Source organism: Chiloscyllium punctatum, chromosome 20 (genome assembly GCF_047496795.1).
Source record: "Chiloscyllium punctatum isolate Juve2018m chromosome 20, sChiPun1.3, whole genome shotgun sequence".
NCBI lineage: Eukaryota > Metazoa > Chordata > Chondrichthyes > Orectolobiformes > Hemiscylliidae > Chiloscyllium > Chiloscyllium punctatum.
The window spans coordinates 37,040,104-37,149,394 of NC_092758.1; the positions used below are offsets into that span (position 1 = coordinate 37,040,104).

The following is a 109,291-nucleotide window of genomic DNA, read 5'->3' on the forward strand; positions in this document are numbered from 1 at the left end:
AGTTTTTACTCATTATCTAGTACTAAATGAGATACAATCTGCTTATTGTTCTAACTTGATACTTAAAAATTTCCAGGCATTCATTAGCAGTTTGAGTATAAAATAATGAAAGTCAACTGTATTAACTGCAAATACAGCAAATTTTGGAGAGATACCATCAGACTGTCAAAGCCATGTTGAAAGCATACAGCTGCAAATAGACAAAGGACTGGAACACAAGATTCAATTTCTTTGACAACAATGAAAACAGAAATTGCTGGAAAATCTCAGCAGCTCTGGCAGCATCTATGGAGAGAAGTCAGAGTTCATGTTTCAGATCCAGTGACCCTACTTCAGAACTTCTGGTGAAGAAAAAGTTTTTTTTTCAGACGATAGGGTGGGGGGATTGAGTAAGGAGTAAATGTTAGGTGGGGATAAAGCTGAAAGAGAGAAGAACAGTTAGACAGACAAAGGAGTGGATGATAGTCAGCCTAGGAGAATGAATGACTGCTAATGGGTTGTGTGTAATAGGAGCACATCTGATAACAAGGCTTGGTGTGTGGGGTTTGGGGTAAGGATATGAGAAAATGTCCTAAAATTGTTGAACTCAATTTTGAGTCCAGAAGGCTGTCGCGTTCCCAAGCAGAAAATGAGATGCTGTTCCTCAAGGATGTGTTGAGCTTTGCTGAAGCGATGCAACGGGCCTGAGACAGAGATGGTGAATAGAGAACAAGATGCAATGTTGAAGTAGCAGGCATCTGGAAGCTCGGGGTCTATTTTGCGCACAGAACAAAAGTGTTCTGCAAAGTAGTCACCCAGTCTATGCTTTATTTCCACAGTGTTGAGGAGATCACACTAGATTTCTTTTCAAATGAATCTACTAGATTTAGTCCATTTGAATTGGTTCATTGTCGTGAGAATGTAAGTGTATTAAAGCTGTTTAACATGAGGTTTTTGAACCAAAAAGATGAATCCTCGCTTTTGATTACAGATCTATGTATCTGGAGCATGTAAGGTAGCATGAGAACATGTGCAAGTTTTAAGGTTATAAAGATTCAGCAATTGGAATGTTTTTATAGAATCCAGCCCATTGAGTCACACCTATAATCTGAACAGCACCCAACCCAGAAAGACCTAAAAAGAGAGCTCAGAAGAGCCAGGAGGAGACATGAGAAGTTGTTGGCGGGTAAGATCAGGGTTAACCCTAAGGCTTTCCATAGATATGTCAGGAATAAAAATGACGAGAGTTAAATTAGGGCCAATCAAGGATAATAGTGGGAAGTTGTGTGTGGAGTCAGGAGATAGGGGAAGCACGAAATAAATATTTTTCGACAGTGTTCACTATAGAAAATGAAAATGTTGGCGAGGAAGATACAGACAGACTTGCATCTAGACTAGAAGAGATTGAGGTTCACAAGGAAGAAGTATTAGAAATACTGCAGAGTGTGAAAATAGACAAGTCCCCTGGGCCGGATGGGATCTATCCTCGGATCCTCTGGGAAGCAAGAGAAGAGATTGCCGAGCCTTTGGCATTGATCTTCAAATCATCATGGTCTACAGGAATAGTGCCCGAGGACTGGACGATAGCAAATGTGGTTCCCTTGTTCAAAAAGGGTGGTAGAGACAACCCTGGTAATTGCAGACCAGTGAGTCTCACTTCAGTTGTTGGTAAAGTGTTGGAAAAGGTTATAAGAGATAGGACTTATAGCCATCTAGAAAAGAATAATCTGATCAGGGACAGTCAGCACGGTTTTGTGAAGGGTAGGTTGTGCCTAACGAATCTTATTGAGTTTTTTGACAAAGTGACCAAATAGGTAGATGAGAATAAACAGGTTGATGTGGTGTATATGGATTTCAGCAAGGCGTTCGATAAGGTTCCCCACAGTAGGCTATTGTACAAAATGCAGGGGAATGGGATTGTGGAAGATATTAGCAGTTTGGATCAGTAATTGGCTTGCTGAAAGAAAACAGAGGGTTGTAGTTGATGGAACATGTTAATCTTGGTGTCCAGTTACTCGCGGCGTACTGCAAGGGTCGGTGTTGGGTCCACTGCTGTTTGTCATTTTTTATAAATGACCTGGATGAGGGCTTAGAAGGTTGGGTTAGTAAATTTGCGGACGACACTAAGGTTGGTGGAGTTGTGGATAGTGACGAAGGATATAGTAGGTTGCAGAGAGACATAGATAGGATGCAGAGCTGGGATGAGGTGGCAAATGGAGTTTAATGTGGACAAGTGTGAGGTGATACACTTTGAACGGAGTAATCAGAATGCAAAGTACTAGGCTATTGGTAAGATTCTTGGGAGTGTAGATGAGCAGAGAGATCTGTGTCCATGTACACAGATCCCTGAAAGTTGCCACCCAGATTGACAGGGTTGATGAGAAGGCAGACAGTGTTTTGGCCTTTATTAATAGAGGAATTGAGTTCCGGAACCAGGAGGTTATGCTGCAGCTGTACAAAGCTCTGGTACGGCCACACTTGGAGTATTGTGTACAGTTCTGGTCACCGCATTATAAGAAGGATGTGGAAGCTTTGGGAAGGGTGCAGAGGAGATTTACTAGGATGTTGCCTGGTATGGAAGGAATGTCTTACGAGGAAAGGCTGAGGGCCTTGAGGCTGTTCTCGTTAGAGAAGTTTAAGAGGTGACTTAATAGAGGCAGACAAGATAATGAGGGTTAGATAGGGTGGACAGGGAAAGCCTTTTTCCAAGTATGGGGACAGCAAACACGAGGGGACACAACTTTAAAGTGAGGGGCGATCGGTATAAGACAGATGTCAGAGATAGTTTCTTTACCCAGAGTAATGAGGGTATGGAATGCTTTGCCTGCAACAGTAGTAGATTCGCCAAGTTTAAGTGCATTTAAGTCGTCATTGGACAGGCATATGGACGTACATGGAATAGTGAACGTGGGATGGGCTTCAGATTAGTATGGCAGGGCGGTGCAACATCACAGGCCGAAGGACCTGTACTGCGCTGTAATGTTCTATGTTAACCACTCTTTCTCCACCCCCCCCCCCCCCCCCCCACACACACACACACACACCTTTATTTATCCCTGTAATCTTGCATTTCCCATGGCTACTCCACCGAGCTTGCACATCCTTGGGCACTGGGAATTTTGCATGGCCAGTACAGCTAACTTGCACATCTTTGTACTGTGGGAGTGAACCCACTCAGACACTGGGAGAATGTGCAAACTCCACACAGTCATCCAAGGTTCGAATCAAAAGTGGGCCCCGAGATCTGTGAGGCAGCTGTTTTAAGTGGGAGATGAAACCTTGGTATTGATGCCTTTGCAAGGTGAACCTCTGCACGCAAACTTCAATGGCCCAAAAAGTAGTAGTTAGGGCAGTTAGCACAGAGATCTGTCAGATAAAGACTCCAGATCAAAAAGGTATAAAAGGGAAGAGGGTAAGGAGGAGAAATGTGTCAAGTTTTAAGAGTCATGGAAGATGATGGTGACAATAGAGTGAGGTAGAAAATGTGAACCTCTTACAGTATGACTAGCACAGAAATACTGGGCACTTAGACACCTATTTAAAGAAAGTTAAAAATCGCACAACACCAGGTTATAATCCAACAGGTTTAATTGAAAGCACACTAGCTTTCGGAACGCTGCTCCTTCATCAGGTGGTTGCCACAATCACTTGATGAAGGCGCAGTGCTCCAAAAGCTAGTGTGCTTCCAATTAAACCTGTTGGGCTATAACCTGGTGTAGTGTGATTTTTAAGTTTGTGCACCCTAGTCCAACACCGGCATCTCCAAATCATATTTAAAGAAAGGACAACACGAGGATCTTCTGAAGATTACTGAGAAAATATGAAGTAACCTGATGTATTATGTTAAGTAGTCAGCAATGATTAAGTCCAACGTCCTCACCTGTCCATCCCAGGAAAACTAGCTCCGATGGAAACAGAAATTCAATACGTGCTGGAAAGCCACTTGATTGAACCTAATCAAAGCAGCTGGAGATAAGGTGAGTGGCTAAACCCAATGGATCGACTAAACTACAGATTATAGAAAAGTAAATGCTGTCACAATGACAAATTCATGGTTTAAAGGCTACGTTGATAGAGTTGGCAGTGCCTCGTTCATCTCTAAGATTGATGGATTGAAGGGCAACTGGCAAGTACCCTTAACGTCAAGGGCTAATTACAGTAATGTTGAGCAATGTTGAATGATACATTTGAGTTAAGGAATCAAGTTGTAACTAAGGTTCGTAATGTGTAGTTTATTTAGATAATGTCATGGTATATGGTGACACATCTGAAGAACATGTGAGACAAGTCGAAGTCCTGTTTTAGCAGTTACACTTAGTATAACATTTGATGACTTAGTAATAAATTCAGTGAAAAGTAAATCTGGAAAAAGCAAGTGAAACATTTTAAGGACATATTGTAGGGCAAGAATAGCTGTTATCAATGACCGCAAATTGAAAGCCCTAATTGAACTCCCTGTACCTAAAACTAAATAGAAATTACAAGATTTTTAAGAAAAAATGGGTTTTACTGGAAGTCTATGCATAATTTCTGCACAGAAGCTGTCTTTAACAAACTTAATTGAACAAAAGCAGGCAAAAGTGGTACAGTTAGTAGAATTCCAAGCAGCCTTTGAAAAGTTGAAATCAATTCTAATAAATGAACCAGTGTTGGAGACTGCTGATTTTTCCAGAACTTTCAGAATGGCTATTGATGCTACTGATTTGAGGATAGATTCCGTCTTCTTATAGAATGGGGAGTCAGGAGAAGGAAGCAGGTTGGGTACATCTCTTTTTTAAAAAAAAATTAAAGCAGGGTTCTGAGGAAGGGTCATTGGACCAGAAATGTTAACTCTGATTTCTCTCCATAGGTATTGCCAAACATGCTAAGTCTTTCCACCAATTTCTGTTTTTGATTCTGATTTCTAGCATCCACAGTTTTTCCAGTTTTTATTAGGCGTTAGAATTATATTTGGCTCTTCAACATTTTCATGTCTATGTTTGACATGGTAACAAAGTAGTAGTAATTTACATTAATCATTTCAGAATAGCAATTAAAACATAGAATACATGACTATTCCAATGGAGTTTTTTGCCACCATTTAATGTACAATTCATCTTTTCCAACAATGTGAATAATGTAATTGCTGATGCAATTGTCAAGAGCATGAAATACTGGATCAAGTTAAAGTTTAAGAAATGTTATGGTTGAACAAGGTTACATAAGCGCGACACAAAATAAATTTGTATCAGTCTTGTGTTTTGTTTGTGTATCACATTTTATATTGAAATGGCATTTCACTTTCAAGGGTAGAAGCATGTAAGTACCATTTTTTAAAATTTACTTTAATTTTGATTATGACCTGAAATGAGAAAAAAAGCTTTTCAAACACAAACACTTTAGAAGCAAGTCAGCTGCCACTCATTGAAAATATTGTTTACACAGCCGTTTGCTTCAGCAGCAGTGAAAACCTAGATTCCAGTTGAGCTGGAGCCAAGGAGTGGGGACAAGAGGAGCTTTGGCTGGCATCAATCCACTGATTGGTATGTGAACTGATGGTTTAGTTGTCTGCCAACAACTGGATCTCTGGTTAGCTGAACAGCTTGGGGCGTGAATGTTCTGGAAGAAACCATTAAGGAAAAGGAGCAAGTTCTGCTATGCAGTGAAAAGTATCTCAAACTTGAATATAGCCTGTTTGTTTCCCTATTTCAGTTGCTGTAAGCTGTGGTTGTTAACCAGTAATTATTAGATTTTACTATTGTGAACCAGCCATCCTGTGTCTTCTACAAGCAAGTGAAAGTTGCTGGAGATGAGGAATTGAGGAACAATACATCCTGAAAAGGCAAAATGACCATATCAGTGAATCCTGTAAACAGGGACCAATGATTTTCCTTTTTAGTATTTCCAGACCTCCTCATGACACTCCTGTTTCTTTCTCTCTGCCCTGTCTGTAAGTGTGTGAGAAGGGGAGTATTAAGTGGGATAAAGTTGTAACCAATAGAGTTAATGCCAATGGATCATAATAATTAATTCTAACTAGAGATAAATAATTTCTATTAAATAACAATTCTTGTTCAGCAGTAACTTGGTCCATGCTTTCTGTCAACTTGGGTCTAAAAGACTGACAAATTGGGGAAATTTGTATTCTTTTCAAAACCTTTAACTTTTGTACTGACTTCCAGAATAGTGGGGTTGGATTTTTTTTCAGCGTGCTATGCTACTAAGGTGTGACAGTGGAAATACGTTACTTCGAGCAAACACAGATGAACCACATTGCAAGCCCAACTGATAACACTGACAATTTTACGGCAGGTGCACACTAAGCATCACATTATCGCCAAGAGTCATATACTGCATTATTTATTGTTGTGGTTGGCAGGAGCTCTTCTTGTCTTGACAGCAGCATCCTGTTACAGGCAAAACCACTTGTTTTGTTATTGCATAGTAGCAAGAAATTGCTTTAACTAATTGCTTAAAGTTAAGAGAAGTCTTACTTTTGTGGGCTAATTTGAGGTATGATGAGCACTTTGTAGGTCTGGGAATGGTCACCTTAAGTCAATCCATTATTTGTGCAATATACAGCAAATAATGATCTGTGGCCGGGTGCTGGCAGGTGGGACTAGATTGTGTTGGGATATCTGGTCGGCATGGATGGGTTGGACCGAAGGGTCTGTTTCCATGCCGTACATCCCTATGACTCTATGACTGGAGTTGTAACTATCCTGCAGAATAGGGTTGTGTCCTGTTGTGGCATCAAACTTGCATACTGAGCCAATTACTCAGGCCTTTATTTACCATGTTACTGATGAAAGCTAACCATCAGTACATGGCAGTGTACGAGTCCCCTCATGTATATTTCTGATGATGATAAGTAATTCATATATTTCTCAACTGATACATCATGGAAGAGAATTAGAATGTTCCTTTTCATGGGTGAGTTTGAGTACAGGGTGAAGCCCATTAACGTGGAAAAGGAAAACCTTAATGCAGCTATCCATTCAAATATAGGAAATGTATTATGTACACATTGGAAATAAGCAGAGGGTTGAGGTGTCATGCTTTTGAAACTAATTTCATCTAGGGAAACATGTTCAACAGAGTTGGGCCCAGAGGCAACACCATTTATTCAGTCATATTCAAAGCCAATAAAGCTGAAGCCAGCTGTGTGCTGTGCTAAGTTCTTAAGTTCAATGAATACCAATTCGGACATCGTGTCACATTGAGATTGCCATGATATAGTGCACAAGTGTCCATGGCATCCTTGAGTTAGTCCTTTAGATTTTGATCAGTATCTGACTTGAGGTTTGGGGTATACATCAAAGGGGTCAAAGAGTCATACAGCACTGAAAATGTTCTTTGGCCCATCAAGTCTATGCCGACCCATTTAAACTAAACTTGAATCTTATGGCACTTCAAGTGCTCACCCATGTGAGGTGTCCTGCCTCTACCAACACTCCAGCACCACCCCCCCCCCCCCCCCCCCCCCCACACCCCGTGTACAGGCAGTGCAGTCCAGATTCCTAGCACCCTCTAGGTGAAAAAAAAGTTTTCCTGAAATTCCCTCTAAATTTCCTGCCTTTCACCTTAAAATTTTATCCCTCATTATCGAAACTTCATGGACTGATTCGACTGAAGGGTCTATTTCCATGCTGTATGACTCTATAACTGTGATTCTGTCACTAAGAATGAAATTTGAGGTAGGCAGTTTAGTTTAGAAAATGACGAACTGTGTTCATTGTACTTTAATATCTTGAACCTATTTGACCATTAAGATGGAGTGCAGTTGTGAATATTCATACTTTTTTTTTGTTTAATAAAATTGTTTTAATTTAAACCACAGTTTCATTCTATTAGTAAATACCTGGGAGTTTTGGATTCTTAACAAAATAAATAAACATGCTACAGATGTCAACTCCAATCATAACGAAGGAGATCAGGACTTTAAATAGAAGAAGCAATGTTAAGGTTTTTTGTAATTGACTTTATCTGCAATTGCCTCCTCCTAGTTACCATTGTACAGCCAATTTAGTTCCTAGTTTGCGAAATGCTAAGCAAGGCGTGGTAGCTCTGCTGCCTCATGGTGCCAGGGATCCAAGTTTGCATGTTCTTCCTGTGTGGGTTTCCTTTGGGTGCTTCACTTTCCTCCCACTGTCCAGAGATGTACAAGTTAGGTAGATTGGTCATGGTAAATGTGGGGGTCTGGGTGGGATGCTCTTTGGAGTGTCTGTGGAAACTTGATGGGTCGAATGGCTTCTTACTGCTCTGTCGGGATTTTATGGTTCAAGGTTATTGGTCCTGACAACATGTTTTACATTGGAGCAGAAACCTGGAAATAGACAGTATCTTTAAAGAGAAAAAGATTTAATATTTCAAATCTGTGTCTTTTAATCAGAACTGTGTAAAATGTAGAGATGTAATAAATTTTGAATAAAGTATGGGTGAAATAAAGATAAAAGGACTATGCATGATAGACTGAAAGGACATATTGTAGGACAGAAGGATTAGTCTTAGAGGTCCAAGGGCATGTGATGAGGCAAGAAGAGAAAAAGAGATCTGAAACGTGTTTTAGCTACCGGTTTTATGTCTAGGTGTGAGTGATCCATGAGCTGTGACATAATTTTAAAAGAAAAATTCAGTAGATGTGAACATCACTGGTAAGGCCTGAATTTATTGACTATTACTTGTAGGGATCATTCAGATCCCTAACTCTTATGTGCCATACCATCAAGGATCAACCAGAAGGCATCAGATGTGCTGATCATGCATAATAAAATGTTATTGATGCAGTACAAGATATTGTTGAAATTAGGCAGACCAACATGGTAAGTATAAGTAAACAGACTTATCCAAGAATTGAGTAATAAATCATTAATAGGCACTCAAACACTAATGGCTGAAGTTCTACATTCAATTCAGTGTATGCTATTATTAAATGTTAATCTACCCCACGGTGTCCTAGATCAGAGAAAGATGACAGGAAGCCATCTTAAATACAATCACAAGACTAAGTTTTAGATAGCTAATTTTATGTGCAGATTATCATCTTGATATTTGTGGTTAGCTATTCTTCAGATCTTAAACTACCCTATGTTTACAACTCACTTGATTAAGTCAGTCTCTTCACTGAGATGCAACTGTTAGCTTCAACCAGTCGATTACCATCTTTCAACAGTGTGGTTATCTGTTCTCATTGGTTCTTCCATCTTACCTGAACATACTTTGCACAGTAACAGATCTCGGAGCTGGTTCTACTGTCATCTTTCTCTAATCATGATCACATACCATTAGATCTGAACTTGGGTGATAGTGAAAAGTGAGTGATGGCAAATCAGCGTCACGGTTCATGCTCCCAATTTGTTATTTTCATTGACTGAACAACTTCTCAAAGCAGAGGATATGAAAAAATGGCTTGGTGCTGTCTCACAACCAATGACATTTTCCAAATGTGAAGCAATAATAACGAACACTACCTCAGCAGAAATGTACAATGACACTAGCATAAAATAATTTGTTCTTGAAATGATGCGTGATCTTAAAACTGCTAAGTGAAGGAAATGGCACAGAACTCAAGAACTTTTCGTTTGTAAGGGTTTGGTACACAATGAGCTTGCTTGTCACTTGTTTACACAGATCTATTTAGACTTAAATTTTCTTTGCATTTTCAATCCATTGCAGTATTCATACTTCTCCACATGTCCATTGACTAACAGTGTATGTGTGGGAAATAAAAGATATTTTTTGGCTTCTTTCAGTGTGATGTAATTATCACTACAACTATTTTAAACTCAGAAATATGATTGTCATTATGGGAACCATGTTATTACCCAACAAATTAGTAAGCGGATCTACTACAATGGACTCGGAAGCTATTATTGTCTTAGGAGTTTGGACATTTCGGGCAGATTGCAAAAGGCCTCAGTTCTGTCTGTAACTTATCATTGATATAATTTTTTAAAAAAATCTTTACATTTGATTACATGCTCAACTGGTCGTTGGTTAGCGCAGCTGTCTGGATGATTGGTTAGCATCAACAGCAGGTCTTAATTCCCACAACAGGCTGAGGTTACAATGAAGAATTCTCCTTCTCAACCACACCCCTCACATGAGGCATGGTGACCCTCAGTTTAAAGCATCAGCCGTCATCTCTCTAATAAGAGAGCAACCCTGTAGTCTGGGAAGATGTGGTTACTTTTAATTACCAAATTGCGTGGTTTATTACATGTAAAAAGTGTGTTTTGTAACCTCTTCATAAATTAAATACAGGACTAACGTGATTTTTACTTGCAGAATTAGAAATATTTTACAAAAATAAGTTTCATTTTGAAAATAAATAGAATTATCAACGTAAAATTTTCTCCTCTGTAATCAGGTTATTAAAATACTTACCTCACAATTTCCTTGCAAAACTCTTCTGTAGTAGGGATCAATTATAACTGAGCTTGGTTAGACTGCAACTGGAGTACTATAAGTAGATTTGGTCTCCTCATTTCACGAAAGATATTATTTTTACAGAGGGAGTGCAACAAAGGTTCACCTTGTCCACTTGTTCCCATGCTCAAGGGACTGTCTTTTGTAGAGAGATTGAGCAAACTGTCCTTGTATTCTGTAGAGTTTTGAAGAATGAGCACTGATCTCATTGAAACTTACTAAATACGTAAAGGGATAGCCAAGGTAAATGCAGGTAAGATATTTCCCCTGGTTGGGGCGTCTGGAATCGGGAGGAACAATTTAAAAATAAGGAGGATGCCACTTAGGTCTGAGATGAGGAGATATTCTTTACTGAGTTGTGAACCTTTGGAATACTCTACCAGACATGGCTACAGACGTTTAATCTTTGAGTATGTTTAAGGTTGACATTGATAGATTTCTCATCACCAGTTGCAGCAGGTTTATGATGTTGGGGTGAGTAAAAGGCATTGAAGTGTTCGATTAGCCATGGTAGTACTTGATAGCAGGGCAGACCTGACTGGCTGAATAGACGGCTCCTTTTCTGCTATTCCTCTATTCATGTGTGTGAATGCTTCCCTCTAATGGCTGGTGTGTTTTTCTTGTGTTAGACATTTTGATGCATACATCCATCATTGATACTTCAAGTTCAGTGTTTGATTTGGTGTAAAATGATACACTATAGAAAAAAAACATGTAAAAATCAATTCTGTAACTTGCTATTAACTTTCTCACCTGTAATAACTAATTTACTGTTCTTTGAAGAACTCTTAAACAAAGCCAGATTTCCTAAAAATAAAGTTAGCCATTGCTAAACGTACCATTAATGATATGATAAGTATTAAGATGAGATTGGGCTGGTCTTGTTATGTTTCAGAGTGAAATCTGTATTCAGACTGACATTTTGCCTCTGCCTTAATGTTGATGTCTGTCCAATGAAGTCACTGGGATGGTAATGGTCTTCTTGAAGCAGGTGGGAACCTCAAGTCAGAGTAAGGAGAGGCTAAAGATCTCTGCAAATATTCCCACCAGCTGGTACGCACAGTCCATGGCTGGGGATTCCGTCCAGGTCAGTCGCTTTCCATCACTTCACACTCCAGAAGGCCAATCTAATGTCTGCAGCAGTGACTCTGGGTACAGTTTTATCCACTAGTGTCATGATTTTATTAATCAGAAGGGAATACCCGATATATCAATCTTTTTAATGCTGGACATGACTATCAAGATATTTTAATGATGAAGGAATTTACTGCAAACTAATAGTGGAAAATAAATGGACTATTTTGAACTGATTTGTCAGTGTGGGATAAATAAAATTGTTTGAAGTGAAATTGACTATCAGAAGACATTGAAACAAGTCAGAGAGTCAAAGGAATCAACAGCAAAGAATTAGGCCCTTTGGGCCATCACATTCATGCTGGTCAAAATCAGCTTCCTAACTATTTAATTCTCATTTTCCAGCACTTGGCCCATAGCTTTGCATGACTTGGAATTACAAGTGCACATCTAAATATGTCTTAGATATTATGAGGATTTTTGCCTCTACCACCTTTTACGTGCAGAGAGTTCCAGATTCTCACCACCCTCTGTCCCTTACCTTGAGAGTTTTTCGCCTGGTCATTGATCCCTGCAATAAGGGGAAAAGTTTCTTCCTGGCTACCCTAACTATGCCCCGAATAAATGTATACACCTCAATCATGTCTCCTCGCAATCTTCCCTGCTTTAAAGAGAACAACCCCGAGACCATCCAATTGTTCTTCTTCACCACAATTGTCCAGCCCAGGCAACATCCTGTTAGGTATGATGAAATTAGCGTCTCCTATTTTAATTTACACCCAATAATACGTTTGACATTTTTGAAGATCAATGACTCACTTGCAATTATCCAGCTTGGAGACAATGATCCTAGACACTGGAATATACAAATGAATACAAGTTATCAAGCAACTACTTTGGCAGAGCATTGGTGATGTATTTATCATAAAATAACTGGAAGTTTTGTTTTTATTTACTTGTGAGATGTGAGCACCTCTGGTTGTCTCTAGTTATCATTGTGAAGGTGGTTGTACTGCAGTTGACCATGTGCTGTAAGTTGACACACATTGCCATCAGGGAGTGAATTCCAGGATTTTGACCAAAGGAATGGCAATATATTTCCAAATTAGCATGGTGACTGGCTAAGTGGAGATCTTGAAGGTGGCAATATTCCCTAGTTTCTGCAGCCCTGTGTTTCTAGGTAGAAATGGTTATAGGTTTGGAAGGTGCTGTGTAACGATCTTTTGGCAAGTTTCTGCATTGCATCTTGTAGTTGGTACATGCAGCTACTGACTGTCACAGTGAAGGGAATGGATGCTTGTGGATGTGTTGCCAATCAAGTGGGCTGCTTTGTTCAGAATGGTGTCAAGCTTCTTGAGTGTTGTTCGAGCTGTGGGAAGTGTTCCATCACACTTTGTGTCTTGTGGATGATGGAGAGGCTTTGGGAAGTCAGGATGTGAGTTACTCACCGTAGCGTTCCTGACTTCTAACCTGCTCTAACCTAGCCACTGTGTTTGTATGATGAGTCCAGTTGAGTTGCTGGTCAATGATAATCTCCCAGATGGTGATAGTGTGTAATTTAGTAACACCATTGAATGTCTAGAGGCAGTGACTAGATTGAAGATGGTCATTGCCTGCCATTTGTATTGCTTTGGATTGAGCTCACTTGAAGCAGCAGTGATAGCTGACACAAGGCAGAGTGAACCTGAGGGTGAATCTCAGAATGAATCGAAGAGTGAATCTCAGGAACTTCCAGATAAATACCTACCTAAAGAGTGAGCTCATTCCAGGTGACAATCAGCTAAATCCAATGGAGGAACTCGAGAGATGATGTTACGATTCAAAAAGTGATGCAGGGCAATTAGATTCACTGCTTAGGAACCAGCTTTAGAGACTGAGCCATAATAAAAGGACCGTGACAGAGCAAAGTCCTTATTTGTAGTTTGTTTGGAATAGAGAGAGACAAAGAGAGTAAGAAATCTAATTTGGTGAGGAGTGGGTAAAGTTGAGTAATTTGTTTTTGTTTATTGTCTGTAGTTGGCAAGGTTCACATTGGCAGAAGAACTCAGTCCCATGAAATACTCCTCCTGCAGTATGAGGATAATCAGGGACACTTCCAGTGTCCAAGGTGACTACGTATGTAGAAACTGTGTTCAGCTGCAGCTCCTGTTGACCAATTGTAGAGGCTGGAGCTATGGATGGAATCACTATTGAGCATCTCAATGCTGAAGATGTCATCGATAGCATGTTTAATGAGCAGGGCACACCATAAGTAAGGGCTATATGAGCAGGAAAGCATGGGTGACCAGCAGGAAGACTAATATGCATAGGCTGATAGTGCAGAAATGCTCTGCAGACGTCCCCCTCACCCCCACTCAAAGATATATATTGTGTTGGATACTGTTGGGAGATGGTCTTTTGGGAAAACTGCAGCCAAGTATGTGGCACCAGATTGGCTCTGCTGCAGACCAGGGGAAGGAAAATACTGTAGAGCCTTAGTGATAGGGGACTTGATTGGAAAGAGAAGTGACAGACAATTCTGTGGCTGCAAGCAGGACTATTGCATGGTATGTTGTCTCTGGTGCCAGGGTCAGGGAGGTCTCAGAGCAGCTGCAGGGCATTCCGAAGAGGGAGGGTGAACAGCCAGCAATTGTGGTACATATCGGTATCAACGCCATGTGTAACAATGAAACAAATTTGAATGAATTGAATTTATTGTCACGTATACCGAAGCACAATGAAAAGCTTTGTCTTGCAAGCAGTACAGGCAGATCACAGTTAAGTAGCATAGATAGTAAATAATAGGTAAACAGCGGCAAAATCAAAAACATAGGTACAGGCGAATGTTAAGAGTTTGTGAGTCCATGCGGTATTCTAACAACAGGAGGGAGGCATGAGTAACATCCTGATGAAAGTTCATAATGAGTTCCTTGATTTTGGCAGCATTGAGAGCTAGGTTGTTCTCAATGCACCATTTTTCCAGGTCTTCCACCTCCCGTCTGTAGTCTGTTTTATCGCCATCTGAGATCCGACCGAGTATGGTGGTGTCATCAGCGAACTTGTAAATGGCATTAGTCTGGTATTTGATGACACAGTCATGGGTGTACAGTGACTACAGTAGGGGGCTGAGTACACGCCTCCTGGGGGGGGGGGGGGGGGGGCTCCAGTGTTGAGTGTTAGTGACAATGAAATGTTGTCCCCAATATTCACTGCTTGTGGCCTGTGGGTCAGGAAATTGAGGATCCAGTTGCAGAGATTGGGGCTTAGTCGGAGATCACTAAGTTTAGTAATCAGACTTGAGGGGATAATAGTGTTGAATACAGTTCAGTCTTCAATGAGTAGCTGTTCTTGGTGTCAAGATGTTCAAGGGAGGAGTGAAGGGCAAGTGATATGACGTCTGACGTGGATCTGTTGGTCCAATAGGCAAATTGGAGTGTGTCAAGAGTAGTGGGGAGGCTGAAGTTGACCAGCCTTTCAAAGCACTTCATGACCACCAATGTTAGGGCCACTGGATGGTAGTCATTGAGACATGCTGCGTGAGCCTTCTTAGGCACAGGGATGATGTTGGCCCTCTTTAAACAGACAGGGACAATGGCCTGCTGCAGGGAGAGGTGGAAGATGTCTGAGAAGACTTGTGCCAGTTGATCGGCACATGCTCTGAGTGCATGGCCTGGTACTCCGTCTGGTCCCATTGCTTTTATTGGATTCACATGAAGGAAAACTGATCAGACCTGTGATACAGTGACTGTTGGGATTGGTTCATCAGGACTTGTCAGAATACGTATTACACTCCACTGAAATTCTGGTCAAAGTGAGCATAGAACGCGTTGAGATGATCTGGGAGGAATATGTAATCATCTGCTATCTTGCACTGTCACTTTTTAGAACCTGTGATGTCATTCAGTCCTTGCCATAGTCGCCGGGTCTGTCTGGGTCTCTAGTTTGGATCAGTATTAGTTCTTGGATATCTTAATGACTCTGCGAAGGTCATATTTGGTTTCCTTCTATTTGGTCCAAAAAGGTCCTGTAACACAAATTGAGAGACTTAGGTAGTTGGTTAAAGAGGATGACAACTAAGGTTGTAATCTCCATTTTAATTCCAGTGCCATGTGCTAATAAATGTAGGAATAGCAAGATTGGTCAGATGAACACATTGCTAAAGTGACGTTGTCAGAGGGAGGGTTTTAGTTTTTTGGGTCCAGTACCCTTGCTGGGAGATTTATTCGCTACTGGGGAGGTGTTAAACTAACCGGATGGAGGAATAAGACAGACAATAGATGTTAAATCAGGAGCAAGGTTGTCATATATAGAAGGAATGCCAAGTTACCCAGCAGGCAGAGAAGACCTGGGCATGATAAAACAAATGGGAGGATCCCCAAAAGCTAAATTGCATCTATTTTAATGCAAGGAGCTTACTGGTAAAGTGAATGAATGGTAAAATGTTGCAGCATGCTGCTATGCAGAGATTCACCTGCCTCTCCTCCAACCTAGTTTACTGTATCCAGTGCCCCCCCATGTGATTTTCTCTACATCGGCGAGACGACATAAACTAAGGGAACATTTCGCCAAGCATCTTAGCTGGGCCCACAGGGGCCGACCAGATCTCCCAGTGACCGCCCATTTGACTTCCCCTTTCCACTCCCTTTCTGACATGACCGTCCTTGGCCTCCTCCGTTGCCACAGCAAATCAAACCGCAACTTGAATAACAACACCTCATCTTCTGCCTGGACAGCCTACAGCCCGGAAGACTCAATATTGTGTTCTCCAATTTCAAATAACCTCCCTCCCCACCACTCGACTCCCTTCCTATCCCCTCCACCTCCCTTCCATTTCTCTGACCAACCCTTCCTTCCAACTACCAACCGGATTCATTCCTTCCATCGACTGACTAGTTGGACACCTACCTCCACCTCATCACCCTGCCCCCACCCCCTTTATCTGCAGCTCCCTTTCACCCACCCCCAGTCCTGAAGAAGGATTACACCCAAAACATTGACATCTTCACCTCCTATGATGCCTGCCTGCTGTGTCTTTCCAGCCTCTTGCTTGTCTACCTTGGATTCCAGCATCTGCAGCTTTTTTGTCTTTAGCTATCCAGAGGGACCTGGGTATGAATCGTAGAAGGTTGGTCTGCATGTACAACAGCTAATTAGGAAGGCAAATAGAATTTTGTCCTTCATTGCTAAAGGGATTGAGTTTAAGAGCAGGGAGGTTATGTTGAGACTGAATAGGGTGCTGGTGAGGCCACACCTGGAGTAGTATGTGCAGTTTTGGTCTCCTTACTTGAAAGGAGGGGCTGCAGAGGAGGTTCACTAGGTTGATTCTGGAGTTCAGGGGTTGGCTTATGAGGAGAGACTTGGATTATATTCATTGACATTTAGAAGAATGAGGGGGGATTTATAGAAACATGTAAAATTATGAAGGGAATAGATAAGATAGACAAGAGGGCCTAGATTAGGGGGAGCAGATTTAGGACTGAATTGAGAAGGAACTTCTTCACCCAGAGGGTTGTGAATCTATGGAATTCCCTTCCCAGTGAAGTGATTGATGCGACTTCAGTAAATGGTTTTTAAAGCTAAGTTAGATTTTTATTGAACAATGAAGAAATTAAGGGTTATGGTGAGAGGGTGGGGAAGTGGAGCTGAGGCCTCAGAAAGATCAGCCATGGTTTTATTGAATAGCAGAGCAGACTTGAAGGGCCAGATGGCCTACTCCTGCTCCCAGTTCTTATGTTCTAACGCAATATATTATTGCAATTATTGAGATATGGTTGGAGGAAGGATAGACCTGGCAGCTCAATGTTCCAGGGTGTAGAAGTTTCAGACAGGATAGGGGTAAGTAAGAGAGGTGGGGAATTGCATTATTGGTAAAGGAAACAATCACTGCAGTAATGAGGGAGGATGCAACAAAAAGCACTACAATGCAGGCCATCTGGGTAGAGCTTAGAAATAAAAGAGAAGCGTCAGTCCAGTAAGATGACAGTGAAGTAGGGCTTCGCAGCCTGGGACTTGTCCGCTCCATCTGCTTTTCTTTTCTTTTTACCTTAGTTTTCTCCCTTTACTCACTTTTCTCGTTTGCTCTTTTATTTCACTTACCTCGCAACAGCATCAGTGGCGCTTGTTTTAAGCTCAAAGATGACGGTGGAGTATCTGCACTGTGCGAGGTCCTGGAGCTCATCTGAGAAAGATTTTTTTTCACCCATAGGATGGCAGAAATATGGAACATCTGCCTGAGACAGCAATGGAAGCATCTGGATGAGTCCTTTAAAATATTAGGGCATTGGGACTATGGAGATAGTGAGGACTGCAGATGCTAGAAAGTCAGAGGCAATGAAGTGTAAGGTTGGAAAAAGCACAGCAGGTCAAGCAGCGTCAGAGGAGCATGGGAGTCGATGCTTCAGGTCAGAACCTTTCATCAGGGCTGGAGAGAGCAAAAGGGGCTGGGAAATAAATGGAGAGGAGTGGGGCTGAAGGAAAGGGATGGTGATAGCTGTTTACAGGTAGGTGGTAATCGGGATCGGTCAGTGAGAAGGGTGGAATGGATAGGTGAGAAGGAAGATGGACAGGTTGGGTCAGGTCAGGGGGGTGGGGTGGGTGGGGTGGACAGTGAATGTTGGGCCTAACGTGAGGTAGGGGTTAGGCAGATTTTGAAGGTGGTGAATTTTAAGTTAAAGCCATGTGGTTATAAGCCCCTGAGGTGGACGATGAGATATTCTTCCTTCAGTTTGCATGTGGCCTTATTTTGACAGTGGAGGAGGCCCAAGATGGACATGTTGTCAGAGGAGAAGGGAGGGGGGAGTTGAAATGGCTGGTAACCATAAGGTGATATTGATTGGAACGTACAGAGCATAGATGGTCCCTGAATTTACACTCTGTCTCTCTGATGCAAAGGAGACCACATCAGGAGTAAAAGATGCAACAAATCAAGTTATAACAAGTGCAGGTGAATCTCTGCCAGACTGTGAATGATTCTTTGGGGCCTTGAGCAGAGGTGAAGGGGAAATGTGCGAGCAGGTGTTGCACTTCCCAAGGCCGCAGTGAAAGGAGCCAGGTGTGGCGGAGGGGTTGCTGGGGGGTGTGGACCTAACAAGGGAGTCGCGGAAGGAACGGTCCCTGTGGAAAACAGATAGGGGTGGGGAGGGAAATATCATTTTAGTGGTGGGGTCAGACTGTAGGTGACAGAAATGGCAGAGAATAATCATTGGATTTGGAGATTAATGGGGTGGACTGTGAGGACCAGGTGGCATCTATCTTTATTGTGGGTTTGAGGGCAGAGGTCTGGGAAATGGAGGAGATGCAATTGAGGGCATTGTTGATCACAGGGGGAAGGGAAATTGTGGTCCTGGAAGTAGGATGACATATGGGATGTCCTGGTGTGGAATCGCTCATCCTGGGAACAATACAGCGGAGACACAGCAATGGGGAGCATGGGATCACATTTTTGGAGAAGGGGCCCAAGAGGTGGTGTAGTCCAGTTAGCTGTGGGAGTCAATGGGTTTGAAATAGACGTGGGTGCTGAGTCTGTTGCCAGAGATAGAGACGGAAAGGTCCAGGAAGGGGAAGGAGGTGTCAGAGATGGTCCAGATGAATTTGAAGTCAGGGTGGAAGGTGTAGGTGAAACCAATGGACTGTTTGAGCTTCTCGTGGGAGCATGAGGCAGTGCTGACAGTCATTGATGTCATGGAGGAAAAGATGGGGGATGGTGCCAGTGTAGCTGTGGAAAAGGAACTGTTCCACATATCCTACAAAGAATCAGGCCCATTTGGATAGCTATGACTACCCCTCTGGTTTATAGGAAGTGGGAGGATTGAAAGGAAAAATTGGTAAGGGTGAGGACCAATTCTGCCAAGTGGATGAGAGTGTCATTGAGGGGTATTGGTTGGATCTATGGGAGAGAAAGAAATAGAGGGCTTTTAAGTTCTTCCCATGAGGGATATAGGTGTAGAGACACTGGATGTCCAAGGTGAAGATAAGGTGTTGGGAGCTGGGGAATTAAAAGTCATGGCGAAAGAGGAGGGCATGAGTTGTGTCCCGCACCTAGGTGGGGTATTTCTGGATGAAATGGGACAGGACGGAGTTGAGATAAGAGGAGATGAGTTCAGTGGGACTGCAGCAGGCAGGTTTAGGAATTTTGGGTAGGAGATAGAAATGGGTGGAGTGGGGTTTGAGGAACTATAAGGTTGATGGGAGATCTGAGTTGATGAGGTTGTCGATGGTCCTGGAGATGATGGTTGTGATCGAGGGGGTGGGAGAAGGATCAAGTGCAAGTAAATAGGATTAGTGTTGTTTGGTGTTTATTGGTCAGCGTAGACATGGTGGACTGAAAGGCCTGTTTCTATGCTGCATGAGTTTATGACTCTATAGATGTTACTTGCTACTTGTCAGCATGAGCCTGGATATTGTCCAGACCTTGTTACTTTTGAACATTGACTGCTTCAATATCTGAGGTGTCGTGATTGATGTTGAATATTGTCCAATCATCACTGAACATTCTGTTTTAACGTTATTAGGGAAGGTCATTGATGATACCGCTGAAGATGGTTGGGCTTAGGACACCACTCTGAGGAACTCTTGCAGAGATGTCCTGGAGCTGAGATGACTGACTTCCAACAGCCACGACCATCTTCATAAATGCCAGGTATAACTCCAATCAAGATGTGATCACTCTAACTCTAACTCTCTCTCTGTTCTTGCTCATGAAGAATGAAGCAATCTCTAAAAACACAAATCAGAAAAATACCTGAAGACTGAGTTCTCAGAGATATCCGCAATATTCATAGCTGCTCATCCAAGGCACTGCTAGCAAACAAACAATGTTCTCAGAATAAAGACTAAAACTTGGGCGTAAGGGGGAGAATAAATAAATGAAGACTAAAATTTCAAAGACACCCAAAGGCTTTTAAAATGAATAATATTTTATCTTCCATTTCCCACTGGACACTACTCTCCTTTTATAACTTAGTACATGATTATGTGCATTAGCTGTCATGTCAATATTCATTTTCTTGGGGTTATTAGGTAATAAAATTGGTCTTCCTTCACTTAGGAAGACTACCTCCCTTTGGAGAAGCTCTGATTGATTGACAAATTTCCAGACTGTCCTGGCTGAGATCAGTCAATCAGTGAAACAGAAAATTAAACACTTTTGGGTCTGCATTATTATAATATCATATCATGCATTTAAGTATTGAATGTTGATGTCCTTGGACATGACCACATTCTGGTACTGACAGGAAGAAATACTTCAAAATGTACTTACAGTTTTTATCACATATTAAGAGCTAAATAAATCTCAGTGTCAATAAGGGAAAAAAGACGCACTGAGTTTGTGTTTAAACTTATCAGTTTATATTTTTTACAGTGTTGTTGCAGCCTTGTTTTCACAAATGAACTGTCGCTATGGCAATGATCGAGTTGAGGCTGGAGAATTGTTGGGAACAATAAGCAGAACATTGGATAACTCTTCCATCAAAGATTTATTTTCAAATGAGGGTTTATTTTGGTCACTTTTATTCATATAAGAATATGAACTAAGGCATTACAGCACTTAAGCCATCAGTTTGCAAATAGAAGCCTGCTAACCATGAGGCACCCTGGAACAGGTTCAGTCTCCCAGGGTGGTACACTTATTTTTTTAGCTTTAACTGATAGGCTTGCTTAACAGATTCCAGACTAGGTTCCTGATACTGTCCTTTCAACTTTTATACAGTTATATGTATTTTATTGGCATGACACTAAACTAAGAATAGATCTACTCATTTGGAAGTGAGTGTTTAAGAAGAGCAGGATGTTGATGCTGAATCTTGGCCAAAATTCTTTCACTGCCAACAAAATGGTTGATGTTATCGTCTGTATAATATCAATCGTGTTGCTTAAGTCTAAAAGATGACTTTTTGAATGTTCAAAATTGTAGTCATGGTAAGTAATTAGTAAATGCAAGATATTTTCTTCAATTGCCTCCTATATTTCTTAAGTTAATCTGCCCTCTCCATTGCTTCCTGTTTATGTGACATATTCCTTCCCCCCCGAGCTTTAATAATCAGGGCATAGAATGCAAGAGCAAAGGACTTGTGCTAAATTTGTGTCAGATAGTAGTTCCCTCAATGAGAGTATTGTACACAGTTTTGCGAGCAACACTTTAGGAAGAGATGACAGAAGAGATCTATGATAATGGTCCCTTGGAAGAGAAACTTCAGTTATGATGATAGATTCTGGAAGTTGGAAATTTTTCCTTGGAGAGTAGAAGGCTAAAATGAAATTGGATAGACGTTTTCCAAATCATGAGAAAGATGGGCAGAGTAAACAGGAGAAACTTTGCCCAACTGTAAACAAGTTGAGTGTGAGAGGACCACAGACATAAGGTAATTTGCAAACGTGATGTGAGAAAAAGAACTTCTGCATTGCAAGTAATTGGGGTCTGGAACACAATGCTAGGAAGCATGGTGGAAGCAGATTTAATGGCAGCATACAATAGGACATTAAATAGTTATCTAAATAGAAAAAATAATTCAAGGTTATGGTGAAAGTGGAGAATAACAAATAGAGAATGTAATTAAGTCATAATGTTCATTAGGCCAGCCCATGCAGACACAAAAGGCCAAACAGCCGCCTTCTATGTTATAACCATTCTATCATTCTGTGATTACCTATATCATAGTCAAAGAAAACAACTTTCCTCTTTTTTTCAACAATTGGCAGCACTAATTATGGAAACACACTGTATGTTTGATGCAGAGGACAAAACATTTTGTACTGCAATTTCTGTTTTTGCTTCATGTTTTATATGGTTCTGATCAAGTTTCTGGTCATCTGATTTCATTTTTGCCCCAAAATTGCCTTATCCTGAGTGTCAGAAGAGCATGACTCAGTGAAATATGCCATTTCCATTTTATTTGCCAACTACCCTGCAACATTTCTGTGTGTTAGCGGTTTCCTAATGAAGGGCTTATGCCCGAAATGTCAACTCTCCTGCTCCTTGAATGCTGTTTGACTTGTTGTGCTTTACCAGCATCACACTCTTTGACTCTGATCTCCAGCATCTGCAGTCTTCACTTTTTCCTAGTCTACTTAATGTCATTTTTTTTTTGTTGAAATATAGAAAGGTGACTGGACTTTCACATGGAAAGCACAATCAAAAAGTATAATATAATGTCAGGTTTTACAGTAAGTACAAATTGTAAAAGCATCATGGGCTTGGCCCACATTCGGAATCTGGCCTTTGAGAAATGAACTATGAATGGAGATGGAGTTGAGAGTGTGTTGCTGGAAAAGGCAGGTCAGGCAGCATCCAAAGAGCAGGAAAATTGATGTTTCGGGCTGGACCCCTTCATCAGGAATGCAGCTGGGTGCCTCGGGGTGGAGAGATAAATGGGAAGTGGGTGGGGCTGGGGAGAAGGTAGCTGAGAGTGCAATAGGTGGATGGAGGTGGGGGGTAAAGGTGATAGGTAGGAGAGGTGGGTGGAGCGGATAGGTGGATAGGAGGGGGAGTTGAGATGTTCGGCCACGGGGTGGTAGGGTTGATTGTGGGTGCTCTGGAGATGTTCTCTAAAGCACTCAGTGAGAAGGCGTCCAGTCTCCTCAGTGTAGAGGAGATCACATCGGGAGCAACTGATACAATAAATAAGATGTGGGAGTGCAGGTGAAACTTTGATGTATGTGATTGGAGATGTACTGCATGGAGTGCTATGAAGACTGCAAATACAGTTCAACTATTCAACTGTCTCTGTTGAAATCTCAGTTTGTTATGCCCAGTATCTGGAATCCAGAATGCATAGAACAGAGCAGATCACAGTAGGTCTGTTTCAGTAAATGTATATGGGGTAGCCAGGGTGTGCCTTTGGAAAGCTGAGGTACCTCTGTGGATTTGACTCTAGGACATTTCAGTGGCTTCAATTGCCCTGAGGAGGGTTATGTGCCTTCTTATGAGAGTAACTTACACTACTTGCTGAACCTGCAATCACTACCACTGAAAAAGACAAGAGTGGCAAATGGAAGGCAGCACCACCAGCAGCAGGTTTCCCTCCAAGCCACTCACTATCCTGACCTGGAATTACATTGCCATTCTTTCACTGTCAGTGGATCAAAATCTTCGAACTACAGTGCTTCACAATTTAGGCTCACCACCAGCTTTTTCAAAGGCACTAGAAATTCACAATAGTTGCTAGCCTGGACAGCAACCCGCATCCTGTGGACTAATGATGTAAGTGGTTGTCAAACTGTCAACAGATTTTTGTGAAGCCTAAGGTTTTAGTCACTAGATTGAAGCTGCATATCCGATTTCACAAAGCCGATAATTACAGTGGGCTACCTTCCACTTTAGTTTGATTGACAGCTCCAAATAGTTTGGACTTTTGGATGTGGTACTGTGAATTCCAAAGCATCTTGAACTTGAATTAAATATGCAGCTTTATTGACAGGAAGGAATGTAAATATATCAATATGTTTCATGAATGAGTGCTTTTGGTGTGTATAAGAGGTATAGTTAGTAAGTTTGCGAATGACACTAAAATTGGAGATGTAGTGAACAGCGAAGAAGGTTACCTCAGATTACAATGGGATCTTGATCAGATGGGTCAATGGGCCGAGGAGTGGCAGATGGAGTTTAATTTAGATAAATGCAACATGCTGCATTTTGGAAAAGCAAATCAGGGAAGGACTTATACACTGAATGGTAAGGTCCTAGAGAGTATTGCTAAACAAAGTGACCTTGGAGTGCAGGTTCATAGCTCTTTGAAAGTAGAGTCGCAGGTGGATATGATAGTGAAGAAGGCATTTGATATGCTTTCCTTTATTGATCAGAGTTTTGAGTACAGGAATTGGGAGGTCATGTTGCGGCTGTCCAGGACATTGGTTAGGGCACTTTTGGAATACTGCGTGTAACATCAAAGGATGTCGTGAAACTTGAAAGGGTTCAGAAAAGAGTTACAAGGATTTTGCCAAGGTTTGAGGACTTGAGCTATAGGGAGAGGTTGAACAGGCTGGAGCATTAGAGGCTGAGGGGTGACCTTATAGAGGTGACCTTATAGAAAATCATGAGGAGCGTGGATAGGATAAATATACAAGGTCTTTTCCCTGGGCTGGGAGAATCCAGAACTAGAGGGCATAGTTTTAGGGTGCGAGGCGAAAGATATAAAAAAGATCCAAGGGACAACTTTTTCATGCAGAGGGTGGTGTCTGTGTGGAATTGGCTGCCAGAGGAAGTGGTGAGGGCTAGTGCAATTGCAACATTTAAAAGGCAGCTGAATGGGTATTTGAATAGATTTATTAATAGTAAGTGTTTGGAGAGATATGGGTCGGGTGCTGGTAGGTGGGACTAGATTGGGTTGGGATATCTGATCGGCATGGCCAAGTTGGACCAAAGGATCTGTTTCTGTGCTGTACTTCTCGATGGCTCTATGACCCTATGAGGGAAGTCTACTACACACACTTAGAACTTCATTTTTTCTTCTCTGTGCTTTGGTCCTGAAGTCACCCCATGGTGACTGCCAGTGAGTTGGCATGGTGGGTAAACTGGAAAAGACTGGTGGTTAGGGGGTATAGGTTGGATTGAGTTGATAGTGTCCATGTTAGGGTTCTTGGGACTACGAGGCTGCGTACAGTGCCATTGGGTGCATAAAATTTATGAGGTAATTAGGGAATGGTGCGAATAAGGCAGTTTGAAAGATAGGGGATGATATGAATTAACAGGGATAAGACGTGAGGCATGTGCAAGGATGGGACTGTGAGAACTAAGTGATGCAGGGATAGTTTTGGTTTCATTTTTGTTTTATAAAGGTGCAGTGCGTAAAGGCAGCCATTACAGCTAGTTTGCATCCACAGCCAGCAGTCTCCTATCTCTTTATTGAGTCACCCAGCCTGCCTCCCATGGGAACCTGCAATGAAAGTCTGACTTTCTGTAACAGTTTTGTCCAAGGTTGAATTTGCGGAGCCACTCTTAACCCAGGATCAAAAATCACCTTTGCTGCTTTAACCATGATGGTGTTTCCATAAATACCCTCCTTATCCTCACACAGCTGAGCATGTGTTCAGCCACTGAAAAGACCGTCTCTTTCATCAGTGCAGTGTGTAATCCATCTCCACATGCTGCCACACAAAATACCACTGAATAGACCATGATAGTGCTGAAGAAGTGCTTCCACTACCCAGAATGCTCCAGAATAGCCCTATGCTACTCTTGAGAGTATGTGAAATTATCTATTATACTCTGCAAAAACTTATCATCTTGATTGCTTCCACTGCAACGGTCAGATAGTGCATGGTTTCTGAAGGCTGGGTCATTGACCATCAGACGTTGCATTGTGGTTAACTTCACAAGCATTCTGATGGAGATGGCCACCATTTCCCTGCCATGGAGGCTATTTTATGCAGTGAAAAGTTTTGCATGAGGATGGTGTCAAATTCCTCTGAGGTCCTTGAGAAGACTTTCTGTAAAGCCTGCCAGCACAGCTCCATGTGCACTTCTGAACCTTAGTGCTTGATTGTCGAGGATGCTGGATTGGAAGAGGACTACTTGGCTGGTCTAGGATATATGATGTTGCTACACTCCCCAGAAGTCCAAGATCACTTGCAGGATGACGCAGAGAAGTCAAACTTCGAGGCTTCACAAGAAGTATGCATATCCATCAGTCTATTTTGGTGAGCCACCACATTGATGTCCTCATCAGAGTCCTCTGCAGCATTACTCATATGCATCTCAGCCCTCCAGCAAGTTGGCAGCTATACTATTCTGTCTTATCTGCAGGGCATTCAAGCCTAGTGTCCCAACACATGCAGGTTCCATCATTACACTCTAAAGTATGAACAGTATTCATATCTGAATTGGTGCCTGTGTTTCATCATCATCAATCTCTTCTACCTCTGAGACTTTGCAGACAAGTTGCACTTCTGGTGTGCCACAAAGTGAAAAGGATAGGGATGCAATGAGAGAAAGGAGGATGCAGAGGATAGGGAGAATGTAAGATGCACATGCTTATACCATTTGTAATGGGAAAATTAGAAGAGATTGCAGGATGAAGAGTAAGTAGGATGTCAGAAGGAGGACAGCTTTCAGCATTTAGCATAAATATGATCATTTCGGTCCCATCACTGCCAACCCACCACACATCAATATTTGTGTGTCCCATTGGCAAGGTCAACATTTGTTGCCTTTCACATTTGCCTTTGAACTAAATGGCTTGCTCGCACTTTTAGAAGGTAATTAAGAGTTAACCACTTTGCTGTAAGCCACATATTAGTCATATTGGGCACATACTCTCGTCACCAAAGGAAATTTAGACAATAAACAATAGGTGCAGGAGTAGGCCATTCTGCCCTTCAAGCCTGCACCACCATTCAATATGATCATTGCTGATCATCCTTAATCAGTTTCCTGTTCCTGCCTTATCTCCATAACCCTTGATTCCACTATCCTTGAGAGCTCTATCCAACTCTTTCTTAAATGAATCCAGAGACTGGGCCTCCACTGCCCTCTGGGGCAGAGCATTCCACACAGCCACCACTCTCTGGGTGAAGAAGTTTCTACTCATCTCTGTCCTAAATGGTCTACCCCGTATTTTTAAGCTGTGTCCTCTGGTTCGGCACTCACCCATCAGCGGAAACATGTTTCCTGCCTCCCGAGTGTCCAATCCTTTAATAATCTTATATGTCTCAATCAGATCCCCTCTCAGTCTTCTAAACTCAAGGGTATACAAGCCCAGTCACTCTAGTCTTTCAGTTTTGCCATTCCAGGAATTGACCTCATGAACCTATGCTACGCTCCCTCAATAGCCAGAATGTCTTTCCTCAAAATTGGAGACCAGAACTGCACACAGTACTCCAGGTGTGGTCTCACCAGGGCCCTGTACAGCTGCAGAAGAACATCTTTGCTTCTATACTCAATCCCTCTTGTTATGAAGACCAGCATGCTATTAGCTTTCTTCACATGCTGTACCTGCATGCTTACCTTCATTGACTGGTGTACAAGAACACCCAGATCTCTCTGTACTGCACCTTTACCTAAATTGATTCCATTTAGATAGTAATCTACCTTCCTGTTCTTGCCACCAAAGTGGATAACCATACATTTATCCACATTAAACTGCATCTGCCATGCATTTGACCACTCACCTAACTTGTCCAGGTCACCCTGTAATCTCCTAACATCCTCATCACATTTCATCCTGCCACCCAGCTTAGTATCATCAGCAAATTTGCTAATGTTATTACTAATACCATCTTCTATATCATTAACATATATTGTAAAAAGCTGCGGTCCCAGCACTGATCCCTACGGTACCCCTTTCTGAAAGTCCAGGTACACTACATCTACTGGATCTCCCTTGTCCATCTTCAGAGTTACATCCTCAAAAAAATTCCAGAAGATTAGTCAAGCATGATTTCCTCTTCATAAATCCACGCTGACTCTGAACTATCCTGTTACTACTATCCAGATGTGTCGTAATTTCATCCTTTATAATAGACTCCAGCATCTTTCCCACCACTGAGGTCAGACTAACCGGTCTATAATTTCCTGCTTTCTCTCTCCCACCTTTCTTAAAAAGTGGTGCAACATTAGCCACCCTCCAATCCATAGGAACTGATCCCGAATCTATTGAACTCTGGAAAATAATCACCAACGCATCCACGATTTCTCGAGCCACCTCCTTCAGTACCCTGGGATGTAGACCATCAGGCCCCGGGGACTTATCAACATTCAGACCGAACAGTCTCATCAACACCAATTCCTGGCAAATATAAATTCCCTTAAGTGCAGGTCCTTCAGCCACTATTACCTCAGGGAGATTGCTTATGTCTGCCCCAGTGAACACAGATCTGAAGTACCAATTCAATTCTTCTGCCATTTCTTTGTTCCCCATAATATATTCCCCTGTTTCTGTCTTCAAGGGCCCAATTTTAGTCTTAACCATTTTTTTGCCTTTCACATACTTAAAAAAACTTTTACTATCCTCCTTTATATTATTGGCCAGTTTACCTTCGTACCTCATTTTTTTTCTCTGCGTATTTCCTTCTTAGTAATCCTCAGTTGTTCTTTAAAAGCTTCCCAGTCCTCCGTTTTCCCACTTATCTTTGCTATGTTATACTTTTTCTCTTTTAACTTTATATGTTTCTTAACTTCCCTCATCAGCCACGGCCACCCATGCCTCCTCCTAGGATCTTTCTTCCTTTTTGGAATGAACTGATCCTGCAACTTCTGTTTTATACACAGAAAAAGCCGCCATTGTTCCGCCACTGTCATCCCTACTAAGGTATTGCACCATTGAACTTTGGCCAACTCCTCCCTCATAGCTCCATAGTTCCCTTTATTCAACAGAAATATTGCCATTTCCGATTGTACCCTCTCCCACTCAAATTGCAGATTGAAGCTTATTGTATTATGGTCACTACTTCCCAATGGTTCCTTCACTTCGAGGTCCCTGACCAATTCTGGTTTGTTGCACAATACCAGATCCAGAATTGCCTTCTCCCTGGTCGGCTCCAGCACCAGCTGTTCTAAGAATCCATCTCTGAGGCACTCCACAAAGTCTCTTTCTTGAGGACCAATACCATCCTGGTTCTCCCAGTCTACCTGCATGTTGAAATCCCCCATAACAACTGTAGTAACATCTTTGCGACAGGCCAATTTCAGCTCCTGATTTAACTTACATCCGACATCCAGACTACTGTTTGGGGACCTGTAGATAACTCCCAGGAGGGTCTTTTTACCCTTAGTATTTCTCAGCTCTATCCACACTGACTCTACATCCCCTGATTCTAGGTCCCCCCGTGCAAGGGACTGAATATCATCCCTTACCAACATGGCCACCCCATCCCCTCTGCCCGTCAGTCTGTCCTTACAATAGCACATGTAGCCTTGAATATTCATTTCCCAGGCCCTGTCCACTTGAAGCCACGTCTCAGTTATCCCTACAATATCGTATCTGCCAATTTCCAAAAGAGCCTCAAGCTCATCCATCTTATTTCTAATGCTTCGTGCATTCATGTATAGCATTTTTAATTTGTTACTGCCCTCACCCTTCCCATCAACTCCTATTTCACTTAACCTTACAGCATGATCCCTTTCTGAGTTTTCTGCCTCATTGATACAGTTGTCTTTCTTGACTTCTCTTGTTCTAACTTTCCCTCCAATTTCCTTCTGAAACATCCAGTTTGTCCCCTCCCCTCCGCTACTTAGTTTAAACGTAGCTGTGTTGCAGTAGCAAACCTGCCTGCCAGAATGCTGGTCCCTAACCTATTAAGGTGCAAACCGTCTCTCTTGTAGAATTTATGCTTACCACAAAATATACCCCAGTGATCCAAGAATTTAAATCCTTGCTTCCTGCACCAGTTCCCCAGCCACACGTTCAAGTCCATTATCTCCCTGTTTCTGGCCTCACCAGCCCTGAGGAACTGGAAGCAAACCGGAGATAACCACCCTGGACATCCTGCTTTCCAGCCTTCTTCCTAGTTCTCCGAAATCCCGCTGTTGTATGTTCCTCCTCTTCTTCCCGACATCATTTGTGCCGACATGTACCACCACCTCTGGCTCTTCACCTTCATCCTTGAGGATTTCCTGCACTCTGTGATGTCTTTAACCCTGGCACCAGGAAGGCAACACACCACCCTTAAGTCCCATCTGCTGCCACAAAAACCCCAGTCAGTTCCTCTCACTATGAAGTCCCCTATTACCACAGCTCTGTGCGATGTCGGACTCTTCCGCTCTGCCTCCATGCCAACTTTTGATTGACAGACCTGGCCTCCTCGCGCACTGGCAGTGTCATCTGTCTCTAATGTTTCCAAAAGATTCAACTTGTTCCTGACAGGTACTTCCCCTGGGGTCTCTTGCACCTGTGTCCTCTCTGCCTTCCTCATCGTCTACTCTCTTCTGGTATGGTCGGTATAATAACCTCGCTGAAGGTCTTGTCCAGAAAGATCTCATTCTCCTGGATGAGCCTAAGGTCCTCCAGTTCTTTCATCAGCGCTGCAATATGCCCTGTCAGTAGCTGAATGTGCGCACACTTTCCACACTTATACGAGCCAGACACATCAGAGTCGTTGACCTCCCACATCAAGCACGTAGCACACTGAACCAGCTGGGCAGTCATGTCTTCACCCTCTTCAACTGTGGCGTAATCACTTCACTCAACCTCCTTGTCAAAGACTCCTGAGCTAAAGCCTCACTCTTCAATCCACAGGAACTTCCTTGGACCCTCTTTTTGAGGCAAGTCTGTGGACTTTTAATTTAGGTTAGAGGAGGAGGGAGGGAAGCCCTACTTTGTAGGACCTGGGGGTCTAGAACACACCCACTCAAATAACAATCACTTACCTTCCTGACCGGCTTTGTGCTCTGCCTTCACTTCCGCCCAGCTCCTGCTGCTCTCTGATGCGAAAATTTATTTCTTTTACCAAGGACTTTGGGGATAGTTCACTGATGGCAAGCTCCATCTGGGTAAGGATATATGAACGGGCAGATTTCCAGATGCTTAGGTTTTGCTATCTCTGGTTGAGCACCACCTTCTCCTGCAGAGTGAGAATTGTGTCAGCAAGTGTGTGTGCAATGTGTTTTATGTCTATAATAGTTGAATACCTGGCATTGTGTGCAAACTATGAGATGTGAGTGGAAGACTTCAACACTGCCAAATATGTCAAAGCGAGGCGAACATGTGAACTTTAGGTTTGAGTTATGACTGGTAAGGAGTGTTGGTAATAAGTGATAGGTCAATAGAGTCATAGAGCCATAGAGATGTACAGCATGGAAACAGACCCTTTGGTCCAACTCGTCCATGCTGACCAGATATCCCAACCCAATCTAATCCCACCTGCCAGAACCTGGCCCATATCCCAATAAACCCTTCCTATTCATATACCCATCCAGATGCCTTTTAAATGTTGTAATTGTTCTAACCTCCATAACCTCCTCTGGCAGCTCATTCCATACACATACCACCAGCTGAGTGAAAAAGTTGTCCCTTAGGTCTCTTATATCTTTTCCCTCTCACCCTAAACTTATGCCCTCTAATTCTGGACTCCCCCACCCCAACAAAGAGACTTAGTCTATTTATCCTATCCATGCCCCTCATGATTTTATAAACCTGTATAAGGTCACCCCTCAGCCTCCGACACTCCAGGGAAAACAGCCCTAGCCTATTCAACCTCTTCCTATAGCTCAAAAACTCCAACCCTGGCAACATCCTTGTAAATCATTTCTGAACCATTTCAAGTTTCACAATATCCTTCCGATAGGAAGGAAACCAGAATTACGCACAATATTCCAAAAGTGGCCAAACCAATGTCCTGTACAGCCGCAACATGACCTCCTAACTCCTGTTCGCCGAGCTGGGAATTTGTCTTGCAAACGTTTCGTCCCCTGTCTAGGTGACATCCTCAGTGCTTGGGAGCCTCCTGTGAAGTGCTTCTGTGCTGTTTCCTCCCGCATTTATAGTGGCCTGTCTCTGCCGCTTCCGGTTGTCAGTTCGAGCTGTCCGCTGTAATGGCCGGTATATTGGGTCCAGGTCGATGTGTTTGTTGATAGAGTCTGTGGATGAGTGCCATGCCTCTAGGAATTCCCTGGCTGTTCTCTGTTTGGCTTGCCCTATAATGGTAGTGTTGTCCCAGTCGAATTCATGTTGCTTGTCGTCTGTGTGTGTGGCTACTAAGGATAGCTGGTCGTGTCATTTCGTGGCTAGTTGGTGTTCATGTATACAAATCATTAGCTGTCTTCCTGTTTGTCCGATGTAGTGTTTTGTGCAGTCCTTGCATGGGATTTTGTACACTACATTAGTTTTGCTCATGTTGGGTATCGGGTCCTTCGTTCTGGTGAGTTGTTGTCAGAGCGTGGCTGTTGGTTTGTGTGCTGTTATGAGTCCTAGTGGTCGCAGTAGTCTGGCTGTCAGTTCAGAAATGCTCCTGATGTATGGTAGTGTGGCTAGTCCTTTGGGTTGCAGCATATCCTCGTTCCGTTGTCTCTCCCTTCGGCATCTATTGATGAAATTGCGGGGGTATCCGTTTTTGGCGAATACCTTGTAAGGTGTTCCTCTTTTTGTAGTTCTGGTGTGCTGCAGTGTGTTGTGGCCCTTTTGAATAGTGTCCTGATGCAACTTCGTTTGTGTGTGTTGGGGTGGTTGCTTTCATAGTTTAGGACTTGGTCTGTGTGTGTGGCTTTCCTGTAAACCTTTGTGGTGAATTCTTCGTTCGGTGTTCTCTGTACCATCACGTCTAGGAATGGGAGTTGGTTGTCCTTTTCTTCCTCTCTAGTGAATCGGATTCCTGTGAGTGTGGCGTTGATGATCTGGTGTGTGTTCTCTATTTCTGTGTTTTTAATGATTACAAAGGTGTCATCCACGTATCTGACCCAGAGTTTGGGTTGAATTTGTGGTAAGACTGTATAAAATACTCTGACCAATAAAGGAAAGCATACCAAATACCTTCTTCAATATCCTCTACTTTTTAAGAGCTATGAACCTGCACCTCAAGGTCTCTATGTTCAGTAAAACTCCATAGCACCTTACCATTAAGTGTCTAAGTCCTGCTAAGATTTGCTTTCCCAAAATGCAGCACCTCACACTTATCTAAATTAAACTCCACCTACCACTTCTCAGCCCATCTGATCAAGATGCCATTGTAATCTGAGGTAACCTTCTTCGCTGTCCACTACATCTCCAATTTTGGTGTCGTCTGCAAACTTACTAACTATACCTCTTATGCTCCCAACCAAATCATTTATATAAATGACGAAAATTAGTGGAACCAGCACTGATGCTTGAGGCACGCCATTGATCACAGGCCTCCAGTCTGAAAAACAACCCACCACCACTGTCCTGTCTTCTACCTTTGAGCCAGTTCTGTATCCAAGTAGCTAGTTCTCCCTGTATTCCATGAGATCTAACCTTGCTAAACAGTCTCCCATGGAGTACCTTGTCGAATGTGTTATGGAAGTCCATATAGATCACGTCCACAGCTCTGCCCTCATTGATCCTCATTGTTACTTCTTCAAAAAACTCAATCATGTTTGTGAGACATGATTTCCCATGCACAAACCCATGTTGACTATCCCTAATCAGTCCTTGCCTTTCCAAATACATGTACATCCTGTCCCTCAGGATTCTCGCCAACAACTTGCCCACCACCAAGGTCAGACTCACTGGTCTATAGTTCCCTGGCTTGTCCTTACAACCCTTCTTAAACAGTGGCACCACGTTAGCCAACCTCCAGTCACCCGGCACCTTACCTATGACTATTGATGATACAAATATTTCAGTTAGATGCCCAGCAATCATTTCCCTACCTTCCCACAGGGTTCTAGGATACATCTGATCAGGTCCTGGGGATTTATCCACCTTTATGCATTTCAAGATATCCAGCACTTCCTCCTCTGTAATATGGACATTTTTCAAGATGTCACCATCTATTTCCCTACATTCTATATCTTCCATGTCCTTTTCCACAGTAAATACTGATGCAAAATATTCGTTTAGTATTTCCCCCATTTTCTGCGGCTCCACACAAAGACCGCTTTCCTGATCTTTGAGGGGCCCTATTATCTCCCTTGTTACCATTTTGTCCTTTATGTATTTGTAAAGCCCCTTTGGATTCTCCTTAACTGTATTTGCCAAAGTTATCTCATGTCCCCTTTTTGCCCTCCTGATTTCCCTTTTAAATATACTCCTACGCCCTTTATACTCTTCCAAGCATTCATTCGAGCTATCCTGTCTATACCTGACATATGCTTCTTTCTTTTTCTGAACCAAACCCTCAATTTCTTTAGTCATCCAGCATTCCCTACCTGCCTTTCCTTTCACCCTAACAGTGCCTGGACACTTGTTATCTCATTTCTGAATGCTTCCCATTTTCCAACTGTCCCTTTACCTGTGAACATCTGCCCCCAATCAGCTTTTGAAAGTTCTTGCTTAATACCCAATCAAAATTAGCCTTCCTCTAATTTAGAACTTCAACTTTTAGACCTGGTCGATCATTTTCCATCACTATTTTAAAACTAACTAGAATTATGGTCGCTGGCCCCAAAGTGCTCCCCCACTGACATCTCAGTCACCTGCCCTGCCTTATTTCCCAAGAGTAGGTCAAGTTTTGCACCTTCTCTAGTGGGTACATCCACATACTGAATCAGAAAATTTTCTTGTACACACTTAACAAATTCTTCTCCATGTAAACCCATAACACTATGGCAGTCCCAGTTGATAATTGGAAAGTTAAGATCTCCTACCATAACCACTCTATTAATCTTACAGATAACTGAGATCTCCTTACAAATCTGTTCTCAATTTTCCTCTGACTATTAGGCTGTCTATAATACAATCCCAATAAGGTGATCATCCCTTTCTTATTTCTCAGATCAACCCCAATAACTTCTCTGGATGTATTTCCAGGAATATCCTCCCTCAGCACAGCTGTAATGCTATCCATTATCAAAAACGCTCCCCCCTCCCACCCCACCTTACTTTCTGTCCTTCCTATAGCATTTGTATCCTGGAACATCAATGTTCCAGGTAAAAACAATGACTGCAGATGCTGGAAACTAGATTCTGGATTAGAGTGGTGCTGGAAAAGCACAGCAGTTCAGGCAGCATCCGAGGAGCAAGAAAATTGATGTTTCGGGCAAATGCCCTTCATCAGGGCTTTTGCCCGAAACGTCGATTTTCCTGCTCCTCGGATGCTGCCTGAACTGCTGTGCTCTTCCAGCACCACTCTAATCCAGAAGCTGCCAATCCTGTCCATTCCTGAGCCATGTTTCTGTAATTGCCATGATATCCCAGTCCCATGTTCCTAACCATGCCCTGAGTTCATCTGCCTTCACTGTTAGGCCTCTTGCATTGAAATAAATGCAGTTTAATTTATCAGTCCTACCTTGTTCTCTACTTTGTCCCTACCTGCCCTGACTCTTTGACTCGCTTCTTTTCTCAACTGTACCAGTCTCAGATTAATCTTTTTCCTCACCATCTCCCTGGGAACGCATCCCCCCCCCCCCCCCCCCCCTTACTAGATACATCCTCCTGAGCAGCTCTAGCAAATCCCCCTGCCAGAATAGAGTCCCTTTCCAATTCAGGTGCAATCCGTCCTTCTTGTACAGGTCACTTCTAGAAGAGATTCCAATGATCCAAAAATGTGAATCCTTTTCCCATACACCAGGTTCTCAGCCATGCATTCATCTGCTCTATACTCCTATTCCTCCCTTCACTAGCTCATAGCACTGCGAGTAATCCAGATATTACTACTCTCAAGGATCTCCTTTTCAAATTCCTGCCCAACTCTCTATGTTCTCCTTTCAGAATCTCATCCTTTTGTCTTCCTATTTTGTTGGTTCCAATGTGTACAATGACCTCCTGCTGCTCCCTCTCCCCCTTGAGAACATTCTGCACCCTCTCTGAGACATCCTTGATCCTGGCACCAGGTAGGCAACACACTATTCTGATTTTTCGCTGCTGGCGACAGAAATGTCTATTTGTGCCTTGGACTAGAGAGTCCCCTAAAACAATCGATCTTTTGGAACCCAACGTACCCCTCATTGCATCAGAGCCAGTTCTTGCTGCATTCCCCTGAGAATCCATCACCCCCCCACTTCTCCACCCCCACACATTTTCTAAAACAGCATATTTGTTTGAAATGGGGGTAGCCACCGAAGACTCCTGCACTACCTGCCTATCTATCTTACCTTTCCTGGAGTTAACCCATCTATGTGACTGTGTTTGTGACTTTTCTCCCTTTCTATAATTACCATCCATCACATCCCCTTGCTCTTGTAGATTCATCATTGCCTCTGTCTCTCCAACCGATCCATTCAATCTGATAGGATTCGCAACCAACGGCATTTATTGCAGATATAATCCACAGTAACATGTAAACTCTCCCTAAACTCCCACATCTGACAAGAAGAGCATATCACTCTACTAAGGGCCAGTTTTGCTTCTTCCAAACGACAGACCCAGAAAATAGCACTGTCTTATTCCTCTACAAAACACTGCTCCAGGCTAACTTAATACTTATGGCTTATATTTTTAAGTTTAATCAAGAGACATATCTCAATAAAACATATGGTCAAGAAAGAACCCACTCTACTCATGCTGCAGACTTACAGCAAAGTCACACTTAAAACTATACACCTATCTGTTTCTGTGCTGTGACCTCTCCCAAACAGGTTCCTCCAAGATTAGTTGTGAATTTCACTGTTTGTTAATTTTCCCAGGTGCACTCCGATGTCCAGTGATACATGAATTCAACAGCAAAGGCAGTAACTGTGCAGGTTCACTGCTGTGTCAGTTAGTAGTGTGGGTTTCTTGCTCGTTCGCTCTCTCTCTCTCTCCTGCACTGACCTCACCATGTGCTGCCTTTATCCGTTCCTCTCCCTTTAAAAAGTGCAGTTGTTTTGACTTTTTTTTCTACAAATTTCCAAAACAATGCAACAGCATATAAAACAATAATTGTTGCTTCTGGACTTCGAGGAAATCACCTCCAAAACCTAAAATACCTCAAAAAAAGGAGGAGCCTGTTCCAGCCAGACATTTTTCCCATCCTCCATCTTGGACTACTCAGAATTTGAACAATGTCTGAAGCTTGTAGATTATTTATGAGGATGTGGTATTGACCACAACCATGTGTGTCAGATCATTTAATTTGTTTTAGTATGGCAGCCATGTCCTTGGGTTTCACTACTGACTTTGACCTCAACAGTATTTGCTCCCACTGCCTTCCAGAATCTGTCCAGAGAGCCTCCTGAGCCAGTGTACACAGAGCATTTCTCTTGTCCTTTCCAACCCTGGCTCAAAGACTACCAGAGCTGCTCTGAAAACCCTTAGAGCACACTCTATGTGTTGTTGTGCCACTTTTCAATGTTCTTTCATCCTGGCCACTCTTTCCCAATCACTTCCAACAGCTACTCCAGTCAAAACCCTCTCCCTTCTCAAAAAGTGCAGACCAGCATGGACAAAGATTTTGGGGCAATTTTGCATCCTGTCATTGGGCATGCAAACTGTAAACACAATGTTCATTATACTCTGCAGTCTTGTAATGAGCTGCAGCATAAAATTTCTATGCTGTCTGCATGGGAGGGAAGGAAGGCAGGTTTTTTACATGTAGCAACCCCTTACTTTGGTCCTAATATAATGTTGTGTCAAATGAGTTGAATGAGTGGTTTGATTGAATTATTTAAAGAATGAAAACAATTATAGGTTTGATAAGGACCAGCTCTTCCTTTTATTATGGAAACCCAAAACAGGAAGCCATAATATTATGCACAGTTGGTCACAATGAAAGGAAGTGTTTATGAAGTTGATACAAGACAGGAGTTACTTTTGTAGTTTATACCTAAGTCAATGAACTATAAAAACTTTTATTGAGTATAACACTATTTGCAAGATAGTCTAAGACAGAATATCCTTTGGGAACCTAACAGACTTGAGTCCCGTTCTGTTTCTCCTGCCATCACTGATGATGTAGTCTATTAATTACCAGTTTTATCCCAGGTCAGTCCAAATTCTTGTTGTGATTCCAAATCAATTAAACTGTTAAAATGAATACACTTGGGAAGTAAGGACATCAATGGTGATGGCAAAACAAAGCAGAGAACCAGGGTTAAAAAGATAGATTGATCGTAGTTAGTGCAGCAGGTTCAGTGGAATGTATGGTCCACTGGTGTTCCTTTCATTAGTTGGGCTCACTCCTTGCAAAGCTTGTGAATTATCAATAGTCAAAACCCTGTTTCTAGGCTCTGTGTTTCAGAAATTATGAAACTCATTCATCAGGAAATATCCTGAGATTTTCCATATCCATTTATTCAGAAATGTTACAGCTGTTGTAAAGAAAGTAAAATGCTTGCTAATTTTGAACTTTCACTGTCATTGAGGTTATATAGCCTGCTTATATGTCTATGATCTCCTCTCAGTATGCTAAACATGTCGATCTTGTTCTCCTTCAAACTGATTTGGGCAATTAAACCAAAGTCAGTTAGTTTGTTCCTATTTTAAGGCACCGAGTGCTGCAATTTTTTGACTAATCTCCAAAACATCAATCTTTACTCTATTATTGCACACAATGACCCAGAATTTGCTGGATCAGGACATCTTACATTAAGGACCATTTATTAAATTTTTCCTTCACCCTTCAGCTTGAAAGATGTTCATATGGTGAATTGCTAGAAGTGGACTTGTTGGGCCGAAGGGCCTGTTTCCACACTGTAAGTAATCTAATCTAATCTAATCTAATCTAATCTAAATTTATGAGGTCACTGGGGCATCTGGAACCTCGGTGAGTGATGGGAACAACAGTTTATCTCTGACTCTCTCCTGCTCCTTGGATGCTGCCTGAACTGCTGTGCTTTTCCAGCATCACGCTTTTTGACTCTCCAGCATCTGCAGTCCTCACTTTCTCCTAAGATCTAAGTCAGACTGTGAACAGAGAAACCATACAGAAGAAAGTAAGGGCTGAACCAGATGGGTGGGGATGGTGTTACAGATTAGAATCACAGAATCATAGAACTTTACAGTACAGAAAGAGGCTGTTTAACCCATTGTATCTGTACCAGCTCCTGAAAGAGCTATCCAGCTAGTAGCATTGTCCAACTCTACCTTCTTATCCCCATAAATAAATCACATTCAAATATGCATCCAGTTTCTTTTGAAACCTCCAACGAAATCCACCTGCACCATTCTCTCAAACAGTGCATTCCAAATCCAAACAACTCTTTGACTCAAGAAGTTTCTCCTCATCTCACTTCTAGCTCTGTTGCTGACAAGCTTGAAATTGTAACCCCTAGTTACTGACATACCAACTGATGCACAAAGAATATTGTTCTTTACCCTGTCAAAATTGTTCATAATTTGGAACACCTCAAGAAAGTCACGTCCTAGACTTTTCTGCCCCAAGGAGAACAAGCCCAATCTCTCTAATCTTTTCCTGTATCTAAAATCCTTCATTCCTGGTATCATTCTACTAAATCTCCTTTGAACTCTCTGCAACATGTTAACATCTCTCCTTAAGTAAGGTTCCCAGAACTGAACACAATGCTCCAAATGTGATCTTACCAAATGTGATGTGTTGAGGTGTAGCATCATTTGGAGACAGAGTTATACAGCTCAGAAACAGACCCTTCAGTGCAACACATCTGTCCCAACCAGATATCCTGAACTGGTCCAGTCCCATTTCCCTGCATTTTAGATTACTTACAGTGTGGAAACAGGCCCTTCGGCCCAACAAGTCCACATCGTCCCGCCGAAGCGCAACCCACCCATACCCCTACATTTGCCCCTTACCTAACACTATGGGCAATTTAGCATGGCCAATTCACCTGACCTGCACATCTTTGGACCGTGGGAGGAAACCCACACAGACACGGGGAGAACGTGCAAACTCTACACAGTCAGTCGCCTGAGGTGGGAATTGAACCCAGGTCTCTGGTGCTGTGAGGCAGCAGTGCTAACCACTGTGCCACCGTGCCGCCCATATCCCTCTAAATCCTTTCCATTGACATATCCATCCAGATGCCTTTTATAAATCTTATAATTATACCCACTTCACCACCTCCTCTGGCAGCTCATTCCATACACATACAATGCTCTACATGAAAAAGTTACACATAAAGTCCCTTTTAAATCGTTCCCCTCTCACCTTAAACATTAAACTTCCTTGCTTTTATACTCCATACCTCTACCTATAACCCAAGGATCCTTTAAGCCTTTTTAACAGCTATTTTAACCGACCTGGCCACCTTCAAAAAATTGTGTACCTGAACCCTGAGGACACTCTGCTCTTCTACTCCCTTCGACCCTGTACAGCTGAGATGATATTCTCTCTCCATGTTGCTTCTACCAAAATGCATCACCTCACATTTTTCTGCAATGAATTTCATCTGCCAGCTGTTTGTCCATTTGGCCAACTTGTCTATATCCCTCTGAAGTCTGTAAAAAATCTGGAACATCAATGAAGCCTGCCTTAAATATGCAAAATTTCAATCTTAATGGAGGAAGAACAATAGGCAGGCAAGCTATCCACTTTTGGGAAACAAGTTGGTCAGTCACTAATGACAATGATAGTGTGTGTCTTAATTTTAACAGTCATTCTATTTACAACCACAGGCAGCTGGGATACTTGAACCCTCAAAACTGTCAGCTAAAAGGAATTGAGAGAGACTGAATCCATGAGGCAAATGTTTTGGTAACACTGCAGACAGGATGGAGCATGTCCTTTGTTGAGACTAAATATTTACCCAATAAACTGCTTCAAACCTTCACGTATAATAAACTACTCATTTGTCCATCAATGAACAACACTAATCTCCATCTGGTTTTGTTGCAAAATTAATAAAACTCAAATTTAGGAGCAAGTCAATCAAATTTTGAAGCTATCAATCAAATTTATCGAACCAAAAGCTTTTGGGAGGGGTAGTGTGACACTGACTCTAACTGCGGCACTTGACCACGCTGTCTCTCCCCGAACAACAGGTACAGCAGTTTTCATAGTCTAGATGACGTGTATAACAAAAAGCCCACTAAAGACGGTTTCTTGTGTTCTGCTCATGTGTGCAGAGATCACTGTTTCCAGGAATGGTGTACCACGCCATTGTGTTCTGTGCGTGCACGCAGATATCACTGTTTCCAGGAATGGTGTACCACGCTGTTGTGTTCTTTGCGTGCACGCAGAGATCACTGTTTCTGGGAATGGTGTACAATGCTTTTGTGTTCTGTGCGTGCACACAGAGATCGCTGTTTCTGGGAATGGTGTACAATGCTTTTGTGTTCTGTGCGTGCACGCAGAGATCGCTGTTTCTGGGAGTGGTGTACAATGCTTTTGTGTTCTTTGCGTGCACGCAGAGATCGCTGTTTCTGGGAATGGGGTACAATGCTGTTGTGTTCTTTGCGTGCACGCAGAGATCACTGTTTCTGGGAATGGTGTACAATGCTGTTGTGTTCTTTGCGTGCACGCAGAGATCACTGTTTCTGGGAATGGTGTACAATGCTGTTGTGTTCTTTGCGTGCACGCAGAGATCACTGTTTCTGGGAATGGTGTACAATGCTGTTGTGTTCTTTGCGTGCACGCACAGATCGCTGTTTCTGGGAATGGGGTACAATGCTGTTGTGTTCTTTGCGTGCACGCAGAGATCACTGTTTCTGGGAATGGTGTACAATGCTGTTGTGTTCTGTGCATGCACGCAGAGATCGCTGTTTCTGGGAATGGTGTACAATGCTGTTGTGTTCTGTGCGTGCACGCAGAGATCGCTGTTTCTGGGAATGGTGTACAATGCTGTTGTGTTCTGTGCGAGCGCGCAAAGATCACTGTTTCTGGGAATGGTGTACAATGCCGTTGTGTTCTGTGCGAGCGCGCAAAGATCACTGTTTCTGGGAATGGCGTATCATGCCGTTGTGTTTTGTGCGTGATTGCAGAGATCACTGTTTCTGGGAATGGTGTACAATGCTGTTGTGTTCTGCACATGCCCACGCAGGGATTACTGTTTCCAGGAGTAGCGTAACATGCCGTTTTGTTCTCCAACTTAGTTAGTTTATGTTTTCACTTTCTCTGAACCGTCATGAGGTTCCCCAGAGCCAGGATCCTTGGGTCACTGTGTGACCTGCTAACTGAAATCCCAAGATAACTAATAGACACCACCCACAAACAGGAACTCTAGGGTACTCCATGCATCCTTGCTTGGTGCCGCCGCCCCCCCGCCCCCCCTTACTAGTACCTTTCCCCAACATAATCCCTGCTCCTACAGTCTCCTTCAATCCGAGATATACTTACCTACTCTCTTATGCTTTGGTTTTATGAAACAGATTCTAAACCTAAAGGTCACTAACCTGTCAATCAGTCTGCCTTTAGACAGGAGGCCCACAGAGAGAAAAAGAAAGTGACAGTGGCCCTGTAGTTTAATGCTGCAGAACATTTGGGAAACATGTTTACGAGATCTCTGCCCCCTAATTACTCACAACAGTCATGCACCACCATCATATAACATTTGCCTTAGACCTAAAATGCACTCTTCAGCATTAAATTAGGTCGAGAAGGAAAATACACAAAGGTAAAGTAAAATTGGAGAATAAGGGCAAAAGAGAAGGTAGAAAAGAAAACATAGAAAAGTTAAAAACTTAAGCGATGTTTAGTACAAATAGGAATAAGAACTAATAATTTCAATTTCTGAGCCAACCAGTTTGAGTGACATAACAGGAAAATAAATCTTATTTAAAAATTTCTTACATTAGGAACTACAAGCAGCCAGTTCCTGCACCAGTTTAATTCATCTTAATTACAAATGTAACAGAATCTAGAAATGTCCATGTGGTAGGGCAGGGCAGGCGGCCCGTTCTGTTGGAGAAGCCTACATTTGGATGAGTGAAGAAGGCATCATCTGCCTTCTCAGGTGGATGGAAAAAATCTCTTGCCACTACTTCAAAGTACAGCAGGCAAGTTCTCCAAGGCTCATGGCAATATTTACTTTTCAAACAATATGGTTAAAACAAATTAGCAGGTTGTTGTAACTTGTGGGTCCTTGCTGAGTGCACATCATTTGCAAAATTGTTGACATTGCAACATTGGCTACACTTGCATTGGTTGTAAAGTTATTTGTGGAACAAAACAATGTTGTGAGTGTGCTATATGAATGCAAACCTTTCTATGATCACATTACTGGGTCCCATCACCTACCTTGGGTGATCTTTGAACTTCAATTTGCAAGGTACAATTTGAAACTGGACCTTTTACACTGAGAGTATGGATGGCACCATCTTAAAAATTAGGTTTATCTTGCTTATGTGTTCCTTGCTGGAGGTGCACCTGATGCTATTTTGCTCTGTATTGTTTCACCTCCTTAATAAAAGTAAAATATTAAACTGATGCCACATAATTTCTTGTCCTGTGCTTGAATGTGATGTTTTTGTGCACGTAGATTTAGAACACCAGCCTACAGAGCAACCAGTATCACAGGAAAATTGAAAGGTTAACACCTGATGTGGCAAAACTTTGGCACTAGATGGCAGAACAGCATTTGGAAAATTTTATCAACAGATGCCTTCATTCTGTTTGTTAATAGCATTCGTTGTTGCTTTTACTGCAACAAACAATATTTCAGATCTGATTGTGCTTTTTGTTTAAATGCATATCTTAATCTGATTTGTTTTAATTCATCGTTAAAAATGCTGTAAGCTAGAATGAACATTACACTCATTCAGTAATTCATTCAGCAATCTTTAAGTGAAGTTGTTCAGACAACACAGCAGTTCAGCAAATGAATACAGCATATTTGATTTTGATGCTGGATGATGAGCTGACACAAGTGTCAGGAGCAACATTTCAATCCTCATCCTTTGAAAGGAGAATGATCAGTCCCAGTGATACATAATACTTAGTGAGCAGTAATCCTTTAGTAACATAATTGACAAGATGAAAATCTCTCGTCTACCAGGGCAACATCCACAGAGTGAATGGAAATGTCCAACCTACTCCACAAGTTGAAATAACACACTTACATTCTTTAATCAGAAGATTGAGATTAAGATTTGCTTGAACAAAAGAGAGATGTGCTGCTTGGGACTTCATTGAAGCCAGACCAGTGTTCACAAACCCTGGATATGGTCAAATTGAAGAAATTGCCTGGTCTAAAAAAATCCAAACACAGTAAGGATGAAAGTATTTGTTTCAAAAGAGAACTTATTTTGCATGAGAGACATTCATGAGATTACAGGTCAAATTATTATAGAAATAATAGTAATTATTTCCTGTGTCAGCAGTCAAGTGTTCCTCTGTGTATGGAATTCATGAGAGTTCTCCAGATATGGTGATTGACTAACTATTGGGTTTAGCAGGAACAACATCCTCCATGAAAGCTATCGAAATCATAAAAGATGCTTTGGTGGAAAACTGATTTGCAAATTATCAGAATCAGGCTCAATAATCCTCATGCCAAATGCCTACTGATTTTCCAAGTTTAAAAATAATGTATTCTGGAAGGACTGTGACTTCTCCAAAATTGCCTAGATTTGTGAAGTTAGAGATTTGAGCAGATGGAGTTAATGATAAATGTAAAACTGTCTACATACATGAACGTTAACTAGAGTAAAGACTTGAGATAAAGATGTTGCAGAAGATATTGAAGTTGAAAAGTCTTCTACAGCACTTACTGGATCATCAGTTCTATGCATTGGGATAACAATATAGCAATGCCAACATACCAGTTCACACTCTTTTCCCAACATCTTCTGTCTGGTAGAGACCAATCAATAATCCAGCACTGGCAAGATTGCCAGTATATATACAGATCTTTGTGTAATTATGTGGTGGAGCAGACAACATAAGAAGCAATTGAATTATTATAATTGAAAGTAATCCCAAAAGTTTATCTGTTACTTTTTGGCCAGAGCCAACGTGAACAGTTGCAATCTGTATTTGCTGAAGGTGAGCAACTACAAAAATTGTAAAAGGCCATAATCCAGCAGAGACCTGACAGGATTAAAAAAGTACCAGGGCAGATCGCGATGAATTGTCACACTTCCAAAATGTTACATTGAAGTTTGAATTGTTAATCTTCTAAACTCTATTCTTACCTGTTTCTATACAGTCGGTTCTGCTATAACGTGTGTTTCTTCCAGGCGAATTGGCTTTAATGCGATTGGAGAATTTAGACCATTATTTGTAGGACACAAACTCTCCCTACCTGTATTAGTTTTAACACGATTCTGGCCCCATTGATATAAATGGTGTGGCTATCATGTGATTTTCTTATAAGGCGAGATCACAAGATTAGTGGGCGGCACGGTGGCACAGTGGTTAGCACTGCTGCCTCACAGTGCCAGAGACCCGGGTTCAATTACTGACTCAGGCGGCTGACTGTGTGGAGTTTGCACATTCTCCCCGTGTCTGCGTGGGTTTCCTCCGGGTGCTCCGGTTTCCTCCCACTGTCCAAAAATGTGCAGGTCAGGTGAATTGGCCATGCTAAATTTCCCGTAGTGTTATTTAAAGGGGTAGATGTAGGGGTATGGGTGGGTTGCGCTTCGGCGGGTCGGTGTGGACTTGTTGGGCCGAAGGGCCTGTTTCCACACTGTAAGTAATCTAAGTAATCTAATCTATTACGGAACTATCATGTTATATCAGAACCGACTGTAATTATCTGTAAAGATGATCTGTAAAGATCATATCACATTTTATTTTTCTATACTTTTGATTACAGACTGAAATGGGATAAAAAAGGATTGTGGAAGGGATTTATGTACTTTTTATATGTAAGGCACTGAAACTCATTGAAAGAGGTGCTTAGGCTGCTGCTTTATTCAGAGCTGAAAAATGTGTTGCTGGAAAAGTGCAGCAGGTCAGGCAGCATCCAAGGAGCAGGAGAATCGACGTTTTGGGCATTGATTCCTAAAGAAGGGCTTATGCCCAAAACGTCGATTCTCCTGCTCCTTGGATGCTGCCTGACCTGCTGCACTTTTCCAGCAACACATTTTTCAGCTCTGATCTCCAGCATCTGCAGTCCTCACTTTCTTCTTGCTGCTTTATTCAACCAATTGCAGGTAGGGTGGCACCAGAGGATGTGTACAAAGAGATATACTACCTATTACTGATAAAAGCTCCAAGAAGCCATCAGTTCACCAACAATTATATGATTGCGCCTGGATAGCTGAACAGTTTGTGGGTGTGAGTAACACTGGCAGAAACTTTCAGAAGTGGTGGTGTGCTTCTCTGCATGAGAAAATACCCAAAGCCTGAAGAAAGCCAGTCATTTGTTTCATAAGTTGCTGTGAGCATTTGCTTTCAATTAAGAAATGAGAAACTTTATCGTTTGTGATGTCTGTGCCTCCTTTGATGAAGAGACAAAAACTAGAAAAAGAGAGCTTGAAGGACCACAGGTCCCAGCAACAAAAAGGTAATCTTAGCAAACCTTGTTGACAGAAGACATTGAACTGCTTCCTCAGTTTTGTCTCTCCGTCCATAATAGCAATTTTCTTTATAGGATCATAGGAACACAGGAGTAGGCCATTCAGCACCTTGTGCCTGTTCCACCATTCAATGAGATCATGGCTGACCTGTGGCCTAACTCCTTTGGCCCATATCCCTTAATATCTTTGCTGTATGAACGTTTATCTATCTTGGATTTAAAATTAGCAACTGATCCTGCATCAACTGCCATTTGTGGAAGAGTTCCAAACATCTACTACATGTTTTGCATAGAAATGCATGTGTATGCGAGATACTTTTTATAAGGGTTTAGAGTTGAGTAGAGTTTAGAATTTCTGGTATGTTTGTATGTCATAGTTGTTCATAGTTGTTTCCCTGTTGTACAATCTATTTATTTACCATAAGAGCATGTCTGCTGACACACTGAAAATGCTCTTAGTATGCTCGTACAAAATGTGCAAGCACAATGCCCCCTCCAGAACTAAACATCAGGTTGTTGGACTATCACCTGGTGTATGATTTTTAACTTTATCCAACCCAGTCCAACACTGGCACCTCCACATCATGCCTGCCAGAACTGACAGTGATGTAATTGTGTCCTATTTGCTCATTTATTTCGCATATTTTGGTGCTGCATTGTTTTTTCCCTGGCCATGCATTTCACAAAGTGTGCATGTGCAGAAATTTCCACACGCACCACGTGAACCTTTCAGCACACAGAAAAGAATACATGGAGTGTTCCAGCATCACACCCAGATCTTGTTGCATCTCAGATGACAGTAGTCTGCCCTCCTGTTTTTGCCACCGAAGTAGATAACTTCACATGGATCCACATTATCTTGCATTTGCCAAGTATTTGCTCACTCAGCCAGCCTGTCTAAGTCACCCTGCAGCTTCTTAGCATCCTCCTCACAGCACACACTGCCACCCAGCTTTGTTATCATCTGCAAATTTGAAGATATTGTGTTCACTTCCTTAGTTCAAATCGTTAATGTATATTGTGAACAGTTGGGGTCCCAGCACTACCATGTATATCTGCTTGAGATAATGCTTTATATTTGGAAAAAGAGGGCTGTTTGTTACATCTCATAATCAGACTGTCAGTGTAACTTTAAGAGACATGTTCATTATAGCATCACTGTATGTGACCTGAGGGCTAAACTGTCTCATGGCCACTTGAAACATGACACACCGATAAAAGCATATTATCTTTTGTAACCAAATAGCCCAATACTAGCCCAGACAGCTCAGGTGCCTGTTAATCTTATTCCAAATATAACGATGAACCAAAATAAATGTTCGATTGGATTCTTCTATATCATGACACCCATATCTATTTCTTATGTTATGAAGTATAACATAAACATTACTGCATCAGACACAGATATCCTGCTGGAGGCAAACGACATATCCGGAGTAACCGACAGTAATTTTGTGGAAGCACTGCTACTCCTCCTGATTTTGCATTAATGTAAGATAAAAAAATGGGTCTGGCACTTTAAGATCAATTAGTTGCATCACTGCAGAGGTTGAAAACTTGTGCAAAAGATTAATGCAATCTAAATGAATTGAATAAATGGGTCCTGGAATTGAGAGAGGGCTATCATTTTAATACTGAAGCATTTCTGTGAAGTATTCACTCTGCTTAAAAGATGGTCCACACAAGTTTAACCCCAGCCTGAATGCATGAAGCAACTAGGTCCTGGGCAAAGTTTTGTTAAAGTTCAACATATTTTTTCTATTTAATGGCTTTAATAAGTTGAATTTATGTTTTGTCTTTGAACAGTTGAAATAAATTACTTTATTGCTCCATATCAAAGACAAGGAATATATTAAGATCTGTCGTGCAGTTGTTTGATTTGTGAGAGAGGTGAACTCACCAGCACTCAGCTTATGCTTTCTAATAAAAGTGTATGTGTGTGTGTGTGTTCAGCATTTCTAATGGAGATGGCAAGGTGGGTTGGGGGGGGGGATGCTTAATGAGTTTGTTTGCATACAGATGTTCTACCTGCTGTGGGTTTACAGATCCGGCATAAACAGCTTTCTGTATTCATACTTGACCAAACTCAATGTTCTTCCAGGATAACCTGGAGAGCAGTCGGACTATTTTGAACAAGAAGGAAAAAAGACCTTCTCCTCTATGTTCATTAAATACCACATTGACATAATCATGTAGAGCATTATTGCAAGCCTCAGTAAATGTAGATATAATTTACTTTAGTAATCCTTTAATTTCTTCTCATCCATTAAGAGTACTTTTGTTACTTCCTGAAGCTTATCCTCCTGCAGTTAATATTCAAGCGAGCTGGAGCTGATGTGAGAAAGATTTAGTAATGTGATGTGGACTCAGGCACATTAAAGATTTAATGTGCATTCTATAGTTACCAATAATTTGTCTCATACATAATGATTGTAAAATGAAAATATGATTACATGATGGAGGGGAGTCAGTACAATCAGATCTGCAAGTATGTTATAGCTTTTCAAATGGACATGCCGTCATATTTTATTGAAACCAAAAACATATGCAGCTTTAGAATCAATCATGGATTACAGTTCTGCATAACACAATCAGACAAAGTAGTGAAATCTACAGCTGCCACATTTTAGTTGGATCATTTTTAAAAAATCAATCTGTTAGCTGTTGTATGCACTTCTGTAGCCCTCACACCCTGAGTTGGAATTGGAAGCCAAACCTTCTTGCCCAGAGTTACGAACACTTTGCCTTGAGGTCTCATAAGAGCGTTGAGTAATGTAGTTAGTAGGTTTTCAAACTATATTGAGGAACCGAATGGATTTCAAATCTATTGCAGCAACATTCTGCTTGTTGTAAAGTTACTTTCACTCATGAATGGACCTCACATGACACCAGGTTATAGTCCAACAGGTTTATTTGGAATCACAAGCTCTTGGAGTGCTGCTGCTTCATCAGGTGAAGGCTTCACTTGACTATAATGTGTTGTCACTTGACCTCTGACTTGTTCCAACCCAATCCAACACCAGCACCTCTACATCTTGAATGGACGTGAGCAATAAATTCTTCTTTTACACAGATCACATGAGCAAAGTAGTGGCAGTGGAGGATGTTCTAACTTTTCTGAATGGGTGGCATTAGGTTTGGGTTGGGGGGAATTAACTGGGCAACAGTTTTAAATGAATTGGGAAACTGGTTCCAAACTGCCACCTCAGGGTTTAACTGATCCAAGAAGGAGGTTGAAATTTTAAATCTGCCTGTTTGTAGTTTGGATGCTTTGGATTTGATCTGCTTTGTAGACTTAATTGTCATTGGCTGGATATCTGAAGCTTGTAACACCCAGCAGTTGCAGTAAGGTGAGAATATGTGAATTTAGGAATTAGGAACAGGAGTGGGTCACTAGGCATTCTGAACATCCCCTGCCGTTCAATATAATCCCAGCTGATGCGATTATTCCACATTTCTGCCTACCTCACAAACACTTCAACACGTTACTTACCAAGAAATATCTACTTATGACTTAATATACTTCTGACTTAAAAATATTCAAAAGCTCTACTTCCACCATCTGCTGAAGATGGAAGTCCCATAAACTCATGACCCTCAGTAAGCAAAAACATTCTCAGTATCTCTGTCTTGTTTAAACAGTGACCTTTGGTACTGTAAGAGGAAACATTCATCCCACATCTACCCAGACAAGATTTGTCCTTCAGAAAGCCATGTTGACTTTGCCTGATTATCCTGAACTTTCCTAGGTACTCTGCAATGACATTTTTAATAATAACTTTATAAGTTTTTCAATGTCATTTGTTAAGTTTAATGGTTTATGGTTTGATGCTTTCTGGTTCCACTGAGGTGGAACAAGTCAGAAGTCACATGACAACACATTATAGTCAAGTGAAGCCTTTCAAATAAACCTGTTGGACTATAACCTGGTGTCATGTGACATCCATTCACAAGTGAAAGAAACTTTACAACAAGCAGAATGTTGTTGCCTTAGAAAGCCAACATCATTTGTTAAGTTTAATGGTTTATGGTTTCGTGCTTTCTCCCTTTTTGAATAATAGATTTCCCTCTTGTGTACTTTTGGGCCTGCTGTTTGATTTGTCATAACCATGCATTTCTGACTTTTAAATAAAAACAGTTAAAAAAACCATCTCTGGTTTAAAATCTGTAAATTGAAAAAAAAAAGAAATATCAAAATTGAATCTCAAAAGCTATTTAAAGTTGAAAGTCACAAGAGACAAATATCTTAGTGATATTTGAGAAGATTTGTACTCAGATTGATGGTAAGACTGTAAGTTAGCTCGCTGAGCTTGAAGGTTTGTTTTCAGGCGTTTTGTCACCATACTAGGTAACATCATCAGTGAGAGTCTCCGGTGAAGCGCTGGTGGTATGTTCCGCCTGTCTATTTATAGGTCTTGGTTTCTTAAGGTGGGTGATGTCATTTTCAGTTCTTTGTTTCAAAGGAAGGTAGATAGGATGTGTTTATTGATGGAGTTCCTGTCAGAATGCCATGTCTCTAAGAATTCTCGTGCGTGTCTTTGTTTCGCCTGATCTAGGATGTGTGTGTTGTCCCAGTCAAAGTGGTGTTCTTCTTTGTCTGTATGTATTGAAACTAGTGAGAGTGGGTCGTGTCTTTTGATGGCCAGTTGGGGTTCATTTATCCAGGTGGCAGGTTTCCTGCTTGTTTGTCTGATGTAGTGTTTTGCTGGACTGTGTTATATTTGTATCACTCACCAAGAGAGACATTTAGAATTTAATTAACCATTGGGCAACACAGAAGCTCATTCTAAAGGCCTGGGAGTTCAAAGTTTCTAGGAGAAAAAGAAACTGGGAAAAGCCTCAATTGTTTTCTTGGTGACGCATTTGCAATGAAAATATTAGCCATTTTGTTTTGGTTGTGTTAAAGACAAGTCATGAAAGTTATTTTGTGTAGAAGCTCCAGGAAGAGCTCTGAGAGACATCATCAGAGAATGTTCTCAGTCTCGGGGAGGTCATGGACAAAGACATGCAGAAATGGATTGCTGTTCTGCCAAACCTACCCAGGTAATCTCCAAATGGTGTAACTGTAGTACTAGTGAAGCTCAGGAAATGTTCTCTTCTCTCAGATCCTGCTAACCTGCTGACTCCACAGATACAGGGAAACAATTATTTGGTTTTCTGAAGTCATTGCATCTATGAATCTAAAATCAAGTTTTAACTGTTTTATTTTATAAGGAACATCTTCAAGAACAATGGGCCTGCAATTATCTTAGATCTCAGATGATATTACTTTCATTTTTTGAGTATCTTTTATCGTAAACTATTTTTAGTCTTTGCTTATGTACTTTTTATCAATAAAATAAATATTTTTACTTGATTAACTACAGCAGTGCTTTTACATTAAACTAACTTTATCTTGTTTACTGTTAACTAAAGCTTTGATGGATCACTCAAAAACTAAAAGGGAGTTTTATGCAAACTTATCTGACTCTTGGTTGATGGACCACTCGGAGAACACATCTGGTGTGGTCATGACAAGAGATGCAACAGCATTCCAAGATTCCATCCATAATATGCAAATGAAACCTTATAACATCAGCTGCCACCTCCCCCCCCCCCTCCCCGCCCCCCCCCCGTTCTGTGAGATTAGATGGTTCAGTCTCCAGTTTGTCCTCTACATCTCCTGATACTTTCCCCAAGTTGAAATAGCCATAATAAACAAGAACATTTGATAGATCTGTGTGGGTCTTTCTCTTGACAGGTCTTTGTTCATGATGTTTTAGGTTTCACCATTCTGCAGTCTGGCTCTTCCCTCACAATATTTCAAGGCTCAGCTGGAGGATCTTAAAGGCATACAAGAAATAATCTGAAAGTTCTTTTTAAATGAATTGGATAACAGTATCTGTCTTCAATGCAATTCAATCTTAATTTTTCAGGACACTGCCACTTATTATTGCACATTTTCATCAGTACTGTTCACAACATCAGAGTAGATGTCTCCTGTCTTTACTCTCTGCATTTCCTTGGCTTAGATTGAATGAGTTCAGCTCCTGATGTGTTGATCTGCCTGCTGATAGACTGCTTCAGTTCGATGCCCTTCTGTTTTGTGAACTTGTTAATGTTGCATAAACCTCTGTGTGTTGAGTGCTTTCGAGTCTCTTTGATGAGTGATTCTCTTTGTAGGTTTCCTGTTGTTAATGTATTGCGGTTGTGTGACCTCACATTTTCATAACTTGCTTGGGTTTCACTTTTATATTCTTTACAAGGCTGCTCACAGCCACGGGGACAGTACATTAAAGAATAGTACATAAAACTTTCAGATGGTGAGAATAAGGCAACCAACTGACCCAGATTTTCTTTGACTGTCCCATGATTTGAGTTTTTAATCCCACCTTCCAGGAGAGAGCACCATTTGTCTCAAATTCCTCCTGCCATTAATTGTGGTTACTGCTCGAGGTATCGTCTTACTACTGCCTGAGCATCTTTAGTATCTGTGCAACTATACATGTGCAGACTAGAGCCAGAACATAGGGCACAAATGCAGAGATAAGCTTGTAACAGTCTCGAGCTGGACATTCACAAGCCTGCACAGACATGAGCACTCACAGATGTGAGTACAAACAGACATGAGCACACACAGACATGAGCACACAGGGACATGAGCGCTCACAGATGTGAGTACAAACAGACAAGAGCACACACAGACGTGAGCACACACAGACGTGAGCACACACAGACATGAGCACACACAGACATGAGCACACAGGGACATGAGCACACACAGACATGAGCACACAGACGTGAGCACACACAGACGTGAGCACACACAGACGTGAGCACGCACAGACATGAGCACGCACAGACATGAGCACACACAGACATGAGCATTCACAGACATGAGCACACACAAACATGAGCACACACAGACATGAGCACACATAGACATGAGCACACACAGACATGAGCATTCACAGACATGAGCACACACAGACATGAGCACTCACAGACATGAGCACTCACAGACATGAGCACTCACAGTCGTGAGCACACACAGACGTGAGCACACACAAACATGAGCACGCACAGACATGAGCATTCACAGACATCAGCACACAAACATGAGCACACACAGACATGAGCACACATGGACATGAGCACTCTCAGATGTGAGCACACACAGACATGAGCATGCACAGACATGAGCACACACAGACATGAGCACTCACAGACATGAGCACTCACAGTCGTGTGCACACACAGACGTGAGCACACACAGACGTGAGCACACACAGACGTGAGCACACACAGACATGAGCACACACAGACATGAGCACACACAGACATGAGCATTCACAGACATGAGCACACACAGACGTGAGCACTCACAGATGTGAGTACAAACAGACAAGAGCACACACAGACATGAGCACACACAGACGTGAGCACACACAGACATGAGCACACACAGACATGAGCACACAGGGACATGAGCACACACAGACATGAGCACACAGATGTGAGCACACACAGACGTGAGCACACAGGGACGTGAGCACACACAGACGTGAGCACACAGGGACATGAGCACACACAGACATGAGCACACACAGACATGAGCACACACAGACATGAGCATTCACAGACATGAGCACACACAGACATGAGCACACACAGACGTGAGCACACACAGACGTGAGCACACAGGGACATGAGCACACACAGACGTGAGCACACACAGACATGAGCACGCACAGACATGAGCACACACAGACATGAGCACACACAGACGTGAGCACACACAGACGTGAGCACACAGGGACATGAGCACACACAGACATGAGCACACAGACATGAGCACACACAGACATGAGCACTCACAGACGTGAGCACACACAGACGTGAGCACACACAGACATGAGCACACACAGACATGAGCACACACAGACATGAGCATGCACAGACATGAGCACACACAGACATGAGCACACACAAACATGAGCACACACAGACATGAGCACACACAGACATGAGCACACACAGACGTGAGCACACACAGACGTGAGCACACAGGGACATGAGCACACACAGACATGAGCACACAGACGTGAGCACACACAGACATGAGCATTCACAGACATGAGCACACACAGACATGAGCACACACAGACATGAGCACACACAAACATGAGCACACACAGACATGAGCACGCACAGACATGAGCACACAGGGACATGAGCACACACAGACATGAGCACACAGACGTGAGCACACACCGACATGAGCACACAGGGACATGAGCACACACAGACATGAGCACACAGACGTGAGCACACACAGACATGAGCACGCACTGACATGAGCACACGCAGACATGAGCACACACATACGTGAGCACACACAGACGTGAGCACACAGGGACATGAGCACACACAGACGTGAGCACACACAGACATGAGCACGCACAGACATGAGCACACACAGACATGAGCACACACAGACGTGAGCACACACAGACGTGAGCACACAGGGACATGAGCACACACAGACATGAGCACACAGACGTGAGCACACACAGACATGAGCATGCACAGACATGAGCACACACAGACATGAGCAAACATGAACGTGAGCATGCACAGATCTGAGCACTCACAGAGACATGAGCACGCACAGACATGAGCACATGCACACATGAGCACACATGGACGTGAGCACGCACAGACATGAGCACGCACAGACATGAGCACGCACAGACATGAACACACACAGACATGAGCACACTCACGTGAGCATGCATAGACATGAGCACACACTGACATGAGTACACACAGACATAAGCACACATGTGAGCACGCACAGACATGAGCACGCATAGGCATGAGCACACATGGACGTGAGCACGCACAGACATGACCACGCACAGACATGAGCATGCACACGTGAGCACGCACTGACATGAGCATGTACAGACATGAGTGTACACGGACATGAGCACACAAAGACATGAACATACACAAATGCGAACATGCACAGCTATGGGACAACAGGAACACTGCCTGACACTCCCCTTCAGGAGATGAGGGAGTGGGGTGGGTGTGTTTGGTGGAGGTACCCGCTCTGGGCCTCAGTCTATGGGATGATGCCAAAGTAATCCCCATAGTTTGGGCTGGGGCGTGGTTCTAGGGAGAGGAAGGGAGGACGGTATGTGGTGATTATCTCCACCAGCCTTTAGTTTGTGAGTGGGGATAGTGGTCTCAGAGCAGGCTTGAGAGACTTACACTAGTCATATGGGGGACAGTGCTTCAGTACATTTGAGCTCGTGTTGGGAGAGTGGATTCTGCATAAGTATATATGGGGAGGGTAGTTGGACAAACAGCAGTGTGTATATGCCTCTGAGTTGGGGAGTGGCAATGACAATCTCACAGCAACTTGGCCCTTTGAGGGAGCAGCAAATAAAGCATTAGCAGAGCCAAGGAGACAGACTGTAAATGAACAATTTTATATATAGAATGTTCTGATGGATAGTCTTGTTACTGAGTAGCACATTTAGACCATGTTGACCATATTAATATGGTGCCAGCTCTCTAGCACTGTCTCTGTCAACTCCGATTCTCAGGCCTTGTCAGAACTTCACTGACTTCTTCAGCATTCTACCCCAACTCACCTGGCCCCTTTCAGCATATCACCCCACTCCTGTGGTTCTGTGACACCACCACCTCCACCCGCACCCTCTGCCTGCTTCCCCAGCAAAATCTACCTTTTGTTGCCCCAGAGTTAGTCACTCTGGTTAAGGCACAGCCATAAGAATTCACCAAAAGAGGTCCTCCAGCACTGCAGAATGTGGGCGGCACGGTGGCACAGTGGTTAGCACTGCTGCCTCACAGCGCCGGAGACCCGGGTTCAATTCCCGCCTCAGGCGACTGACTGTGTGGAGTTTGCACGTTCTCCCCGTGTCTGCGTGGGTTTCCTCCGGGTGCTCCGGTTTCCTCCCACAGTCCAAAGATGTGCAGGTCAGGTGAATTGGCCATGCTAAATTGCCCGTAGTGTTAGGTAAGGGGTCGATATAGATGTAGGGGTATGGGTGGGTACGCTTCGGCGGGGCGGTGTGGACTTGTTGGGCCGAAGGGCCTGTTTCCACACTGTAAGTAATCTAATCTAATCTAATGTTTTGCACAGATTACATGGCAGTAGATTTTGCAGATAGTATGTTATGGAACCAATTTTAGTTGAGGGCGAAAGAATTGCTGCAAGTATCAGGATAATACTGGTTTATGGCACCGATTTCCAAGGTACTGATGCCTGGCTCAAATCCTAAAATCTTTAGGAAGAAGTGTGTGCCTACTTCTGACCAGGGCTGAACTACCTGTCATGTTAGGTAAGAACAAGAGGTGTCCTTTACCTATGTTTGCCAATAGTTGGATATTTTCATCTGTAAAGAAGAAGCTTACTGTTTGCTTCTGGTTTCTGGTCCAACTTTGCTTTGTGTTGAAACATCTTTGCCATTGATCTCATGCAGTATTCCAACTGAGCTGACTGCAAGCATCAGAGGCAACGTCTAATCATTTGTCAAAATATTCTGCAACTTCCTCCTGTTAACATTGACCATGCTTTTGTTATTGGGATGGGACCATTCGCCACAGCAGATTCGCCAGCGACGATTAGCCACTGCCCTTTGACCACCAAGGACGCTTAGCCACCGCCCATTGGCCACTGAAGATGATTCGCCACTGCAAATAAGTCATATATTTTGAATATTGGTCGTAACGTTTACTTGTTTTAATAACCATTTATTTTTGTTAATAGAATTTTTAAAAATTTTTTTAAAAAAGTATGCATAGACATATTGCTGCAGTCGGAGCAACTCGTCATTATGCTTTAAAAGCAAAAATGATAATTGCTTTGGCTTTTGTGCCACTTACTGACCTTGATACCTCTGTGGAAGCACTCGCAGATTTTTTTTGCCTCAAGAACTATAACCAATACTAGATTGGAACATCTTAGAAGAATAGCGCATAACTATCAAATGAACTGAAATTTCATTGTTTAATATTAATGTGAGATTTTACTGCCATTATAAAGATTTGAAAAATATATTTCCTTTCTCTGGTTAAAGCTTGTAACTCATTTTTATATATAAACCAATAAAATGATATTTATTTTACCTGTTTTTTTTATCAATATGAATTATGTAGTTGTATAAATAAAGGGGACTGAGAAGTATGAAAGAACAGGTGGGAGGGAAAACAAGGATGTAATTCCTGACCACAAACCTTTTATCTTGTTGTCGAAATGCTTGGTCACGACTCAGCAAGATGGCGGCGATTCTGTAGAACTGCTGTGGACAGCTCTGCCTAACAGCCAAGGCATACTGGTGGTTTTTGCCATCCCTGGCCAACTCATGGAGTGTAATTATTAGTTTAAAACCTTACAGAACACATATTTGTTAATATTTGGGAGTGGGAAGGATGCCAAAGGGCAAAGGATTTAGCAAAAAGCAGCAGGGAGGACACTCCCCTGCAGCACCAGGCATACCAGAGACTGCAGCAGCAGCAGCCTCTCCTGAACCCCCCAGGGACCTGACAGACTCACAGGAATTGGCTGCAGCGATGGAGAGACTTACCTTGAAAGTTGCGGCTGCGATTGAGGAGATCCATGGGGAGATTCGTGCCCAGGTCCAACCTATTGCATCCATGCTGCAGAAGCACGAGCCGGAGATCCAGGACCTCGGGGAGAAGCTGGAGGAAGTGGAGGGTCGAACTAAGGCCTCAGAAGGTGCGATGGAGTCCTCATCCAGTCGAATCCAGGTGCTGGAGCGAGAGGTGCGGACCTTGTGAGACCATCTCGATAACCTCAAAAATCAAGGTTGGAGAATAAATCTCCGAATTGTTGGGCTCCCTGAAGGTGAGGAAGGTGAGCAGCCAGTCAGTTTCTTTGAAAACTGGCTGCTGAAGTGCTTGGGCCTTCACATCCAGCAGGCTACAGATTGAAAGAGCGTATCGGGTTACAGTGCACAGGTCAGACCCAGTGCAGCACCCCTGCTCGGTCCTAGTGCACTTCCATTCATATGAGCACAAGCAAAAAGTCATAGAAGCTTCCAGATCCCTGGCAAAAGATCTGCAGGCACTGCTGTACAAGGGGTCAAAAATCATGTTTTTCCAGGATTTCTCTGCAGCTATAATTCGAAAGAGGAAGTCCTTCGATGAAGTTAAAAAGAGGCTGAGGAACCTGGGCATCCAGTACTCCATGAGATATCCTGCAGTGCTCCATTTTAACCACGAGGACTCAGGTTATACGTTTGACTCAGCGGATAAAGCTAAAAACTTTGTAGACGCTTTAACACAGATGGATTGGCCTGAAGAATACGGTTAATGTTTGTTCTCTTTTCTATCTTTCCCCATGTTTTCCCTTCCTTTTTTTTAAATTCCTTTCTTTCTCCCTAATAATTTCCTTTTTGGAAAAGGGGGAAAAGACCTTGGAATAAGTTGTTCCTTTTTTTCATAACTGGATTTTCTGATGGGAAATTTTGTGGATGTTCTTTGTTGTCTCTGTCCTTTTTTGTTTGTTCCGTTTCTCTTTTAGTCACAAGTAGGGGTGACATGAAGCCAGGGATGGGTGGAGTGCTCATCCTGACTTGGTTTTTTTCCTGTTGACTTAAGGATTATTTCCTTGTTTTTTTTTCTGGCCTAAGGCTGGGGCACAGTCCGGGTTTGAGGATCTGTGAAGGAGAGGATGGGTAGGGTGAGTGCCCCCTATGGGCAGGGAGAAGAGTCTTCCATTCAAGGTTTTATAGTTGTTTTGTTTTGTAGTTTTTTTTGGTAGTAATCATTTTTTATAGTTATGATAGAGTAGTTTTTGTATATATAGTTCTTCGACTCTATGAGTCTTTACTTACTTATGCTCGGCACTTTGTAAGCAGGGTTCTCCCTCCCAGGGGTTCAAGGGTCTCTGAAAGGGGATATGGCTGAGTGTCTTATTAAATGGTGCACCTGGAACATTAAGGGAAGTCATTCGCCTGTTAAAAGGAAAAAAAGTTCTTTCTAGCCTTAAGAGGGAAGGGGTTGATATCGTTTTGTTGCAGGAAACCCATCTTGATGATGGGAAACACCTGAAGTTACAACAGGGGGGTTATGATTGGGTATTCTTTTCATCCTTTACTACTAAAAGTAGAAGAGTGGCGGTACTTATCCAGAACAATCTTCCGTTCACATTATTAGAGCAGGTAAAGATGAGCAGGGACGGTTTGTGATACTTAAAACCCTGATACATGGGGAGGAGTATGGTATTTTAAATATCTACTGTCCTCTGGTGCATCCCCTCAAATTTTTGATTTGTGCTTTCTCGAAGCTGAGTGCTTTTGGAACATGGCACATTATTATGGAGGGGATTTTAATTGTCTTTTGGATCTGACAATGGACAGGGTGCCTTGTGGGCCCCCAACTATTTCTTCTCAGGCCAAACAGATGGTTGACTTATGCGAGGAGTTGGGGCTGGTGGATATTTGGAGATGTCTTCACCCTACCGGCAGGGACTTCACCTTTTTTTCAAACCCACATAAACGTCACACGAGGATTGACTCTTTCTGGCTCCCTCGGCCCTTCTGGATTCGATTATGGGTTGTAAAATTGGGAATATAGCTATCTCTGATCATGCAGCAGTGTATTTGGAAGTTAAGGCCAAGAGTGAGGGGCTAGGTTTGCAGCACTGGCATTTGGACCCTTTTCTCCTTAAGGATTCCAAATTTGTGGAATACTTTTTAAAGGAGCTTCAGGAATTCTTGACTACCAACTCAGGCACAACTAGTGGGAGACTGCTAAGGGAGACTGCTAAGGCCTTTGCTAGGGGATTAGCTACTTCCTATTCAGCAATCTGGAAACAACAGAAGGAGGAACAGCAGAATCTACTTGAGACATGGTTGAAAGCCGCCGAGGTGGCACATTTTGAACGGCCTTCGGTGACTAAGCTACAGCGGATCACGGCCCTCCGGGCTGCCTTGAATTCAATACTGACACAAAATGCAAAGAAAGAACTTGCTTTTGCTAGACAAAGGTTGTTCGAATATGGGGATAGGCCAGAGAAGTATTTAGCGTACCTGACAAGGAAAGAGCGTGCTCCCCAATCCATTACTGCAATCAGAGACAGCGCCGGGGTCCTTACATACGATACTAAAAAGATTAATGAGGCTTTTCAGAGCTTTTACTCTGAATTGTATCAGTCTGAAGGTTGCGAGGACAGGAGGGCTAAGAACCTGGGCCTCCCAGGGGTAACCTTAGAACAGGCCTCTCTCCTTAATGCCCCCTTGACAGTTCAGGAAATACAGGAGGCAGCTAGGCAACTTCAGAGTGGGAAAGCACCTGGCCCTGATGGTGTTCCGGGTGAGTTTTATATGGAGTTTATGGGGATCCTGTCAGGGCCGATGTTGGAGATGTACAATCACTCCTATATGCATGAATGCCTACTACCATCTTTGAGAGAAGCTAATATTTCCCTGATTCTTAAGAAGGGGAAGGTTCCTGAGGATTGTGCCTCATACAGGCCCACCTCTCTATTAAATTCAGATTTCAAGATTCTGTCCAAGATCCTGGTGCTGAGATTGGAAGGGTGTTGCCCCATATTATTAAAGAGGACCAGATAGGCTTTATAAGGGGCTGTAGGTCCTCTAATAATATTAGAAGGTTGCTGAATATGGTCCAAGTTTGTCAGCAATGATCGATTCAGGGGTTGGTGACTTCCTTCAATGCAGAGAAAGCATTTGACCAGGTGGAATGGCCATATCGTTTTTATGTCTTAGAACAGTTTGGGTGGAGTCTTTGCTGGGGGGTAGAGGTTTTATATTGCCACCCTTTGGCCGCGGTCATCACCAACGGGGTGAAATCTGGGAACTTTAGGATTGGTCGGGGTAGTCGGCAAGGCTGCCCCCTCTCACTGTTATTGTTTACGTTGGTGATAGAGCCACTGGCAGAAGCCATTCGTCAGAACGTCCACATAACTGCTGCGGAAGTGGGATCGAGGGCACACAAGATTACACTGTATGCGAATGATGTCCTTCTGTTTTTATTGAACCTGATGACCTCTGTACCCTATTTGATTCATTTGGGGCTATTTCAGAATATAAGATCAACTTTGCAAAATTGGAGGCTATGCCTTTGGGGAACTTTAAGGATGTACCAGAAGTTGAAGTTCCCTTTTAAGTGGTCACGGGCAGGTTCCGATACCTAGGCATTTTTATTACCCCCAAGTTTGATCTGCTATTTAGGACTAACTTTGCTCACCTGCTTGACAATATTAGGCAAGATCTCCAGAGATGGGAGGCTCTTCCAATTTCGCGGCTGGGCCGAATATCTCTCATTAAGATGAATGTTCTTCTTTGTTTGCTTTATCCCATGAGTATGCTCCCTATAATGTTTCCCAGGTCAAGCAGAAGCTTATGGGGTGGTTTGGTTCCTTTGTCTAGCATCGTGGTCGGCCCTTCATCAAACTTCCTAAATTGCAGCTGCCCCATGGAGGGGGAGGAGTTGATTTCCCAGACATCAGGAGGTATCAATTGAGTTACCTGCTGTCCTTTGTCTGTGATTGGGTAGGTAACGATCCAAACTCAATATGGCTGGATATCGAGGCCTCCCAGACAAAGTGCCCTCTTATTAAACTGTTGTTCATGGATAAGATGAGGACAGTTATGGACCACTGCCAGAACCCCATTGTCATTAGTACAGTCAAGGCATGGAGGGCAATGTGTCAGAGTGAGGGTTGTTTAACCAAGACTTCGCCACTTACACCTAGAGTTGGAATGCCAGGGTTCTAACCAGGGATGATGGACTCAGGGTTCAAACTATGGGCAGCAAGAGGAGTTTCTAGTTTGGGAGACTGGTTTGAGGAGGAGGGTATGATGTCCTTTGAGCAACTGAGCCACAAATATGGGTTGCCCAGCAGAGACCTTTTCTGTTTTTTTTCAGGTTAGGGATTTCATCCAGAAGAAGACCATTCTTCTCACTAAGCCCTATAAGCCCGATACAGAGAGGTTGATGCTACGTTCCACAAGCATCCTTTTGGTTAGTGCCCTCTATCATTTGCTGGGTTGCAGGGCCTGGCAGGATATTAACTGGTTACGTGAGGTCTGGGAGCAAGAGCTGGGATTGGCGATCTCTTCTGAAACATGGGAGAACACATGGGAGAATACTCGAAAGATCTCAATCTGTAATAGGACATGCGCTACGCAGTTAAAAGTTCTGCACAGGGCTCATCTGGCAACAGACCGTCTGGCGAAGTTTAAAAAAGGGGCATCTTCACTGTGCCCCAAGTGTAAAATAAATGTAGATACTCTTACCCATTGCTTCTGGACATGCCACAGGCTCCGTGTTTATTGGAGCGCTGTGGAGGGAGAGATCGGGAGGGTATTGAGGACTGAAGTCAAAGTAGACCCGATATCTCTCCTCTTAGGTCTACCGAATTTACCATCTTTAGACAGGCATGGGAAGAAACTATTTAATATTCTTGCATACTGTGCACGAAAGAATATTCTGATGAATTGGGTGTCTGAGAACCTGCCAGGCTTGCTGGGATGGCAGAAATTAATTATGGAGCACATTCCCTTGGACGTTTTTTACAACCATAGTGCACCACACAACAGACAATTTTTATAAGACATGGGAGCCCTACTTGAGTTATTTGGATATAGATTTGTCAGTTATCTTAACTAGGGTGTTTGTTTAACCAGGATGATTAGGTTTGTCAAGCCCTGGGCCCTGGACGGGGTCTCCCGAGTTAATATGGGCATGTATACAATGCTCCCGTTCCTTTGTTTGGGAGCTTTGTGCCGAGCATAGCTGTTCTGTATTTTGTGGGGTTTTTTGCTTTTTTTTGGTGTTGCTTTGCACAGTGTTAGGGTTGCTTTGTATTATAGGGTAGGTTGGTGGTTAGTGGATAGTAGTTGTATTGTAATTTGTATTTTTTTTCTTTTTTTTATACTAATATTTGTTATTGATTGTTTCTTTCAACAATTTTATATGTTTGTAAAGTTAAAAAAATTTGCGAATAAATATTTTCAAAACAAATGCTTGGTCACATTTATGTATTAGGTATTTTGCAAAATATACTGCTTGTTAGACTTGTTTATGCAACTTGATTTTCTAATTTTTTTTGCTCATATATTTTGAAAATGTGAGCTGATGTGACAGTGAAGTCAATAGTGCAGGGAACCTGGTGACAAAGTTAACCAGTCAGATTTCGGGAATAACAGACAAAGGTTAAGAAGGAAGCTGAATTAAACTATTTAAATTCAATCAGATACAGAACAAAAAAGGAAAGGAAGTGCACTAAGACTAAAGGTAAAAAAGAAAGATAAGTAGCAAAAAAATTACATTTTAGAGTTAGATCATATTCTCCCCATGTCTGTGTGCGTTTCCTCCGGGTGCTCCGGTTTCCTCCCACAATCCAAAAATGTGCAGATTAGGTGAATTGGCCATGCTAAATTGCCCATAGTGATAGGTGAAGGGGTAAATGTAAGGGAATGGGTCTGGGTGGGTTGCACTTCGGTGGGTCAGTGTGAACTTGTTGGGCCGAAGGGCCTGTTTCCACACTGTAAGTAATCTAATCTAATCTTGGAAATCTAATACAGTGCATTTGCTGAAGGCATGAAATTCCTAATCTTTAATGCTTCACATTCTTTGCAAAAGAGTTTGATTGGCAGCATTTACCAATTGATGAAGGGCTTTTGCCGAAACGTCGATTTCGCTGCTCGTTGGATGCTGCCTGAACTGCTGTGCTCTTCCAGCACCACTAATCCAGCATTTACTAATTATTGTGCCTTTAAAAGGGTGTAAACATATTTAATTTTTGACTTAACTGATATGATATGTTCAATGTGCAATCTATGTAAACTGTAGGTTGAGGTGGAGATTAACAAGTGAGGAATTGCAATTTAAGAATTATCGCTTCCAAGTAGTTTGCCAATTTCTGCATTGATAGCGATTGGCAAAATCTTGTGGAGGTGATGGGGTTCATGATGCCAACCGGACAGCCAGCAAGACCCACTTGCCAACATGTTGCACAAAGGCCTAAGCATCGTTTCCATTTGCATAACTAAAAGGGCAGCATCAAGCCTTTCCATGTCCAAGGGTAGAAAAGTTGGCAGCTCTTTTGTACCCAACAATGTCAGTGTTAGAAATACGGGTCACTTTAAGGCTCAATCAGATCAACCCTAGAATTGATTTGGACTTTTATTTAAATTTCCTTGATGGTTGGAGACAGAGTTTGGTGGTAGATGGTTGTTGTTGAGACTAGAAACCTGCAACCAGTGGTGTGCCATAAGGATCGGTGCTCGGTCCACTGTTGTTCATCACTTATATAAATGATGTGAATGAGAAAATAGCAGGGTAGTAAGGTTTGCGGATGATACCAAAATTGATGGTATTGTGGACAGTGAAGAAGGTAATCAAAGAGTACAACAAGATCTTGATCAACTGGGCCAGTGGGCTGAGGAATTTGGGCCAAGAACAGGCAAATGGAACTAGTTTGGTTTAGGAAATCTGGTCGGCATGGACGAGTTGGGCTGAAGGGCTTGTTTCCATGCTGTATGACTCTCTGACTTTAAGCGCTGCATTCTTCGAGGGTCTTGTGGTACTGTGGTAGTATCCCTATCTCTAAATGAGAAAATCTGAATTCAAGTCCCATCTACTTCAGAGATGGGTAACGGCTTTGAACAGCTTGATTTGGAAATATGAAAAAGAGCTGGGCTTTTGTGGGTTCTTGTGGTGAAGTGTTCTGCCTCTAGCCCAGAAGCGCTAGGTTCTAGATTGAAAAAAGAAGTGCCGATTTCTTTGTTCAAGGATGTGGTTAGAGGGATGTAGGAAGTCAGGGGATCTCCTCATGGACCTGCTTCGAATCTTGCCAAAATAACCAAGACCAGATCCTGGCAGTGGGCTGGGGTCATCATTGCAGCTGTTTTCGTTTTTCGTGTGCTTGTGAATCATTAGAAAGGCATCACACAGTGTCCTCCAACACTCTGAGGCATTTAGAGAGAGAGGGTAACACAGGAATGCATTTTCTCTTTCTCCAACACGACTGTAACTTAGTGCCCTCCCTCTTTCCCTATCCTACCTTCCTTCCTGGAGTATTTGTTCTAGTAACTGGATGTTTGGTTCATTTGTTTAGATTAGATTACTTACAGTGTGGAAACAGGCCCTTCGGCCCAACAAGTCCACACCGCCCCGCCGAAGCGCAACCCACCCATACCCCTACATTTACACCTTACCTAACACTATGGGCAATTTAGCATGGCCAATTCACCTGACCTGCACATCTTTGGACTGTGGGAGGAAACCGGAGCACCCGGAGGAAACCCACGCAGACACGGGGAGAATGTGCAAACTCCACACAGTTAGTCACCTGAGGCAGGAATTGAACCCGGGTCTCTGGCGCTGTGAGGCAGCAGTGCTAACCACTGTGCCACCGTGCCACCCACTAATGTTATTGTTATTGAATGATTTAGTGATGAGTTTTCAAAAGTCAAAAAAGAGCTGAGTTCTTTTGAATTAGGTCTTGATTCTGGACATGGAAAAGATCAAAAAGGGAAAAGTGGAAACAATAGATTTAAAATAAAACATTTGTAAACCTCTGAAGTCTTTTACTGCCTAACTCAACATATGGATATTGGTATATGCAGCAAGCAGCACCACTGAAGAAGGGGTCATAACTACCAATCAAGACCGCATATAGAGGAGGGACCCTGGCACAGCTGAGTGTGGTCTCCATGGTTGTCCATAGGCTTTTCTCTTTCAGCCATCATTGGGATGGTGGTTGCAAGGTTGAAAGGAGTCCATCCACCCAAGTATATGCAACTTCACCCTCAAACACACCACAGGGCACAAGGTGCTGTCTAATGTGTGTGATTCTGACAACATTTTAAATCAGACTCTGGCTTGGTTTACTTTCTTTGCTGTAAATTGTTTATTTCTATCTGGTTGATCCAATCAGTGAATATAGCAAAATTATATCCATTATTCTTCCGAGTTCAGTAGCAGTTGGAGTTTTACAGAGGATAAGAATGAGATAGAATGGTGTACATTTGGTTTACTCTTTAGCATTCTTCTCATTTTCTGTGGCAATTAGATCAACACACAGGACGTGGGTCCAAACCTATATACATGCATTACTTTAAAGATGACCAAGAACTCAAAATCCATCTGGTTTAGGATCCCTGCATGTAATTGAAGCTGGCATGAGTTCAAAGTTCTTGTTGCAAAAGATTAGACATCCTGAAGTGTTTAGCCAGGAGCTTCAATCTGGTTGTAATTTACCACAAAAACAAAACACACACTGTTATTTTCACTCAATTTTTAACTGTGTGTTTATAGATAAGAAAAGATATTCAATTTCTGATGAAGTGACCCTCTGATCAGAACTTTTCGGTTCTGAAGTGATTGCTGTGAAACATAAATGGGACTGTAACTCTTTGCAAGTGTAATGTGTCAAATGAGAGGGTGTACTGTGACACAGCACAAAGGTGAGGATGTTAGAGTAACAGCTTGAATTCTATTCTTCATATAATGAGAAAAGGAAATAAAACATGAAATGAATTTAATGCAATATTGAAAATTTAATCAGTCTTTTGTTCAATGATTTTTCCTCGATTTCTTTATTGAGGTTGCAGATTGGAATCGGGGAGCTGTGTTGGTTGCATTTCTGAGTACTGATGGGATTGTCTACAAACTGGGTAATTAGTGGGTAGGGAATGTGCTCATCCACCAAAGCCCTACCCCATCCCCATTCCTAACATGCATCCTACAAATTGGCCCAGAGGCTGGAATATGCAGGCAAACCAGTGTTGGGAAATTATGTGCCCATCAACTTCTGTTCCTACACCCCTGGACTTTCAATTTTTTGGCATTTGATCTTCCTAGATTTATAAAGGATGAGTAAATATTCTTGAGTGTCACACAGAATAGGCACAGTGGCTCACTGTATCATTCTTTTCCCCTGATTTCTTCCTTCCTTCAATGAGAAAATCCTGTCCTCTGTGTGATGGCGATAACATAGCTGAAATCATTTAGCTGGTAATTATGGGATAGCAAATCACTATAGTATTTTCATCATTGCTGGAGAAGGTTATTCAGTTTTACAGACGAACATTTTACCATGTTTCCATGCATACATATTAATTGGATCAAAACTACCACTTAAATTGTATTCAAGAGAGAGCTGCATCTATTCATCACTTTACCTCTGATTACTGGTAACAATAATTTCTGATGTGCTAGTGACACTAACTTAGATTGATATTGTACCTTTACATAAGAGAAGCAACTTGTGGTGCTAAGGATGAAATAGTAGTTCAACTAAAGAAGACGCAAGGATGCAAACCAGAAGTTTGGGAGAAGATTTGGATCTTAGCATTATAGAATGATTGAATGGTTACTCAGAGAAGGAGAATCTCTCTGCCAGAGCAAGTGAACTAATCCCACTCCCCTGACCTTTCCCAGTAGCCCTGCAGGACCTCACTCAAGTCCCTTCGGAAGTCCAAATGTATAGCTGTCATCATACTCACAGTTAATGCAAAACAGATCCTAACCACTCTGTGTGTAAAAGAAAGGTTTTCTTCATGTGCTTGTTTTTGTGATAATCAACTTAGATCTGTATCCATTAATTCTACACACTTCTGGCAATAGTAGCAGTTTCTCCTTATCTACTCTGCCTGGACCCCTGTAAAATTGAGTCTCATAATTTCACTTCCTGAAGGAAATTAACCACAGGTTCTCGAATGTAGCTACATAACAGAGGTCTCTAAGCAATATGGAGGCATTTTTGTAAATCTTTTCTACTTTGACAGCTTTTCTACAATAACTTTCCTATCCTTCTGAACACAAGGTGTCTACAATTGTCATAATGCTCTGGTTGTGAAGTGTTATGCTAAGTTTCTTGAAGAATTACTTGCTTTTTTTCTCTTTTTTTTGCAAAGCAATATAGATTTTTAAACACTTGCCTCTCCTTCCTGACCCATCACCCTCTCCTTCCTGAACCCTGACAACACTCCTTCCTGGCCCATCATCCTCCTTCCTGAAGCCTCACCCACTCCTTCTTGATCCCTCATCCTCTCCTTCCTGAACCCTCACAGACTCCTTCCTCACCCCTCACCTTCTCCTTCTTGACCCCTCACCCTCTCCTTCATGAATCCTCACCCTCTCCTTCCTTAACAGTCATCCTCTCCTTTCTGAACCCTGACCCTCTCCTTTCTGAATCCTCAACCTCTCCTTCCTGAATCCTCACCCTCTCCTTCCTGAATCCTCACCCTCTCCTTCCTGACCCCTCACCTTCTCCGTCCTGAACCCTCACCCTCTCCTTCCTGACCCCTCACCTTCTCCTTCCTGAACCCTCACCTTCTCCGTCCTGACCCCTCACCCTCTCCTTCCTGACCCCTCACCCTCTCCTTCCTGACCCCTCACCCTCTCCTTCCTGAACTCTCACCCACTCCTTCCACAAGCCTCACCTTCTCCTTCCTGAACCCTCAGCCTCTCCTTCCTGACCCATCACCCTCTCCTTCCTGAACCCTCACCCTCTCCTTCCTGAACTCTCACCCACTCCTTCCACAAGCCTCTCCTTCCTGACCCCTCACCCTCTCCTTCCTGAATCCTCACCCTCTCCTTCCTGAACTCTCATCCACTCCTTCCACAAGCCTCACCCTCTCCTTCATGATCCCTCACCCTCTCCTTCCTGCACCCTCACCCTCTCCTTCCTGAATCCTCACACTCTCCTTCCTGACCCCTCACCCTCTCCTTCATGACCCCTCACTCACTCCTTCCTGACCCCTCACACATTCCTTTTTCACCCCTCACCCTCTCCTTCCCGACCCTTCACCCTCTCCTTCCTGAATACCTACCCTCTTCTGCCTGACCCCTCACCCTCTCCTTCCTGATTGCTCACCCTCTGCTTCCTGAACCCTCACACACTCCTTCTTGACCCCTCACCCTCTCCTTTCTGAATCCTCACCCTCTCCTTCCTGACCCCTCACCCTCTCTTTTCTGAACCCTCACCCTCTGCTTCCGGAACACTCACCCTCTCCTTCCTGAACTCTCACGCACTCCTTCCTCAACCCTCTCCCTCTCCTTCCTGAACCCTCAGCCTCTCCTTCGTGACCCCTCACCCTCTCCTTCCTGACCCACCACCCTCTCCTTCCTGACTCCCCCACCCTCTCCTTCCTGACTCCTCACCCTGTCCTTCCTGAATCCTCACCTTCTCGTTCCTGAATCCTCACCCTCTCCTTCCTAAACCCTCACCCTCTCCTTCCTAATACTTCACCCTCTGCTTCCTGAACCCTAACAAACTCCTTGGTGACCCATCACCCTCTCTTTCCTGAACCCTCACCCACTCCTTCCCGACCCCTCACACATTCCTTTTTCACCCTTCACCCTCTCCTTCCTGAATCCCTACCCTCTTCTGCCTGACCCCTCACCCTCTCCTTCCTGATTGCTCACCCTCTGCTTCCTGAACCCTCACACACTCCTTCCTGACCCCTCACCCTCTACTTCCTGACCCCTCATCCTCTCCTTCCTGAACCCTCACCCACTCCTTCCTGACCCCTCACACATTCCTTTTTCACCCCTCACCCTCTCCTTCCTGACCCCTCACCCTCTCCTTCCTGACCCCTCACCCTCTCCTTCCTGAATCCCTACCCTCTTCTGCCTGACCCCTCACCCTCTCCTTCCTGATTGCTCACCCTCTGCTTCCTGAACCCTCACCCTCTCTTTCCTGAACCCTCACCCTCTCCTTCCTGTTCCCTCACTCTCTCATTCCTGATCCCTACCCTCTACTTCCTGAATCCTCACCCTCTCCTTCCTGAACCCTCTCCCTCTCCTTCGTGTTCCCTCACCCACTCCTTCCTGAACCTTCTCCCTCTCCTTTGTGTTCCCTCACCCAGTCCTTCCTGAATCCTCACCCTCTCCTTCCTGAACCCTCACACACTCCTTCCTGAATGTAGATCTACTTGTCAAAGCAGCAATTGATAGACAAACCGTAGTAATCCCACAACCAATAAACCAGCTCTAAGCTCTGGCAGTCCTATCAGATTTGTTTGTGATTGGTGTGAGCCAATTCAACAACTCACTTGAGGAGTCAGATCCACAAACATCTCTCTCCTCAGTGATGAAGGACCCAGCACGTCAGTGCAAAAGATAAGGCGGAGGCACTTAAAACAACCTTCGGCTAGAAGTACCAAGTGGATGATCCATCTTGGCTTTCTCCGGAGGTCTTAGCATATCAGATGTCACTCTTCAGCCAATTCACGTCTCTCCACCTGAGGTCAGGAAACAATCGGGGTACTTCATGCTGTAAAGACTATGGGCACTGATAACATTCCAGCAATACAACTGTAGACTTGTGCTTCAGGATTTGATTGTGGGGTCAAGGAGCCTTAGCAAAACTGGAATCAATGGGAATCATGGGTAAAACTCTCCAGTGGTTCAGTCATTCTGGTTGTGGTGTTGGCTTCAGCTTTACTACACTTCTACAGGTACTGCTCAGAATAGCATCCTCGGCTCAACTATCTTTAGCTTCTTAATCAATAACCTTCCCTCCATCCTAAGGTCAGGAATAGGAGTGTCTGTGATGATTGCACAATGTTCAGCACTATTTATGAATTTTCAAACACTGAAGCAATCCACATTCAAATCAGGATTTCAACAATCCCCAGTTTTTGTCTGACAATCGGCAAGTGATATTTGTGCGATGCAAGTACCAGTTAAAGACTTACCAAACAAGAGCGAATCTAACCATCATTCCTTGACATTTACTTGCATTTCCATCATTGAATCTCAAAATCCTGGGGATTAATATTGACCAGAAAACTGAACTGAACTAGCAAAATAAATATAGTAGCTACAAGAACAGGTCGGAGGTCAGAGATGTACTGCTGAGGCTATACAAGGCTCTGATCAGACCGCATTTGGAATATTGTGAGCATTTTTGGGCCACATATCTAAGGTAGGATGTGTTGGCATTGGAGAGGGTCCAGAGGAGGTTTACCAGTATGATCATGGGCGTGAAGGGCTTGTCATATGAGGAGTGGTTGAGGACCATGGGACTGTACTCAATGGAGTTTAGATGGATAAAGGGGGATTTCATTGGAACTGACAGAATATTGAGAGGCGTAGATAGAATGGACTTGGAAAAGGTATTTCCATTAAAACCTGATGGCACAGCCTCAATGTGAAGGGATGACTCTTTAGAAATTGGATGAGGAGAAATTTCTTCAGCCAGAGGGTGATGAATCTGTGGAGCACATTGTTGGCCTACTCATTGAGTATATTTAAGACTGAGATAAATAGGTTCTTGATCAGTGAAGGAATAAAGAATTACAAGGCGAAGGGAGGAAAACAGAATTGAGAAACATGTCGCCCACTATTAAATGGCTGAATTGATGGGCCGAATGGTCTAATTCTACTCCAAATCTTGTGGTCATTTGGGTTTATGGAGTCCTGCAGTGAGTAACCAGTTTCCTTACTCCCCAAAGCCTCTCCATTATCTACAAGAGATAAGTCATGAAAGTAATGAAGTATTCCCCATTTGCCTGGATGAGCGCATGTCCAACAACACTCAAGAAGCTTGGCACCATCCAGGACAAAACAGCCAGATGGATTCACTTCCTCTATCACCAATACTTGATAGCAGCATTGTGTAACATTTGAAAGATGCATTGCAGAAATTCACTTAGGCTCCTTACAAAACCTACAGCCTCCTCCATGGAAGGATAAAAGCAGCAAATTGATGGGAAAACCACCACCTTCAATTGTCATTGGGTCAAATTCCTCAAACTCTCCCTTACACCATTGTGGATTTACCTAAACCAAATATACTGCAGTGGTTCAAGTAGGTAACTCACCACCATCTTCTTAACAGCTCCCACAGAATGACAATAAATGCTCCGCAGTCAGCAGAACCTACATTCTAAAAACGATTCTAAATTCTAAAAAAGAAGGGCAAAGTTAATGAATAGGATGGTAAGTGGGCAAGGGGTAAGAGAGGGAGACCGTGCTGGAAAAAGCACTGCAGGTCAGGCAGCATCTGAGGAGCAAGAGAATCGACTTTTCAGTCATAACCCTTCTTCAGGATTATCATCTCCAGGACCATCCAAGATTTTATCACCTCAGGTGATCTGCCATCCTCAGCCTCCAATTTAATAGTTCCCCAACTCTGCCCTGCCTGGTTCTATTTCTTACACAAAATCCACCAACCTGACTGTCCTCTGCCTCCATGCCTACTTTTCCAATTGTGGACTCCTATCCACTCTCTGAAGACCCCTTCTCTTGCCTTCAACAAACTCCATTTTTTTGAATACCCGGGCCTGGCATCTTACTCTTCCTCAATCTCTTCATCCCCAACTGCCATTGCGACATTAATCATCTCAATCTCTCCACCCTTCTCACTCACTCCAACCTTGCAAAGTGCAGCCCTCCACTCCCTCTACTCCAACCCCCAGCTCATCATTAAACCAGCCTATAAGGGAGGCGCAGAGGTGGTGTGGCACACTGACCTCTACATCACTGAGGCCAGATACCAACTTACTGACACCTCCTCCTATTGCCCCTTGACCATGACCCCACCTCTCATCACCAAACTGTCATCTCCAAGACCATCCACAACCTCATCACCTCAGGTGATCTCCCAGCGTCAGCCTCTAACCTTAACGTTCCCCAACACCGTCCCACCCCACCTGGTTCTATCTCTTAGCCAAAATCCACAAACCTGACTGCCTGTAGTCCTCACTATCTCCAAAAAGCTAAGAGAGGGACAGGAAGAAGAAGTGTGGTAGCAATATGTTGGGAGATTGTGAGAAGTAGGAGAAAAATCAAGCAACAAGGCAAGGAACATGAGAGCAGTAGGAGTGGTGCATCAGGGCAGAGTTGATGAGCAATGTGATGAGGGGTTGACAAACAATTTGGGAAAAGGATGGTCATCAATGGCGTCAAGGGTGGAATAATCTGTGCACATACCTGCAGACTGAATGGGTGCTGAGCAGACATACATAACTTCTCCAGTGTAGCAATAGCAAATACACTCTAAATGTTATCTACCCATTTCACACCTTCTTGATGTCCATTTCCAACCCTTTGGTACCTCACAGTTCCAAAGGGATGGAAATGGACATCAAGAAGGTTGTGAAATGGGTAGATAACATTTAGAGTGTATTTGTTGTTGCTACACTGGAGAATTTATGTACCTCACACTTCCAAGTTTTGTGATGTCTACAAATTTTGGATTATGTATTCCTTAGTTTAGATTACTGATTACTGAGTAGTAATTCTCTTGGCTTCTGGTGTCATTGGACAAACAGGGCACAGCCAAGAAGAATATTCTTCTTTGGGCTAAAGTAGGTATTGCATGGTAATAGAGCTGACTGAAAATCCGAAGTGTCATTGATACTTTGTTGAAAAGGACAGCATTGGTAATGGACCCTATGGTGTATGAGAAAGTATTAACCTGGAGCTGTTGTTGTTTCAACCAGAGATCTGATAATATTATATATCTGTGGAAGTCTGCCTCCCACCTATACGCATGCATTGGATTTTCAATGGCATGTGGAAGGAGATGTGACTGCTCGGCTGGGAGGGACATGCTTCACATGTCAGAATATACCACATTTTAGCTGCATCTTCAACTTAAAGAATTTGAAATGTCTTCTAAGGAGTTTTGACTCATTATATTTGCCTCATGACATTTCAAAGAAAGACCCAATCTATTTTGATTGGTCTCACCAACTGTATTACTATGTTTTGGTATGTTTGCCTGTTTAGGTAAGCTCAGGTTAGTCCTCAAAGTATTTCTTTAAACAATGTTTATTAACACTATATACATGATGATTTCGAGGTAAAAATCACTGTCCTTCCTTATTGAACCAGAAACAATTAATCAAGAAAATTCTCCTGAACACACTTTAGAAGATCTTCTCCTTATCTTTTCTTATATTAGTAATTGAGTCCACATTAGGGAAGCTGAAGTCCATATTGTCATTACCTTATGTAATTTCTCTTACAAATTTGCACCTCCATGCGTGTTCCGTAAGTGGCTGCTCTGTCGAATATACAGAGTAATGTCATTTTATTGATTCTTAACCCTTTGCAAATAGATTCAGTCGTCAGCTAGCTTCTCCAATACATTGGGTTGAATTTAATGCACCCATGGCAGCAAGAAACATGTCATCTGGGCCAATTTAATTCCAAAAGAAGCTCAAGTCAGTCTCCTTGCAACATAAAAACTTGCCCTGTTTAAATAGGAGATAAAAAAGGGATGATGCAGAACAGCCATTGCTGGGGGGTTCAGTGGTGATGAGGGATTAAATTGCGTCTTACTGCAATCTGATGTTTTATGATGGTCACCCACTAAACCCTACTGGGTTTGACAGCATCTTCCTTGGGAGGGTTCTTTCATAGTCATGAACTATGTGGAAATTGAGGGACTGATGTCAGGAAGTGAGGGCCACTGTGCCGCATCCCTGCCCTTGCTTCTGATACTGTTGCCCTCCTCCCATATTATCCCCATCCTGTCCTCACTCACCTTTGGTCTTGTATCCCACAATGATCCCAGATTGTGGGATCGCCCACTCCTGTGGGTGCTTTACCATTAGTTATCGCCACTTTTGTTGGCACTGGCACTCTGACCAATAGCTAAGGCCCCCACATTGACAGAATCTTGGCCATCATTTCTCTCTGTCACTTCATTTGCTCCTTAATTATTACAGCCACGCTTTCCTTATCTTTCTTTCCACACACATCCTAAAAAGCTTGCATGCATTAATCACCCTGTGATGAAGAGTAGGATCAATGTACAAAATTCCAGAGCTTGGGGCCAGAATAACTGAACAAAAACTCTGAAAAATCCACAAATTACTTTGACAGAACAACGGATCAGATGTCGAATAAAATGAAGAGTCAACACACTCAGCATTCATTCATAATGTAAACTGAAGGATTTGAGTGAACACCACATCTAAATGTGGGATTTACTGCTTTCTAGTGTTTCTACTTACTGCAATAAACCAATGAAAGAAATATTTCACGCTCTTTAGTTGACACAGTGCAAAAGGAATTTTACAATGCCATAGGGAGAAATCTACTGAAAGAGCCATTGTGATATTTATGATTGTGTATATTTATTTGAAGAACAAACCCTATATAATAAATTAGGGAAAACCTTTTAAAACACTTCAAAATAATGAGACAGAAGTTATTTGAGTTGTGCAGACATGTAGAGGTTTTATCAACTGGAAAATATTTAGTCAACCACAGGCTTTCAGTTATAAAACTGACGTATTTCAACTTGTAATTCTTAATTCTATTTGATTTCATCCTCTGCACAGAATTCTATTTTCAAAAACCTTCATAGTTCTGTCATGTTATCAATGTAGCATTGTAGGGGAATATTGAAATGAATGTGTAGTTGTGTTAATTTATAAGTTCAGAATATTAATTAAACAATCAAGATGAGAGTAAAATGTTTCTAACAGCCTGTCATGAACTATTGCAAATATTTATAGATTGATAACTTGTTGTAATATTCTCTTTTCTGAAGACAAAGCTGTTAGTACTGGCATGTGAGAATATATTCCTTTATGAATGTTTTGACCAAATGTTTATTTCTTCAAAGTATATTAATTTAATTTTCAATCTTGGTGCATTACCAGAATTCAGGTGGAAGATGTTTAGACCAGTGCATAGTTCCCTGAGCTTTCAGATATTGTAACTTTTTACATACCTTAGATGGGGACAAGGCAGAGTTTGTGGATCTTCTAACAAGCAGGGAAAGCAGGAAAAACTCAGCCGATTAGGTAACATCTGTAGAGAGAGAGGCACAGATAATGTTTCAAATCCAATATGATTTTTCTTCAGAATATGGATCTTTTATCAGTTCAGAAACAGGTACAAGTCAGCTGTCATCTCTGAAATCTGAAGCTGTTCATTTGGCCCTTGAGTTCCATGCAATTTCAGTGCATTTACGTGCAAAGTGGGACACACTTTTGCTGTGACTCGATGAGATGGAACCTGTTTTCCATTCCAAAGTCAATCTTATTCATTCAAAAATTTGTCTTTCATATAATCTTCCTACTATTTTCTGAGAAACTGCATGTAAGTAGTCCTGAATGTCCCTAAGTACATTCAAAGTGCACTAACAGTACATTAGAAAAGGGAATATAAATGCAACTCTTACTAGAGACTAGAAGTGAAGTGTTTTGAGTTTGGAGACTGGTGAAAACATTAGATGGAGTAATGATAGTTTGGAACATTTACTTTGATATTTTGCTATTTGATCTGCTTTTACATTTAATTTAGCAATGTAAGAACTCCTTCATCTCCACCCACTTGAGATGGTTCAATACTAGCTATTGGTATTCCACTTGGAATCTTTTTCTGGAATATGTGAGATGGCTGATTTGATGGCAACTGTCACTTTCTGAAATGACTGAGAGGCAGCAAGATGTCACCATGGTATGGCCACTATGGTCAAGAAACAAGTATACAGGATTCTGATTATTCTGCTTCCAGAAGTTAGAAGTTTAACTCATCTAGCCTGGTGGCAATAGATTGAGGGAGCTTTTAACATGGTACATTCAATTTTACAGACTGTTCCCGTCTAAATCTTGCTGCTGATGATTTGGATTTCACTAAGGAGACAACCTACCCCATTGTCATGCATGGATTTGGGAGGACCACATGGAGCTGACTCTGAAGCTTCTGTTGTATGAAAGTCATCAGGATGATGAGTAGAAACCAACATGAGTTGACAAATTATTATCTTTCAACAGAAACCCTGTTGGCCTTTTTTTAATTGCAAAACATACTGATAACATTCAGGACACTGTGACAATATTGCATTTCAGTGCTATTAAATAAAAATGTCAGCCCATTTAGAGGGAGAAATCAATGTTTGAACGAAGCAATAAAAATCAATAGTAATGATAACACACACCACAAGCAGCACTACATATGAATTCCATTATAACTAATTGCATTCATTCCACTAAACTGGTATTTGGAATTGCATCCACTGGATTCAGTATCCAGGCTACTGATGGATGTGAGCTCCTTCCTGAGAAGCAGCCAGTGTTCCTCTAAATGGGCTCTCCTATCCTGACTTTTTAGCCAGCTGATGGGAAATGTGGCGCTTCATATAATTCAGCCTCATGAATGATAATGCACCCTGAAACCTGCCAGTATAGTAATTTCAAACGAAGGAGTTACTGAAGTGAGTATACCGAATGCACCACGTATTAGAGTTGTGCGGCTAAGATAAACAGGTGGAATAATGACACGTCAAAATACATGAGGATTGTATTTTACTACAACTGTGAATAAACAGATATTATTCAGTTCATAATAGCATGAACTGCTGTAGGATCTTATTATTGCAATATCAAGTATTCACTCCTGCAAAGTGTATTGGGACACTTTCTAAAGTCACTATGAAATGCAAGCTGTTCTTATTTAAAAGGGAGATGGAAACTCATTGAAAAATAAGAAGTCCAAGCATGGTCAATATGTTTAATGGCCTATTATTAATAAACCTTTGATTTGATTCTTAAAAGTGATTATTCCAATGCTCTGATGAATATTTTGATGACAGTTTAATAATACGAATAGAGGTCACATTATATAGTTTATCACCTGTTCATACTTGTGGCATTGCCCTTTGAGCCATCAGAGGTTCACCCCCATGTCAGCTTGTTAGAGTTGGGGTACATTTTTAACTTGCCATCCTGATGTAAATGCAAAGCATTTTTTTTCATTACAGAGAGATTAACTCAATGGTGATCAAATTCAGCAGTGCCACAGCAGACAATCTATCCATGACGCTGGTTTTACATTCAAATTTCAAGTTGGTGTTTCACAATAAAACTGAACTTTTAAAATTGGGTTTGGAGGTTTTCAACTAGTAGGGAGTTACCTTAAATTTTATATCCATCACCCTCAGCAGCAGACTGACAAGCGTGGTGGTGGGATGGTGGGGGGATGCGTAAAATTGGGTGACTTGGTAGGTTAGTGACATGCCCATGGTCTACATGACTCCACCAGAGTTTAAAAGTGGCATGTATGGGTGTTCTCGTTTAGCATTACTAGTTAACATGCAGAAGAATGCCTCTTGGATGAGTTTGCTAGTTAATGATTAAAAATCAAAATCCAATTTTATTTCCCCTCTTCTGTTGATCTGTCTCAGGTTTGCTGACTCAGCATAGACCAACCATCAATGCTGGGATCTTTCTGTACTTTTTGGCTTAGTGTGTCACCACAAATATTTGGATATACTGAGCCATTGTAGAACATCACTTTTTCCACTTTGCAACACATCGTCAAAATGGGATGGTCAAAGCCATTAACTTAACATCTTTTTGTGTAAAAAAAACTAATAAACCAGCACACTCATGGCTTCTTTTCATCTGTTGTTCAATCAGTTAATGTGTCCATGATCTGAAACTTCACAATAGTGTACTCAAGTGATATTTACAAATGTAGGAGATATTTGCTGTTGTGTTACAATATCCAAATTAATACTGTTGTTTCTTTCTAAGCCACAATATATTGGAGGTGCCATTGTATTTCTCTTGTAAGAAGCTTAAAAATCTTCTCTAAATATTTTTTAATCATAATAATTAAGTAATATTTCAATTATCTGTCTAAAGTGCATTTGATGTTTGTGCCAAAACACATGAATGATTGCCCACTTTTGAAATTCTTCCTGTATCACTGGCAGTATTACTTATTAAATGTATGTTTAAATCTAAACACTTTTGATGCACTGACACAGATAAATGCTGAGGGTAGTTTGCAGCATCATAGCCTGCTTATTGTCTAGTCAGCAATGCAATCTCTCCTTCGTTTGGCACACATAAGTAACTGTTAAACATTTTCCTGGAACTTCTGACTTTAGTACAAGATTACTGAATAGTTAATTCATTAGTTTAATTTTCTTTTGGCCATCGTTAGAAAGTGTTCATGTTTTGCTTTTGCTCTGTGTCTATGTGTATGGTATATGTCTGGCACTGTCTGTAACATTATTATGGACTTAATATTGTCATAAAATTATGTATTTGGGGCAGCACAAAGGTTACTTCCAAGTAGGATTTGCTGTATATTGTCTAAGATTGCCCCATAATTATTACAACTAACAATTTACCTGGAGTGTTTTTGACTTCAAGATCAAAGTTTGCAGAAGTTACTGTGTGCCATCAACATTAATTTACAGCATGTCGACTCTTTTCAACTGGTTAACCAACCATTATTGGTATTCTTAATCAGGAAATTTATATTGTAGATCTTTTGTATGAACAGTCACTCCACAAAACATCTGTCATTAACTACAGCATTGCACACATATATTAAGGGCTTCATTATTATGGACAATATTAATACACAAAAACAGTAAAATAAAAATGTACATCTATGTAGCACTTTTGATAATACTCTGGTGTCTTGAAATGCTTTACAACCAATTAAATAATACCTGAAGTGTGGTCGCTGTTGTGATGTAGGAAGGTTGTGCACATTGTTTTAAGAAGTGAAATGAAACTTACCATGTCTGTGTCAGTGTATATATACCTAACAGTTCCCTTCTTACTATAATCAGTCCCAAATGTTGCATGGGGTTCAATAACTCCAAAGATCTGTGAAATCTGGGATGAATTATCATGAGAGGGAAATCACTTTCTAAGAGTATTCGAATGTATATATTATTTAAGGCCCAGCTTGTGTTTCCATAAGACTGTTAACTGAAATTTCTAGTTTGTAGGTATTTCAAAGAACTAATATGAAGACAGTAGATAATGGGAAAGAGAAATACAATGTGCCTTCCCTGCCCCTTCCCCCCATTCCATCACATTTATTTCATTCAGGATTAACATGGGTAACTGCTTCCATTGCGTGAATAGAAAGTTTTTAAAATTCTCTCGATGGGATGTCGATTTCACAGGCAAGGTCAGTATTAATGCTTAACAATAACTCTCTTTAAACTGAATGGTTTTATTAGGTCATTTCAAAAGGCAGTGGACCACGTTACTGTGAGTCTGGGGTCACATGTAGGCCAGACCATGTAAGGACAGCAAGTTTCCCTAAGGGACATTAAGCAACCAAATGGGTTTTTATGAAAATCAATGATAATTTCATGATCACCACCACTGAGGCTGGGTTTAATATTCCAAACTTAATAAGTCCTTTAAAATTCTGTCAGCTGCTGTGGTAGGGATTTGAACCCATATCCTCAAAGCATTAAAATAAAACAAAATTAGAAATTGCTTGCTAAAGTCAGCGGGTGTGTTAGCATCTGTGAAGAGAAAACAGAGTTAATGTTTTGAGCCCAATGATCCTTCTTCAAAATGGGTTTGTCAGGATTTTGAATCTCCAACAATTTCATTTAGGTCCCCAGGCTTCTGGACTATCTGCTACCATCTCCCAATGCATTTTTCATTAAAATCAAAAAATTAATTACAAATACAATATTAAGTCTGCTGGCTATTTTGAACATTCCATAAAACTGTACACAGCCAATTTACTCATCAATTTGCTGATCTTAGCTAAAGTTAGGGCAGTCAGCTTTTGGCAGCTTATTAACATGCAGTGAACTTTGTGCTTAGATTCTGATTGCAACTGCAAGCATATTAGAGAGGAAGTTGCTAAATGAGATTTTCTGTTTAACTGTTGAACACGTTCATTAGCAATTTTTTTGTTTTCGTTATCCACCCATATAACAGGAAAATTGCAGCTGTGAGAACTGCACTTCACAAAATGAAGATTGAATTCTCCTCCAGTCATGCTTCCATTCACCATTAAGTTCATCCCAAAATACCAAGTTTCAAATTAGCCTAAACTTAATCAAGCATTGATCTCATTCTGCTTCTGATTTAGAAGGATGGATATTTTGTTAATTTTACATTATGGGATTTCCCAAACAAATTTCACACTCCACTCATACTTTATTTCAGCAATTATTAGCTGTCATCAGCTTTTTATCAGCCAGATCTGCTGTTTTCAACCATGTTCTACATACACAATGTCAAACATAAATATAAATTCCACAAGTGCACTTCATGTATATGTGGATTTTTACATGCAATTATTAATACCACTGAATTATCCAGCAGAATAGTTCAAATTCATTTATACCGTACTGTGATGAATAGTGAGGAGTTAGTGAATATGTATGGCATTGGCTCAAAATGTGGCATGTAAGTGTCAGAAATTAGAAGACAATACAGTGCATTGAAAATTAAAGTGAAAGAGAGGAGTACACAGACAAACTGAAAGGCCTGAAACAATAGATTGGGGACTGAAGAAAACTACCAGATGGCAACCAGTCATTATCAAGCTGTTGCTTCAATCTCTGCACTCATTCCCCATTCTGATAAGGGATGTTAGTTAAAATGCAGCCTTATGTTAACACGGGTTTTATTCAGCTATTCTACAACAAAGATGTTTGCATTGATAATATATTCCTCAGTAGACAGCACATTGATCTGCAGGTTATTTCTAAGCAAAGGCAACTAGAGGATGTAGAAGCATCTTCTGATGGTGTTTGCATAACTGCTTGAAGCAATCAACACTCTCCAGATCATGTACCTTCACTGCAGCAAGCTGTCCTTAACTTTATGGGTCTGAACACTTCCCCTTGAATCTGTGGCCTGAAGTGTTTAGGTAATTGATTTGGGAAAGTTTGGGGAATTGTTTAGTATTGGCATAAAGAAGCTATCTTCAATGGTTGACATAAGTCAGTTTATGAGCAGTTCAACATCAATAACCCCTGAAGAAGGAAATAATTTTCAAGGTTCTATAACTTAGAAGTTGCTAAGGTAATGATACATCAGAGGGAGTGAGACACTTAAAATTATAAAAGTCCTCCCTGGCACCCTGTTGATAGCTGGCATTGTCTGCCAATTTATTCCACAATGACACTGATCAAATGAGATTAAGGACAGCTGTAAAGATGTGTACTGAGTAGTGAAATAAGATTGTTAATATGGATGATCGAGTTAGTGTTGTACCTGATCTGGACAGCCATGTGCAAGATATGAATTGAGAGAGTGAGGCACTGTTTCTCTCTTTCCTGTATAGGGTAAACCTTTATAATATCTGTCTGGAAGAAAGACATTAGAAAAGAAACATACTTGTATAGTGAGGCAATTTGAGTCAGAGTCATTTCTGCTTCATGTGCATCTTTAATATACTTGTCATAGAACTTCCTGGTACATTTTGAACCACCCCATAATCTAAGGTCAGGTCACAATTGTTCCCCTTTCTCAATCGAGAGAGAGAGAGAGAGAGAGAACTTGTGGTAAGTATGACCTGAGGGTCACCTCGCCTCGGGGAAGGTTGAAAAGATGGAATTTTCATGGTGACACCAGCTGGTTCAGGAATTGAACCCATAGCTGTTGGGTATCATTCTGCATTATAAAATCAAGCATTCAGCCAGCTGAGCTATCACAGATCAACTAACCTAGCTTCCCAATGACAGGTTGTCAAACTCTATCATACGGTAGTCACTTTCTGGATTTTATGCACTATTGCCCTGAGGATAAATTATACTGGAAATGTTAGAGAAGTAGCATCTACATGTATCAGCTGATTAGAACAGAAGCAAAGAGTTTTGAAGAGTTTGTAAGGCCAAGTTATTTTGCCTTCATCTTCTTTTTTACTGTCTCACAACTGAGATTTATACATCATTTTAACTGCTTCCTACTGACTAACCAAAGGCTTTCTAATTCCTGACCCCCATTTCCCCTCCCTCCACAATTACAGAAACCTAGGAGTAGGTTTCTTGGGCATAATGGACTGCCCTGTGATGTAACTCTATCATCCATTTTAACAATCTTATAATGGTCTGTCCTGTGATTACAGAGAAAAGAGCAGAACATTGGAGGAAGGGAAAAATCAAGCAATGGCTGCAGACTCAGGCCATCAGACACTAGTAAGCGCATGCTCCTCAGTCCTACTACCTATTCCTCACTCCAAAAGCAAATTACAGTTGGACAGCATCAGTGACATCCTTTCTGAGGAGCTACAATAGGGCATGAGGATCTTAAGCCATATTGAGTCAGCATAGGGTCTTCAATGTTTAGGTAACCACAGCCTCAGATTTATGGTTCCAGCTCCTGGAATTATTTCAGTATCTCTTCAGCACAAACCAGGGTATCTGTGCAATAAGCTAGGCTAGGTTCTGCAGTAAGCAAGGGAACAGTACAGGCATGTATGTGGCAGATCGCTAATGCCTTTTATAGCAAAACTGCCTGCTTCCTAAGCTTTGACATGTTACTTTGCGCAAACGTTTTACTGGCTGTCTGTGCCATGCAGCATAAACATCAAATAGTTTCTACTAAAATAATACAGACTTTGCTACACCACAAACGATTTGCTGTTCTGCCAGAATATGGTAGCCACCATTAATGAGACAGCAACAGTCTATCAGTAAAGAAATGCCACAATGTGGTATACAGAGTACAGAGCAGACATCTGGAAATCATTTAACAGAGGGGGAAGTCAGGACAGGCTGTGTGAGGGTGCAATTCTTACAATCCTCTGTGGATTGGTTCTGCCCAGTGGGATTTGCTGCTTTGAAAGAAAGCCTTAAAAGGATAAAATACCGGATGTACATGTTCAGGAATAAAATGGTTTCTTAAGGTCAACTTGGCTAAGAGAGGAAGAGGAGAAGCATAAAGACTCTTTACCATATTAACTGGCAGTTGAAAGTATTCTACTCTAGCAATCAAAATATATAATTTTAAATAACAAATGAGAATGCATTTCATTTATAGTTTAAAACTAATTAATGTGAACCTTAAAGTGGCTTCATTATCTGTAAGATTCAAAAAAGCCAAGTTATGTTTTAGTTTAATTACATTTTATAAACTGTCTGCTGAGAAATTCCAGACTTCTTGCAATTGATTTACAGTTTGTTAACCAGCACTTTGCAAAGAAAATCTCAATAAACAATACTGCATTCATTATCAAAACTACACACTTAGTCTTTCTAATCAGTGGAAATTTGAGCCAAGTAATTTATAACACTTTGCTGTCAAAGAATTGATCCTTTAAAAATTACAAGATTTAACACAAATAGTTGCTAATGTTATTCTATATTTATCACCATGAACAGGTTCAAAATATATCAAAGTGTTTCAGATTGAGACAACTGATCCTCCTCTGTTAGACTGTTGTTTCTGAAACTGGTGGGAATATGAAGGAAATGAGTGGATAATTAAAAATATTAGCTCTACTTCAGAAAGATAGGGAGTGAGCAACCCCTTGAGAATTACAGGTGTAAAAATCTAACTGTTAAACATCATTTAGGAGCAAATTGTACTGATGTAAGAATTTGAATTATACTTCCATTGTTGGATTTTTGGCAGACAATCCAACACTTGCAAATGGACAACTGGCACATGAGTCAGAGAATGTCCCCTTTTACCGATGCTTGAAGGTAGCTAAGTTTAATAAAGTGAAGTTACTGCACAGAGGCTGGTATGCCGTCACCAAGTCACCCTTTATTTATGTGCATACAGTACATGGGCTCTGACCAGACAGTTCAAAGCCAGTGTCGAGACTGAGGAGACCTTCTGAATCCCCTGTTCATATCTGTCAGCCAGGGCTCCCTGATCGGTCCAGGTTGACAACCACAATCAATGATCTCATAGTCAACATGATCCATCTGGCCCTGGTTACAATCATATTCCTCCCCAACTAAGTCCAGGTATGTAGGCCTGTTCTTCTCTTGTGGCTTCTCTTGGGATGGCTCTTCGGACTCGGACTCAGATATGGGCAGCGTGTACCGGACCATAGCACACCTCTTACACTGGAGCAACTCGGGATAGTTTCCTCTTCTTCTTCCAGTGGTAGCGGTGTCGAAGCTGTATCCACCTTGGACTCTGAGGTTTCCTCAATGCTAGACAGAGGAGGAGAACCCCAGATTTCTGACAGGCCTTTCTGGCTGTTCTGAGGGGCCTGATATGTCTTGCTCCTGCCCAGTTTGCATGGTAACAGCTTTCAGCTGATCCACATGTTTGTTCAGCACTGCCTCATCTACCCAAACCTTGTATGTCACAGGACCTGCCCTCACATTGAACTCACCTCATACCCATGCCAGGCCGTTTCAGTGGTTCCAGCACCAAACTTCACTCCCTGAAGTAAACTGTCTCTTTTGCTCAGAGGAGGCATGTGGCTGGCCGGCCGGCATTCCTGCTGCCATTTCACCACCCCCATCCTGAGTTCTGGAAATATCAGGTTTAACCTGGTGCAAAGCCTTCTCCCCAACACTGCTGGAGTTATCCCTGTAGTTGTGTGAGGGGGAGGGGGTTGGCATGTCCTATAATCAAACAGGAATCAGGATACTTTGGTATCAAATGAAGCTGTAGGCTGTTTCTTTAAGCCTGCCTTCAATGTCTGGACTGCTCTTTCTGCCGGACCATTGGACGATGGATGCTATGGAGCTGTCTGAACATGCCGAATATCGTTCGACTTGAGGAAGTATTTCAGTTCCCTGCTGGTAAATGACATCCCATTGTCTGTGACCAATACTTCCGGGAGTCCACTCATTGCAAACAATGCTCATAAATTTTCAGTTGATATCCCGGAGTTTGCCGAATGAACCCTATGCATGCCCAACAAATTTGAATGGACATCCAGAATAACCAGGAACATTGAGTCCATGAAAGGTCTGGCATAATTCGATGTGTAGCCATTCCCACAAATACGAGGGGACTGCCAGCAGTAACTGTTGCCACTGAGGGCACTGCCCCACCAATGCAACAATGTCAGCATCCAGTCCTGGCCACCAGATATAACATCACGCTAACATCTTCATTTTGGAAACCCATGGATGACTCTGGTGGAGTTCAGTGAGTATCTGGCGGCGACCTTTACTTGGGACAATCAGTCTTGCTCCCAATGGTAATATGTTGTCCTCCAGGGTGATCTGGTCTCGCTGAGTCCAGAAAGGTTTTAATCCTGATTGTGATGGCCTTTCTATTTCCCCTATTACTACCAGCTGTTTTAGTTTTGCCAAGACCCTGATTGGCCCAGGTTAACACAATGATATTCAAGGATTTTGTAGTCACTGAGATCCACCTGGCTCTGGTTCCACTCACTGCCTCAAGCTTGTTATTGTCGTCTCTCATTGGGCAATAGATCTTACTACATGGTTACAATGGTGACCAGACCCACTGATTGGAGATAAGAGGCATGAAGTGCCTGATGTGGAACCCATTATCAATACAGTACGCTGAGAATTCTAACCACAGAAATGGCGGTATGACCCAAGGGAAGCCCAGCAACTACTGTGAGGGTCACTTGTGACGAACACTGAACCATAGAGAGGGAAAGGTTGCACAAAACTGACAGTAGTGTTGGAAGAACTATGGCAGGTAATGCGGCAAGCTACAAGAAAATCATTCCCATATGTAATAACTTCCTATCAGTGGAAATCTTTACTGGAAGGGAAAATGCCACAAAAAAGAGGAACCCTTTTAATGCAAAAAGAAAATGTGAGAATTGCAATTGTAATATAAGCTTTCTAACCTTTTGCCATTTAACAAATAATTTACACACCTGTTCTTCCTACTCATCTTGCAAACCTCATATTTTTCCACATTATATTCCATCTGCGATAATTTTTCCACTCAAAAATATGTCCAAAATTTCTTGAAGCCCCTTTGCACACAGCACACATTCTCTATTTTGTGTTGCTCTTGTTTAAGGATCCAGAAAACTATCATAGAGGAAGAAACTTTTGGTAATGACAGAAATCACCTACAAGGTGATAAATAGGATGCACATTTATGTTTTAATGAAATTCCAGGGAAGTTCTTTTCTAATGACAAGCAGCTCACGCTGACTTAATTCTAGATCTGACACCATTACCTATACAACGTGGTCTTCTTATTCCAAAAGAGGTAAGGAAATCCTAATCCATCATTTCTATTCTGCTCTTTATCCTTCTTTTCATTTACCAGATTTACCCATGCCTTAGAGTGTGCCACAGGGAGGGAGAATTTCAGTCTGCCATCTCCCTCTTCAAGGATTGGTTGCAATTCAGAAAACTAGAGGGTTGTCTCTTCAATTAGTTTTTCCTTGATTGTTTTTCACTGTTGGAGAGACTAGAAGCCAGCTAGAGAGAGATGTTGTAATCAAATTACTTGCAATCCTGTTATTGCCTTTCAAAATGATGATAATTGACCACAAAAATAACAGAAATTGCTAGATAAACTCTATAAGTTTGGTAGCATTTGTGGAAAGAAATCAGAGCGTGGCTTGGTGGCACAGTGGTTAGGGTGGCACGGTGGCACAGTGGTTAGCACTGCTGCCTCACACCGCCAGAGATCTGGGTTCAATTCCCGCGTCGGGCATCTGTCTGTGTGGAGTTTGCACATTCTCCTTGTGTCTGCGTGGATTTCCTCTGGGTGCTCCAGTTTCCTCCGACAGTCCAAAGATGTGCAGGTTTGGTGAATTGGTCATGCTAACTTGCCCATAGAGTTAGGTGAAGGGGCAAACGTAGGGGAATGGGTCTGGGTGGGTTGCTCTTCGGAGAGTTGATGTGGACTTGTTGGGCCGAAGGACCTGTTTCCACACTAAGTAATCTAATCAGTTAACATTTCGAGTCCAGGGACCCTTCTTCAGAACTCAGTGGGCCACATTTGTCCTTCTTTCTTAGTAGGGATGTGTGTGTCCCAACACTAAAGGGCTGCTATTGTTCAAGAAGATCACCTTTTTGTGGGCAATAGGGATGGACAATAAATGCTTGTCCAGTCATTGATGCCCCAACCATAAATAAATAAAACAAAATGCTGCCCTTGCCAGTAATTCCTGACAGTTTTTAAATAAAATTATAACATTTTTACTGTATATGCTGAGTTTTTATGTATATGCTGAGTTGCTATACACAATAATATATATTGTGATGAGTGAAATTGTGGGATTAGAGAGACAGCATACTCTTCCATTTTTAGATGTACCAAAATCAGGATCTTGCTAAGGATGACCTAAAACAACAACATGTAATTCAAAGTCGAACAATAATAAGTGAGAAGGATATAGGGAATGATGCCAGCTTTCTCATACATTAGAGTAAAGCTTATAAGACCAAAATGGCTTTGATAACTATTAGACATTTTCTGGACAGAGTAGATATATCATGGAGTAATTTGCACAAATTAATCAAATCAGGTTAATTGCATTGGCAGAAAAGTTCAAGTTAAGAGTTACAAGCACGTGCTCAAAAAGCAGATGTAATTGGAGATGATAGCCCCAGTATTGGAAATTGGAAGGAAAAGGCAATACTGATAGTAATCCAGTTGAATTAGGTAGAATTCAATTTCTGATAAAGCAGCTTCTAATACAAAAGGAAAAAGAAATGCAAAAAATGAACAGGAAAGAAAATTAGAATCTGCTCTGCCATTCAATGACATTCTGTCTGATCTAATAATCTTCAGCTCCACTTTTCTTCCTCTTCCATAAGATTCCCTTTATTCCCTTACCATTTAAATGGGTATCCATCTTAGCCTTGAACTTACTTAATGACACAACCTTTTCAGCCTTTTGCAGTGAAGAATTCCACTGGTTTACTGCCCTCTGGGAGAAGAAATCTCTCCCCATCTCTCTTTTAAGTGGGTGACCCCTTATTCTGGGATTATGCCCTCTACACATAGACTCTCCCACAATTGAAAATAACCAATCTGCCTCTAATCTGTGAAGTTCGCGAAGAATCTTGAATGATTCAATAACGTCATCTCTCATTTTGCTAAATTCCAATAGATACAGGACAGACCTAATCAACCACTCCTCATAAGACAGTCACTTCATACTCAGGTTCAGCCTTATGATTCTTCTCTGGATTGCCTCCAATGTTGGGATAACTGTCCTTAGACAAGGTGCCTGAAACTTTCATGGTATTCTAGCTGTGTTCTAATGAGAGCTTTGTATTGTTTCAGCAGGGCTCCCTGCTTTTATGTTCTGTTCCCTTTGAAATAAAGATCAACTTTCAATTTGCCTTCCCTCTCAATTGTCTCCAAGTCTTCCCAGGATGCCTCTATTGGTTCTGAAATTTCTTCCTGTAAACATCACAGACCAATTCATAAGCATGAAGAATAACCTTTTTTGTCATCTCAAAATCTGTTGGAACTTGCTTAGAAAGCATGGCATACACATCACCAGCTTTGTCAAGCACCCTGGCTTTTTATCATCAGTGTAAATTTTCTTTATCCATCTCATCAGATTAGCTACCTTGTTAAAAGGTACATCTCTTTCAGTAAACTTCAAAAGGGCTTGCACAAACTTAAACAACTTTCTGCAGAGTCTGGGTTAGAATCAGAAGTTTGTTGAAAGTTTCATCAGAGTCTGAGCCATCTTGTTTTCAGTTCCAATATTTTAAGCAAATAATTTCTTTCTTGTTCCCTTGCTCTTTCCTGCCTCTCTTCCTTTCACCGTTATTCTTTCCATTGCAATTCTAGTTTCTATTTCTTAAATGCTCTTTTTTCTTTTCTCTCACTGAAGGGTTCCTGTCTTTTCTTTGAGTTCAGTTTTTCTCACTTTAATTTTCTTTCCTGTTCATTTTTTTGCATTTCTTTTTCCTTTTGTATTAGAAACTGCTTTATCAGAAATTGAATTTACCTAATTCAACTGGATTACTATCAGTATTGCCTTTTCCTTCCAACTATATGGCAATTCACATATATTAGGCATAGGGTAGATAAATCCATCAACCAGACTTTTAAAAAGAAAACAAAATTATTAATTTAATATAGAAACAAGACTTAGTTGACAAAATGAAAAGTTGATTAACATAGAGTTTGAAATATGAAAGTATAAATATTTATCCCACCAAATAACCCAATGCAAATTCACACCACACACTCATTAGTGAAAAAAAGGAAGTAATGTTTTGAGCAGAGATTAACTTTGGAAATAAAAAATAAATCTTGCTTGTTCTTAAAGAAAAAAATGGTAAGATATGAAATGTTGCAGATTTTAGTCTGGCTTCCTGGTACATGTAGATTGGTCATTAGGCAGAGATACTTGTTACTACGATCCTTTCAAATGAAATTAATTCAGGAGATATCAAGGGACATCTTCAAAAAGTTTCTCAGAGAGAATAGCTGTTTTAGTTTTCCAACTCTCCCATGGGATTCTCAGAAAGGGTTCCTTTAGAAGGCGATAAACGCGTAGCTGGGTTGGTTGGTAGTGGTAGAGGTGGGGGGAGGGGGGCAGGTATAATTTTTTTTCCCAGGCTGCATCCTAACTGAAATCCAAAACAGTATCAAAAAGCCAAAGTCCCGACAGCCATAAACACAGCCATCTGAGTTCCAGTAAGTCTAAGCAATTCCCTGATGATAAGTGACTTCCAGTAAAAAAGTTTAATCAGTTAACTTACCTAAATTCTAAGAAGCATCTTTTACAAAAAAGTGCACTACAGTGTCCTTTCAATGTTATTTTAAAACTTTGAATGAAACAACTTTCACAATCCTCCAGACATGAGCCTTTAGAGTAAATATGAACAACAAAAGCTCCATCATAACAATGGTACAAAACGTGATACAGGCAGCAGTATTTTGCATGAATTCAGTTTTAGGGAGATTTGGAGGGAGAGGGAGGCGCAAAGCGTACGAGGCTGGCATCTGCCACCAACCTCCTATAGCTTCCTTTCAGAACTCTAATTCTAGAAAAGCATCTTATATTTGCTTAATGTTGTGAGTTGAGGAAATTTGGGATGACAACTTATCAGGGATATACAACAATGTAGAGTTGAGGTTAAAATCAGATCAGCCATGATCTTATTGAATGGTGCAGCAGGCGCAAAGGGCCAAGTGGCCTGCTCTTCATCAGAATTGAGAGTGTGGTGCTGGAAAAGCACAGCAGGTCAGACGGCATTCGAGGAGCAGGAGAATCGACGTTTTGGGCAAAAGCCCTTCATCACCAAGGTCTACCCCCTTGGCTCACAAGCCTCATTCCTCATGAACTGCCAACTCCCCTGCTCCTCGGATGCTGCCTGACCTGCTGTGCTTTTCCAGCACCACACTCTCAACTCTGATCTCCAGCATCTGCAGTCCTCACTTTTGCCTTGCTCTTGATCCTTGTTCATATGTTTATATGAATCTGACTAAGTCTTAGATTCATCAATTTTCACAGAGAAATCACAACTTAAAGAACATAGGTGAAGTATGGACTTGTTTTAAAGAAATATGATTTACGATAGTTTTATTTAAATTCTGCTAGTGCCTGGCACCAGCATACAGCAGTCAAAAAGAGGAATAATGTGGATAAAGCCAAAGGGTTATATTTGACTAGAAAACACCATAGTGTTATATTAGATAAGAGGAATGAGAAGGACAAAGAAAGAATATGAAGCATGTATATAAAAGCAGAAATTATGGTGAATAAATTGGTGCACAACAAATACAAAATAAATATGTGAATGTAATACAGTGGCAAAACCATACCTTAAATTAGTGACAACCCAGCACTTTATATACAAGCATATGAAGTGTTTAGGAATGATATTGAACGGGAAAAAAAAGAGGTGTGGTGGCTGTAATGATTAGCAAAGACATGGTAGCCTTGGAAAAAGAGGCTATCGCTGAATGGGTCTGAAAAGTTCCCTGTTACCTCAGATTATCCTGTCAGGGTAAGAGATCTCTAATGAACAATAGGTGACGCTAGCTATTTCACACTGCTGCAGCTCTGCAGTAGCAACATAACAGGCATTCACCACTAACAGGATGCTACCAAGAAGCCAAATTGATCTCCTGCCTGTCACACAAATGAGTAATGTGTTAAATGAATTTCAATGCTGGTCTGATGCTCGATATGTATGAATTATGTGAGAGTGATGGTGCAAGAGTATTGTTACAGAACTAATAATCTGGAGACCCAGATAATGTTCTGGGGACTTAGATTTGAATCCCACCATTGCAGATTATGAAATATAATTCTATAATAAATATGAAATTCAAATATGATTGTTAAACCTAAATGAATTCTCACAATAAAAAAATCTAGTTCTCAAAAGTACATTAGGAAAGGGCATGTTTTTATCCATCAGACCTATGTGAGACCTCAGACCCACAACAATACGGTTCACTCTTTACTGTCCTCTGAAAGAACATTGCAAACTACTCGGTTCTATTAAAACCATATAAGAGTCTCAAAGGAATAAAAGCAGATGGACCACATGGCTCCAGAAAGGACAATATCAAACTTGGGCCTGTCAAGGGCGGCACGGTGGCACAGTGGTTAGCACTGCTGCCTCACAGCGCCAGAGACTCGGGTTCAATTCCCAACTCAGGTGACTGACTGTGTGGAGTTTGCACATTCTCCCCGTGTCTGCGTGGGTTTCCTCCGGGTGCTCCGGTTTCCTCCCACAGTCCAAAGATGTGCACTTCAGGTGAATTGGCCATGCTAAATTGCCCGTAGTGTTAGGTAAAGGGGTAAATGTAGGGGAATGGTGGGTTACGCTTCGGCAGGTCGGTGTGGACTTGTTGGGCCGAAGGGCCTGTTTCCACACTGTAAGTAATCTAATCTAATCTAAAAGGTCCTCCTTACAAACTTCTGGGGGGTTTAGTGAAAAAAAATTTGGGAGAGATTTCTAACAGTTCAGCAACAGCCTGGCATAGCCATCCTCAGCATCATACCTTACAGACAATGTCCAAGACAGCATAACCATAATCCATGAATAGCCCTCCTGATGAAAGGCTTATGCCTGAAACATCGATTCTCTTGCTCCTCAGATGCTGCCTGATCTGCTGTGCTTTTCCAGCACCACACTCTTCAACCTTGAGTAGGTCATATTCCACTAGCAGGACTGATCCAGCAGAGGTTGTGGCACGGTGGTATACAGTCAGGAGGGAGATACGCTGGGAGTCTTCCACATTAATTCCAGACCCCATTAAGCCTTGTGGCATCAGGTCAAACATTAGGGCAAGGAAATCTCCAGCTGATGAATCAGTACACTACACCATATTCAACACAACTTGGAAGATGTGTTGGGGGTAGGTAAAGGTATAGAATATGCACTGGGTGGGGGACTTCAATGCTCATCACCAACAGTGGCTTGGTAGTACCATGGCAGGTGGTTGAGTCCTAAAGAACATAGCTGTTGAACTGCAGCAAAAATGGCAGAGGGCTGGAGACGTCCACAGGGAGGTGGCAGAGAGGGGAACAAGGGTAAGAACCAAAGTCAAAATTGGAAATAAGAAAAGGGGTGGGCAGAGAAATCAAGCCATTGTGCAAAATAATGTGAACAGGCTAAAAATGTTAACTGCAAGAAAGAAAAAATATTCAAATCTGCCTTGCCAATTGGTTTGATGCATCTGTCATGACAGGATTGATAAGAGCGACCACCACACAGTCCTTGTGGAGACAAAATCCAGTCTTCACACTGAGGATTTTCTTTATTTATTCCATGCCACTACCACCATGCTAAATGCTAAATTCAAAGGTTCCTGTTCACAGGTTTGCTGAGATGATTGTTGTGCTGATCAGAACGCTGGATTCTCTGTCTATCAGATGAATACGTGGCTGAAGAGATGGTGCATGGTTTCAGATTTCTGGGGCAGTGGAACTGGTTCTGTGGGAAATGGGACAAGTACAAGGTGGACAACTTGCACCTTGGCAGGACTGGAAGTGATTCCTTCAAGAGAGTATTTGTTAGTGTAATTGGGGAAGGTTTAAACAGAAATGGCAGGAGTCTGGCAACCTATACAGAGAAAAAGTGAGGACTGCAGATACTGGAGATCAGAGTAGAGAGTGTGGTGCTGGAAAAACACAGCAGGTCAGGCAGCATCTGAGGAGCAGGAGAATCGATCTTTCGGGCATTAGCCCTTCATCTTTCCTGTTCTTGGGATGCTGCCTGATCTGCTGTGTTTTCCAGCACCACACTCTTGAACCTATACAGGAAGAAAGCAGAGAGGGGAACCAGGGTAAAAAAAACAAAGTCAAAATTGGAAATAAAAAAAGTAGTAGGTGAAGAAGTCAAGATATAGTGCAAAGTAATGTGAACAGACTAAAAATGATAAGAAGATGAGACATAAAGGTTTGTGCCTTAATGCACGGAGCATTCACAATAAATGGATGCATTAGTCATGCAATATATATAAACAGATAAGATAGATAATTGGGATTATAGAGACATGGCTGCTGTGTGAGCAAAGATGGGAACTGAATATTCATCAGTATTCAGCATTTGGGAAGGACACCAAAGTAGAAAGGGAGATGGCGTAGTATTTCAGGTTAGCAAGTCATTAATGCAATAGTGAGAAAGGATGAAATGGTATCTACGTGTGTAGAGTTTAGAAATACCAAGGACGGAAAACAAAAGTGGGGTTTATATATAGACCTCCACTATGTTTTTTTTCTATACATTTTATATATTGGATAATACTGGGGAAGATATTGTTGAGATACAGTGGTGAACCCTTCTAATTAACCCAAACACCCACAAAAGCTCACCTCGCCTTGTAATCTGTTAAAATATGAATGACAGAGAATTCCCCAAATTCCACTATTTAAAGAAAATAACATCAATTTTTTTTTAATTCTAAAAGTGAACATTAAAAAACAACTATTCACAATTCTTAGTCCCCCTTTCTCTTAACTGTTTATTATCTGCCTGAAGCTTTATAACAGTATATTGTTCTAATAAAACACTTATTAAAATTGTACCAACTTAATTTCAAAACCATACAGCCACTGTTGTCTTTGGCGTCTTTCTTCTTCCAGCTAAAGATCTCCCTGGGTCGTCTTCCGTTTTTACTCTGAAGATGTTTCATATGAAAAGGGCCCTTTGATAGAGAATGTTTCAATGTCTTGGGTCTCTCTCTTGATGGCAGTTGCTCTGTTTGATTTTCAAAATGCCTGCCTTTTTAATATCCTCAACATCGAATCATCTCATTGGTTTGATGCTGGCAAAATAATAATTTCAAACTTGTTTGGGTTTTCGAATCCTGGGACATAATTTAAACTGATTGGTTAAATTTGAATTGTTGTCAAACCAGCAAACAGTTCAGCTATCTATTTCATAGCTAAATATTATATATTTTCCATTTCCCAGTTCACTCTGAGACTGCTTTTGTAAGCTCTCAGTGCAGAACAGCATTCACTCTATCTCAAAGGTATAGTACATGCCTTTAACTTCATAACAATGTTCAACAGGAAATTAGAGTTGCAAGCAATAAAGTTATAGCTGTAATTATGGGTGACTTTAGTCTCCATATAGATTGGGCAAATCAAATCAGTAATAGTACCATAGAGAAAAATTCTGGAGTGTGTACGAGATGGTTTTCTGTTTTAATATGTTGAGCAAACAACTACAGGTCAGACCATCATAGACTGGGTAATATTTCATCAGAAAGGAGCAATTGGCAATCTAGCTGTGCAAGGCCCTTTGGGAAAGATTGATTATGATATCATAGAATTCTTCATTAAATGGAGAGTGACATCATTGGTTCTGAGACTTGGGTCTGAAATCTAAATAAAAGAAATTGCGATAGTATGAATCATGAGCTATGATAGAGAGCCTTAGATAAAGGGATGACAGTGGATAGTGGGTAAATTTAAAGAGTGCATGAAGGAACTACAATAACTACTACATTCCTGTCCACTGTCAAAAAAAAAACAGGAAAAGTGGCCTGGCCAAAGCTATTGAGGGCAATTAGGGACAGAATTAGATCCAAAGAAGGGACATACAAATTGGTCAAAAAAAGCAGCAGACCTGCAGATTGAAAGCAGTTTAATTTAGTAAAGGAGAACAAAGGGTTTGATTAAAGTGGTAAAGTAGAATATGAGAGTAAGCTTGTGGGAACAGAGAAAGTGATTGTAAATGCTTCTATAGGTATTTGAAGAGATGAAGACTAGTGATGATAAATTTGAGTCCTTATAATCAGAAACAGGAAAGGTGTAATGGTTACCAAAGAGATAATCGCCCATGTATTTAGCTGGTTCTATTTCCAAAAAGGAGGATATAAATAATGTCCCAAAAATATTGGGGAACTCAGTGTCTAATGTGATAGAAGAATAGAAGGAAATCAGTATTAATAAGGAAATAGCATTGGGAGGCTGGTGGGATTAAAGGCTGATAAATCCCCAGGGCTTGATAACCTACATCCCAGAGTAGCCAAGGAAGTGGCGTAGAAACAATGGATGCATTGGAGGTAGTCTTACAAGACACTATTGACTCCGAAACAATGCATATGGATTAGAGTTGCTGATGTAATCCCATTTTTTAAAAAAAGGAGTTAGAGAGAAAACAGGAAGTTATAGACTGGTTAGCCTGACAATGGTAGTAGTGAAATCCTTGAATGTTTACGACGTTTAGAGAAGATTTAATAGTGGACCACTTGGGAAACAGTCTCAGGATTAAACAGAATGAGCACGGATCTATGAAAGGGAAATTACACATGACAAATTTATTGGAATTTTTTGAGCATATAACTAGTAGAATTGATCAGACAAAACCAGTGAACATGGATTTTCAGAAGGCTTTTAATAAGGTCCCACACAAGAGATTAGCATGTAAAATGAAAGCACATGGAATTGGAGGTAGTGCACTGGTATGGACAGGAAACTGGTTGGCAGACAGGAAATAAAGAATTGGAATAAACGGGACATTTTTGAGTTGCAGCTTGTGTCCAGAGGGGTACCAGTGGGGTGAAGTCTTAGTCTTCCGTTAACAAATGTACATTAAAATTTTGAATGAAGGACCTAAATGTAATATCTCTACTTTTGCAGATAATATGTAGATGGGTAGGGGAGTGAATTGTGAGGAAGATGCAGGGATGCTTCAGTTGAGCAAATGAACAAGAAACAGGAATGCAGATTAATATCTGAATGATGACAGATTGGGAAAGGGGAGGGTACAATGAGATCTGGGTGTCTTTGGACACCAGCCACTGAAGGTAAGGTGCAGGTGAAGCAGGCAGTGAAGAAGCCAAATCACAGACACCTTATAATGCAGAAAAAGCCCATTGAGGCTGTACTGATCAACCAAACCAGACATCTACTCTATCCCTATACCTCCGAATTACCATGTCTAATCCCCTTAACGTGCAGATCCCTGGACACTACAGGGCAATTTGTCATTGCCAGTTCCTCTAACCTGCACAACTTTGGACTGTGGGAGGAAACTGGATCACCAGACAGAAACCCATGCAGACATGGGGAGAATGTGTAAACTCCAGAAAGACATTCACTCAAGTCTGGAATTAGGTCCCTGGAGCTGTGAGGTAACAGAGCTAACCACTGAGCCACTATGCTGCCAATGGCATGTGGGCCTTTTTTTGCAAGAAGATTTGAGTACAGGAGCAGGAATATCTTGCTACAATTGTACAGGGCCTTGGTGACATCATCGAGGAGAAAGTGAGGACTGCAGATGCTGGAGATCAGAGCTGAAAATGTGTTACTGGAAAAGCGCAGCAGGTCAGGCAGCATCCAAGGAACAGGAGAATCAACGTTTTGGGCATAAACCCTTCTTCAGGAAGAAGGACGTTTGCCTGAAACATTGATTCTCCTGTTCCTTGGATGCTGCCTGACCTGCTGCGCTTTTCCAGCAACACATTTTCAGCTTGGTTACATCATATCAGGAGTATTGTGTGCAATTTTGTTCTCTTAAACTGAGGAAGAATGTTCTGGTTGGAAGGAGTGTGACAAATGTTTACCAGGTTTAATTCATGAGATGGCAGGACTGATAATGAAGAGAGTCATGAGTGTGTTGTTGGAAAAGCACAGTAGGTCAGGTATCATCCAAGGAGCAGGAGAATTGAGGTTTCGGGCATAAGCCCTTCATCAGGAATGAGGCTTGTGGCCCGGGGCTGAGAGATAAAAGGGAGGGGGCTGGGGTTGTGAGGGAAGGTAGCTGAGAAAGCAATATATGGATGAAGGTGAGGGAGAAGGTGATAGGTCAGAAGGGGGAGTGATGGACAGGTCCAGATGGCTGTGCTGAGTTGGAGGCTTGGGACTAGGATAATGTGGGGAGAGAGGAAATGAGGAAGCTGTTGAAATTTACATTTATCTGGTGTGGTTTCGGGGTCCCAACGCAGAATATGTGGCGTTCTTCCTCCAGGCATCAGGTGGTAATGCTTTGCCAGTGGAGGAGGCCAAGGACCTACATGTCCTTGACGGAGTGGGAGGGGGAGGTGAAGTGTTCAGCCATGTGGTGGTGAGGGTGGTGGGTGCAGGTGTCCAAGAGATGTTCTCTGAAACGACCTGCGAGAAGATATCCTGTCGCCCTGACATAGAGGAGGCTGCACCAGGTGCAACGGATGCAGTAGATGACATTGATAGAGGTACAGGTAAACTTCTGACAGATACAGAAGGATCCCTTGGGGCCTTGGACACAGGTGAGGGGAGTGATGTGGGCGCAGGATTTGCACTTCCTGCTGTGACAGAGAAAGGTGCCAGAAGTGGGGTGTGGGCTGGTGGGGGTTGTGGACCTGATGAGGGAGTCGCGGAGAGAATGGTCTCTCTGGAATGCTCATAGGGGTGGGAAGGGAAATATCTCTTTGGTGGTGGAGTCCGTTTGGAGGTGTGGAAGTGGTGGAGGATGATGCAATGTATGCAGAGATTGGTGGGCTGGACGGTGAGTGATTTCAAGAAGGAAACAGATATAGTTCTTAGAGTTAAAAGGATCAAAGGGTATGGGACAAAAGCAAGGACAGGGGATTGAGTTGGATGATCAACCATGTCATTCTGAATTGAGAGTTCACTCAATAAGCTGAATTATTGACTTCTTTTTTCTGAATTTCTATGTTTCTATGTTTCTTTCTCTGGATGCTTTCACTGGTGTGCCAGTTCAAAATTGTTCCCTGACTTATTGTTTAAAAGTCACATTGTATAGCAACTACTCCAGGGAAATTAAACTGATTTCTTCAGATTTAAAGTGGTTTTTACTGCAATGTACAGAGAGACCTCCTGAACTTTGAGATCTGATGGCTTCTGCTTATCTTGTTCATTGTTGCCAGGCAGTAGACTTTTGTCATTGCCATCTGGTCACTAGTCCATAGACCAATCAGCTATTTGTTGCCAGCTGAATCTCCACTTGCACACCTTTAGCTTCAGCTTGTCTGCACTTTCTGCTACTACTGCTTGAATCAGCGATTGTGTAAACAGCACTTATGAGTGTCAAGTTACCTGCTTTCAAAAACAATCATTAGTAATCTATCTACAATCCTTAGTTTGAATATAATTCTTTCCACATTTCAATCCACAATCAAAAACACAGAAAAACGAAAAGGCAGGTATTTATCTTTGGATGCATTGGCTCACCATCAGCAGCAGAATTATGTTCCATCGCAATTTGAAACCTTGTGGTTTGGCATAACCCTGACTTTCCCATTACCATCAAGCTGGGTGATCAGTTCTCGTTCAATGGAGAGTGCAGAAGGGAGTAGCACAAAGTATACCTAAAATAAGATGTCAACTTGGTGAAACTACAACACAGGACCAGTTGTGTGCTAAACAGCATTAGCAGCAAATGACAGAGCTAAGTGATATCACACTGTGTTGATCGGAGCTAAATTCGGCAGTCTTGCACATCCAGTTATGAATGGCAGTGGGCAATTCAATAATGCACTTAAGGAGGAGGCTCCACAAATACCCCACCCTCAATGATGGAAGAGCCCAGTATTCTAGTGGAAAAGAAAGCTGAAGTGTTTGCAATAATCTGCAGCCAGAAGTATTAAGTGGATGATCCGTCTTTACCTTTTCCAATGGTTCCCATTATCACAGAGGCCAGTCTTCAGCCAATGTGATTCACTCCATGTTTTATCGAGAAACAGCTGAGGGGACTGGATTACTGCAAACTTTGTGGGCCCTGGCAACATTCCGGCAATAATATTGAAGACTTATCCATGAGAATTTCATCTACACTGAGCCAAGCTGTTCCAGTACAGCTACAATGTGGAAAATTACCCTGGTATACCATGTATACAGAAAAGCAAGACAAATCCAACCCGACCAGTTGATATCTCATCAGTTAACTCTCAATCATCTGTACAGTGATGAAAGTTATCATTAACATTGCTAAACTTTTACACTTGCTGAGCAATTACCTGCACACTCACACTGTATTTGGGTTCTGCCTGAGCCACTCGACTGTTAACCTCATGATAGAGTTAGTCTACACATGGGCAAAAAAGCTAAACTCCACAGGTGAGGTGCCATGATATCAAGGCCGCATTTGACCAAGTGCGGCAAAATACACTGCCAGAAAATGACCATCTCCAAAAAGAGAATCTAATCATTGCCTATTGACTTTCAATGGCATGACCATCACTGAATCCCTCAATATTAATCCTAGGAGTTGCCATTGACCAGTAGCTCAACTAGATTGGATGCTGCCTGAACTGCTGTGCTCTTCCAGCACCACTAGATTAGATTAGATTAGATTACTTACAGTGTGGAAACAGGCCCTTCGGCCCAACAAGTCCACACCGCCCCGCCGAAGCGCAACCCACCCATACCCCTACATTTACCCCTTACCTAACACTAGGGGTAATTTAGAATGGCCAATTCACCTAACCTGCACATCTTTGGACTGTGGGAGGAAACCGGAGCACCCGGAGGAAACCCACGCAGACACGGGGAGAACGTGCAAACTCCACACAGTCAGTTGCCTGAGGTGGGAATTGAACCCAGGTCTCTGGCGCTGTGAGGCAGCAGTGCTAACCACTGTGCCACCGTGCCGCCCCTAATCCAGAATTTGGCCACATAAATACTATGGCTACAAAAGGAACTCAGAGGCAAGCAATCCTGCAATTAATAACTCACCTCTTGACTCCCCAAAGCCTGTCTACCTACAAAGCACAGGTCAGGAATATGATAAAATACTTGTCCTTTAACAGTGCAACTCTAAGAGCCTTCAGGAATGTCATCATGGGCAAAGCAACCTGCTTTGATTGGCGCCACATTCAAAATATTCAGTTCCACTACCACTGACACACAGTAGCAGCAGGGTGAACCATCTACAAGATGCCCCATAAAAATTTAGCAAGGCTCCTTATTCATTACTTTCCAAATCTATGTCCACTACCATCTAGAAAAACCACGACAGCGCTTACATGAACACATCATCACCTGTAAATTCCTTATCAAACCACACATCAGCCTGATGTGTAAAAAATCACCATTCCTTCAGTGTTGAGGAGTCAAAATCCTGAAACTCCCCCATTGCATTGTGAATGTATCTACATCGAATGAACTGCAGCAGTTCTAAATTCAAACAGTCATACAGAATGGAAACAAACCCTTTGGCCCAACTTGTCCATACCGATCAGGTTTTCTAAACTAAACTATTCCCATTTGCCTGCATTTGGCTCAAATCTCTCTAAAACCTTCCAACATGTACCTGTCCAAATGCCTCTTACATGGTGTCATTGTAGTCATCTCCACCACTTCTTCTGGCAGCTCATTCCATATGTGCAACACCTTCTGTGTGAAAATGTTGCCCTTCAGGCTTTTTTAAACCTTTCCCCTCTCACCCTAAACCTATGCTCTCTAGTTTTGGGCTCCCCTACCCTTGGGAAAAGACCTTGGCAATTCACCTTATCAATGCTCCCCATGATTTTATAAACCTCTATAAGGTCACCCCTCAGCCTCTTATGTTCCAGGGAAAAAGTCCCAGCCTATCCAGCCTCTCCTTCATAACTCAAACATTCCAGTCTTGGTAACACCCTTGTAAGTCTTTTTTGCACTCTTTCCAGTTTAATAATACCCTTCCTATAGCAGGGAAACCAGAATTGTACACAATACTCCAAATGTGACCTTAACAATGTCTTGTACAGCCACAACATGACCTCCCAACTCCTGTACTCAATACTCTGACCAATGAAGGCAAGCATATGCCTTCTTCACCACCCTGTCTACCTGTGATGCCATTTTCAAGGATCTATGTACCCCCACCCTTAGCTCTCTCTGTTTGACAACACTCTCCAGGGCCCTACTGTCTATGGCCTGTCCTGATTTGTCTGACCTAAATGAAACACCTCACTGAAGAAAGTAGGTCACCACCCCCTTCTCAAGGGCAATTAGGGTGTGCAATAAGTGTTGGTTTAGCCAACAAAGTACACAAACATTAACAAATAAAATCCTTTCCTATGTTTTATAACAGAATTTATATCCTTTTATAACAGAATTCTGTAATGCAGAGAACTTGTAGATGCAGGACCTTCACAACAGCTGCTCGAGTATGATTCATGTATTTCTTAACTTTATGCAGTATGCTGGTAAAATGGACTCTCCTCTTCCACCTTCTGCTTTTGATATTAAAGCTAAAATTGCTAATTCCATGCATGCATGATTACCTTTCAGGTCTAATCTCCTGAGTACATGTTTAGAGTGGAAAACCTTGCAGGATCAAACATGTGATTAGAAGCCATTGCCATTCTTTCTAAACAAACAGTAAATCTTTTCTGACACTTTGGAATTGGCCCAAAAACATCTCTTGCAAAATATGATAGTAGCATTGCCAGCCAAGGAAAATATCAGACATCATGTTTAATTCTTATAAATCCTTTCCTGTAAGAATGTTTCACTTTGAGTCTCTTGTGCAAACATTTCCCTTAAATCCAGGATAGAATGAAATAAACGTTTGGATAAAAATAGTAAATGCTTTTTCCTTCTAGCTCACAAATTAATTCACTTCCTAATTCTCAAAGTTATGTGATTTACAATCATCACTGTCCATTTAATGAATAGATAGCATGGAAATTACCATAAAGATGAATCTGCTTTCAAGAAAAATCACCCTGGGAAACAGTTTCCACTGGCTCTGCTGAAAGGCTGCGCCTGATTGCCAGTGTATATCAAATACTCCAACAGGAAATATGTCCCTAGATGTTAATGTGTTATTCTACTGTAGGAATTAGAATACCTCTTGAGATGAAAAGGTATTTTTTTCCAATGATCATCTGTTTATTTATGCTGGAAAATGATCTTTGAAGATAATCAAATGGCAAATGTCACATTTATATTGACCTCCCAAACATATAAACACAAAATATCACTGAGGAACACCGGCAGTCCAAAGTCCCTACATAGTCCAACCGCCAGCTTCTGATTTGCCTCATTTGAGCATCCTGGACAGAATTTTGGGAGCCAGGATTTTCCCCGCCCACTTCATTACGTATGCAGCAGGTTCAGACTTTGCTCCATCCTTCAGCGGGAACCCTGGGATTCCCAGCAAAATAGTAAAAGTGTTGGGTCTCAGAAAAATGTGACCTTCACCCCATTATTTTCTGATCTTTACACCATGTCTCTAACCACTCCAGTGACATTGACCTTGTTTGAGGTGGGGGACATTGTAAACCAATGCCTTAGTAAAAGCTTTGATGCAAGTTTAGGATCTCTGTGTCTAGTCCTGGCATAATTTGAGTTAAACCAGTGTGTATAAAATGTTCAGATTCATAAAAGAAATTGAGGTAATAATACCAGACCATTGATGTCCTGATTTCAGTGTTATCGTAAAGAGACGATTCAAAAAGGAATCTGTATTCCTTCTCACAGAGCAAAACAGTAAAGGGAAAACCTCAGTGCTTTTCCTTTATGTACTTCCTCCAGGCTAGCTCATTGTAATATCAGCAGATATATGCATCAGAAAATAGATGCATAACACAAGCAATAATTTGGAAAAACAGATAGACTCATTCAGTGACACCAAAATTTTACATGAATGATTTTTCATAACTACCTTTCGTTCCATTCTGATTTGTGTCTGCATTGAAATAGTCTATCCAGTAATTTGCAATGCATATGGAGCAGGCATGCTGCCTGAAGACTAGTTTAGCTAACCTTTGCGACTGATTTAAGACCGATGATTTTAAACATATTTAATCTAGCACTTTGCCTTGAATTCCTTCAGTGTCTGGGTTCTCTGGACTACTTCAGTTTCTGATTATGTTGCTTATGGTAATTCCACATAGCTGCAGGGATGCATCCCACTAATTAAGACTTAAGTCATATTCCAAGAAACATTAAAGCCTCTCAGTGACTCATTACTGCTAACACTTCATACAATATGCTGTAACTAAATATGGAAATCAATCTGTAACTGACTCTGAACGTCTTATACACATTGGTTTGATTTTTCTTTTCCAGGTGACAAATATCAGCATGAAGCAATAACATGGTAAAAAAAAGAGCTTTTCAGTAGAATTCCTGAATTCATAATTCACTGTTTAAAACACAGTTTCCTAAAAGCCTCTAATTAGAATCTAATATTTGAAATTCCCTTTCCGTGGATTGTCACCTTACTATGGTGGAAAGGCTCAAAATGTCTGTTGATCCTGAGGGCGATGTTGTCGGGAGTTCTCAGCTGTCAGGAACTGGGTTTCTGCTGATGTGTAACAACATTCCCATATTAAGAGATGTCCTGCACAAATTGTCTACTTTGAGGAGTTCAACCTCCCATCAATCCACACAAACACTTCCCTTCGCAGTGATTGGCGAGGGGTGCCAGGGGCAGGATTGGGAGATCTCTAAGTCCCTAGCTTCAGACCAGCATGTAGGTGGTGGAGTTTTGACTAAGTCATTTTACTCTTGGAATAGGAACAGGAGATTGTTTCAGTGGCTTTCTTCACAACTGAGCAGCCCTCTTCAGATACACACTGTTCATCCCCCATGAGGAAGGTATAAAGAAGATGCCTTAAATGCTGTCTGTTCCATCATTAACCTACCTGGAAAACCATATCCAATGGGCTCATCTAACTTAGTCTTAAAACCAAAGTAAAGTATGATCTTAGAATCTGGAATGTTCAAACCCCCATGGATAATGAGTAAAACAACGATCTGTTCTTGTTACTCATGAAATAAGGCACTTCAACATTGATATTGCTGTCTTACAGGAGTCTTGAAGAGCAGGTGGGGGGCAGTTGAGGGCAGAAGATAGTGGTTACCTCTTCTTCTGGAGAAACCTAAGGATCTACCTAAGATGCACGGAACTGGATTCACATTCAAGAACGAACTTGTCAACCAACTCTCAGAGCTTCTTGTTGGCACCAATGATTACCTCATGATTCTCCGGCTACAATTTGCCACAAACCAGCAGGCAATGGTCGTGAATGCCTCTGCTCCAACTCTTGATACCACATATGAGTTTAAAGAAGGCTTCTGCTCTCCTCTGGACACAATACTCACCAACATCCCTAAGGAAGATAAAATTAAACTCCTTGGAGACTTCTATATCCAAGTTAGAAAGGATACCCACCCTGGATAGGAACTATTGGAAAGGAAAGAATTGGGAATTGCAACACCACTGAGATTCTCCTGCTCACCAAATGTGCAGAACACCAGTTCATCATCACCAGCGGAACACACTGTTCCATCAAAAAGACAAGTTGAAAACTTCTTGAAGGTATCCACAATCAAAGCAATGGTATTACAACACAGGGTATGATTCTCGCTTGGGGTGCAAGAGGACTCAGGTTCAAATCCTGGACAAGCCTCCAAACTGTTGCAACATGGGGTAAACCCTCCTGCTTAACTTAAACCAGCGATACTGAAAAAAATATATCCCATGCAGTAATCTGTGAAAATTTGAGAGGCCACCAACTATTTAAAGTATAACTTTATTTCTGAAAGTATAACCAAGAGTAATTAACTACCACCTATTTACAACTCCTTCCTCTAATCTATCCTTTCTTTTCCCTTCTGTAATATTAGTCTGATAAAACCCTCAACTAAGATTTCTTGAAAAGTTCAAATTTCAAAACCAGTCAGCAGTCGAATCTTCTCTTTATTTTCATCTGTAGATTTGCTCTCCAATTTGTTGGTCTTTTGGCAGTTCTCCCTCAACTGTTCAATCTTTCTCCAAAGCATCGGATTGTGTCATCGGCTTTTAATATTGTCAATGTACTCAATACAAACTTGACTAGAGTTTGGTATTTTTTGTGGGGTTTAATTTAAACTGATTGGTCTAATTCAAATTTGTTTTTGTCTCCAGGCAACCAGCTACTGGACATGTTACATTGTATCTTATTCAGAACACTTGGTGCTGTCAGATAGTTCTGCTAGCTTTTAATTCTAGTAAAGATACAGAACACTCACATCTTCATAACACTGGCACATGATTTATCCTGACACCAAAAATGTGTCCTCATTACAGACCAATGGCTCATCCACTCCTCAATATCCGTCAAATGCTACAGAAACAGTGGAAGTCAAGGAAACAGTTCAGCAAAATGCTTAACATTGAGTAACTTCAAGAGCCAAGCAGACTAGCGAACTTCCAACTATGTCATCACCAAAATCTCCACAATATTCATTTTCATGATCTGGATGAGATCTGAAAAGAGATGAAGACAGCTATCATCTCATTCTGCAAAGAAATCATTAGCTACAAGACCCGGAAAATCTATGACTGGTTTGAGGAGAATATCATATCTTCTAAGACCTCAGCAACAATCATAAGGAAGCTCCGTATGCCTGACAAAACAACATCACCAGCAAGGCAGAACTTACCAAACAGCAAAGGCAGAGTTACAATGGCAAACGAGGGAAATCAAGAACCAGTGATGGACTGAGAAAGCTAAGGAGAAACAATGTCTTGCTGATCAGTGCAACACTCAGGGTTTCTTTGGTGCCACCAGGGCAATAGAAAGACCATACACCCTTGGCCTCAAACTGGTATAGACCAAGGATGGCGCCCTTTAAAGAAATAGAAGGCCTACAATGGAGACAACACTTAAAGAAGAACTCCTGAACCATGATATAGTTGTCAATGAGGATATGTTTGAGGAAATCCCCCAAGTCACCACCAAACAGGATCTTGGATTCCAACCTGGTGTGGCAAAAGTCAAAGCCTCCATTAGGCACATGAAGAATGGAAAATCTGCAGGAGTAGACATGATTCCAACAAAGATTTTCAAACTTGGACAGGCAGCACTTACCCATCACCTCCATCAACTGTTCCTTAAAATCCAGGACAAAGAAGGAATTCCTGCCCATGTTAGGGATGTTGATATTATCATGGTCTTCAGGAAGGGAGACAAAGTGGAATATGGGAAACACCGAGGAATCTCCTTACTCTTCATTGACAGGGAGATCATCATGTGAAGCCTTACTGGGCACCTTCTTCTATTGTCTGAGGAAATCCTTCTTGAAAGCCAGTATAGTTTCTAACAAAACTGTGAAACCATGGACATAATTTTCACTGCTTGGCAACTCCAGGAGAAATGCCAGGAACAACATTAATTTAGTCTACATGGCCTTCATCAATCTGACCAAGGCATTTGACTGAGTTAATCAGGAAGTGAGATGGAAGACCCTGTCAAATGCTAGCTGTTGAGTGAAATTCATCAACATCTTCTGTCTCCTCTGTGACAAAATGTGGGCAATGGTCCTCACAGACAGTAGTAAGACAGAATCCTTTGAGGTCAAGACAATGGTCAAACTGCGATGTGTCATTTTCTCCATTGTTGTAACTACCATTCTCCATCTTCAAGAACAAACTTCCCAATGGTACAGACATTGTGTACAGGATGGATGGAGTGATTACCAAAACCAATTTGAAATTCAGGCTAAAAAAACTTCCTGTAAAGATGACAGAACAAGTGGATCAGGCTTTTCAAAAAAAAAACAAGATCCTTTATTTTCAGGATAGAGGCATAAATTCAAAATTAAGCACACAAAGTTCTGGAGTTGGGATCTCCAAAGCTGTATGGTTTTGTGGAACTCATTGAATCTTAATAGATATGAGGCTTTATTAAATTCTTTAATTTTTTAAAGAGTAGACATGGCTTTACTTGGCTGACCTTTCAGGCCTGACTCCTGCTTCAAACATGTCGGTGATAAGATAGGTTTTAGATTAGATTAGATTACTTACAGTGTGGAAACAGGCCCTTCGGCCCAACAAGTCCACACCGCCCCGCCGAAGCGTAACCCACCCATACCCCTACCCCTACATCTACATCTACCCCTTACCTAACACTACGGGCAATTAGCATGGCCAATTCACCTGACCTGCACATCTTTGGATTGTGGGAGGAAACCGGAGCACCCGGAGGAAACCCGGGTGTTATTATTTAAAATACAATGCAGTTTAAACACTTTGCTATTACAAATCTATCTGTCTACCCCATTCTCACAAATCTCCTTTTACCATTCTCTCACTATTTCCATTACTCTGCAACCTCACACCCTGCAGTCACTCTGCAATCACAATAATTTACAAGCTTCAAAATGGGCTCCCAGTGAGGAAACATTGATGTAACACTGTCCTAAACTACAATAAATCTTTAGCTGGGTCTCAGGTAGAGCTCTTTTATTCAATTCTAGTGTCTATATTTTCAGAAAGGTGTCAAGTTTTTTGCGTAGTGTGCAAAGGTGATTTACAAGGAATGGTATGAAGTCTTCAGTTATGAAAAAAGACCAGAGAAGCTGAATTTGTTATTTTTAGAGCTGCGAAAATTCAGAGACATTTAAAACAGTTGTTCAAAAACATAAAGGATTGTAATTATTCAGAGAGATTGTTTTCATAGTCACCTAGTTTTCAAATCAAGATTTCATGATGAATTTAAATTCAATCAGGTGTCACATTGGGTTTTGTTCCCATATTCCCACAGCTTTAGCCTGGGCCCTTGGCCATTAGTTCAGTAACATTACTGCTATTCTATCGTTAAGTGAAAATTGGATAAAGAATTGCAAGGGAGGAAATAATTGTGCTATTGGAGGGAAACGGCCATAGGGGCAATTGGAGATCTTTTTCAAGGAGCAGGCACAGTCACGCTGGGCCAAATGTCCACTTTGTCCTGTAAGATTCTATGATTCTATCCATATAGCATTGCAAAATATTAAAAGCATCAATACTTCCAATCAGAACTGAGGTAAAATAGTAAATGTAATCACATGAAGCAATATGTTGGGAGTTGTGCTTCTATCTTTCAATTATATTCTACTCCATTAACTTTTTTTCCCGTTAGTTTAAAATATACAGCCCCGAGAGTAAGTAATTTAAAGTTACATTTCAGACCTGTGCCAGCTAATAATTATATGTCAGCTCACCTCCTTGAAGCTAAGACCAAATGTTATGCAAACTTGATATTTTAATTA

The 109,291-nt window shown here is 41.8% G+C and overlaps 1 long non-coding RNA gene across 1 annotated transcript; it reads right to left on the reverse strand.

The window, feature by feature from the left end:
• Window positions 1–14,135: 14,135 nt before the first annotated feature.
• On the reverse strand, window positions 14,136–76,036 carry LOC140492044 (uncharacterized). Its single transcript, XR_011963479.1, has 3 exons — window positions 75,990–76,036; window positions 17,536–20,154; window positions 14,136–15,463 (listed from the first exon to the last, which is right to left on the reverse strand). It is a non-coding gene; the product is annotated as an uncharacterized lncRNA (long non-coding RNA).
• Between the last annotated feature and the right edge of the window lie 33,255 nt (window positions 76,037–109,291).